The 123,760-nt window shown below is 41.5% G+C and overlaps 8 protein-coding genes across 10 annotated transcripts in view; 5 read left to right on the plus strand and 3 right to left on the minus strand.

Annotated features, from left to right (window-relative positions):
* Nucleotides 1-2,914, plus strand: part of wasf2 (WASP family member 2) — a 6,931-nt gene extending 4,017 nt beyond the window's left edge. Inside the window, exons 7-9 of the mRNA XM_026347886.1 lie at nt 244-402; nt 632-1,143; nt 1,517-2,914. Coding sequence (XP_026203671.1) covers nt 244-402; nt 632-1,143; nt 1,517-1,674 — 829 coding nt within the window. The 3' untranslated portion in view covers nt 1,675-2,914. The remainder of the gene's footprint in view (nt 1-243; nt 403-631; nt 1,144-1,516) is intronic.
* Nucleotides 2,915-3,368: 454 nt separating this feature from the next.
* On the minus strand, nt 3,369-6,385 carry gpr186 (G protein-coupled receptor 186). Its single transcript, XM_026347888.1, has 2 exons — nt 6,207-6,385; nt 3,369-4,974 (listed from the first exon to the last, which is right to left on the minus strand). The coding sequence occupies exon 2, from the start codon at nt 4,944-4,946 to the stop codon at nt 3,954-3,956; it is 993 nt and encodes a 330-aa protein (XP_026203673.1). The 5' UTR covers nt 4,947-4,974; nt 6,207-6,385; the 3' UTR covers nt 3,369-3,953.
* Nucleotides 6,386-9,214: 2,829 nt separating this feature from the next.
* On the plus strand, nt 9,215-11,007 carry cd164l2 (CD164 sialomucin-like 2). Its single transcript, XM_026347889.1, has 6 exons — nt 9,215-9,293; nt 9,676-9,762; nt 10,052-10,144; nt 10,233-10,274; nt 10,497-10,656; nt 10,900-11,007. The coding sequence occupies exons 1-6, from the start codon at nt 9,215-9,217 to the stop codon at nt 10,913-10,915; spliced, it is 477 nt and encodes a 158-aa protein (XP_026203674.1). The 3' UTR covers nt 10,916-11,007.
* Nucleotides 11,008-12,227: 1,220 nt separating this feature from the next.
* On the plus strand, nt 12,228-19,649 carry sytl1 (synaptotagmin-like 1). The gene is made up of 16 exons (XM_026349397.2): nt 12,228-12,415; nt 12,829-12,929; nt 13,426-13,552; nt 14,557-14,708; nt 14,842-14,953; nt 15,030-15,087; nt 15,182-15,218; nt 15,301-15,341; nt 15,629-15,745; nt 15,872-16,038; nt 16,149-16,251; nt 16,522-16,683; nt 17,070-17,148; nt 17,734-17,833; nt 18,147-18,352; nt 19,201-19,649. Exons 3-16 carry the CDS (start codon nt 13,428-13,430, stop codon nt 19,341-19,343), a joined length of 1,602 nt encoding a protein of 533 aa, XP_026205182.1. The 5' UTR covers nt 12,228-12,415; nt 12,829-12,929; nt 13,426-13,427; the 3' UTR covers nt 19,344-19,649.
* Nucleotides 19,650-20,533: 884 nt separating this feature from the next.
* Nucleotides 20,534-22,038, plus strand: efcab1 (EF-hand calcium binding domain 1). Its single transcript, XM_026349398.1, has 6 exons — nt 20,534-20,639; nt 20,799-20,957; nt 21,172-21,276; nt 21,390-21,541; nt 21,739-21,843; nt 21,933-22,038. Exons 1-6 carry the CDS (start codon nt 20,564-20,566, stop codon nt 21,981-21,983), a joined length of 648 nt encoding a protein of 215 aa, XP_026205183.1. The 5' UTR covers nt 20,534-20,563; the 3' UTR covers nt 21,984-22,038.
* On the minus strand, nt 22,027-24,304 carry rbm48 (RNA binding motif protein 48). The gene is made up of 5 exons (XM_026349399.1): nt 24,161-24,304; nt 23,679-23,869; nt 23,446-23,591; nt 22,420-22,991; nt 22,027-22,310 (listed from the first exon to the last, which is right to left on the minus strand). The coding sequence occupies exons 1-5, from the start codon at nt 24,287-24,289 to the stop codon at nt 22,248-22,250; spliced, it is 1,101 nt and encodes a 366-aa protein (XP_026205184.1). The 5' UTR covers nt 24,290-24,304; the 3' UTR covers nt 22,027-22,247.
* A 159-nt stretch (nt 24,305-24,463) lies between these two features.
* Nucleotides 24,464-35,592, plus strand: pex1 (peroxisomal biogenesis factor 1). The gene is made up of 24 exons (XM_026349626.2): nt 24,464-24,656; nt 25,604-25,750; nt 25,914-25,997; nt 26,165-26,279; nt 26,484-27,160; nt 27,291-27,410; nt 27,544-27,664; nt 27,861-27,967; nt 28,132-28,217; nt 28,317-28,449; nt 28,658-28,754; nt 28,837-29,007; nt 29,139-29,293; nt 29,376-29,562; nt 29,726-29,892; nt 30,673-30,807; nt 30,900-30,964; nt 31,118-31,260; nt 32,154-32,257; nt 32,410-32,586; nt 33,121-33,363; nt 34,235-34,429; nt 34,570-34,700; nt 35,260-35,592. Exons 1-24 carry the CDS (start codon nt 24,546-24,548, stop codon nt 35,342-35,344), a joined length of 3,756 nt encoding a protein of 1,251 aa, XP_026205411.1. The 5' UTR covers nt 24,464-24,545; the 3' UTR covers nt 35,345-35,592.
* Nucleotides 35,593-41,800: 6,208 nt separating this feature from the next.
* On the minus strand, nt 41,801-120,864 carry elmo1 (engulfment and cell motility 1 (ced-12 homolog, C. elegans)). 3 transcript variants are annotated; one of them, XM_026347623.1, is made up of 22 exons: nt 120,776-120,864; nt 93,878-94,033; nt 89,325-89,365; nt 89,061-89,133; nt 88,906-88,956; nt 88,600-88,769; nt 85,989-86,024; nt 84,429-84,528; nt 84,000-84,151; nt 83,767-83,845; nt 82,411-82,461; nt 81,805-81,927; nt 80,960-81,088; nt 78,986-79,090; nt 77,867-77,975; nt 65,728-65,864; nt 52,725-52,888; nt 50,397-50,509; nt 45,940-46,047; nt 45,532-45,614; nt 43,736-43,813; nt 41,801-42,865 (listed from the first exon to the last, which is right to left on the minus strand). In XM_026347623.1, the coding sequence occupies exons 2-22, from the start codon at nt 93,953-93,955 to the stop codon at nt 42,665-42,667; spliced, it is 2,181 nt and encodes a 726-aa protein (XP_026203408.1). In that variant the 5' UTR covers nt 93,956-94,033; nt 120,776-120,864; the 3' UTR covers nt 41,801-42,664. The 3 variants fall into 3 exon arrangements, with proteins under 3 accessions (XP_026203408.1, XP_026203406.1, XP_026203407.1); XM_026347621.1 differs by lacking the exon at nt 120,776-120,864 and adding an exon at nt 100,980-101,197; XM_026347622.1 differs by lacking the exon at nt 120,776-120,864 and adding an exon at nt 100,813-100,917.
* Between the last annotated feature and the right edge of the window lie 2,896 nt (nt 120,865-123,760).

Consider the following 123,760-nt stretch of genomic DNA (forward strand, 5'->3'; position numbering starts at 1 on the left):
TATTTTTAATAGCTATGTGAACAAGCCACCACAGGTGTCAATGTCAATGTCTGTGGCTGCTGCTTTTTTCACAGTGCTTCATCTTACACCGTTTCACTGCAAATAAACAGTACATAACTCAGAACTAATTTAGTCTCTATATACCAGTTGTTGTTTACTTTGGTTCATTTGTATGACTAGCTTCTTAGAATAAAGACGACGTATTTTATTTTATACATAGTGATCCCTTTAATTTGTTTTAAGGAATTCTTCTGAAGGTCTGAATGGCAGTATTGGATCTGGAGAAGGCTTCAATTCTGAAAACCTCGAGCTGAGTACCAACTCCTACGCTTATGATCCCAGCTCCCCTCTCCCTGCACCTGGCCCTGATGACATGCTGCCTCCTCCACCTCCAGATGTGGCGTAAGTAGCATTATGCATATATGCCCACGCACACTGCCAATACATTGGCGTCTCTGCATGACAACCCTTTCGTAGGACTTCAACATCAGGGACATGGATTATACACCCGCTGTTCACTGTCAGACTCTTTAATGAGCACAAGCTGTTGAGATTGGAGCTGATGAGGGGAAAGAAAGTGTCTGTTCTACGATTTAATTTCTCCGTTTGACTTCCGCTCCGTCACTTTCAGGTACAATGGCGGACAATATGGAACACCAAACCAGAAGCGTGGCAGCATGCTCAGTCCAACTCACCCACCTCCTGCTCCACCCATCGCTTCCCCCCTGCCGAACTCCCGCCCTAACCTCTCACCTCTCTCCCCTCCCCCTGCACCTCCTCCTCCTCCCCCACCGTCTGGTTTTGGGATTCCCCCACCTCCCCCTGGCTTTGACACCCCACCTTCTCCTCCTCCTCTCTCCTCCTCTCCCAGCGCCTATCCCTCCCCACCTGCTCCCCCTCCACCACCAGCTTTGTCCACTGTTTCTCCTCCTCCTCCACCACCTATGCCTGCAGGGGGAGGTCCACCACCTCCTCCCCCACCACCTCCTCCTCCTGGCCCTCCTCCCCCATCATTTAATAGCTCTGCTGCTCCTCCTCCTCCTCCCTCTGGTGGCGGGGTCGTGGCTCCCAGTTCTGCTCCTAAACCTCAGCCAGCACCAGCCAGTGATGCTCGCAGTGACCTTCTGCAGGCCATCCGTCAAGGTAAGACGCGACAGGACCACATTGATATGAAATTGATATTTACAGAACTGCGATGATGAAATACACTTGTATTTTGTAAAATAAACTTTTCACATCATTAAATTTGCTTTATAGTAAAAGTTGTAAACAGATAAACTTATATTTTCTTTCAAAACCAAATGCGTTGTGTTTCCAGTAGATAGATACAAGCAGATGCTTTTTCTTTCTCCTTTAAAAGCAGATTATTAAAAATATTTGTTTTTGCAATAATCTTTATATTGTTATTACGTTTGCATAATAGTGCAGACAGAACATGGCGTCGAAGTCTTTGTAGCAACAATGTTAGAGAATTATTTTTGTAACACTACCACTGTCGTTACTCCGTCCTTCATAGGCTTCAACCTGCGAAAGGTGGAGGCACAACGGGAACAGGAAAAGAGGGATACCTCTGGTAACGATGTGGCCGCCATCCTGTCCCGTCGTATCGCTGTGGAGTGCAGTGACAGCGAGGATGACTCTTCTGAGTTTGATGATGATGAGTGGTCTGAATGATAGTCATCCCTTTTCACCATGACCCCCAACGCTATATCTTTCCTCGGCCTTAAACTAAAACCATATATTTTCATTCAGACCACATTCATAAGTATAAGTAGAGAAGATGTCCTGAGTTTGAGTGTTACTAATCACATTCCTTGGCCCATATTCCTGTTTATCCAAAGTGATTCAGATCAGAGGTTCAGCAGTGCAAAGATGAGACTGTGAATGTGCCTGGCTGTGTCCCAGTTGCCACTGCTTCCACTGGATTGATTGAGTTTCCTGTTTTTTATGTTGGAGTGTTGCGTGATGTGAGGCACGACTCTGCCGAGTCTGTGCGTAAACACATCACGTCTGTCCTTATCTTACTGTCTGCTAGAATCAGGTGCTCTTTTCCGCAGGCCAAGTGGCTACTTTGTCTGTTATAACAAACAATAATTGAGAGGGAGCACACACACATGCACACAACCTCTTTTGTACTCAGTATTTGTATCTACTCAGTAGAAAGACACAAAGATATTGATGTCAAGATATTATCCCTCATACATTATGATAACGATGTAAAGTTTATTTATCGATTATATAACAAATCATATCTGCTAAAGATGACAAATGCAGTCCCTTTAAATTTTTTAAAGCACAGTTTTATCACTTTTCCTCTATGACTGTATATTCAGACTTTTTTTTCTATGGTTGTCATGGGTACACTTGACTTTTGGATTAGACATAATTGTACGTTTTTTACCAACAAATTCATGAATTATTCAGTGTGATAGGGAAAGAATTGGCCCATGTCAGGTGCCTGGGGTGTTTGATAAAATCAACCAATACAGAACAGATGCAGGTTTTTAACCCAAATGTCATGATTAATTTTGTACTGTATGTCTGTTCTTTTTTTCTTTTTTACATTTCTGGGGATTAATTAGCCTCTGATTCTTCATTCAGTGTGCTCTGTATAGAATCAGGCAGCCTTTTGCCTTATTATACTGTCTGTCTAAGTGCCTTTCAGTGCCAGTGCAGGTTTAGTTTGTTTACAATTGGTCAGCTTCTTCCAAAAATATTAACAGTTGTCATTGGTGAGTCAATTGTAGAACTGACTGATGTTTAGTGTGGACCACATATTTTTCAAGTGCCTTTTATTTTAAGCTTTCCCGAGTTGAAGCACAATCACACAGCATGCTTGGCCAAAGTTTGCTTCTCCTGCCTTAAATTCCCAAATGATTATAGATATTTTAATAAAGATATTGCAATAACAACAGCTTTTTTGAAACTGTGATTCTGTTTGTATAGCTTCAACATTTGTTACATAACAAGTTCCTAAGAATGTCAGTCTTTAGCAAGCCTCATGCATTTTCTATGAGTCATTCTGTCAGTGTTGGAAGCTTTTCATGGTTTTCTAGTGCTGACTGTGTGAGTAAGAATGAGTAGGATGAGAGAAAAACCTCAATCAGTGTATCCTCATACCAAGGCTACTTTGAAGATTTTAAAAGACACAGCGGGTGCAGAGAGAGATTGTAATAACGCTGATGATTCCTCTAGCTACAAAATAATTTAGGATACAAGCATAGAGAGAGAGAGAGAGAGAGCAGCAGTTTGTGCCTAACTGAGTTAAAGATTAAGCAAAGAGAGAGATAAACACACTAAAAGCTTCAGCAGCAGTGAAGAATGCTGACATCACCCAGTAGAAAAAAATGTATTTATTATTCATCAGTATAAAATATTCACTCATTTCAAAAAGGTTGTGCAACATGAACATATAGTCAGTGCCTTAACAGCATGTGCAAAATAGAATCTCAAAAATCTAGAACTTAGTGTTTTCTAGATATTCAAGTAGAGGCTTTGTATAGCATGTCATTACAATGTGATAGGCTAACATTAAAAACCCATTCTTCTTTTCTTCTATTAAAGTGCAGATGGTCATCAAATCCACTTTTGATGAGTGGGGAGACATTTATAACGTCCCTGTGATTGTTTTATTCTTGGGATCCAGTGGGGGCTACAATTGACTGCGGATGAGGCACAAAGTACACATAAGATAGTATGTTTAGTCTTTGTGGCAGGGTTGTTCCAAGATGGCTGCCAGCCAGAACAATTCAGTACATTCTGATTTGCAGAAGGACTCCATCTCTCTGAAAAGTGCTGCTTCTTTGTGTGGGAGTGTGTGTGTGTGTGTGTGAGGAGGCTTCATGTTCTGTATTTGGATGACAGTGCAGCTGTGTGTGTGTAACTTGGCACACAGACAGTGGTATGTTTGGCATAGATTGTGTGTTGGTTTGAGTCTGGCAGTGTTCGGCAGACTACACATCCACGGGGTAGTGTATGTGTGTGTTGTGTGTGAATCTGTGGGGGCAGCAGGCGTGGAGCAGCACCTTGCGAATGTCTTTGTTTCTCAGACTGTAGAGTATGGGGTTTAGCAGAGAGCTGCCCGCTGCTGGCACCAAGGTGGCATAGGTGTACAGAGGAGGGCTGGATGCGTCTCCCAGCAGTCCCCAGAGTGAGAAAGGCATCCAGCAGCCCACAAACACGCTGAGGATCAGAATTAACCGGGAGAAGCCCCTCCCACTACTGTGTTTGCTTGCATATGATTGGTTGGCAGGGAGGAAGTGCCTCTGGGTAGCGATGGCGTGGGCATGCCGCCTCGCCACACGACAGATCCCAGCATACAGTTGCAGGGTTACCATGACAACCACCAGGAAGCCACCACAAAGCAGTGAAAGGTATGTCCTGGTCAGAGGTCGTGCTACTGAACAGGAGTTTGGCTCGCCAAGACAGTGCCATCCCATGACAGGTCCTGCCCCGATGACACATGCTCCCAACCAGACCAGCAGCAGGAGGACAGCAGCTCTACGACGAGATTGGCTTGAGCCGTAGGTGAGGGCGTGGCTCAAAGACAGGTATCGGTCCAGGGCAACGCCCATCAGGCTACAAAGCGAGGCAGTCAGTGAGGTCACCAGCAGTCCTGATGTCAGCAATTCTGACCAATCACTGGGCTCCACGCAGAACAGGAAGAGGAAGCGCAGGATCAAAGCAACACCTGCCAGGAGATCGGCCAGACCAAGGCTGGCCAGCAGCAGGAAAACGGGGGCGCGTAGAGATGGAGTTGCCAAAATGGTGGTGACAACGATTGCATTCTCACTGGTGATGAGAGTTCCTGAAACACACAGGACCACACCCCACACCGTGAGGGGGGGGACTTCATATGAAGATGACCTGTCCAACTGGTCCTGAGGGAAGATGGAGTCTGCACCTGAGGACTCATCCCAGCCCAGGTCAGAGGCGTTCAGGATCATGGCTGGTCAGCAATTACACAAACACAACCTGAGACAGAACAGAGAAGGAAATATTTGACATTAGTGAAGCTCCATTTGCTCATGAAGGAACCTTTTCCTTGACAAGAAGCTGTGGTGTCAGCCTGTGAAGTGACTGGAAGGCCGGATGTGGCACTAGCCAGAGCAGAAGAGGACTTAATGGGGTGATGGAGTCATTAAGATCCCAACACTCTTCTAATCTAATAGAGATGGACAACACAGACCATAACTGAGTGCATTAATTGGTGTTTGCGATTTTCATTCCTCGCCTGTACTATTTGTGACATCATATTGGCCTTCATAGACTGTCATTATATTAAGGCACAAAAAGTTTTTGGACAGATACAATATAAACTCACTAACAGGCCACATACAGTTCTTCCTCCTAATGAATAAAATAAAGACATTAATCCCCAGATAAAATATGCAGCTAGAAAACCCAAATAAGAAAAAAAATGTAAAACTCTGATAGTTTACAATTTTTCAACCCATAAAAAATTCAAAATAACTCACTGATTACAGATACATCTTGTACAGTAAGCATTTTGGTTTCCATATCTAAATTGTGACCATTCAACTCAGAGTTATCTGGGCTCTCATTGGCTTTCCTCGTCCACTCTCGGTTCTGTCCTGCTCACGTGTCAGAGCCAAATATCATTCATGGTGTGTTTAGATTAAGATTGATTGAATGTTAACTCACTTCCAGATTAATCTTGCCAGCTGACATGTGAGTCATCCCTCTTATTAATGGACAAACCTTATGTTTAACAACACAGCACACTGTGTAACTTGGACAGATTCTGCATGTACCACACAGTACAGGAGATCTTTGAATGACACAATCTGCTATTTCTTAAGAATCCTTTATAAGGAGAGATTGTGCTCTCTTTGGTACATGTCGAATTATGCTGCATGCCATGGAAGGAAATAGCCTAATCACATCGTTAACAGGAACACATTGACCTGGAACCGAATTTAAACATTATTTTTGGTTGGCTCAAGCAGGAAGAGCGATTTTGGACAGTGCCAGGAGCCATTTCTCCTTCTCCCTCTCACATGTCACAGAGAGGAGGGATATCCCATCTCCTGCTGCGGAGGACCCTCTTGTATAACACAACTACAGGCTCGCTGCACCATGAACGACGTTTCCAAAGCACTCGCGCACGCACGCACACGGGAACATGCGCGCAGAAACACACATTTAAACAATCGCACATATATAAATCGCATTATTAGTCTTACCTAGAGCTTTTCCGTGATTCCTTTGCAGGTGCTGTGTTCTTATAAAATCCAAGCCAGGTGATGGAGGCGATAGGACGCTCGTTTAAATAATACAGACAGTCCCTGGGTATGTGTGCCGATCCGCGTCCTCATCCAAGTTGTGCCAGAGTCTCTCCTGGTGTCGCTTGCATCTCCTCTTCTTCAATCCATCCACGGCGCTTATGGGAAGCAGAATGGATGCTCTTGCGCGCGGACTAGTCCACAAGAGAGTCTGTCTGACGTCAGTGACTGGGAGGCTCGACCAATCAGGGGCCGGCGTTGAGGATGCGAGGAGCGCAGGGAGGGGCAGTACACGGAGTAATTTCATTCAGAAAAATGCGGCATCTCTGTCGCCCCTCCCACTGCGGTTCACTCCCGTTCTCATTTCTTGTAAATAATAACCGCCAATAGCATCCCCCCCCCCTTCCCATCTTCCCAACACACACATTTTCTCAATCAGACCCAGGGGACCAGTTGAATGAGGTGGTATTGTTTTCTGCGGGGTAAGGCTCAGACGCGTCGAGCTGAGCCCGGGGCTGGTGCTGTCCGTGGTGCTGAAACTCATCAGGATGACTCATGGGGAGAAATCCTGCAGAGCCATCTGTGTGAAACTGCCCCCCACCTGAATGAACGGCTAAGGAGCAGTTTAGTTCAAAGTGTGTGTGTGTGTGGTAAGACTTACCAATAATAAGATACACAATAAAAAAAACAAATCTGGATAAACAGCTTGGTGAAGTAAAGCTGGGCAGTGGACAAGAATCATTATTAAAATCTAAGATAATAAGGATGTTGGGATTGGATCTGGTGGGCGAAATAATGCCGAAACAATAGCCTATGTATAATAATTAATTCAGTCTTTCTTAATGATAAATTCAATCTAACACAACATTTAAATGTGCCACAAACCTTAATAAACGCCTCTCTGTTACAGTTTATCATGGATTTCACTTCATTATTTAGTAAGTACCTTGTAATCTAATAGATTCATATTTCTTTTTTGCTTTAAACATCCTTTTAATATAAACGCACGCCCCTGCACTCAGTCACATAACAGCAGCAGGGAATTCATGGCTTCCCCGGTTTGATAGTGAGCGTGGGTGTTGCAGCCTGCGCTCGGCCGCAGTCGTGTTCGCGCATATCAATACAGGCAACTGGGTGGGTGGGAGGCTGAGAAGGGGTGGTGGTGGTGGTGGTGGTGGTGGTGTCACGTTGTTCTCAAACCATATTAGGACACACTTCCTGCCGATAAATCCCTCCTACGTCACCGAGAGAACCTAATGTGAAACCCTTGTCACCTTCAGCATGAAGCCGGTGTCATCCAGTTTTTTCCAAATGTCTGCAAAACACCATTTTAGTCACGAGAAACACGATAATATCTCCACCAAAAGCATAACATGCAAAACACATGCTGCCGATGGATGTCTTTAAAGCTGAAGGATATTACCTGTGGAATGCGCAGGTGCGCCTCACAGCTCTTTTAATAATGTCAATGTAAATGTGCTTCTGCTAATATTGTTATACAACGAGTCGTCTCCCCGTCGTAGGATGCAGCTTGCAGCTTTATCCACTTGTCTGTTCGTAGTGTATCGATTTTTGACAGAAGTGGGAGCATCAGTGGAGGAGGAAATCGTGTTGGACGCGACTGCGGAACACCCCTTTGTGTATATATGTGTGTGTTTTTTTCAAATCACGCCGACACACAACCTCCACCACCACCACCACCACCACCCTGAGGAGCGGTTCACATCTATCCCAGACAGTATGTGAGAAAGATGGGGATTACGTGAGGCTCGTCGGTGTGAGAAGAAGAGGAGGAGGTGGTGGTGGAATTTACTGCATAAAGCAGCAACGTGTGTCGTGATGATGGATTGATTTGTGCACGGGGGGGGGGGGGGGGGGGGGTGTAATTCAGTATATCTACAGTAAATGATGCATCAACACGTTGAATGTGCTGGTACATTATAGAATAGAAGGTATGCACCCTTACAGTAAACATTACATTATACTGACTAAAGTGTTGCTGAGCACAGGACACACATGCGTCATTGTGCCTGTTTCTTTAGCTCCAGTCAATGAATAGTTTAGCACCGTAGAGCTGTTTGTCACAGGGAAATTCGTTTTGTTTGAGAACTGACTGGTGACTAGGTAGCACTTCATCACAGTCCAACGTGTGAGAGATGATGATGGAGCATTGACGTCCACACTGTCTACTAGGCAGTGTGACCACCTGTACCTCACGCAACAGCAATAATGTGAGTTGTACAACCAGTCACACCTACAGTGGCCTATAATTAGAGCTGTCTTAATTGGTTTGGATCATTAGTAATCACTGTATCAGATGTATAATTCAAACGAGAACCCTGATAAGTCTTAATCAGCCTCCTGTTCACAAAGTGTGTTGCCTGAGCTTTCACTGAACAGTCCTATTCATTCTTGCAAGTTCTAGTTTATTTCTTTGTCTACTGGATACTCATTATCTTGGAATGAATCATATATACTCTGGTGATCTTCTGACTTTCAACACCAGCAAATCAATGAAAGTACTTGACTAAATGCCAAATGAATTTACATGAAACTTAACACAGACATCCTCTCAGGATGAAAGAAGATGATTAATAATAAGACTACGGCTTATTTTAGTGCAGACACACTAATATAAACTCATGTTCTTTCTAATGACACATGGCCACTGCTATGTGTCACTGCCCGCTGAAGTAAACAGGTGTCAGTCTATTCAAACCGGTGTGTATTTCAGGAGGGTTGAGGTAGGCCAATTGGTTACCAGGGAACCAAGTTTGGGTGTTGCTCATGTTACACAGCTCTCTGTTTCTCCTGTCGTCCTCCTGTCCGTGTCCTTGCTGGGATCCGTCTCTGTAGGGACACCTGTAGCTTTTCGAGGAGAGATATTGAAAATTGGTTTTGGCAGATAAAACTTCAAGTCCAATCCAGCATTTCCAGCTGTCATTCGCAGGTGTTCTCTGGTTGTCAGGATGCAGCAGCTGGTATTGAAGGTCCTCTGTTCCACACTGCTGCTTCTGGCAGTGGTCCCCTCTGTGTACTCACAATCAGGTAGGGCTGCATCGATTTCTTCAATATATTATCTTCTTGATTGTTTCAGAGTATTTTAGTCTGACTACATCATGTATCTTATGTCTTCTTTCCTTAATTCCTCAAGAGTCAGACTTGAGTCATTCTGGGATCATTTAGATCCAGTCTCTTGTCCAGTATTTCTTACAAACTAACAACGAGTTAAAGTATGGGATGTGACTGAGAATCTACCATCTTTTCTTTGGCAGTGAAACTATCCAAACTGGTGGGATGGCTTGCAGTTATTAGGCTGTTAAAGTATTTCTGTGGGAAGATATTTGTGCATCCACTGATCCATCTATCGAGTGGTTTAGTGGTTTGGGTGACGCTTCCAATAGAACTGCCAATTTTGTCCCTTGTGCAGATTGTTCTCAAGCTGAGTCATGTGACCTGTGTGTTGGAGACTCCATGCTCAACCTGACAGGATGCGTCTGGAGGCTTTGTCCAAATGGTGACGGACACACACACACACACACACATACGCATGTTTGTCAAACCCCAACCATCACACCTAAAAGTCCTAAAAGACAAACTTTGTCCCCATGAGGGGGACATAAAGGAAATAAAGACATGCGAGCACACACACACACACACCCCTGACCTCTGATAGTAATTCAATCATCACAGCTGCTGTAATATAAGCTTCCCTGGTTTGTACTAAATGAATTATTTAGTATGCCAAGAGCACACACATTGTCTACACACACTCTTATTTAAATGCTTATTTCTCTTTGTCTCAGGTAATGACACTGGCATGTGTGTGAAAGACGAAGGTGACTCAACAGACATCTCCAGCAATTGTAGCTTCACCAAACTGTCTGAACTGTGCACAGGTAGCCAGCAATGACTTTTAAAATCAACATCACATATTCGTCTGCAGCCTCACTAACCCTCATTTCTTTTGCATGTTTCCTTTCCCAGCTGTGGAGACTGTTGCTGAGGGAGGAGGTGAAGGTGACTCAGGTAATTTCAGCATCCTCTCAGACCACCTTCTATCTCTAATGCGTCACACATTTATTATTCCCATAAGAGCTGAGTAAAATGTTCCCCAGCCCTGTTCACTCAGTTATTCCCAGCAGTAAAGATTCCCCGTTGTAGCTTTCTCTGAATACAAACGGACACTTTCCTTTTATCTCACCCTGTATTGGTTTAATGTAATTTCACTGTAAACAAATTTCCCTTCAGGTGATGGAAGCAACAGCAACTCATCCTCAGAATTCTCCCAGGCCAAGTTTGACATGTCCAGTTTCATTGGAGGCATCATACTGGTGCTATGTCTGCAGGCAGGCGGCTTCTTTGCCATGCGCTTTCTCAAATCCAAGGAGCAGAGCAGCTATGACCCCATGTGAGTGTGTGCATGTAGGTGTTAGAGCACAGAGCATTTAACACGAAGGTGTCAGCGGCTGTGCGTGTGTCTGTTTTACTGTGTGAAGTGGCAGCTAACACAACAGCTGCCTCTGGTGGAAGAAGTGAACAACAGCACCCGACACACACATGATGGTTCACCTTCAACATTCCTGTAGACAGTATTTTGATTCTGCTCATAATCAGAATCAGAGCGTTTCTCAAAAATTCTCTCTTTACACAGAGAGAAGCCACAATGAAGTCAAGAAGTGTGAAGGACAAGCAGACGGCAGAGCAGTGACTCATCGTGTTATGACGACAAGGTTTTTTTGTTTTTTTTCTCGAGTCCCTGTCACTTTTGGTTTGGTCCCTGTTTGTATCTCTGCGGGATGTGTGTGTTTATAAGAGGACCTTTTTCTAAATTACTGCCACTGTCCATTAATATTACGGTTGTTAGTTTATTTCAACGGGACTCTGGACATCAGTAAACATTGCTGGAAATGCATCAGAATTAGCCAAGAAGGTGTTTTTCATGTGTAGTCCCTGGAAAATCATCCTGAAAAGAGAATATAAGATTGAAGAAGATGACAAAGTGAATAATAATTATAATTATAGTTAGCTTGCACTAAAAGGATTGCATTCAATTTTGTTGTACTTGTGGAATTATAATAAAGATTCTAATCTATTCTAAATTGATAATTGTGAAATGTTTGATTTTATTTCAGTGTTTCTGTCAGTGTGTGACTGTGGGTCATGTCTGCTTTCTTGCATGGCGCTGAGGTGTGTGTGCAGGTACAGTATGTACTAAGTGTGTATTTGCCTGTTCCAGCTGAGTGAGTGATCTGATTCATCTGTAATCTGGGTGTGACCATGCAGATGAGAATCATCTATCAATCCTTACATCTGTGGGTGTCAGCTTCGATTCCAGGAACACAGAGCTGGTGGAGCCTTTAAGGGCGAAGTGGGACAGCTGATTGGATTGGATGTGCCAAACATGGTCCGAGCTGGGACCTACAGACTTGAATAGGCTCACACAAAAAGAAGTTTCCCAACTGGGCAGACCGTGGCTGTCATCCAAGACTGTTGACAAAGGACAGAACTGAATACAGGTCTCTTTTTCAATCTGAATCCCCCTCCCCCTACACACACACACACAAACAGCGAAAGGACAAATAAGCACACACACACACACACACACACACACACAGACACACACATTCTAGTCCTGGCCGGTTTGATGTGCTGCTGGCTATTCTAACTTCTGCTTTAAAACAGTTTGTATATGTATGTGTGTGTGTGTGTGTGTGCGTGTGTGTGTGTACAGTGTGAAAAAGGTGCAGCAGCAGTTTCTCTGTGTGTGGCCAAGTGTGTGTTTAGCAGGTGTGGACAGTTACAAGGAGCAAAGTTACATCCCACCTCCACCCTGCCATTTGGTAAAACATCCGTGTATGTGTGTGTGTGTGTGAGAGAGAGAGAGAGAGAGAGAGAGAGAGAGTCATATCATACAGTCAAACAAACACACCATATCAATCTGAAGCTCTGTCACACACACACACACAGCCACTCTCCCCCTCTGTGTAGTTTCTGTTTGTTCCGCCTCATGCTCGGCTCCCAGCTGAGTGCAGCCCCTGTGCGCACTGACTGTGGAGGGCGTGTTCACTGCGTTTACTCAGCACACAGACTCGGACGCGCACGAACACACACGACGGGGGCAACTTTGCACCAAACTTTTCAGAGATGGAAGTGGCAGAAGCTGTCAGGTAAGGTAACACCGATTGATTTTTGGCGGGGTTGTACGTCCTGCTTGTGCGTAGTTTTAAAAGCTTTCAGAGGGAAGAGTTCAACTTTAGATCCTAAAGGTAAAAATAAAAAAAAAAACAAAGTGGCGATAGGTGTTCACTCTGTCGCGGTGTTTATAATGAGGAAAAGTGCTGCGCGGGCCTATTTTCCCATGTACTTTATATTAATATTACTATGCATTGAGCATCATTAGTCATAATAGACACTTTATTATTTTCCAGAACTATAGCGTCAAATATTACAGTCTTACCTTGTGTATAAAACGTATAATGTTTAACTTTACATGATCAATACAAACATTATTAAATCAAATATCATATCTATATTCCCTACTGCACATTGCCACACATTTTTTTTTGTGTTTTGTGTTTAGGTGTCTGTGAAAGCTGGGGTGCACTTGGCTGATATCCTGTTTGTCACACTACTAAGCATTGGAAAGCAGTATCGCTTTGCGCATGCGTTAATTACTCAAAGGTAACTAGCCTGAAGGCAGTGGAAACAGACTTCACAATACTGTATGTTGTGTTGCAGCAGGTTAGTCTATTGCACACAGCAGTGTCCCTCCTCCTTCTTAGTATTATGCTCCTCAGCAAAAGCACAAAATATGTCAAACACCAAAAACATATTCAAATTTAATGAGCCCAAAAAAAATGTTATTTGGTGAAACCATTTGTTTAAGCATCATCTGATAGGGCTCACAAATAAGCAGTGTTGTATTTTAAGAGGTCATAGGTCAAAAAGGCTGGAAATGCTAATCAAGAAACCAAAATGTTCCCAGTATTACGTTTAATATAGTGTATTATTCCACATCCTGTCTTTAGATACAACACAAACAGCAAACTTTGTGTATGTTCCACGTTTATGTTTCAGTGCGTTTTAAATTCTTTTGTAATGAAACCTTTTCATTTTTACTAAGTTTAATTAGTTCCTGTCTACGTATTTTGAGTTTGTATTTATTTCTCCCCCTCAGGGATGGAGGGGCAGCGGGTTGAATCTTCTCTTGACCTGAGCCACCTGACAGAAGAGGAACAGTCGACCATCTTGCAGGTCTTAGAACGTGACTTGGAGTTGCGCCATCGTGATGAAGGGCGTGTAAGGTCAGAGGTGACTGTTTATCTTTTTAGGTGCCAGTTCTGTGTCAGCAATTAACACTAGCATAAATATGAGTTACGAATGGGGAACAAAAACGAACACAAAATGTCACAGCAAGGTGTTGGACCACCAGAGCATCACCAGTGTTCCTTAGCATAGTTTCAAGATACACGTGTTATCTTAGGATAAAGGTGATCACTCACAGTAACATCCCTTTTATTTAAAGGGACAAGTCACTGGCAAGTCAGTGAACTGTATCATATATGTATTTCCCTTTAATTCATCACCTACTGTACATGTTCACAGTAGTCAAGTTTCAAATCATGTGTCTGAGCTCTGTTACATTTGCCACCAAGCAGGATGTGGCTTCTCCACCTGATCATCAGTAAGGGAAAACAAGAGTGGCAAATGCAATGTGTGCTTATATTTTCTGTTACGTAACTTGGGTTGAAGCACCTGCACACATGTCGGTTAATCATGCCATGGTATCCTGGTTATCCTTTGGGAGGACTCCTTTCAACTAACATATCCAGTTTTCTGAAAAACAAGATATGACGTTTACATGAGTAACGCACAACCGGGATATTAGTGCCCATATAAACACACTCCCTGTTGGCTTAGTGGCAAACTTAGGTCACTCTACTTACTGAGAATTATTTAAACTAAAATACCTTTCATGGATCTGAGTAATGTTTGTACGACTCAAAATGCTGTTGCCCACTGACCACATGTTTGGAGACTTATACAGTACTACCAGTTCTGTTATGATTGGGGCTTCAGCCAATTACTAGTTGTTATTACTTTTACTGTCACTATGATGGTGGGCAATGTACAAAGAAAAGTTAATAAACCGCCTTGTTAGCAAACATTCAAGGAGGTTTTATTAGAACTGACACATGTACTTTCCAATTCACAACAGTGACTGTAACACACTGTTTAGTTTCTGACGTTGGCAGACAGGAAGTTGTGATTGTTTGCTTTTTAACTTGGCCCCGTATCAATCCTCCAGAATCCTCCAGGAGACAGAGGCAAACGCGGCACAACTACACTCCCTGTCGGGTGCGTGGTTCAGTGAAGAACGCAGTAAACGCCATCACAACCGGTTGTCCGGCTGTGACCTCGTCCACGCCACAATACGCCACAGGAAGACAAAGAATAGAGGTCAGTCTTCAGTTAGCGCTATTAACGCAGCATTGCTGTTTGCGTGTGTGTGGTGGGGCAGCATATAGAGCGGATTTCCTGCTGTTTCAGGGGTATCCCAGTGATTGGTCTGTACTTGTTGCTATGGTAACAGATTTGCCCCTGGATGGAGTGTTTAACAGAGAAAGAGAGGAAACCTCTCACAACAACGCGTCTCCCGAGGCAGAGAGAAGGCTGAAGGACGACAAGGAAGAGGAGAGTGGAGGGTTAGTGAGGGCAGAGAAAAATCACATCACTTGATTTGTATGAAACTGTATTTATTTGTAATAATTATGTTTCCAGGAGTCAAGAGAATTTGAAACCTACACCCACACCCAGAACAAAAAGTCCTCTAGCACAGGTCTGTGTTTGCATGCTTGTTTCCTGTTTACATGCATGAAACAGGTTTCTTAATAATCATCCAGATAATAATAATAAACCACATTTAATTGCAGGATGTCCAGCATAGAGATAGTTCCTCATCATCTAATGGTATGAAAGTTTCTATGTCAGTGCTTCTGTAACTATTTAGCTATCTCATAGTGCTAATATTAACTCTTGATTCTGCTCATAGCATGTGAAAGGAGAAGTAATGGCCACTCGGAGGAACCTGAGGTGATTATAACAGACCCCCACATTCACAGATTTTCACGACTAATGGTTTTGGAAAACACTGCTGAACGAACTGTCTGATTATTCAAACACACATCACTGACAAGTCAGTATTTAAAATAAATTAAATGCAAACATCCGTCACAGATTTATTTTCTAGTCCAATATAATGGAGCAGTTACATTTTCATATGTGAAAGGTAATATGTCGGCAGACGATACCAACTGATAGATGATCAGCAGTGACACTGTACATGAGATTTGTGTGTGTGTGTGTTTGTGTGTGTTTAGGATGACTTTGAGTGCCACAATGGGGACACTGACTCCCTGAGCAGCAGCCTGACAGAGCCAGATCCAGCCTCTCTGAAAACGAGCAGTTCCAACAGCAGCCTTCATCTGGGCTACACGGTACGCGCGCACACACATATGCCTGTGCACATCCATTTCATTAATTGGCCATCCAGCTACGCAAGATGACTCAGCTCCGGACAATGACGTAGGAGCTGATCTTTGTACTGCGCGTGTGTCTCGTAGCTCAGTGGAAGCATGATGAGTCTGTTCAGCTCGGGCGATTTCGGAGTAGTGGAGGTGAGGGGCCGTATTCAATTCTCATTGGTTTATGACACCCAGAAGGAGGAGCTGCAAGTCAAAGTGTATCGCTGCGAGGACATCGCTTCAGCACGCAAGAACCGCTCTGACCCGTAAGTGACAGCGTATACGTGTGAATGTGCATACTGCAGCAACAGTGTCGATAATACAAAAAAATCAAACTGTGTGTGTGTGTGTGTGTGTGTGTACACCTGTTTCACAGATATGTTAAAACCTATCTCTTGCCGGACAAGTCCAGTCACAGTAAGAAGAAAACCTCAGTGAAGAAGAAGACACTGAACCCAGTTTATGATCAGACACTCAAAGTGAGACATTCGCTCATTTACATATTACGTAAAGTAGCAGTCTTCACAGACGTATTCCTTCAGAGCTTTGTCCTTGAGCTCCTCTCCACGTATCCTGCAGCACTGCAGTCACTTACTTCTCCAGTCTTCAAGATGTTCCTTTGATTAAAGTTTCCTTTTTGCAGGTCATGGCGACAGAGGACGTACTGTATTTTGAATATTGAACATTAATCTCCACAGATACAGTATATGTTATATGTTGCCTGTCTGGTGCTGGTTTTCATCTTTCAGTATAAAGTGAGGATTGGGGAGCTGCGAAGTCGGACCTTGAACCTGTCCGTGTGGCATGCCGAGCCCCTGGGGAGGAATGTGTTCCTGGGGGAGGTGGAGGTGTCTCTGGGCCTCTGGGACTGGACCTGCACCCAGCCTGTGTGGCAGGACCTGCAGCCACGGGTAAGGAAGAGCAAACATGAATGACTTCACTCATCCAGTCACAGAAATTTGCATTAGTGTTTGACTCCCAAACTAATATTTACCAGAAACACCATGATGCTTGATTCTACATTTGTTTAGTAACAGAGTGTGTGGGTAACAGCAGTTTTAGCAGCTTTGTTGGGGACACAGAATGCATGGAGGAGTGTTTCTTGTGTCTGGGAGAGCTGAAGGGAGAGGAAGACATGCTGTGAATTTTAACTAAGGTTTTACGTAACCATAATCTTTTCCTGCTTCCACAACTCAACCCCCCTCCCCCTTTCTTTATCTTTCTTCAATTCCCTTTGTCTTTTTGTCTGCTTTTATCTTTTTCTTGCTTCTCTTCCCCCATTCACCCACCACCCCAGGTTCATCTGAGTCCAAACTCCATTAGCAGTCGTGGGACCATAATGCTGTCTATTAAGTTCATCCCAGATGGATTTGAGGGTGAGGAGAACACAGACATCATTAATCAATCAGCCAAAATCTATCTGTATACTCCCCTTTGTACAGGTTCATGCAGTTCAGCGCACTTTACAGATGACAGACAAGCTAATAAATAAAAAAAGATATGGTACAATAAATGCATCAGTCTCTCAGATGATGGTCGTTGATGATTGGTGACATACTCCGCGTGAATCTTAAAGTTCAGTCTGAGTCATAGATGACACTAAGATGGATGAATGGACATTATGTCCTACCTCAGTACCGCAATCACCTGCATCTGAAACATTCTGTGTGTTTGTGTTTGTATGGCTATCAATGTGAAGTTCAGCATACATTTTTAACCATTAGAGGACATTTGAGGCATTTAAAGAGCAATTTCAAGGTTAAGACTGCGTTTTAGGGTTAGATTTAGATTTTGGTTAGGGTTAGGGTAAAGCAGTACATGGGATAAATTAAAAATTGAAACAGAGTAGATTAGCATGACCTACATAACAGCAGGGGTAGAACAAAATGAATTATGTCAATGAGTGTCCTCACACTGACTGCCATATAAAAATAAGAGTGTGTTTGTGTGTGTGTGTTAAGGTGGTGGCCTGCCGCTGACAGGAGAGCTTCACATCTGGCTTCGGGAGGCACAAAGTCTGCTGGTAAACAAAGGAGGTGCCATAGACTCATTTGTTAGAAGGTGTGTGTTAGCTCTTGTTTCATATTTTCAACAGTTGTTTTTATAAGAACATTTTAAGCACATTGTGTTCACCAGTCCATCACCTGACTTATGTTTACATGTATGTTAAATTGTAGGCTCAGTTTGAAATGAATCTAGTTGAAAGAGGGGATCCGTCTCATGAATGTAGCCTTGGAATCTAGTTTTGCAATCGAAAGATGGTTTTTACTGTTTCGGTTTAAAAGTGTACCCCCTACATAATGTACACATGCTCACAATTTCTTTCTTGTTTGACTGAATTTAACTATTTATAATATACTTTAAACCCGACAAGCTACATACTCCCAGACGCTAGTCGACAGAGTGGTCAGAAGACGCGACTGGTGAAGCGCTCCATCAGCCCTACCTTCAACCACACCATGGTGTATGACGGCTTCCACACCAGCGACCTGAGAGAGGCGTGTGCTGAGCTGACTGTCTGCCAGCGAGACGGGTTAAAGACACACGTCCTGGGAGGGATTCGTCTGAGCTGTGGAACTGGTGAGAGTCTCTGCACTGTACATCGTCATACTTTTATTTATGTTTACTTTAAAATGAAGTAATCCTGTTTCTAGTACCACCATTCAGCTCTTCATAAAGATGTAGAGAAACAGGTACAGATACACAGACAATTCACCTCTACTGGTGTTTCACATTCTTCATCGTTTGCTTTGGTGACCTTTTTGATAAGCACTAAACATTGCTTATTCAGTGTGAACTGCAGCTTCTTGTTTGTATTGTCAACAAACACTCAACCGCTTTTGTTTCCAAAAATATGAAATGCATCATATCCTGTACAACTTAGTACTCCAGGAAGCAAGAGCCCAACAGGGGTTTCAAGTATCATGAGTAGTTGAGGTTCACGAGAGGTCGAGGTTAAAACAGTTGGCAGTCGAAAGTTGCAATAGATTTTGAATCTCGATGAAGTCATTACTTATACTGTAATGGAAACAGTGAAAGATGACAAAGGTAATTTCATGACACAGACATACAGCTGTTATAATGTTTCTAGTTGGTGGTTATTGTTCTTGACATTTGCATTCACTCACATTTGCATTCACTCAAGCACTCAAGATCAAACCACTGACAGTGCAGCTACTTCATCATTGTGGGTTTCCTGAAGGAAGATGATGTCAGTAGACTTTGATAAGGGTGTCATGGTATAGTAGTTAGTAGTATTTGAAGGACGGCGCCTGCTTCTGTAAACAACTTGTGTTTTTTTGTTAGAATTGCTTTCTGCTATAATTTTCATTCGAAAGAAATGCATCAGTGTGTGGACTGCAGATTTCTGTGGTAATGACTTAACATAAATAATAAATATTCATGTTTTATATATTTTTTAATCATAGGTCAGAGTTACGGTGAAGCTGTCAAGTGGATGGACTCTACTGAAGAGGAGATTGCTGTGTGGACCTCTATGATCGAAAACCCAAACCACTGGATTGACACAAGGCTACCCATCAGAACTGATCTCACACCTCGTTCTGAATGACTCACACACACCTTGCATACCAATAGATTCATGTTTGAATAATGGTTGGACTGAAAGGACACTAAACACATCAGCAGATTTAACCTCTCTGTTACAAATATGCATCCACACACTTTTACTGTCCTATGTACAAACACAAACACCGAGCAGCAGCAGTGGTGCAACATTGTGACTTAATGAAGTAAATCAGAAATATCTAGTTTTGAAACAGGATCTCTTCGCATTTCAAATGTTTGATGTGTATGTTTTGGTTCACTCTGTAATCATTGTAGTTTATAAATTAAATATCAACCCTGAACTGATAAATCATTTAGTGTTCTGATTTACACAAATATTTCAGTAGCTAATTTAATAACTACAGATGAATTAACATTTGATAATTAGTTTTATTTATTTAAAGTTGAGCCTAATTTTTCCACATCAGAGAATATTCACTTTTATAATGAAATGATACATATTCTGATTATTCAGATTCAGATTATTCATTAAGTGTGATTACTAGATTTTTAGGTGTCTGTAGTGCAGTTGGATAGGATAGAAAAGACATGCTCTAAGTTTTTTCTTCTGATGGATCCATCAGAAGAAATGGACTACCATCTTGTGGTCAGACTCTGTACTATGAAAAATAAGGTAGTAGTAGAATGTAATTTGTATTTTTGTCACCAATACAAACTTTTACAACAGGTATCCATCTTAACTTCATCAAACGACAGTGGATCAAGACATTTATCATGAGTCAGAGCTCCTGTCCAGCAGATGGAGATGATGTCAACATTCCTGCTTCAAGCTGCAATGAGACCGGAAACGAAGCTATGTGCCTTTCAAAATAAACCCAAAGAACTTAGATTTGTACTTAGCCTGATTTGATCCTTTACTATTGCTGTGGTGGCAAAATACCCATTCAGAATTCTGTGATATGTTCTTTACTGTAGCTTCTGTAGTCTGAGTTAAGTATTTTGCAATGATCTGTTTATTTGCATAAATACTTATCGTCTCGAGAAAAGAAGGATAATGCACATTACAAATTACAACTACAATTATTTTAGTGCAGACGTGCAGCTGGTTGTGCAAACATTTGAATTGAATCTTAAATAACCAGAAAATAAAGATGTTTTTCTACTTTATCGAAGCGTTTTGCTACGTGGTTTCCATGGCGACAAATTGTCAACATCACTAAGCTAGCTAACAGTTCTCAGTCTGACCGGCGACCTACCTCTAAAATGTCAGAAATGTCCGCTATGAACCGAAAATTAATACAAACTCTCGCTGAGACGATCTCAAAACAAGTGGAGCACTGTGAGTATTCAGTGTTTTTGTCAGTTAGCCTTTCGTAGCTAAGCATAGGACAACTGTTGTGCGCTTTATTGTTTTAAAGTTAGTTAGCTAACTGCCATAAATGCAAAATATTGCATATTACAGAATGTGAAATGTCAGCCATTACCTCTATCACTGTAGTCAATAAAACAGAAGTTGAGTTCCTTATCCGAGAGTTTAACGTGTTGATGGGGGAGCCGACCACTCCAGGGAGAGCAATGAACGGCCTGGACAGAGGGAAGTTCAGGAGCATACTGCACAACCACTTTGGGATGACTGATGATATGATCATGGATGGAGGTATTCTGTCTATTAAGCCCAACAGCTGATTATATATAAAAATACTTGTGCACCTTTGATGCTGCCAAGTTTGCATGATGCCATGTTTTTCACATTTGGAAGAACAAAGGTTGAAGGTTTACAAATAACCAGCAGTCCTTTGGATGTGAGTTAGACATGAGATTGTTTGGAAACCTGGACATGATATGAATGTTACTGAATAAATACTCTCCAGTCTTCAGAACGTTTGACAAAGACAATGACGGCTTTGTTAATATGAGAGAATGGATTGAGGGGCTGTCTGTTTTCCTTCGGGGGACATTGGATGAAAAAATTAAATGTAAGTAATCAACCTTCAGTGTTTCATCTCAAATACATACATGGAAAACATCAATTACAAGCTATTATCATACTTTACCAACTAACAACTCTTCCCTTTTTTGCATGGTTAAGACTGCTTCCGTGTGTATGACTTGAACAGTGACAACTACATCTCAAGGGAAGAGATGTTTCACATGCTGAAGAACAGCCTTATTAGACAGCCGACAGAGGAGGACCCAGATGAAGGAATAAAAGACTTGGTGGAGATCACACTCAAGAAGATGGTAAGGACACAGTTACGGCTAAAATGTAATTTTTCACTGGCGTAACTGCATAGTTCTGCAGGACCTCCTCAAACCTTAAAACTAGCTTGGAATGTTATTATCTGAATGCTGAATAAGTCCCCCACTTTGTATTTACATTCTGTTATAAAAGAAAAGTTGGTCACAAGTCTTATTGCTAGTGTTGTTTCCATTCGCAGGACCATGACCATGATGGCAGACTGTCTTTTTCTGACTTTGAAAAGGCAGTGAGAGATGAGAATCTTTTACTTGAAGCTTTTGGAACCTGCCTCCCTGACACCATGGTAATCACAAATGATGACTAGCTTTACTTAAATAATTAAATTCAAGTTATAAATATTTTATCTCCCATTCTGTTTTTCTTCATTTTCAGAAAAGTGAGGCATTTGAGAAGCACATATTTCAGGAACAACTGGAACAATAATATTTTTTTTGTCTTTAATACATGAGTAAATAGCTGTTTGCACAGCAATGCAAAATATGTGAATAAAAACAAGCTGCCAAATGAAACTCAATGGTCATTCTCCAAGTAAATTGTCAATCCATCCATTATCTTCACTGCTTTTCCTCTTAAGAGTCACAAGAGTGCTGGAGCCTGTCAACTATTATTGGGCAAGAGGGGGGTACATCCTGGTCAGTTCGCCAGTCTATCACAGGGCGGACAAACAGGGACAGACAACCTGAAGGATCAAATCCTGCGACGTGGTTTTATCTTTTTCTCCAGTGGTTTGAGATCTGGAACTGACTCCACCTAAAAAAGATGAAAACAGTGATTTTCCTTGCATGAATTATGACTATAGACTATAATAAAGATTTAATTTAGTTCTAACTTGCTACAAGCAAATCAGATTATAAATTACCTGTTTCATGGTGTTCCTGATCAGGCTGACAGTTGTGTTTAATGACACATCTTCCATGTCCAGTTTAGGTGGTTCAGGTAGCTTTGGCCCAATCAAAGGTTCATTTTTCCCAGAAACATCCGTCAGTGAGATCTCTGTAGCCTCTTTTGCCATTTTGCGTTTCCTGTTCTCCAAGTGTGCAGTCCTCGGGACAAATCTGACTGCAGATGCCTGATTTGGAGTCACTCTTTGCTCTGTTCCTCTGTCTCTATCTGAAGAGTTTTGACTGAAGCTTGTACTTTTCTGCAGCTGCTGTTTTGTATTGATAATGGCATTATGTAATGTCCCCATTTTGTCCTCTGTTTGTATATTCCCTTGTTGATTTGTATGTCCATAGAAATTATGTTCTTGGGGAGGTAATGGAAGTGGAGGAAAGCTGGAATAATGGCTCATGTATGATGTTTGCTGTGCCTCCCCTGTATTATCGCTGTCACAGGTTTTGTCATATTCAACGATGGTCATCTCAGTTGTGGTGGTTGTGTCTGATGTTGTGGGATCCTCATTTGACCGCTCCTGTTTTTCTTTTTCTCTTGCTGTGTAACAATATACAAGGAAAAAAGTACAAATAACATATTAAAGTGTATTTTGTCATGGCCATCACAAAAATGGATAGAGTGCATCAAAAACCTGATTGGCAGCTGACACATAAGAGATAAAAAGACAATCTAGACACTTAATATATATGTGAAGAATCAACAGATGACTAACTCAGGTTTGTGTGTATAAATAAGTTAAATAAGGGGTGTGCAGTGTGTACAGTTTGCACAGCTTTTTCTTTTAGCGCACTTTTATATTTAATGGCTACTTTATTAAGAACATATACAATCTAACACAATTTTCTGGCCACCTGATTTACATAAATGAGGACCTAAAGGCAGAAGTACAGGCAGAATTCATGGCAGTGCTACTGTATTAAATTGCTTTAGATTAAACAGGTAGGTACCTAATAAAGTGGCCAATGAGTGTATATCTGATGTTAAAGTGTACCTCTATTCTGAGCAGTCCTTATGACATATCTTCTCCGGTCCTGCAGTTTCAGCCTGGTGTCTTCCACAGTCTCATATTCTGGGACATAGCACACATGCAACACACCACCATAAAAACTCTTCTCATCCATGTGTCGTTTGGCTGCCCTGAAACAGATTTTTTTGCATATTTATATAGCAGTTTTTCCCCAACATGCCAATACAGTATAATGAATAATAGAAGCCACCCTGAACCTTGCACTTGTGAGTTTCTGGAACTTGACGAGGTAGACCTCCGTGAACTCCTCAGCAGGATACTCATCCAAAGGTCTGTACTCCTCCACAACTCCATACAGCGCACATAGCTGGATCAGCTCTGTCATTACTCCAATGGCTGGGACCCCTTGGACCATCACATAACGGGACTCTAAATTGATGGTGTACACCTAATAATGTACAGGACACATATGATTATATTTGGAGGAGGAAAACAAAAGTTAAAAAGGAGCCACTACACTTGGTCTACACAAGTAACACTTGATTGCGGTGTAGTTTGAAAGAAGAAGTTAGGATAATGAAAATGACTGTACATATATCATGAGAACTCTGTAGATACCTTATAAGCTAGTTTATTTACATGTTTAGACTGATGTTTACCTTCTAGCTAGAGTGTCGCATAGCTGAAGGTAGGCGGGGTTTTTCTTGCTGTTATACAGCACATAGTAGCAATTGCTTACCTTTACAGCCTTCTCTTTCCTTCCTTCCCTATACTTTGGCCGAGAAATGCATACTTTTCGCTGTTCGTGATGTTTATAAACCTCAGGGACACTCCAACACCCAGAACTATTGCCCACAGGTGCCGCCATGTTTCTAGAAATTGTTTTCCGGTTGACATATTTCAAAATAAGTGCTTGTGATTCTGTATAGTATCAAATATACACCGCATCGAATGCGTATCCACACGCAATATCTTTTATTTTGAAAAGTCTGAAGCTCAATATCAACTATTTTGGTCTAGCTGGGCAGAGTCAGAGCACATCGATTGCCAATGAGATAGTTGCACATTTGACGTTAGCAAAACTACGTACCTGCGATTAATAGAGCTAGTTATGCCACGTGAAAATGATGTTTAGTAATCAGGGCATTCAACCAGTTACAGTTGTTTTTAACAACACAAAGAACTGCTTTCTTCAACTCCCCTCGAAGTTAATTTCGCACCTTTCACTGAACGAGGTAAGTTAGCTTAAGTTATAGCTAGCAATCCTGCTGTCACTGCCATGTAACAGTTAACCAGCTAGATAACTTACTAGTGGATTTAGTTTGGTGAAACAACAGTGAGATCTAAATGTTAAACTGTCTGTTGTGTCGTACGATTCCTTCAATCACAATTAATGTTGCTGTCTGTTAATTTCAGGTACATCCTAGTCACACAAATATGTCTAAACTAAGGTCAGCATGTAAACGTGCTCATTGCATGAATAAAGAGAAAGGTACAAGGAGTTTTTAGCGACAGATGACCTGCTCAATTGCATGTTCGGCTGAAGGCAGAAAGATAGCAATCAATAAAACGAGATCAAGTTTGAATCAGTACTGATTCTCATATGTGCTTGTATAGAGATTTGTATAGGTATATCTGCTGTGCGAAATTGTGATATCAAATATATCAGATGTGTGGTAATGACTGTTTTGATTACTACTACTGGGTTTCATTTTATTTTCATTTTTTTATATCTAGTAGTTCCCTTACAGTCTCACTTGGTGGTGACAGAGGATTGCATTAGAAACAGAGAAGAGTTGCCCTGTTTCTGAGTTTGCTGTTTAACTGTGGTCCATTAGCCTCTTTATAAATCCACCATCCACCATCATTCAGGTGACACTTCTTTGATATGTGATGGAGCTTACATTAGATCATTATGCCCAGGCCTTTGTCCTTATCTGTGTGGTTGTTTAGAAGAATTATTTTGTGACATATTTACACATAAATTAAATGTGTTACCTCTATCATTGATTGTTAGTCTGAGCTGTTTAGTGCTGTGATTTAAATTAGGAAAACCTCATTTAGACCAGAAAAATTAGCACATTATTATTACATTATTATTTTAGAGACACTGAAAAGATCAAGTTCCATGGCAGTGAAAAAGAACTACAGAAATAAAATGCTTTGTTTGCCTGTGCTCCAGAACCAGGCTTTGGAGTTGTCCTGGGTCCACGGAAATCCAGTGTTTCTCAGCTGGACTCAAAACAGAACCTCTTCCTGCCTTGACAGTCATCAGGTGGCGCTGTGTCGGCAACTGGGAGAGAAATTAGGCCTGAAGGATGGAGAGCAGGTAGGGTTCTACACTGAACAATTTATTCTGCTTCATTTCCCATTTGAGTATTCTCTACATTACACAACTTGGCATACGTTTGATAGTTTACAGAAATTGTCGATTACTGGCCAGACTGACTGGTGTTTCTATTGACTGATTAGTCATGTGGTTTTTCCCTCAGGGCTTTCTGAGACCATGTCACCAGGTCTCATCAGTGCATCAAGTATTTGTGGAACCGCTTACGTCTGATGACTGGGAGATCCTGGTGCGTGAATAAAGTGTCACCTGATGTATTCAGAGTCTTTCAAGTATAGCTTATTTAAATTCTTCTTGCCTTCAAATTTATTTTACTACAGGGTCATCAATTAGAAGCAGGATCCTAAATTACATTTAAGAAGCAATGATTTGATATGTGTTTCATGTGTTTGACAGGAGCTTCACAGTGCTGCACTGGAGCAGCACCTGTTGGATCAGATCAGAGTGGTGTTTCAAGATGCTGTGTTTCCAGTGTGGGTGGACAGCCACACAGCCATCTACATTCAAATAGGTTAGAGTTAATGCAATAACGTTTTTCAAATCAGTATCAAACTGTTTGCCAAATGCTCCTTGTTTATCTACAATTGAGAAATTTGTTATTTGTACATATTGTAATAATAGCAATTTTGTGGCTTTGTGATTAATTTTATATCAGTTTGTATGTTTTGGTTATATACATATCAATATAACTTTTTCTGTTTTTAACCCTGTGCAGCTTCACTTTTGCCATCTGTGCCCTATGGTCGCCTGGAGCAGTTCACAGAACTGGTTGTGTCTCCCAAGATCCGTACTGGAATTGGTACCGTAAGTGGTTCTGTGCTGAGAACCAGTGAAAAACAGCCTCTTCAGAGACAACAGCAGTCAGATCTCCCCTTCTCATCATTACAACATTCTGATCCTGTCCCTCAAAGTCACCAGTGGGGTGGCATAGCTGACCTGAAGAGCCTACTACACTATATGATTAAGGGCAGTTATGATCCTGTTAAAGAGCAACCACCAGTACCTGACATCCCTGCCTTCCTCACTGACTCAATCTACAGAGTGTGTGATGCACCTCCTTACTCTCTTTGCACCATTAGCCATGTTACAACTGGTGTTATTCATTTATTCCCTTTGCATGGGCTAAATTCAGGACTGTATGGAGGCCACTCTCAAGTAACATATGGCACGCTCTCTAAAGTTCCTTCCCCTAAAGAAAGAAGGGACAGAGCCAAACAGGCCATGGAAAAAAAGAAAAACACACAAGATGCTAAAGTTGGTGCCTCTAAGGGTGGAGAGGATGAAAAAGACGAAGAAGTCATGGTGGTCAGGGTGGTTTGCCATGGACTTGAGAATCTAACAGTCAAACAGAAAAGTTCTAACAAGGGAGAGATCCATAGTGGAAGAGTATGGGTAAGTGTGTTGTCCTACAGAGTAATAGTTCATCCATTTATACACCAATTCACAGTGACACAGACTTTTGTTGCTGGAGTTCAGTGGTTTGCTGCCCGGTAAATGGCCACAAAATCTATATATTTTTCAGATCCCACAGCCTATTGCCACCAGATTAAATATCATTCCACATTCAACGGTTAGAATTAAGCCAGTGAAATCCACCGTCAAAATAGCTTCCACGATTCGTCTTCAGCCTCTAAAACCACTGGTGAGTTCTGAAGTAGCCATCTGTCATTACAGTTTGATGTAAATGACGAAATATTAGAACATTTCATTTGTTTGAAGCATAAAATCTGTCTCTTTCCCTTATGTCTGTGTGATCTTTGACATTAACTCTTCAGCCAGAGGAAGATGATGAGGAGATTCAGACAGCTTTCCTTGGTTGGCTGCACACTCAGAGTCATGAACCTTTAGCCTGTCTGACTGAACGGTCTGGCACCATCCTCCTACACGGAGCTGATGGTGATTCATTTCTACACTTCTTTACCAGCTTGTCAGAAATATATTTATAAATCTATATACAGACAAATCTGCAGATGGCTATAGAAGATAGTTCTCAAATGTTTAATTTTAAAAAGGCTAAAATAATATTAGTTAGTGTTAGTGTTAGTATCAGTGTTTACTTATCTTTTTTTTTTCTTCTTATTCTTATTTATAGCAAAGTTAGAGTTTGCTCTAACTGTGCTGAAACCAGAAGCACGGAGTGATCCTGCAGACCAGCTGTTTTTTTTATCACCCACACTTCTCCAGAAAGAAGACATACAGGTATTAACATGCACATGATGTATTCTGTCATTCAATATTCCAGTTCAATTTTCTTTAAGAACAAATCGCTCCCTGCAGTTGCTTGTAATTCAGTGGATGAAACAACCTTTTCTAAGGTTTTGCAATTCTTGATATTCACACTTGTCACTTTGTGTCACCTTTAGATAGACAGAGAGCCAGCCAACATGCCTGCTGTGAAGGCTATTGCTGAAATTCCCAAACCAGAGCTCCCCTCTCTCAGTATTCTGGGGTAAGTCTATAGCTATCTCTGAGCCTGTGTATGTTTTAAGCAAGAATCTTTTAGAGTATTAATTTTTCTCTGATTATTCACAATCTTGTCTTTCTCCAGTGGGTTTGATGAGCTTAGTAGGACTGGATTTAAGTTCATCTCCCACAACCTTCTGGGTAGTCGTCTTTCACAAGAGCTGGGTACCACTGGACAGGGACTCAAAGGAGGAGCATTGCTCATTACTGGTGCCAAGGTATTTCTTTACATAGCAAGTAGTAATGACAATCTGTAAAATGATGAAATATGTGTGATGAGTGCAGCAGTGCTTATATATTTAAGTGGATTTTTGAAGAACTAGTGTTGATAGAGCTGGTTTGTCAGCTTAAGATCGTCAGCAAAGTTACTAAATACTCTATTACTAAAAATATTAACATATGGTATGTTTTATTTTCTCCTCACAGGGGAGTGGAAAGTCCAGTCTATCAAGAGCCCTGTGCAGGAAGGCTAGAGAGGTTCTTGATGCACATATCGAGGTGGTGGACTGCAAAAAGCTACAAGGTCAACAAGTACTCCATACATGCCATGCTTCATTTGGATTTAATGATCACACTTAATGAAAATACTTTTTTTTTTTTTTCAGGCAAAAGGGCAGAAACTGTGAGACAGATGCTGCAGGATATTTTTGAACAGGCGGAGTGGAGGCAGCCTTCAGTTATTCTTCTTGATGACCTGGATCATGTCACTGGGGCCCCCACATCACCTGAACACGAGCACGGCCCAGAGGCACTGCTGCAACAGCACATTGCACAAAGTAAACTATACTTTTTTTTTTTTTTTGTATGTGTGTGGAGATTTTTCTTTTTGTCATTATGTATGGTCACAGTAAGTATTTATGATCATTACAGACCTTAATGTTCATTTTTCTGTTGTTTGTATGGGCAGGTCTGAAGGATGTTGTGGATGAAGTGGTGGTTCATTCCAGCCTGGTTTGTCTGATCATCACCAGCCACAGTGAGCACTCTCTCCACCCGTCTTTGACTGAAATACAGGGGTCCCACTTCATCCAGGGATTTGCACACATCCAGCCACCAGATCAGGTCAACACTCACAAAAACACAGACAGACTCACTGGCAGAGTAAAAGTACAAAAAGCAACAATTTGTGTGTGAATGTTTACAGGCCCAGAGAACAGACATCCTGCGCCATTTGATCCTCAGGAAGTCCTGTGTATCTGAGGAGACCTTACAGACTCTTGACCTGGGGCCTGTTGCCAAGGAGACAGAGGGCTACACGCCTCAAGACTTGGCCCTGCTGTTGAAACGAGCTGTCCACGCCAACACTGTACAAAGAGGACACAGTGACCAGGGTAACAAAGACTTTTATTACAACTAAACTGACAAGATTCTCGATGTATTTACTAAAATGTCACTTTAAATCATTCTCTCTGTTCTTAATGCTTCAAGTTGCTAATTAGGATATTCCTACTTATTGTGCCTCTTAGATAATTGTTTGCGCTTTTTATCTGTCAGGTGTGCATCTGTCCCAGAGGGACTTCACACATGCTCTTAAGGGATTCACACCACCCTCATTGTGGGGCGTGGACCTCCACACCCCAAGTGGAGTCGGGCTGGAGAGGGTGGGAGGTCTGAGAGAGGTGCGACAGCAGCTAATGGACACCATACTGCTCCCTGCTAAGGTCAGTAGCAGCGCAACCAGTCACCACACAAACTGTTGTGTTTTCCATTGAATGGAGTCTCCACAGTGTCCACAGGAGCAATAGAATGAATGAAATTAAATAATAATAAAGAATTTGATGAAAGTTTATCGATCATAAATGATCATAATTGCTAGGAAGTTTAATGAAGATAATCTAATTAACATTTAATATTCTCAACACAAGTGAGAGCAATGAAGTGATAACTGCAAATGGGATGAAAATAAACACCAATTCATTTTTATTAATCAAAACAGTTTCATTTCACTGCACTCAAATACACAACTCTCCCTCTTGGTGAGATGACCTTCAGTTTTAAAACCACAGAATTGATCAGTTTAACTTTATCAACCTATTTCATTTAGACCAAGTGTGAACAAATTTCCTCTTTATATATCTTTTCTATGGACTTTTTCAGGGAACAGTTTCATCTTTTTTTTAATGACTCAAGTCTCCATTTCTCATATGAGCCACAGTAGTTTTTCAAATTGATCTCTTTTTATTTTTTTAATATTGGTGTTCCTGCCTTCATAGTTTTCCTATCTCTGCTGCTATTGATTTGTTCTGAACCCAAGCAGTGAAGACATTTGAGACACTATTACTGTGTATACACATCTCATAAAAAAGTGCCCTTTATGTTTATAAACCAGGTTAGTGATTAAATTTTACTGTGTCACACTTTACAGTATTTACACAGTATAGTTTAAAATTCAACATTACTGATTGCACATTAGTTGACTGTTGCCCTTTGGTGTGTTGCAGTATCCTGTCCTGTTCTCCAATCTTCCTATCCGCCATTGCTCAGGAATATTGCTGTACGGAGCTCCTGGAACAGGGAAGACTCTGCTAGCTAGGGCTGTAGCCAAAGACAGTGGTATGAACTTCATCAGCATCAAGGTAGGCTGGGCTTTGGCTTAGGCAGTCAAAAAGAAGTTCTTTATCAGAGCATCTTATTTCTTCAGTGACATAGATTCTATCCTTCTCCTCAGGGGCCTGAACTTCTGAGTAAATACATTGGTGCCAGTGAGCAAGGAGTGCGCGACACCTTCCAGAGGTTAGTACACACTTACCCTTCCTCCCAGTACCACATATGCACTGTGTTTGTTGCTAGTTATAATAACACCAGACCCAGTAATGAACATTAATGGAATATTCTTCATTCACTTTTCCAGTTCACCTTGTTGTATTGCTTCACTCTCTATTCCAGGGCACAAGCTGCAAAGCCGTGCATCCTCTTCTTTGATGAGTTTGACGCTTTGGCTCCCAGGAGGGGCCATGACAGCACAGGGGTGACAGACCGTGTGGTCAACCAGCTCCTCACTCAGCTGGATGGGGTGGAAGGACTGCAGGGTAGGTACAAAGTATTGTGTGTTCTACATAATGATCCGTTTTAACAGATTCTGTTGACTGTATTCAGTGGTGCAGAGAAGGACATGGGTTTGAATCAAGCAAGTTTACATTTACAACTACACTCATTTGTATTCTTATTATATTTGCCCCTCTCTCATCGCCAAAGCATCTCCAGATCATCATGTTTCCACCTCCATGCTTCACTGATGGTGTTAAGCAGGCATCCATTATCTTTTTATGAGGTCTCCTCAGTAATATATCCTCTTTGATTGATCACTCCACAAGACATAGTTCCAGTCATTTAAAGTCTACCGTTTGTGCATCTTGTGTGTTCACTTCAAACTTTTCTTCTGGTTTGTCAATTTTATTAGGGTTTCTTTTTGAAGGCCGTCTGACCTGAGTCTACTACACAGAGTCTGTGTACACTTGTTTCTTTACACTGGTTGTCTTATTCAATGATGCAGCCATTTCAAGGGCAGTGAGGCATCTGTTTCTCATGGAGGACACTCAAAGTCCTTGTCTTCATGAAATTATTTGATATTATAATATGTTCCTTTTTTATTAGAGGTCTGTGTGCCTTTTCTTGGTCAGGAGTTTCCATTGGTTTTCAGGCTACCTCTTCCTGGCCAGGAGTTAGTTTAGACATAAAAACACAACTTGGTTAAACTAAAGTGATATAAAATACTATTAGTGAAACACGGGCAGGTTAGCTGTTTCCCCTGTCGGTCTTTATTGATCTTTGGTCTGCTGGCTCCAGCTTCATATTTAGTGGACAGATATGAGAGTGGCATTGATCATTGATTTTTCATTTAACAATCTGCAAGAGAGCATGTGTATTTCAGTGTATTTCCCAAAATGTCGACTAAAGAAAAATATTACATTTGTGCTTGTAGGTGTCTATGTGCTGGCAGCCACCAGCCGTCCAGATCTGATTGACCCAGCCTTGCTGAGACCTGGACGACTGGACAAGTCCCTCTACTGTCCCCCTCCTGACCGCGTCAGTAAATTTATATTCAGTCACTTCTACTTATTATGCTGTAATACTAACACCGTTAAATTGATCAACTTTATGTACACATTTCTTAAATAGAACAAACATAATATTTTTATTATTAAGTCAAAACTGTTTATCTTGTGTTACATTTCCAGGAGGCTCGAGTAGAGATCCTGAAGGCTCTGAGTGTGGGTGTCCTGCTGGCAGCTGATGTGGACCTGGAGCAGCTGGCAGCAGCGACAGAGCAGTTCACCGGGGCAGACCTGAAGGCCCTGCTCTACAATGCACAGCTGGAGGCCATCCACAACAGCTTGAGCAGTGGCACACCGCACGTAAGTATTTTATATTTTCACAAGGCCACCGCCGATGACTTTATTTTTGTGTTGAGATGGGTTTAGCCTTGGGCCACAATACAACAGGTAGACAGGGAGTGCACTGGTAGTGAAACTGGCTAGTGCACGTACCACGTACAGTAATTGCAATGGCTCCTGTTTGTGTTGAGCTGGAGATGTGTGTAATATATGTCGCACAATCTTTCACGCCATGTTTCCTGTCTGCCTCTCTACTGTCAAGCTATCTGAATAAAGGCAAAAACATGCCAAAAATAATCTTGAAGACAGAACTGTTGGCCAGTCCATTTTTTTTTATCATTTGTTTTGTTTGTTTGAAGCAGCCAAGTGCAATGTTTATTGTCCCTCAAGGCTAATTAAATGTTTAGTTTAAGTTTGTCTTCTACTATTTCTTATCTAAGACAAACGACAATAAAAATACTAAGAGCGAGAGATGAAGCCGCTGCATAGTTTTATATTTTGGTATGTAAATTTGTGTATAACAGTATAACCTTTGATTGTCTGTGTCACAATCAGGAGCTGACCTCTGGCTCCGACAGTGACATGAGCCTGTCCTCCATGATCTTCCCAAACAACAGCAGTGGCTCAGATGATTCGGTGGGAGAGGGAGACATATGTGTGGGGTTGGAACAGTCAGTTGTTCTCTTGGAGACTAACGAGATTCAAGCAGATGAACAACAACTCCATGGAAATGTATGGAGGCTCTACTTTGGAAGCTCCTATGAGGAGGAGATCGGGAACTCACCAATTTCAGGACTGGTGAGTTATTTCAACGAAAACAACAAACAGAGCTACTCTGCTGAGAGTGGTTTTGTTGTTCCTGGGATCTGCTGGAGCCACTCTCCCAGTTTTGGGGAGATAGATGGATAGCTCAGTGCCAAAGTCAGTGGGGCTAACCACACGTTTGATTCTCAGTCAGTCACAATATCCAGTGTAACAGTTACAATATTCATCGGGAATCATATTTTGGATTTGTCATTAAGGTATTCACTAAGCACATCCTTCCTGATGTTCCTAGTTGCTTTGATGCACACGCTTCTAGCAGACCTTCAGAAGGTACTTCATTTATGCTTGGTAACTGGCCTCTAGGTGTCCATCTTAGGTCTATCTATTCTATTATTATTATTCTGAATGTCTTGGAACTCAATCTCTGATTGTGAGGATGATGATAATATCCTCCCCCTTTCCGTAGCATTTGTGTTGTACCTCATCAATCTCTAGTTGTGACATCAGGTGTTTCTTGCAGGTATTAGAGTACTGTGCTACTACTAGTTCCCTGTTCTCATCTCTTGTTCATTAATGTCTTATTCTTGTTCCAGTTACAAGTAGCATTAGGGATATAGATATATATTAAGGGATAACACTGGATATTGTTCTAACTGAGAATCGAACCTGCACCCTACCATACCGAAGCTATCTATCTGTATCTGAATGAGATGGTACCCGTGGTGATAGGAACACTGGGGGCTGCGCAGGACCCTCAAGCTCCCAGGCTTGAGGGTCTTGAGGGCTTGAGGATATATATATTTATAATGCTATGCTATTAGATATTAGAAGAAAGTAATAAGATAACACATGTGTGCTGAAATTGTGCTGATTTTCAATTTTATTTTTTGCGTTCCTTTGACAGAACTCCCAATGCGCCTCTGGACCCAACTCCATAACCCATGACTGCACAGGGGCATCTGTTCCTGACCCTAATGGTTCACTCCCTCCTGCCTTCATGCCCTCCCTCCAGAGCGGATACAAAGAACTAGGTCTGGAGCAGCTGGACCACCTTCAGCAGGACATTAATAACATCAAGAACAACTACAGAAGAGCGAACGTAAATCTATATGGCTTTGTTTAATCTTCAGTTAATCTGTTAGAAGTACTCTATCAGAGTAAATCTCTTTTCTGTCATGTTAGTAATAGTAATAGCGTTCATGATTGCTCTTGTACTTTTGTATGCGTGTGTGCATGTAGGAGGAGTGTGTCCAGGTGCATTCAGCCTCCAGCCAGCCAGGGCTGCTTCTTTGTTGGGCCCATATAAACTCTGCCTTGGCTGTGACCAGGCCGTCTCTCAGCAAGTCCGACTGGAAGAGATACACAAACCTGTGAGTATCGGGACACCAGACCAAACCATTCACTGTGTAACAAATAACTCTAATGTTGATAGATGAAACTGTTGCGACAAAAACGGTGTGCTCTGCAGGAAGCAAAGAAATCATTTCACATTTGTCCATTCATTTAGAGGAATTTATCAAGCATATAATGAGCCTTTTAAAGTCTCACCTACAGGAGGAAATGAAAATTATTTGACAAATTTGTCCTTCAAAGCTGTTGCCAAATAGCAGCAAAAAGTATATAAATCAATATTATAATCCATCTCACAGCACTCAAAATGTTTTATCAAGTTAAATGACTTTGTTTTGTACTTTGCGAATTCACTCAGAATTGTATCTGAGCTGGAACAGAGAAGAACAGTCAACCGTAGAGTTTACAGCTGCTGAATCATCACTGTGTGTGTTAAGTAAATTTAATATTTCGTTGGAACTGGGTAAAAGACAAATACTGTAGATGCTTCCATGTGTTAAATCACTTGAGAGTAGTTGTTGGTATTTTATGCTAACTGTTAAAGTTTTTAACATTATTCTATTTTATTTTTTTTCTTAGGTATGAAAACTTTGTTGGTTTGCCAGATGGAAAGTCTCCTCATTCTGTCACGTGTAAACCTGGACAACGAGTGACTTTAGCTTGATCAAACACATTAGTCTGACTCACTTCAATAATTGTTTATAAATAAAAGAGCTGTGAAAATTAATTCACCTGGCAACTTATTTGACTTTTTCAGAGCTGTAGAAACAATGTAAATGAATACTGTATAATTGAATAAATTATATTATATTTTCTAACGGCTTGATTTAGAATGAGACATTTAACACCTAAAAATGTAATTAGTGTACATATACAATGGTGAGATAATAAAAAATACAATTGTTTCTTTAAGTTGCCTTATGAGTCTTATTATTGTTAGAAGTGATTATGAATTTCTTGAATCATTTTCTGTTTTTCTGCAAAAAAAAAAGGTTTACATGTAACTTTGCCACACACAGCCAGGAATGACTGGCATAAAAACATTCAAGTTCATCAAAGTCACCAAATGTCAGAAACTAATTAGTAAAATTTGGTGTCAGTTAAATAACCCCAAGAAGAGAAACATTACAGGAGAGTTGAGGAGATGTCAATCAAGCACAGTCCCCCATATAGTCCTGAGATGAGATCTAATTAAGTGAAAACATCTTTGTGGGTTTACTGTGAGGGTGCAAATGCAAAGACTTCAACATGAATCAAACTGTTGTTTACACTACACCGTCTCATCTAATACAGAGTTATACACAATATCAAGCAGCTGAATCATCAGTCTTGGATGAATTTGTAAAAAGTCCCTGGTGGTCTCACAGGGATTATGCCATGATGTTTTACAAACATTTTAATTAAAATGTCAGAGGAGAGTTAATCAATTTAAATGGTTTTACATTTATAACTATAAATGGAGGAAGGTTTGCTGTGAGTAAGAAGCTCATTATAAGCTTCCTTTAATGAAAGCAGAGTGTCACATTAGGCTAAAGCTGTGAAAGGTCCAGTAATGGTGATACTGACCATATACAATCTCGTTTTTTTTTAAATGTTGAAGTGACCTAATCCAAAATAAAATAAAAACTGATTGTAATACCTGCAAGAACTGGGATTTAAGAATAAGCACCAACATCTTCTGGAATTTAACTGGAGCTAAAAGACAAAAACTTTAAAGACATTTCAAAGCCCTTCTGCTGCCTTCTTGTCTTTAGTGATTTAAAACTTCTGGAGCAGAACATTTCTTCAGGTTCTGTGTCTGAAGTACTGAAGATGGCATCGAAAACAGCTGAGAGCCTTACCTGAGCTCTCTTAGTCTCCAGCCTATTCCTTGACTGTTGCATTGCTCAGTCTTGACAATATTGTGCTATTGAAGCGTTATGCCTGCTGTCATCCTACACACACTGGCACTGGCAGGTTCTGCAGGGGTAAATATAGATGCACAGGGCTGGATTTGGCTCTCCTTAGTCGTGTCAATCCCACACAATGCTGCATGAAGAAATGGCCCATTGGGAGACTTTTCTTTCCTTCCTCTTTTTCAGCTTCTCTTTGTCACACATCTGTGATGAAAAAGAAAAGGAAATAAAGTAGAGTTAGTGAAGGAAATGCTTTTAAATTACAAAAAAAGAGAGTAAAAGAAAGACAAATGACATCTGTGAGTTTAATAAGAAACATTGCCAACTCATGGGAGTGCAGTGCATCCTGATCACAGCTTGCAAAACTCACTGCAGCTGGAAAGATGCTGGCCCAAACGTACTCTGTCTCAAGGCACCCATCAGACATTGTTTCTTCTGGTGCAGCCTTGGTTTGGTCTTGTGGAAGGGAAATCTAAAAGATTTACTCCACTACTACATGTGGTAACTTTAAAAAAAAAAAGTCAGGAGCAAAGCTCACGGCCTGAAAACAAACACCTAAGGCGAGTTCAGCTCATTTGTTGTGACATAAAAAAAAAAAGTATCTTCTTCTTCTTTACCATCAAATCATCAGTGGTGCTCTTGTTCTTTAAAGTCATCCTGAGTGATTCACAGGCTGTGGTTCACAACAAAGTACCAGTCCATCTTCCAACATCAAGAGGTGTCAGCCTCCACCAGAATTAGATCCTGAGCGATGCAGAGCAAAACAAAAGACTTGGGTGTGACGTGTTCACTTGCAGGGGGCTTTTCGTCAAAATAGAACAAAAGAAGTTCATGTGTGTATGTGTGTTAAAATATAAACAGCAAACAGATAAAGTGGCTCAGTGATATAAATCAAACATCAAAAAAGAAAATGCCGTGATGGGGTTTGAGTAAAATGCACATGTTTAAAAAAGTGAGTGGGAGACAGCTGACAGCTGACTATGGATCCGTTTTAGCTCCGTTAGGTTCCCTTTCTTCTTGACAGGTACGTTTCTTGGGAGAGAGCAAGTGCAAAAATGTAAGGCAGTGCTCACTATTCTTTAGCTATCCAAGCTTCGGTAATTAGAAAACAAGCTGAAGGTCATTATTCCAACTTTAACAATGACAAAAGATTTGCTTTACAGCATAACTGTTGTTGAATCCTCTGAAGAAGTTTGGTTTCCAGTGTCAAGAAAAAACCTTGAACTGCAGCATGTGAGCCAAAGTGATGGAGAAATCCTAGAAGTTCCCAAGTCAGGTAATTTATTTATCTACTAATCCAGTGGTGTGACTGAACGTTTCAGAACAGCTCTTACTATAGGTCTTGTCACTGCAGTGCAGTACTCTTCCAGCAGCCTACTAAAAATGCATCAGTGGCTGTTTAACGCTGACTGATTGCAAAAGTCTTTGAACACCTCTTCAGTCAATCACCACACAACGGCCACCAGAGAAGATACAACATGAGATTGCTGAGATTAAGCAACAATTTGGGTGGACATGGAAATCCCTTTCAGAGTTGTAGGTATTATCTAAATCACTCTTTCCTACTCTGCTGGAATGATTGTTATCTGGCTTAATGCATCTAATCATTACACCCTGCAAATCCAGATCCAGGGCCTCAGGAGCTCCAGCCACAGTTGTGGGTTTAGTGTTAAGGTGTAGTTCAGGGTTTCTGCCAATGTGACACTCACATTTGGTTTATTTGGATTTCAGGAAATTGGTAATCGATAATCCTGCTCACTAACTCAGCACCTTGAGGACTCCATCATATTGACTATTGAAATTACTCTCACCACCAGATTGTCTGCTCCACATTGACTCCGGATTCACCTCATGCCAGGTGAATAATAATTCACAAGGGATATGGATCTGTCCCTTGAGTCATCAATAACATTAGCGTAGCAGAACCTCTGACACGTCCACATTGGACAAATCCTTCTAGTAATGAGACACTTGCAGAGAAAACAGGTCAATACCAATGATGAGCAGGAAGACTCACAATAGCTCTCACACATTTGTTTGGCCCTGTGACTGCTATTCTGGCACCATTAGCTTTGTGGTTTACTCAAGTAAGACGACATTTTTTCAATAACACTCTCAGCACATTCGATAATGACGAAATAGCAAATCAAGTTTCTTTGTTTGCGTTGGTCTCGCCCTTAATCGTTTCCTGCTTTGAGGAAACTTTGCTGGTGTCATGTAAGATCTTTTAAAAGGACCTCTGCTTTCTAACCCACCGAGTCTGGTACAGACATATAAAAGCAACACAGCAGCACACCATGTGCCATGTCTCTCTAGAGACAACACCCTGGCACAGACCTCTCTATCAGAAGTGCTAACTGGAACTACTGGCTTGGTAGAAAGTATTTTTGGCTGAACTGAACCTACAAACACTATCAAGTGGACAGCAATGAGGGCAGAAGTCAGGCAAGTCTGGACGCTGTGCCAACCTGCTGTTGAGGAATTTATGTCCATATAATCAGTTCCAGCCTTAATCTGATTTGATTAGCGTGTCCTGCTGGACGAGGAGAGGAGCTGCACCCTGCTGGCTGCAGCCTCGGGCTGCCATCACACACTCTGTGTGAAGCCTCTGAGATCTTGTAATGAGGCCAGTCATGTCCCTTTTCCCCTGTCTTCCACGGGCAGGTGGACATGGAAAAACCAAAAACACACCTACTACACATCACATGTAGTAAGCACATAAAAAAAAACACCTAATTTTTCTACAATATCTGTTCACATGCCAACATATTTTACACATCCTCAACCATGTACTGTTAACAAGAGTGGTGATTTATATAGAGTAATAAAGCCACAAGATTCCCACAGAGATGCATTAGTCGGTGTCAGAGGTTAATTATGGATTTGAGCATGTGCCAAACTGGATCAATATCTCTTTAAAAGTCAGGTTTACAGTACAGGGAGTGGACAAACTAATAAAAATACAAGACAATTAGGTGATGCCCTCAGGGATATTGATGAAACTTAATTTTTAAATCTGAATTTGCTTTTCTTGAGCAGTCATCCAATTACTGTGAACATTGCAACTGAACTGTGTTTTGGTACTTTTTGGTTATTTTGCATTAGCATTTATGTTATTCTGTTATGTAATTAACTTTGTAATCTTAATTACCCAATTTGAAATGATAGAGGCATTACAAGTGGTTATCACATAAAATCTTACACCTTAAAATTGTAATTATGCGAAAGACTTAATATGTATAGGCCTATTTTATATTTGTCCGTTGTTAATGTGGAACAACAACAGGAACATCGGAGAGTTTTCCGTCCTCACCTCCTTCTTCGCCTCTTGTTTTTCCTCTTTCATCCTTGCTAATGAGTGGCTAACAGAGTTTCATCAGATTTTCATCAGCTCCGGTGAGTAATCCACCTCACAGATTGGCTCTCCTCAGCCCAAAACACACCACAGCTTTCCGCTTCCAGGAATGGAGCCATTTGAGTGTGACTGTTCAAATATCTGAGAAGGGATGGTAGACAAGACAGTATTTTCTTTTTACACCCAAGAGAGTGTGAGACAGATGCTGGTAGGCACTGACTTAATTTCTAATGAGCACAGGGGCATCAGTATCCATTAGTGAGTGAACAATCTTCCCCTGAAGATGGAGCACAGTGGAGTTTCCTGGGATGGGTGGTAGATAGAGCCGTCAAGCAGGAAATGGTGTCACACACCGAGGAGTATGGGACTGCTGCGACCTGTGTGTAGGAAAAACAAAATATCCTGCGACACAGCCAGGCATGTAATGGGAAAACCCAGGCACCAAAACCAGGGACACACACAGAAAGGCGAACTGAGATAACATACGCAGCTTGAAAACAAAGAGGGCAGATGATAACTTATTCTGTGTCATAAATCACAAAGTTGGACAGATTTATTTCCCTGTAAATGTTTAAAGATGCTCACAGCTCAGGAAAGGTGTGGCATTCAAACAGGCGTGTAGTGGGATGTTTTTTTGAATAGGCTATGGTCCAAACTAATACTACCTTTTAAAAATGGCATTTTCTGCCCACTTTAACATGTAAAACATTTAAGTGACAGTAAACGGAGATTCTGTTTATTAAAGCTAAATTTCCTCTATAGAGAAATTTGAATTTGGATCCTGAACATAACGGACATCTGCTATCAGAAACCATTTGTGTATAGGTGTCTTTTCAGCTCTGACAATGATCCAACAGAGACGACTAATGCATTGTCATTAAATGCTATCGTTTTGCCTTAGTCTGCAGAGGCCAGTGCCACATTTTCCGAAGCTTTGGCAGATAAGCAGCAGCTCACAGCACACCTGCGGGCTGGGCAAGCTTGACAGAGGCGGATGAACCTGCCGTCTCTGAAGGAGGAGGTGGTGAGATGGCAGAGAATCTGTGTCACCGTGCCTAATATCTCCCACTCACTGAAACATGAGATGTGTGCAGCGAGGCGCACCTTCAGTAATCAGCTGTTTTTCTTTGTTCTTCTTCCAGTAATGATTACTCTACTGTTTCCACTGTAAATTTCAAACCCAGTTTTGATAAACTGTTCAGATGTTTCTGGTTAAAGGATTTTTTAAAGTACTGAATTAAATGAATATTGATGTTTTACTTGAGTCATTCATTTTATAACAAGATATTTCTTGTTTGTTGTTTTAGCACTTTGGGTATTGATTGATTTCTTTTTTTTTTTCTGTTGGTGTGGTGGTGGTTTTTTTTAAATTTTTTTTATCAAGACTAATCTTCCACCTCCGTGTGCAGAACTTTGCAATGGTCCCGAATGAAGAGAAGAACTACATAAGGTGGTTACAGTCCTTGAATCTTTAATGTAAACAGCAGTTTTGAAGGGCTTTGAAAATATTAAAGAAAAAAAAAAAAGAACATCTGAAGATATTAAATAGGGAGAGGAAAATATATAAATGATACTAAAAAACAACCATGATTTGTTTTTAAATTAAAAAAATACATAAACTTTTAATTTAGTGGCCATATAGTCCTGAACAAACAGAAAAAGACAATTTCCCTTGACCAAATACTAACATCCTCTTAGTTAAACCAACTACTTGGCAGTTTCACAATTTGAAAAGCACTAAATCATGACTCTCTTACAAATGATAAAAAAAAAAACTCAACTATTGCTTAGGAATGTTGGTGTACAGCAGTCATTGCAACAACAGACGCTCAAACAAGGAAGAGACGAGTGTGTTTCACAACGGTGGGGCTTGTTGGTTGTTTTTTTTTTTTTTTTGGCAAAACCACTGTTCACAATTTGCAATAAGCAGCGGTGGCATGATAACATCAACATGAAAATACTGAAAAGAGGCTTTTTGCTGTAGTACTTTTCCTGGATGTTGAGGATTGACTTATTCTAACAGTCTTCTGTATAAGTGAAGCAGGACAGAGTGGATGTGAGAGACTATTTTAAAGAAGTATTTATCTTCAACCTTCCTTTCAGCCTCTTGGGAAACATTTAGCTGCCACAAATACTATAAGTGAGAATGTGACAGGAAATACTCCTGGGAAGTTGACAACAAAACACAATACCCCTGTCGATCCCTGCTCCTGAACTACACAACTACCCCCCCCTCCCCGCCAACCCTGACAAAAGCCCTGAGGAAAAATAATAAAATAAACATTAAAAAGGACAACAATGAAGCTGAATCAAATTGGATTTCTAAGAATTTTTTCTACAACAATCTTCAAGCAAAAGGGCAGCGGGTGCCTCGGCCGAGAAGAAGAAGTGAATGTTTCAAAACATCAGACACAAGAATAGAGTGAGGAAGAAGACAGAGGACGACCAACGATGGGCCTAACAAATACTTCCTGGTTTCTCTTCTCCATGGCAACCTGGCGACTCAACCCCGAGTCCCTCAAGTGCAGCGAGCCTATTAATACGCACCGTTTTCTCCCTCTTTAAGGTCTAGCGAGAAGCAAGAGCAAAATAGTTCAATAAATCCCTTTTCTTTCAATCACAGTTCACTTTTTATATTATACGGTTTTATTCATTTTTGTTCCAGTTTATAAGAAAAGGGGATTGGTCCAGTGAATACAGTAGGTGCTGGGGTTTGGGTTCGTGGGCTGTTCATCTAGTTACAGTCGTAAACAAAGTCATAGTTGCTAGGTTCTTTGGGAATCGGGGGTGGGGCCTCGGGGATCTGGATGTTCTCTAAATCCAAGAGGCGAAGCTTCATCTCCATAGAGAGCAGGGTGTCCATGTCAGATTTGGTGTATTCGCTGGTCATCTCCTTACCAAGGAGGGCGTTTAGACCATCTGTCCACACGCAGTACTGCCGAGAGAGATTTAAAATGAAATCAAATCAGTGTTGGCAGAAAGAAACCAAAGTCATGAACACAAAAAAAAATATTCTACCAGAATCCACAAACTATATTTAAGCAGGCATAAAAGAAAGTAACCGCCAAGGGAGAAAAGTTTATACGCAGTGTTTCTCCGGGAAAACAGAGCAGGGACACCTTCTATCTTGTCCTAAATTCAAACTTCTTTGTTTAAATAAGTTTCTGGATAAAAGCACCAATAAAATGATCTCCCTAGAGGAACGTCAAAGATATTACTGTTATAAACAAAGCTGCTCAGTCCAGCAGTCCAAACCAAAGTCTTTGACGGCCAGTCAAACTCACATCCATTCCAAACTACAATGCAAAATATTCTTTCAACTTCACTGTGCTTTAGTAAAAAAAGATGAAAATAGACCCATCATGTCCAGCCATGTTACACTTTGCAGTTTTCTGCTGATACACTCATGTCAGTGCTGTTTTCTTCAGCTGCTCCTTCCAACACCCCCACGTCTTCCTTACAGTATGTGCTAGGCTTCTGACATTGTTGAAGTGACTAAGATTTAATGTTCATGCATATGTTAATTAGGGGATTTATGTGGATTTGGATTTAGGGAAGTCATGTCTGCAGTCTTGGTGCGCGTTCTTTACTTTTACAGTTATTTTCCTGTGTGTCTAGTTTGATCTCATCTTACTGTATTTTCATTTTATGCACATTGTGTTGTTAAATATCAACAAATATTATTGGCAAGGAGAAAGAAATGAAAGGACAAAACACATATATTTAGTCTGCTGCATATGTACGTACTAAAGAAAACCTCTTTTTGTGATGAATCTTTGTTCAAGGCTAGACGGTGTAGGCTTACCTCATGCTTGTCAGGAGCAATAAAGTTTAAATACTCGTCAGACTCGTAGAGGACAGAGAAGGCCAGCTCTAACACCTCCTGGAGAGAGGACAGGGTGAAAGGCAGAGGAGGAGTGAGAAAGAGAAAATGGTGCAGACGGTGACACAGTGGAGGAGGTGGAAAGGAAAGGTAAAAAGAAAACGGGGTGCAAGAAAAGAGGAGGAATAACAGGTGAGATTTACACCACAATGCTGTCATACCAGTGCAATCTACCTCTTCTCACATCTCGTCACCACGTGTTACATCAGCTGCACATCAACTCATCAGTTATGAGCAAGACAGACATCAAACAGAGAAACACAGAGATCCTAGATATTGAAAATGCCTGGGGGTGCTGGGAATAGGATGCGATATGATGTGATTCCAGGTATATTCCCTTAAAAAGCCAGCATAGTTTGTTGTAGGAAATAAATTGAATGCAGTGTGAAGACACCGAGACAGATTTGTATACATGAAAGCAATTCATTAAATGCATGCTTGCAATTTGCGTGAAATTAGTGTCTGATTTACTAAGGCAGCAGGTAATTACACAATCTGGGACTGCACCCAAGTCGCATTTTGTGAAGGAGAGCTTTAAAGATGCAGTTCAGTAGTACGATTTGTCTCAGATCAGGAGGCTTGGTAAAGAAAAGATGCAGCGATGCTGAAACAGTATCACTTATATACTTATCACTGAGCTAATGACTATCATGACTGTATTTGAAAATTGAAAATATTTGAAATGAAAACATTTACGTTTGCCACTTGCAAAATATATATACACTTTTAAATATCAATGAGTTTTTAAAGCTTCAGATTAAATGAGAGATAGCAGAACATACAATCATCTGCACATCATATACTGAATCCTCCCAGTCACTTGTGTAATCATTACCTTTAAAATGCACATAAAGCAAAAAGGTTTGCTTCGGTAATGACATACAAAATGCAGCACAAATGACAGGCAAACTGCTTTTTCAGGTCGCTGTACCTGTTTTCTAAATAACAAGCTTGTCTTGAGGCACAGAAGGTGTCTGAAATGAGGCAGATATGGCGCTGACTACATACTTATGGGATATATATTGCGTATGGAATGATTACAAAAGCAATTATGGTGAAAGGGATCGAAGAACTGCTTGTAATGAATGCATTTGGAAGAATATGTGTGCCAATCTGAAGACACTGCTTGTTCCACAACTGGGCCATCTCATCTCTAAACCCTGTGGTAGAGGTGACTTTGGCTGGCTTTGTAACAGTGAGTAACTGTTCAGGTCATTCTCCTAGGCCTAAGCTTATTGACAAGGTAATAAAGGAGACAAAGCGGGCAGGAGGTGTACTCCTTTGTCTTAAAGGCTATTTATTCAACATCCAATATATCAGAGTTCTGTGGGTGGGGTGCAAAGGTTTGCAGAGGCAGAGTGTGGGAGAAGAAGGGCTCATGTACACAGACAAGATGGCTCTTTCATCCTGGTTAAGGCACAGCAGAGGGTGCGCTGATGTGTTACTCTCAAATTCAAACACCAAACGATATAGGTCAGCACATTTTTTGGTGGCTCTTGTGTAAAATGTGTCAGCAAAAAGACTATTCTTTGATTTATGGCTTCACAATGCCGCTGATGGATACGCCGCTCGGTGCCGAGCACCGAGACTCAACTTATTGTGTTATTTCCCAAAGCAAAATTATGTAACTGACTTCATGTTATGCAACTCTCGCGCACACAAAAACACATTCTCCTGCCTGGATACACACCCAGCTGCCCACACGCGTGCACACACACCTTATTTTGCTTCAGGGCTCCCTTCTCCTTCATGTGAGGACAGTCTTTGCCGGTTATAACAGCTTTGATATCAGCCACGGGCACTGCAGAGAGGACAGAAGTGAGTTCACAACAACAACAACAACAACAACAACAACAACTTCACTGTGACAACTGTGTCATCCCAGATGGGTGGCTGGTTAATTCCAGTGATTAAAACTTAAAATCTATCACTGTGCAAGAATATGAAAAACAATTAATTAATTAAATGCTGGCTCTTTAAGCCGGTTGACCAGTTGGTGTCAGTGACAGTTACTTGTCACTGCCTGCACACTGGTTTTGGGGCTATGTGTGTCTCATGAAGTGCGTCTCATACAAAATACATATTTGAATAAATATAAATAAACAATCACTGTCAAACACACTCACGTTTGTCCTGTAAAGAGTCGTGGGGCACCTCGCCTTGAGGGCTCTCTTCCAGATCTCCATAGTGCAGGACTTTATGATTCGGCGACAGACGGCAATACCAAAACTTATCTGGAAGAAATGATGAGGAGAAAGGAAAGATGGAGGAGAGGAAGGACAGATTTAGTGGAGTTATGAAATAAATCAGTGGCTGGCACAGAACATCATATGGGATTGCATGAGTCATCAACAGGAAAGAAAATTAGCATGGCAAAAAAAAAAAAAAAATGTGACAAAAAAAAAAAAAAAAAACAGCCATGAGGAAAATCCACAGATGGGCTGTGCATCAGGGAGGAATCTTGATGGGCAACAAAACAGACAGTTGGCCTTCATCCTTTTAACAATGATTCAACACTAACATACACACTCAAGGACTCAGGATCAACAAAAGACATGCTGGGTTCTGGGCTCAAATGGGACAAAGATGAAACCTTTACTTTGATCTGGTGAAACTTATCCTGCCTGGTAACTTCTACTGAGACAACACAGCACTGTCAGAGGGCTGAGTTCATCATGTTTGAGGCCGGTTTTTAACTCACTTTGTTTGGACAGTGGTAAATTAAAGCTTATGTGTTTTAGAAAGAACAGATCACTGCAGCGAGACAAACCTCTGCGGCTGTGTTTTGTCATAATGGAAAAAGCAGATCCAAATGTCCTACACTGTATATATTCTCACATTTCACCAACATGTTTGGGTTTCTCACCTCCCTTTGGACCCAGGAACTGCCAAACCAGAACTAGAAGGTGCACATATCATGGTGCAAAGTGTGTTTTTCCTATTTATTGTTGTTTTAAGATGATCTGGACAGTATATATACTAAACAGCTTTAATACCACCAGTTTGCCTTCCAAACATTGCACTTGATTTAAGTTCTTTTAAACATGAAAACAAATTCCTATATGCAGCCAGTCCACAGCAAAGGTGCAAGTCCTCAAATGCCTACACTCCTCCCAAACACTTCTGGGAGGAGTGTTTTAATTAGAATAATTAATTAATTAATTAATTAATTAAATTAGAAAAATTATAGATCTATGGTTACAACATTGTATATTTTAAATAATAAAAGCTGTTTATAGGATGTTTTAACACTATGGTGTTGAAAAGGGTTCATTGAACTACTGAAAAAGGGAAAAACCTGCATGCAAATAAATTCTGTTGTCCAAACCTTTTCATATGCACTTGTTGTTTAGACTTTTGTGTCAAAGATGACGCTTCTACTAAACACCCATTTAAAAGGGGGTATGTGATGGTTGGGTGTAGAATCATGGGCAAAATGTTGCAAAGAAGCCTGCAATTATGTGCAAATGCATCACATAATTGGTCACAAGTTGATCTCTCCATTCAGAACAGGTGGCTAGTTTGTACTTGAGGACTGAAATGAAAACGTTTAGTGGTAAAATAGATCAGTATTATGACTAACAGCATTTGCTTGTGGTTCAAAATGCAAATAAAAAAAAAGACATCCATTTTAAAAAGACAAAATAACTATTCAGGTTGAGCATGTTTGCCTCCTGGCTGATCAATAATCCAGCAGCGGAGGCCTGCATCTACCAGCTGTAGGCTACGGTGGATTACGGTCAGTGCCTCCACGGCAGCCAGCCTGGTGTTGTTTAGAGGTTCCCTGCCAACGTGGGCACCAAGCTGAGCTGGCAGTAATCGGGCACAGACTGGGGAGAGGCCCGGCTGGCCTGCGCATGGGTGGCACGGTCCAAATCCTAATTGCTGAAAATAGACAGTTGGTGGTGCCAGGCTGGTGCGGAGTGGCACAAATCCGCGGGGGGCAGAGAGAGATGTGTGTGGCAACTGTGATGGGCGGGAACGCTTTCAACTGTTCAGCTTAACTGATTGCGTGACTGATTGTCTGTCTGTATACAACCACATATGTTCCTTCCTTTGGCTGGAAGATTCTTTATCTCTACTTTGGATTTCATTTTATTCTTGCACAATTTTAAACTGCAACAGTTTCATTTCAATTCAGCAATTCAAACATCACATCACCTGAATTTAAAGAGGGTAAAGTTTACTTTTAGTGCAACATTTGCACAAAGCACACTTCCCCTAAACCCCAAGTGCCGTTACCTGTCAGTACCCAGCACTTAAAACACGGTACAGGTAGTGCTCTTTCTTCTACACTTCAAAACGTCAACCTGAGCTTTTAGGGAAAAGCATCCCCTTGTAATGGGCAGACTGGCACTTTGGAAGGTAAAAAGAAGAGTTATCTACACTAGAGTCAGCTAAATTAAAGTTTAATGTAGGTACTTGAGTCCCTGCAGGCTGGAGGACTTTGAAATAGTCATAGAAAACACTGAGAGGAGAGAAGGAGTCAGGAAAGGAGGGGGGTCGCCTGTTCATGTACGTAAAAAATACAGCCAAGATTCAGTACATAAACAGAGAGAGTTAACATATCTAAGTGTAAGGTTTGTGAAAGTTTGTCTGAGTAATGTACAAAAGAAGAAAAAGAAGATCAGGAAATTAGGAAGGATTTTGCATTTTTTATGCAACATCCTCATCTTGATTTAATATCATCCCATGTGAGCACCAAATGAAAACGGAAACTTGCTTTATGGCCCTTGTCATTCTTCATCTTGGTCATTCATACTGCCTAAGTGGTGCAGACTAAGTTCTCTTCACATTGTAACTGTATTGATATACTGTTAGTGCCAGCATGAGAACAAAAGGAGAGGAAACGGAGGAGAAGACATTTGAGAAAAGGGAATGGGTGAAGGTGTTATACATTCACAAATACACAGAGAAGGGTAAGAAGCAGTGATGCTCGAAGTGTTGATGACTGAGGGGAGTTGTAGGGGGCACTGTAAACAACATGTCCTTGACTTATTTATGTGTCCTCGGAGGCAAATACAGCTACAGCTAGCTTTTAGCAGCATAAATCCAGGGGTTCATTCATGATGAATGGCTGTCTTACACGTCTGTCTGTCTAGTCTGCGTGTGGCTGCTTGCATATATGTGGATGCATTCTTCATTTCCAAGACGTTTCAGGATTTCTTATGTAATGAACATGTTGATATGGGCCTGTTCTCAGCATGTTGCTGCACAAAAGCCAGACAAGCATAAATCAGCCGACTGCACGCAGCATAAATGATCAGATGATCACATCTGTTCTGCCATCCATTTTTCTCCTTCACTCCTGTGTTTCTTTTCAGTTTTTCTGTTTCTGTAATCCAGCTTTGACAATATCTGGATGACAGCTGCCAAGATGAATCACGATCAGACTTTAAAACGCCAGAATACATTAGAGCAAGGGAGGGAAAACCCACCAGGTTTAACTTAATTTGATTGACTCATTGGAAAGTACAGTTCCTGCAGGGCAGTTGATGACAGTAATGCAACCCACAAGCCTGTCACTGTTTTTTTTTTTTTTTATATCATGTACAGTACAGTATGTGTACAGAATAAAAAAAGTGACAGAGGAGTTAAGGAAAGTGCAGGAGGGAGGACAGAGAAATGAAGGGATCAAGTTTCAAGCAGATTAAATCCTCTTTGAGTGAAAAGAGGAACAGTACATTATACAAGCTAAATGGTACCACTGCTTCTCCTCTCTCCCCCCGTCTCCTGTCTGGCTTTCTTTATCGTGGCAGTCAGTGTGAAACACAATATTAGGCTGCACGATTCAAATCCGCTCTTATCCGAGCTGGCTGCTGGGTTTTTCCTTTGTATCCTTCTTAGTCTTTTCTCGGTGTCTCGCTGAGAAACAACGCATAAATACGTACACTAATTTAAGACAAAACAAAAAGCACCGGGTATGTGATCACAAAAAAGGCCCAAAACACAAAACTGACATCTTTAATGATCTTAAATGTGAAACTGTAAAGCATCTCCTGCAGCCTTTGACATCTGCTACAGTACAAATTGTCTGACTTGTGTTGAGAAATGTTTATGTGTATGTATCATTTTCTGCAGCTGTAGAGATGTAGAGCCCGGGGTAACCACAGCCTGTCCTTTTGTTATTCTTTCATTTCTATTCTCAAAGCTGAATGAAGCAGAAAGTACAAGTGGAAAATGCCCTCATGTCTTGGTGTTTGGTTTTTGCTTCTGTATGTACTGCACATAGGTAGAAGGATGGAAGACTGTATATGTGTGCATCCTAAGATACAAAGAAGTATGTATCACTTCTGTGTTTGAAGAAGAAAGGTGGCGTGGTGATAGATGTCTCTGCCTCAAAAGCTCAGAAATCCAGAAATGTGTGAACAATCATCAAGCACTGCACAGTTTCAAAGCTCTTCTAGTAAAAAGAATAAGGTGATGAGTGGAGGGATAAAGAACAAACAGAGGAAGACGAGGAAGGACACAGCAGAGGGAGGTGTGAGATACATTGTCAATGTGGTTTAGGATTGTGGGTGAAGGTGGTGCAACATCAGGTTTGTATATACTTGTATGTGTGTGTGAGTACTGCGTGTCTCACCTTGCCTCCTGCGACTACTGATTTTCCTGAAGCAGGTTCCCTCACACAGCCTGTTGAGCCTCTGTTGTTTGATCAGCTCCATGATCTCTGGCTGGATCTTCTCCCTCAGCTCCCTGCAAACAAGTGCAGTATTGGTTTAAGAGAATGATCTAGATTCTATATATCACACCTGTCCAGCGATATCTATATTTGCTCTAGTTTTCTGGCAGCACACAATATTCCTCTGACTGAAAAAATTACCTGGATTGTGAGTGCCATGTCAGGAGGGAATAAAAAATATGAAACGTACAGATACTGCATACCTCCACACAGTACAGTAGTGAAAAGGGTGATCAGTGGAAATCTGTGTTACAGCATCTGCTTGTATTACTGTCACTTATCAGGCATCTACATGTGTATCTGGGTTGAATATTAATACAAGGCACCGAGCATCAGTCAACATAAATTATGTACTGTATATTATCTGCATGAGCTATGCTGCTCCCTAGCTATTTCTTGTCATTATACTTCTCTAGAAATCTAGAAATATGAGCGCATTTCACAAGTTCTAGACACATAAAGGAGATGCATTTTGACATTTTCCTGTATTTACTCTCATGCTCTTGTCCTTTTTTATCCTTCTAGTGCCCTTCGGGATCATTTGATCTCATCTGCCAATCTGTCTGCCCTTCCTGTCAATGCTTTTGTCTCATCAGTGGCTTCAGTCATTACATTGATCTGTGGTCAGACATCCACTCTGACATTTTTTAAGAGACATTGGGAAAAGCTGTGGTTCATTGCAGTAACGATGGGCCATGATAGCTCAACTAAACAGCCTCGCTTACTTTTCTACCGCCAAGCACAGATGGAAAAGGGGATCACAATGCACAGTGTACTGGAGGTGAGGTGTTCTCGGGACTGCATTAAAATTAGGTGGGTGAGAAAAAACATTTTCTCACAAGTGCATGCTCAACATTTCTAAGATGACCTGCTGCACAAACTCTTAAAGTGATGTTGAGGTTGTGTTATATGTAAAAAACAAACAAACAAACAACAAAAACTGTAAAGGTGATCAAAACTCTGCTAATCAGGGCTTCAAATGAAATAAAATAATCCTTTTTTTCCGAAAGACACGGCAGCTTTGAGCTGAAGCTACAGCTAATAGCTCCTTTTCACCTTGGTTTGATGTCTAAGGTCATTCTCTATAATAAATTGCAGCAGTAAATTAGCAGCAATTGTAGCACGTAATAGAGTTCCTGCTGTCTGACACGCTTGGCTCATTATGTTTACAAGTTATGGCAGCACTGTATTGATAAGAAGAAAATTCCACCCTCAGGTAGCCTCACGCTGCTGAAGAGAGACTCGTTGGTCCGTGAAGTTCAGCGCTTTATTCTGTGATGAAATGTTACGATGTGCTTTTCCACACCTGATTCTGCATCAATTACTCACGGCGTACTACTCCTACAATACCGTGTGACAGCAGCCTGAGAATTCAGCGATACGCTTACTGTTGATACAGTTACTGAATTTCCCTTTTGTCACACACAATAATAATATTTTAATTATGAATGTGAATAAGATACTAAATATTACTAAATTATAATTTTGGCCAATGCCTTGGCTTTAGTTGTGCTTTCTCTCATGGGATTAATTGGCTGCTAACGTTTGGTCTCTTCCATTATTGATTTAATAAGCTGCTCAGCATCGATTACTGTTGAAAGGGACAAGCGTCCTCAGTGAAATGTTTTTCCAATACTACTTGCCACTCCATTATGTAGGAGAAAACAATGTTCTTCATTACAGGCCCTGCATCCACGATCAGTACATGAATGATCTATTACAAACTAGCTCTCCATGCTTAATGAGCTGGGGGGTCATTAATGAAGCATTCACTGGGAATGCCATTTGTAGACAATCTGAATTGAATGCATATTTTCAATCATGACAGGAAAGCACAGGTACGACCTGCTAGTAGCTGCCATTTTGTAGAAAAATTGAGAGAGAAAAAAATAAAGGTACAATTACAATTACAAATAAATTGGCCATAGATAAAACAGATGTCCTCATCTGGCTTTAGAAGGAAAGTTGCAATTAACAAGAGTTTTAACAATATCAGTATCAGTGAGCATCCCTCCGCCTCTACAGAACATGCCTGTGTATATTCTGAATGTTTTCCCTGTAAATAAAGCTAAAACTATTTTAGTACATATTATTCCGTTGCCATCTATGCTGCCACAAAAACAGACTCTTGTGGGAAACCTCAGGCCCTCAGTATAATGGTTTAAAAAGGTACTTTAAGGGTGAAGGTATAAAATTTACACTATGATACCACTACACTGGCTGACTCACAGGATGGGACGGGACTGGAAGTCTTCTTGATTCATCCTCTCGGACTGGCGTATTTTCAGGATCTCTGTGTAGCTCAGGTTCTGCAGGCGACTCTTGAACTGGTCCAGGGAATTAGGCTTGAGAGTCAGCGCTCGCATGATCTGCTCCCTCACCACCTGCATTACCTGCAGAACAGAGAGACAGAGGAGGGTGGAATGAAATCATCACGGATTCAGGACGCAGACGGTAAAGGATACAGAGACAAAGTAACCCCCCTTATTTTAGTGGCTCCAGAGGAGCATATAAACTTCTGCTCTCCTCCTGACGGGATTAATTATTTTTTTTTCCAGAACCGGAGCCTGTAATCCAGTCTGGTGCACTGAGCCTTAAGAGGAAAGAGGAAAGCAGAATAATTCAACAGTGGCTAGTCAACTGTTAGCCCCGGCATCATGCATTAGTAAAATGCATGACAAAACAACTAACACCATTAGTCTGACTGTGGCTGCAGACACTTGACATGAGTGGTGTTCTGTGTCATCAGTCCCGCCGGAGGGACCTATGTGACCAATGGAGGAAACAATACAACAGGCAAGTGCTCCACGACAACACGTAAACCACATCAGGCATGTCTAGATCAATTAGCATACATCCTAATGAGATATCGCCAGCAGACAGTCAGAGCCAACTTATACTGTCATCAGGTGGACACAAAGGCAGATCAAGAACCGTGGATACGAACACATTTAAGACTGATGTACTGAAAATCAATCTGAATAGGTAGAATTAACAATATGAACACTGGGCATTGATAAGAAAGCAACAATACAATCAAGATAAAAGGAGAATAACACAAGGTAACTAACAGAACTCCTGTGTTTGCATTTAACACTAATAAGGCAAAATAGTGGCAACACATACAAAAGGTGACTGAAAAGCTCAAATCTTACATGAAGTATCACCTAGTAAGGAAAACCTATTTAAACAGTCTGATAACAATGGTACTTAAAGTCTTTAGGATGGGAAATGGAACTAAACCCCACATTTTAACACAGTTAATAAAGCACTGTTTTTTTTTCCATGAGTACTGTAAAAAATGTCCTGAAGATGAACACTGCTGAAATCTTCAGTGACAGCGGTTTTCATTTAGCTTCACACTTCGACAAGTCATTTGCATTCTGCATAATTTGAATTTGAACACCAACATAACCCAAAAGGTAGACACTTTATTCGTGAAGGTATTCAGCCTACACGCAGGAGACTTGACTGAGTGCAAACACAACTCCTAATGTGCTGAAATTGTTCGAACCCCACAGAGCACCACCTGCAACAGTAATTTCCTCTCACAAGTGAGAGGAGCTTACAGAACTTGGGGTGTACATCCTGCTGCGACACAACGTGATATTTGACTATAAAAATAAACTTGAATTGGCTTCATGATGTTTCTTTGACCACGCTGAGCAGTGCTGTTCTAGTTACCGCAGACAGTGTGATGGCAGACATGACCATCAGCCCCGATTATGGATCAGCCTTGTTAGCAGCCGCCTGTGGGTCTGCAGATGCTGATTCACTGGATCAGATCACACTGAGGTAACAATAAGAACTAGATAACCTTCCCTTATGAAGACAAACTATTGCTCAAATCTATTCTAATAAGAAGCAACATGAGTTTGAGCTGATGTTTTGTATGTATGTGCTTTTACAGACACAGAAAAGCAGAGATGTTTACGGACGGACTTTCCTTATTATCGGCGTGTTTTTCTGTTCAGTGCATTTCTGTTCATCTGGACGCAACATTGCCAAAAACCCACTGAGCCAAGATCCCAAATATAGTCTTATGTAATACTGTTCTTGCCGTTTGAGCTGACTGCAAGGCGATTACTCATAAACTTTCTAACCTCTGGACTCTCACTACTCAGACTAAGCCAGGGGTGAAAGCAGTAAAAATAGAAGATTTGTGTTTCTGAAAATGAGAAATAAACAGCGTGAACCTCAATCAGCGCGCGCACACACACACACACACACACACACACACACACACACACACACTCTAGATGACACAGGAGATCAAGGGTAATCCTCTTAAATCACCATCATATTTGTTGTATTGAAATGCATTAAGAAGTGGTCTGCACTACAAGTCCCTGTTTGGGACATGGTGAGAGTGCCAGAAAATGGAATTAACTCATTTTCTAATTGCAGATCTGATTAGCCCTGAAGGTAATATTCGGCTCCCTCGTCAAAAAGGCCAAAGATAATCATTCTAAATGACTACGCGGTTTCATTTTACTTTGGAGTTAGGATTAGAATGCAAACATGTTTAGAGCCATTAATCAAAGTGTGTTTGCTGTATTCAACACAGAAAAATAAACACATGCACCAAAAAGTGAGAAGAGAAACAGAAAAGAATACATTTGGGTCATTTAGGGATTGATTTAGATCAGTGAGTATACAAACTCCAGTTGAGTAATGCTAGATCTGAACCATGAAATAAGTCTTAGTACATATCAGTGACGATGTAACAAGCCATTAGATTCCTCAGATTTATTTACAGGGCTCAGATACAGACACGCATCTCTGCACATGAGGTCTTCACTTGTGATCCAAGTTCTAAATGGCAATAATGCTGACGCAGGACATTCGTCGCCCTGTGACAACTGATTGGAAGAATAGACATATTGTTGCTTGTTATACGTGAATGCATCTTGGTGTTATTGGAAGCCTGGTTGCTGCCAACTTCTTACCAGTTGTAGATTACAGTAACAACATGAAAGCACCAGCATATGCTGGAGTCTGTCTAGCACATGGAACTACAGACAGTTCAGCGTTATTGTTGATGCTATATAAAACTGTTACTTTAATAACCATCCCTGTATTTAGCTCATTTTAGTGTTCCTAATACTAAATCCAGTTTTAACTCTCCTCTTGGCTGTTGTGTTGAACGTGCTTGTTGCACATTAATGTTGTGTGCTTCCAGGTGGGACATTTTCCCTCCATGCTGGTCGCGGTTGGTTGTAGGTTGTGTTGTAGGTCGTGTTGTGTACAGAGGAGATGAGATGCTCGAGCTATCAGTTCAACGATCATACCTCCGTCAGAGGAAAATGTTAAGGACAGATGTGTGTTATTGCTGGAACACTAGTCTGTTTTCTGTATTTGTCTCCTCTGCAATTCCCTACAGTTTAGTCATTTCATTTCATGAGGTAAAACACAAACCGCACTAACAGGAGATTTACTTTTCAGCCTCTGTCTGGTCTCCAATGTTTCCTCTCCTTTGTGCTAAGAAATGTACAAACAAGTAGAGGCTGACATCATACTACAAGAGATTCATCACTCCTGTTCACTATTTTAATCACAACTTGACAGAGTTGCTCATCATAAATTCTCTCTGTCTAAAACACACACACATCTAGAATCCTGATAATTAAGTCTAAGATTACCGATGGCCTGTCATTCTGATTCAACCAAAGGAAATTCTACAACAGTGAAAACCAGGCTGAGCTTCGATGACCTCAGTTTAGTTAAAACTTAGAGTACACTGCAGTTTGTAAACAAATTATTACCTGAAACCAGAAAAACACTTTTAAGGCAGACCGTCACCTGCAGCTTTCTCTCCAACCTCATCCACATCTCTAGAGACCCACTGCCATGCGGACCTGGTGTTTCTGCAGAACTGTCCCCGGGGAATGTTCATTAATATGCCTTGTTTGTAGTCATGTCTCCAGCAGGAAAACAATTCTGTTGGCCCATGTGGCTGCACTCATGCTAATTAACACTGCGAATATTCATCACATTTAATATGAACACATGGTCCTTTCACAACAAGGCAGGGGGGCATTATGAATATTTCATCTTCATCCTTTTTTATGCGATTGCTCAGAGAGCACCTTGATAGAGGTGAGATGACGTCAGCACTGAAAAACTTTCCAGGCTGAGCTCACCCAGGATAATTTTAGGCTCGGTTTTGTACTGGCGTCATCTCAGCTACACTCCGGATGATCAAAGTGCAGAACTGTGCTCTATTTATTCAGAGCTGTTGATCCAAGATTTATCAGTTCTCTGTTGCCTACCTTTATTTCTGTCTTTCTCTACATTCCCTCTTGCACTCCCTAATCTCACCCATACAACAGGCCATCATTCTTTGTTCTAGCTCCTTCTCAGGGAAGTTAAGACAGCAGAGCAAGTGTCAGCTAAAGTAATTAAATGCTGTCCGATGATCCATCTAGTACATGTAATGAAGAGCTAGCCACACCGTCTCTTCTGCCACCCTCCTTTATTCTTGTTCTCCTCTTCTCTTCCCTTCAGTCTCAGGATAGTCGGACAGTTCCTCTGTCCTGGCGTCGCCCGGCCATCCATCATCAGGTACACATCAGCCGTAACAAATTATCATCCCCTTCTCCCGGACCAATCGACTGTTGCTGCTGCTCCATTTACCTAAGAGCATGCTAATGACATCATTTACCAGCTGTCAGTCAAATGCTTGCCCGCCACTCAAACCCGGGGAGAAGAATCTGGAGATTGTGCTGGAGAGACACTTTGGTGGGCAAATAATAAGGTGGTAATCACAGAATAATGACTTCGCTGATACTCTTTGAAAGTAATCAAAAAGGCAATCTCACGTGGTGATAATGGGACAGTCGCTGAAGAGTGTCTCTGTATTTAAGGCTTTGAAGACAAAAATGTATGCCTGTGCACAGACAAAAGTGCAAATGCACTTTAATAAGTTATAATTTAAGAAGAAAAAGACAATACAGGGAATCAGTATGGATCACACAATGTGCATGGCGAACAGCTATCGTCTGCCCTTCAGAACAACAAAATCTGAATCAATTTCATCAATCTACAAAAAATGTATACTATTAGTTAGTATTGTGGCTTGTTATTTCACTATGTCACATTTCGGTAATGTCCATGTTTACGTTATATATTGCCAGACAAGACGCAGTGTGTCATTTCAAAGAGGTCGCAAAGCAAGACTTGAGTGCTGCAGAACAGCCACATTTCCAAAATATATTTAGTCTTTTCTTGTTAGACTCTCCTGACACCCCTGTCATGGCTCTTGTTAAGTCTGCTGAGAGCAACTAAGTAGAATTGTGCTTCCCTCATCCATTAAATTTCAATTATGTATCTTCCCCCCCACGGCTTGAATGTAAGCAGTCACTACATAGTTCAATAAAATAACAGTGTACTGAGGGGGGTAAAGGTGAGTTTAAAGCCCAGAGAAAAGCAATTCTTTTCTCTTAGTGAGTGACTTAGGGACTTGTTTTATAGCATTAAAGCCCCACGGGGAACAGCACACAATACATTTAGGGCACACCAGATATACAGTACACACTCCTATTGTACACGACCCGTCCAAAAAAAAAAAAAAAGTCACAACCTGGAAATAACTAACTAACCAAATACTGTAGGTAAGAGAACTGGATAGTTACGGAATGGATAATTATTTTTCAGCTGACCACACAAAGATATTAATCTGTTTCAGAAGAGTCTTGATTATTATTGCGAATGAATCAAAGAAAACATTTAAGAATATTGATGAAACTACTAAAACTGGGTTAATAACTGGCAGCGTATGTACTGTAAATATACTGTACTCATTTTACTACTTCTTATACATGTAAACAGTTCGCACAAGTACCAACACATATATGAAACAAAACTACTAGTAAATATTCCTCAACTATTCATTTACACACACACACACACACACACACACACACACACACACACCAGCAGACCTGGTTCCATCCATCCTGATCATCCTTCTGCATGAATGATGCAGGTCAACACTGGCTGTTTCAGTTAGCTGTTGTTGTTGCCATATTTAGAGAGGCAGCACTGCGTGCACAGACAAACTGTCAGAGGAGCTCTTTTTCAACAACCAGCTCCATGTGAGGTGCAGCACAGCCCATATGGATGACTGAAGAGCAAAGCCACCTGGGAAATTGCCACTTACAGAATCTCTCAAGAAATGCTGATGAAAGCCGAGTGCTGACCTTGGCTTGTGGCTAGCGTTGCATTAATGAATGTTTTATTATGACACAGTTGTTGCCGGATATATGAACATTCAGTATTAATTTGCCAGAGCAATGAGTAAACTGGATGTCATCTATTCAAGGATATCAAAACAGGTGCAGGAGCAGCTTCCATTATCAATAACACATCTTTCCTGAGTAGAATCTGAAAAATCTGTTTTTAATGCATTTTTTTGATGTGATTGAAGTTCTCCATAAAAAATGCAAACGACATCCATTTAGGCCAGTTACACAGTACAGAGTGAGGCCGTTTCTGCCTATGGAGAGTGTAGCACAAGCCACTGAAGTGTGCACTACCCACAAGGGGATTTTGGGATTGACAAGAAATGGAAGTGGAAGGGAAAATATATTTTAGTTCAGAATGTGACCCTTGCTGATCCTACCAGGACTCATACTATTAAGAATGAATGAATGTCATGCACAGCAGGAAATATCAAGGATAATTAGGATACCAGATTAAAAAAAAAAAGAATATTTCTGTTATTTAGTTTGATTTAGTAAGTAGTCTAGTAATGTAGTTAGCAGTTTTGTAAAATTTTGTTTCTCACTCTGAACTCTACCTTGTATAAAGTACTTGTTCTTGAACTAATTACAGTGAATATGGCTTTGACTCAGCCGAGCTCTTGACTTTTCATTATTGTGTAAAGGGTGAACCACCAAGAAACACCAGAGACAAAACACTTTGAATATTACACATCTGTGTAAGTCTCCTTTCTATACACGTATCATCACCCCAACACAGACGCCTGAAATTCAACTCGGACTCAAAGATACATCAAAAACAGATTATCATATAATCCTAATGATAAGGCTTACAACTGCCATATCGCAGCATGAATACATTAGTCACACCCACACATAAGAGTCTTCATGGAGACGTTTCATTGTCTACATGAGTCTAAAAGACATATGTATTATGGATTTTACACAGAAAGGATTACACAAACACACTTCATTGAACAGACAACAAAATTAATTGAATGATGACTAAATCAAAATACACAAAAACTTGAGTTTACTCCCCCCCCCTGGTGATGTCCTGTAAGCTGTGGCAGGTATGAGACAACAGTATCATTATCTTGACACACATATAGAGACACACAAAAAAACCAAAAACAAAATGTTCGCTCTGCATCTCTGCACATGTAACTCTGTGGGTTTGATGCTAATGGCTGATGATCTCTCTGGTCTGATTAGTGAGCTTAGCTCCAGCAGTCTCACTCTGAGTGGGCCAACACTGCCTGAAATGAGAGACCCCCCCCCCTTAGGCACACACACACAAACACCACAAAACTTCCTGCATCGACATACAGCCCATCATTCATGGTCTACTCTTGCTACACACCAACATAAAAAGCATGATAAAAAAAGAGCCAAAAAACTAACTTATTAATCTTATACATCCCTATAAGGACACAAACACACCGATTTGTTGTGGTGCATGTACAAAACTCACATTCAGGCAAAGTCCAAGTGCAAAAACAATAAAGCAAATCTTGTTAGGGGAGTGGGAGGTGAGGCAGCCGCCTGTCTGAGTTCAACAATAGAAGTGGTGGTGGTAGTGGGGTGGGGGTCGAGAGACAAAAATGAGGAGGAGGAAAAGAGAGAGAGCAGGAGGAAGAAAAAACAAAGGTAAATAAAGCCAGTATGAAATAATAAAGATGCAGGTCTTGTTGCAGAAGAAGAAGAGTGGGGAGGGGCTGGTTTACTGTGTCCTGAGACGAGTCACAGACGTTCCTTTCATCCAAAGCACGACAGCAGCCGTCACAGCTGTTGGCATATGGCAGCGTGTGCGGCCTTTTTCACCTGTCCCCAGCTGATTCCTGGAATCTAAATGTGGCATCCACCCAAAACCGTTGGCACCTTGACTCACATTATAATTGTCACATCACTTCTGACTGGATGCATCAGCAACCATTTCATTAATCATGTATGCGCGCACGCTAACCTTCCGGCAAAGTGGGGGAATGGTCGCGTTGCTAAAGAGCAGCGCCACAAATCATTTGCATTGATTTGCATTAAGTGTCCTTAATTGATTTTGCGGCAAGCAGCCTTAAGTAAAACTAAAATAGCAGCTAAGCACCATATATTAATGTCTTTAAATGGCAGCTAAAAATAAATGGTGCATAAGGGTTGACAAGAGGGTCGCTCGGCTGCAGTTGCCGGGGCTTTAGAGGATTGCCATGTGAATAATCCCACATGGGACTGGTCTTCAACATGGCTGAACAAAGCAGATTATCTACTCTCTTCTGTATCACCCCAGGCCAGAACCAAAATGTCAAACACCAATAAAAAAGGACTCTGCCTCACATCTGCACTGGGTTCATTTAGCTGAAGTACTTGTCTAGAGTGACTTATAAACGGTGACCAGATCCAAGGTCTCGTGCTACCACGGCGGTTTTTACACAACCACTCTTTCTTTGTTTTTAGTGATGAAACCTGGCTCTCTAGGAACACAGTCATTAACAGGGTTTTTGCAAGTACGGTTTATTTTTGCTGTTGCTCAAAGGACTAGTTTGACATTTTGGGAAAACAACAGTGTTTTTTTAATTTTCTATTTCTTTTTTCTGTTTTACATGTTTTGTTGGTAGTTAGATGAGAAGACTGGTTATATCCTTATATCTGTTTGTTCAATGTGGAACTGCATTCAGGAGACAGTTTAGCAAAAAATAAAAACAGGAATCAGCAAGACTGGCCCTTTCAAGAAATAATCTGGCAAGAAAATAGTGAGAAACAGCCATCAGCGTTTCCAAAGATCAAGTTAGTGTTTCCAAATCACACTGTAGGAAATCCGTACATATGAGATGGACATGTTTGCCTTGTTTCTTAATGAATGACTAATGAAATTGGATACTAAACAATTCATCACAATTCAGTTTAGTCAGCGACATAAGCAGCTTCTCTGTACAACTCGGGTAAAAAAAAAAAAAAAACAAAAAGACAAAGTGGATGCAAATACACTGTGTATTGTCCAAAACAAATGAAATCAGGTACTGGCACTGTTTCACAGACTCCAGCTCTACAGTCTGAGGCCGACCTCACTCTAATCCTGTGTCAAACCCCTCTGGCTAAAACACTGGTTGAAGCTCATCCAAGGCTGAGAGACACAGTGTGAAGTAGAGGAGAGCAATAGTAGTGGCATTGAATTCCTCTGGTGACAAATCGTGGGTGTTGGTGATGTGGAGTAATCCCATTCACAACAACAAAGCCCAACCCCCCACCGCACATACATACACAGACTTTACACTGGCATACAGATGATGCCTGGAGTATGATGGGGGGGTGGGGGTGGGGTGGGGGGTGGGGGGGGGGTGAACAGAGGATGTGTGCACGCAAGCATGCAGATGTGGGTGTGTATTTATGAGACAGAGCGATCTTGTAATCTACCAGATTATATTTGTGTGACTGAGTGCGTGTGTGTGTGTGTGGTAATGAAAAGGCGGTGATCTGGGTCCTTGTCTAACCTGCTTACGCCTCGCTGAGTCTGCATGGTCCCATCTGTGCTTCCTGTTTTCTTCTTCCCTGCTCTTGTCCCATCTTCTCCATCTCTGCCTGCCTTTTCTTCTCCTGTCCTTCCTCTCTCCATTCACCCCCCCCCCCCCCCCCCCCCTTCTCCACCAGGCAACACCACAAACAGTGCCTCTTCCTCCCTTACTACCACCTCCCCTCGCTCTATCCATCCATGCTAATTGAAAACCACTCTCTCCTTTAATGGTAATTCTTAGTACTTACATGTTATCTCCATATTTCCAAGTGGGGTGCGATGCTCTCCACAGTGACTGATGAATCCTAGTGCTTTTGTCAGGGAGGGAGTTTTGAGCACAGGAGATGGTGATGGATAGAAGGATGGATGCAGGGAGCAGATGGCTTCTCTGAAGAGCGATCTAGCTGACTGTGGACTGTTAGCCTCAGCGTTAGCCACAATAAGAGAAGACTGGTCTGTCAACACAGCTCGTGCACCTCCTCCATTTGCCTTCTCTCTTCTTTCCTGTCTTGGCTATATGTTCCTTCAGTTTTCCTGCTTGATTGTGTCATTTAGCATATTCCTTTGAATACTCAGCTTTTCTTCTCTAATGAACTCTCCCTATCTACTATGAGTGTTTGTTTGCCTCTCTATCCCTCCCTACCTCTGTGATTCTAAGAGCATCAGCCAGGCTGCTCTGCTTCGCTTATGTTGATCTCCGGGCTTATGCCCTGATTGGACACACGCCACGATCAGGGACGCCAATAGTGATGCAGCAAGTGGATCACGTGGTAAGTGTGTGTGTGTGTGTGTGTGTGTGTGTGTGCGCGAGTGAGAGAGAGGGGTTTAGATGGAGGGAAGGGAGGGAGGGATGAGAGACGAGGAGGAGAAGAAGGAGGAGGGGTATCATGAGTGGCTGCAAGCCGCTACATCAGTGAGGGATTTTTATTTCAAGCGCCTGAGATGGAGGCTTTTTATTCTCCTGTGAGAAAGAGGAGGAGGATGAGAAGCTCTAAGCACAGACATTTGGATGAAGGGACGGCACGCAGCCGTACAAGACAGAGCCTCTGATAGACGTCCGCGCACACACGAGCACCGGTGCACATTAAAAACAAGCATGTACACATGCAGCGGAGAAGTGGCTCCATCTTACAGAAACAGAGCCAGAGCAATGCAGTTCAGCAGCGGTAATTGGACAGGGGTTGCTATGGAAACAGAGGAAACGGTTGCTTGACGGTCGGAGCTGTGCCCTGGGAACATCAGACTAGCCTCCATTAAAACACACACATACAGAGATTTACACGCAGATTAAACAGACACACACACACACACACACCAATTTTTCCATCTAACTATGCCTTTCAGTAAACACATTCACAAAGCAAACAAGACTAAATGTATAGTAGCTACAGGTACCACTGTGTTTTTAACCTCCTAAACGTCTTTGTGCCTTTGTCTTAAATAAAATTGTGTGTATGCGTGCGTGTGCAAGGCAGATGCTCAGTCAGCCATGAACAGCCAGCCGCTAAAGGAGCCATCAGCGTCTAGGAAACGCTCACACGCTTGCAGGTTACAACGTTGAGCACATCCAAACATTGATAAAATATGAACAAGGTGTTTTAGTATTCTACACCTCAGAAAGCTCAGTGCTGTCTGTGTCTGCCAATGACTGTAGGAGCTGTAGAGAAAACTACACATACACGAGCTGTGTTTTGAAGTGGACACCCTCAGAATTAGCCTTGACACAGCTTTTTATCCTCCCACGCAACCTAAATGGGATATATCCTACATGGGGAAGTGAATGGCGACAAGCATACATTTACATATTGTATTTCTTTCACAGGCAGGGCTGGACTCAACAAAGGGAATTTTTACATTCAGATGTTTATATTTGGGCCATAAAAACTTTTACTCTACTCTATTTGCATATATCTGAATATTGATTTCTAGGTTATTCTGTCTTCAAATTCAAAGTGGGTTGTGGGTGGAGGTCAAAAGTATGCAGCTCTACACCCGGTATTTGATAAATCATGCCTGATTCTGAACACTGCGACCAAATGTATGTGCGATTTGTGTTTTCTGTTGTTTCATTTAATTAACTTTAGTAATGTTGTAAATAATTTTACCTCATTATTCATTAATATGCTCTGAATTGACATTGAGTTTTTCTACTGTGCTTTTTTGGACCACTGTCCTCTCTATGTTGTTGAGAAATTTCTATTCAATTTCAGTTCCAGATAAACAACTCTGTTTGCGTTGACAGCATTGGGTAGAACATGCCAACTTGCAGACATCAGAGATGCAGATGTCTCAAGACAGTTTATAAGTTCACAGTGGTTACAAACTGAGACTCAAAGTTGGAGACTGGAAGCACAGAGCTCCACGTGCACCACTTAGCTGATAGGAAGCCCTCGAGACCAAACAGTCTTACTATCGACAAACTGCTGCTGAATTTCAAACTCCCAAGGTACCATGTGGTGAAAGATGATGTTAGTGAGGAAAGGGGGGAAGTGCATCATCAATCCGAACTCAATCGAAACAGACTGTTTTCTTCGAGGGATGGGTGTGAAGGATGGACTGGATAAGAGGCAACGGGAGGTGTGTGGTGTGTGTGTGTGGGTGTGTGTGTGTATGGTATGTGGATTAAACAAGTTGAGTGCCAGCCTTTATTCACAATCAGATGAAACTCACACTGTTTGTCTTCCATCATTTATCTCACAGCAAAGTAACAAAAAAGATGATGCAACTTCAGCCTCACTTCATTTATGCACACTATAGTCACTCCATTCACAAATCAAAAATAAATGAATGTCTGAATCAGCCATTACAGTGTCACCTTCATGCAGCACAATGTGCCTCTTTGCAATAGTGTGGCAGATCGGACGAAGAAGACCTGCAGTATGTATGAGTAGAGACTGGACCGTGGCGATTCACTGTGTAAGCAGTGGGTTGAACACAGGGTGGCTTGTAGTTTGTTTGGTTTGACACCATAATATAATTATAATTTGTTTGACAAATCAGGGAAAAGGCAGAAAGCATCTGTTGGCTGCTACAAGTGATGCCCAGTTGAATACACAATATACAATATCTGTCAGAAACACCTCATTACTATCACTGCCTGGCAGCGCGCACACGTTTTCTCCAATTCAACTCAACATTAGCCAGCTTATGGGAATTTTTCATCTTCGTCCAGACTCCACTGAGCTCCAAAAGAAGATGTAAAAAATCTAATCAGTGGCAAAGCCAACAGTGGCAGCTAATGTTAATGTGTTGTAGGAAATATTCTAATCTAAAAAACTCCCAAGATGTTTATTCAGCTCCCCCTCTCAATCTGTGCCTTTAAAAAAGAAACACTTGTTTGTCTGTGCAAACAATAAGAGAACATTTGTATGTCTATGCACCTTAATCAGGCCCAATATGTGAATGTTCAGGTAATCTTGAACGGGAGTGGGAGCGGAAAAATATGACTTAAATTTATTATGTAAAACTCAGCAGCATAGATGGAAAAACATGTGCAGCCTCACAGTACCTTGTTGAAGTCTTCACTTGTAGCCCTCATTTCCTTCCAGGTCTTGTTAAGCAGCTGGATGCAGGTGCAGAAAAATTCCTCAAAGGAGCGATCATGGGTAAAGAACATGGGGTGAAAGTCGTGGCAGTTTTCACTGGCTGTGGACACAGGAGAAAAGTACGCAAGTCAAAAGTACCGTCTACGGCAGCAGTTAAAAGGAAAGCCAACACCAGTGGGAGAAACCTCTTACTGCGTTTTTTTCAATTTCATTCCAACATCTTATTCTGCATGAGACACAATACTATACTATAAAACAACACCTGAAGTAAGTACCAAAACAAAATAATGCATATTCATGCTGTTATTTTTAAGAACAAACCCATTTAATCTGATACCATATGTTTGGTTTAATGCTACCTCTTGGTATGTCTAATCAGTAGACTATTTGCTGCATGTTCAAGAGCTCACTGACACACAGATGAAAGGACTAGTTGAATTTACAAATATGTAATTGGGCCTGAAAGAATGTGGCCCCTAGTCTGCACCTCAACACCTGACTAATGCACAACAGGGACACACAGCCCACACACAGTGCTACTGCAAGCAAACATCACTTAGCTAGAAAATGTTACACATGAAGTCATTGTGTGTGTGTTTGTGTGTGTGTTGTGAATTACATATAAAGTGACAAACTGCTTGATGATCACATGCAATCGTGCTGACACACAGCTTCAAAGAATAAATGTGGATGCTAGATTCATCATCAAAATATGCTACTTTCCAGAAGATAAGAATTAGTGATAGTAATATTGCAATGAGACAGACAGAGAGAGAATCTTATTTGTTTGCACGGGATTCTATATTATAGACATGGCAGAAGATTATTGTGTTTATAGGTTATATCATAGAAACAACAGCTGTGAATAGCATAGTTCCTCAATGAAGCAAGACTCTGTGTTATTGAAAATGTAGCTCCTCATCAGCTTCAAACAGAAAATATCCTTTTGGAGACAAATTGTGACCAGCAAACAGTGTTGCAACTGGATTAAGTTGACATTTTTCATTTTCCAAAGCCAGAGGTGGTTTATTTTCTTTATTAGCAGTGTACTGAAGCGTTTCATTCCCCACTATTTGTGTTAGAGTGTGTCTGAAATAAGAATGAAAGGGGAAGAGGGAAAGCCAAGGCTCCTGAGTGTCCAAACCATGTTAACCAAGAGGCAGAAAAACAAGGCTTGACATTCATTTGAACTAAATTTGCCTTCCTCTCGTCTTGGTGAGATGAGTGGCAGCCTTGAGCCAAAGGTTGGTTCATTTAAAGTGCTTCAGAGTGGAGCAGCAGGGCACAGGCTGACCACGAGCACCTATGAAATTGGATGGAAGGGGTAAGGCAGCAATTGAAACTTCACAGTGTAATGAGTGATGCCGGCAGGCGGCGGGCACAGTGACCTGAGCCTTGATTTGGAGCGATGGATGGGAGATTAAGAGTACGGCAAGGTGGAAACAAAAATCACAGGGTATGTGCTACCGTTGTCAGTGGTCAATCAAGAAACTAATGGAGGTGAGCCAAAACAGATGCTGAACGGCTGCTTAGTCAAAAGTACGCTGGCCTCAAGGGCGGAAAGAGAAAGTGGTGAATTTAAAGAAATCCTTCCTCTCTTTTTGGGGCGGGCTGGCGAAAGTTGTTGTTAGGGTTGAAATTTAGACTGATCCCTGAGTTCAACGGGCTGTTTATTGATAGGGCCAATGGAGACCTTACGTGACAGGGTGAAGGGAATTACATGTCGAGGTTTATTTGGGAGATACAGACAGTGAGCAGTCTCATGTGGCTCTACCGAAATTTCTCCATCCTGAGGTTTTGCAAGGCATGCTGAGTTGCAGACAGGTTTATAACCTCTCTAAGGGCTCAGCAGGTCTTAGAAAGGATAGCAATGAGGCAAAAAAAAAAAAAAATTCTCTGTAGTGTGTTGATGCTCAAAATAGTTCGCAATCAGTGTTCTGTATTGCAATAGACTAATTTCAAACAGTTACAGAGAGTGGATATTTACTGAGTATTACATCAAACTATTTACAAACATGCAGCTGAGAAAATAACTTTTGTCCTGATATGAGGGACCTTATGCTTTATACACAGGTGTGAACCTTCCAATCTATATCCAAATAATTCAGTTTCCCATAGATGGGCTCCAATCAAGTTCAAGACTTATCTAAAGGAAAATTAAAGCACTGCAGCAGCACAGCAAAGTGTCTGAACACTAAATGCCAAAGTCACTGTGCTAAAGAAAATCATAATTTATCCACCAGCTCATTGACTGTGGCTTTAAACAGCATTAGAGCAAACACAGCTCTACTGTTTGATTTCAAACTTAAAGTGAAATACACAGGCTACACATTATTAAACTAACACTGTATTTTAAGAAAATATTTTTTTATTAAATTATTTTAAAAAAAAAAAAAAAAAACTGCAGCTGCTTTGCAGCTACTTGAAAAACACGACTGAATCGTTCTAAACACTGCACAGATGCACTTAAAATTATCCACCTGAACGGAGACGACACTGAGTGAGTGCAAAGTCCTGTTACTGTGATTAGGTAACCATCGCTGCAAGCCTTACTAGTTTTTTATCAGTTCTGCATTATTCATACTGACAATCAGGCTATAAATCTCAAAATAAATAAAAATGTAAGCTACATGATAAAATATTGCACCAGAAATCACAATGAGAAATGGGTCTGCTGAAGGTCTGCATTTAAAAAAACAAACCACTCGCACCAAATCGTTGCTGCACACAACCTTAATCTGAGGCTGACTGCAGTCATTGTGTTTGTGTGTGGCAACAAGGAAGCATTAGATAACCGTTTTCAACATCACATTACTGTGTTCACATAAAGTCCTACCGGTGACTGAAGCTACCTCAAAACTACCTGAGCCATGAGCTACAAACTGAAATCAAAGGTAACTCCATCACATGCTACTACTGTCTTGTACAGTAAAATAAATGTAGCTAATATAGGACAAATTATTTTTTATCAAGAATATTAATTATGTGTGTGAAATATATGTCTGTCTACTTTCTGCTAGTACTGCTAAGACTAATATCTTGTCACTCTACACCTGCCACTACACATGATAATTAATCGGGGGGGATTTTGCATTTTGTCCTCACATCTAAAAATAAATAAATAATTAAAAAAAGAAAACACTGCTATGACGGCACTGGATGAGATGACAGTTTTCTTCCCTCATTTGATCTGTGTGTTCTGCCAGCACTCCAGTTTGTGGTTGTAATTGGTTGAAACATGTATGTAATTGTGTAAAATCCATTTTTCTCGGCTTCCGCTGAGAAAACAGCCGTCTCTCCCACAGGCAGGCCAACGTGGTCATAGAGAGAGATCGGCCGGACAACTGGACACATCAAGTGCCGGAGGAGTCTGACACTTTTTGATGGATGAGTCACACAACTAGGGCTGAGCGCACAAGCACACAGAAACAGCAGGGTAGATACGAACTCTCTCTCAAATTAAGTCACAATTTATGACTCTCTTCAGCTGAACATATGGCTCCACAGCAGACATCATCGCTGGATGGAAAATGGGCTGTAAAGAGTTTTCTTTGTCCTGTATGTTTTTCCATCCATCTGTACAGCCAGATGTTCGCTGTCCCTACCTCCCATAAACTAGGTAACAGGACACTGATGACCAGTTTGGGTTCTGCTGGACCATATGCCCACATGGATCAACAGATGCTCTTTGGTTATGGTGAAATAGCTTGGCACGAAGGTTTGGAGGTAAAACTGGTGCCTTTTGTTCCGTCACTTTTGAACTGCTACACCCTTCGCGTCTGAACAGTAACAGCAGCATGTACAAGCCCAACCAGATCGACATGATCAGCACACATCAAAACTCTTTATGCAGAGCCATTGGTTTTCGACTAGATTAACAGTGGTACAGTGAGATTCCACAAACACACAGACGGGTGGAGATTGTTCTTCTCTCCTCCCCTTCGCACTCCATTGAGCCATCTTCTGAGCTACTTTTTGCTATGCTGAGGTCAGGGGCCACCGTCATCTCCCTGAAATGAATGTGTGACTACATTTCTTTTTGGTTTGTGTGCGTGTATGTGAATGCAAGCGTGGCTGAGCATGGGACAGCTGGCACCTGTCATGCTCTTATTAGAATCTGTTCACCGTGAAGGCTCCGAGGGCCCCGTGACGTCAAGTAAGAGCTAATTACTCAACTGGCCACAGATGAGTCCTGGGCTTGAGAGAGGTGACTAAGCATGTGCGTTAAAATGTGATGTGTGTATGTTTGTGTTGTGTGTGTGTGTGTGTGTGTGAGAGAGAGACGTGGGGGCTGAATGCCACCCTGACATCTGTCAAGGTCCAGTGTGTATTTAGTTGTGCGTTTGTGTGTCCGTGCGTGTGCATAAAGTAAGAGAAGCAGCCATCAGAGTCACCTTGCAGCTGAGGCACATGATGAATACACAGTGAAAGGTGTCATCCTCACTCTAATTACAATACCAGCATGCCCTGATGTCCAACTGTGACAAGAGAGTGTGTGTGAGAGACCAGTGAGCATCGTCAGCACCATCTTTCCAGTCCACTCACAGTTTGCATGCACGCAGGATGCCAAGGCAGCAGGTATACAGAGATGCAAAATACAGCTGGCTGAATGAGTTAGCAGACTGACTTTGTGCTTGTCATGCTGCAGCGAACCGCCACAGCACTGATGTACAGACACTGGTAGTACATATAAAGCTTATGCTAAATTTAAATACGCTTTAAGTTATATAATTTATCAAAGAAAACCATCTATTTACCAACATTTTCAATGAATTTTAAAGATCACCCTAGTTTTACATGTCCCGTAGAACAAAATCGAGTTGTGCAGCAACCATGTCATCACTATTTTGAAAATACTGTCCACAGTATTGAATTAATTTATGTACTTTAATTTATAAAATTTGGATTTCATGGAGGAAGAAAAGCAAATTAACAATCTTTCTTGAAGGATGAAAACAGGGAAAAAAAATATAGACCCATTTCCTCTGTGGTTTCTAATTATATAACCATTTTGGCATGAAGAGTCCCCAACAATGGTCAAGGGGCATTAGAGAACAGAGGGAGAGCAGGGAATAAAAGAGCAGCAAATGGTAAGAGGGGAAAAAAAGACAGAGGGGGGCATGAAGGAGACCTGTATCCCACATATTTAGTACATCTGCTTTCACAGACGCCTCATATTCTCAAATACAATAAGGCCTGTGCATTCACATCTAACTGTGAGTTTCCTATCAGATCAGATTTACCCCAGGGGGCATTTATTTAATATATGTGACACAACTCACATCTTTCATAGCCTGATACATCAGATATCAGGGGCAATAGTACAAATTATAATAGACACCTCATGCCAGATTCTTCTGGAGGAAACTTAGACCGTGTGAGTCATACTTGCGTAAACAAACACACAATCTGTCTGAGTTTGCCCAAATGAAGAAACAGAATTGTTTAATCATAACTAAACAAGTGAAAAGACACCAGCTTAAATGCACATATGTGCTCACACACACACACACACACACACACACACACACACACACACACACACACACACACACACACACACTCAGTGTGAAACACAGCTTGTGTATATGTACAGTATAAATCATTATTATACTTTTAAATCTAGAGGGCCTTAGAGTTTTAAGTAAATTTACACACTACAGAAGTACGCACAGGTATTACCACACACCAGTTAGGGTTTTTTAAGAAAAACAAAACTGGACATATAGATGATAATTACAGTAGGATGTGTGAAAGTGAAGCAGGTACTTCCTGTCATTTACTGTGGAAATGCTCTTTTGTCTCTACCTTATGGAGATGAGTAATAAAAAGAATTGGAGAACAGGTGCTTAAAATGCTGCCAGACTGTGTTTATTAGGAGACAGGTTTCTCCCACCTCTGCATATACAATTGAAATTTCACACTTTATTGTCACTTCAGTGAAAGTTCTTTCAGGGTTGGGTTGATGTGTTTGTGGATTTGGCACACGTTAATGTCAGAGCTGAACCTCACTGCTCTGTTTGGTCTAATTTCACCCTTGGCAAGGTCTACTGCTAAGGGTTGCTTTGAAAAGCTGGCCATAGTTTGTTAAAATTACTGAGAAGCTCAGAAGTACAAAAATGTATAGAATGAGAGAAAAGGCTCAGTGTTTAAAACTGACGAGGGACCAAAATGATTGAAAGAACTCTAAGCATGCTCAAAACATGAAATTCTTAAGCATCCATGTGTCAGGTTTGGTGTCTATGTACTTTAATTTGTTGTGCTGGTGCATGCCTGGGGCTATGAAGTGGGAACCCCCCAAATAACACTGAAAACTCCCTGACAACTGTGTGAAGTGGCTGCTGACTGCCAAACAGATGCACATGTCACGACTTGAGGGATACTTGGGATTCATTGCCTGGTCTTCCCCGAACTCGCCACCATCCACTTCACTCATGATTCAGAGGGAGGGATTAGCAACTAAAATCCTGAGACTTAACAAGTCACTCTAAATGGGATCAGCTTCCAAGCTAATAACGCCTTTATTAGCATATTAATGTTTGATCTCAGACATAAATTCTCATCCCACTGATACCTAATTAGTGGAAGCCACTGCTTACAAAAGCAGCCCATTGAAAATGAGAAATGACGCAAGGTAGAAATTAATGACCAAAGGTAAACTTGGTTCTGCATTGTCCCTCAATGTTTCATAAACCTGTTTTGAAGTGAAAACAAATATGGAAAATTAACATTCAGATTTATTAGACAGTCTCTTAGAAAGTCCTACACTAGCTTATATTTCGCCCTAAGCATTGCTAATGTATCGCATTAATTACTAGATGATATAATGACTTGTCAGAATATGGGGAAAATGTCTCAGACTGGGTCAGAAATGTAATTAATCCTATTAAAGTGATTCTGTGCTCCAACCCTCATCTACTGTAGAAAGTAAATTAAACGCTTTTAGTTTTTTTTTTTTTTTGCTGAACCGCAGCAACAACTTTTGAAACCCATATAACTCATTTAAAAGGCACATTTACGCCTAAGACTCGCTGGAAATATCATTTTTAACTGAGAAAAACTTGGATATCTTCAAAATTATTCTGAATTCTGACGCACTTTAATGACCAAATATATGTGAGAGCAAGAAGTCAAGGAAGTCATAAAAAATTCATCATTTTCTGATGTGCTTCTCACAGCTACCTAAAAGAACACTGCAACCAATGAGAAAAGGCAATTTAAAAAAAAGAATCAATAAATACACCTAAATAAAAATCAATACAACTATTGCACATGATGTATTGTGGTGTGCTGCACTAAGCTAAGCTAAGACATACAGTGGAGCTGTCCAAGGTGCTGAATACGGCCTTTTGTTCTGACCTAGACATGCCTATATAAATAGTGTGTGTGAGTGTGTGTGTGTGTGTGTGTGTGTGAGTGTGTGTGTGTGTGTGTGTGTGAGTGTGTGTGTGTGTGTGTGAGTGATGTTCTTTTTTCCTGGTGTCTTTCTGAGATGTGAGATTGTGTTAGCATGTTTCCATGCCCGGACATGCTATGGCTCACCATCCAGCTCTCCATCTCAGCAATGAGACACCACACTGTGAATCACCAAGCAGGGCCATTACTCACCATGCCTGGCCCTTTCTAAATAATGTCATAAATATTCCATGGGCTGGCTTAAACAGGGGGACTTGGAAAAGTCATGGCTCGGCGCCTCACTGACGCAAATTCCATTAAGCGCTGTGTTCCAGCAGAAACATGGTGGGACAATTAATCTTTTAGGATCTGCAGCAGGGTCAACAACAAATGCAAGAGCAGGAGAGAGTAAGAGTCTGAATTAATGGAAGAAGGTGAGAGAGAGAGAGGGAGAAGACACCTGCATAGTGTTATTTATTATGTAAAATCTAGAAGAACAAACATCTGGTTCAACCAAACACGCTCCCTTAACTACTTTCAAGACCAAATCAACTCAGAAATATCTCAACGGAAAATGTCAAACGGCTAAAAATGAGGATAACATACAGAAAAGTGGATGTACGACAACGCACTGACCTGAAAGGCATCAAGGCTCTCTGACTTAACAAGCTCTTGAGTGCTTTCTCTGTTGTTGAATGTTTAAGACGCTCTTTGCTTATGTACTGGTGTTGTTCTTGTTATATTCAGGGGCTAAAGAAAGAGAGCCTCAGCATAAAAGAATGAGAAAGGATTACAAGACTGAGACAGACAGATGTTCTTTAGAACCACATAGAGTGAGGAAAAAATTAAGAATAGGAACAGTGAGAGAAATTAAGCTAGAAAGAGAGCTTGAGGAGATGAGCGGGGAAGAAAAAAGCAACTTCAACAGCCTCTGGTGCATCCAGGATCTCTCAGTGTTTTATCCTCATGAAAAAACAAGAAGCGAGTGCCTGGTCCCTGCCAGAGCCACACTGGCATTTCACACAGACAGAGGAAAGCAAACGAGCCACTAAGACGTCACTGCCGTCACCATTAATCTGCTGTCTCTTTCTTCTACATTTATCCACAGAGGGATGTGAAGCAGAGAAAACTTTTTTTTTTTTTGCACCAGGGGGTTTAGAAACCATTTTTTGAAATACAGTCACAACTATTTAAATGGACAATTACAGTGTGCTTGCGTTCAGATTTGCTTTGATGAAGTTTTGAGCTTTGCATCACAGTCTCTGCCTGCGTTATGAAACATTTAGAGGTTTCCTCTATATAATCTTCTTGCTCTGCAACAACTTATTTGGGATGGATGATTCAAGATTCAAATGAAAGCTGTCAAATATCAATGAGACAAGACCAGACTATGTATCTTCAGCCATCTGCTAGTTGAGATATTTCCACGTGGACTACAGCGGTGGACCGGCCCACCAACACTGACATCCTTAGATACACATTATCTTAAAGGAATTTGTAGAAAAAGCTCCAAATGCCATTTTTACACCCATTGAGAGATCAGGTGCCACAGTTTCTAATAATACTCTGACTCAAATACCACTGTATCAAAACTGATAAAATGTTACAGAGACCCAGGCACACCCTGCAACATCCTCATTAGTGTCAGGTATTTCATTGCTTCTCTGTTGAAAGGTCAACCAAATGATGACAGTCAGTGGAAGCTGAGAGTCATTTCTCTCCCAGTTTTCCTCTGGGAAACACACACTCATGCCCCTACATCACTCGCTCTCTCTCCATCTCACACACACACACACACACACACACACACACACACACACACACACACACTAATCACCAGCCGTTACTCACTAAGCACTTACAACACCTGCCTGGCCCATGTTACATTTATCCTACTCATACATTCATTAGCATGTGTTAATATATGCACGGCTAATGGGGTGTGTATGAAAATGCACTTAGCTCTCTACAAGAGAAGATGCAGGGCATATTATGACTAGTCTGAGACACCGTTTCTTCCTCACATAAGGACAAGATGCACATAATGCTCAGTGAGTTCGGTTCTCTGCAAATATTTAATGAAACGTGACAAAGATGCACGGGAACATCAAGATTTGGGACACGGTGCATCAAAATGCCAGCTTCTCTCAATTGTAGCCAGTGATTTTGTGTAAGATTAATTTTATTTTGTTTTATTTCCCATTTTTTATGTGCCTGCACTGTACAAAGTATAGTGTTTTCACTTTCTTATTAACTTAACTGTATTTTGAAAATACAAGTGATGTCAGAGATGTGTGCTACAACAGCATGGCTTTGCAGACACACAATACATGCCTGCAGTTCACATCTGTTTCCTATTCAAAAGACCTATCATAAAGATGAGATTGAGACAGCAGCAGCCATGGACTGTTGAGATGCTCAAGTCTCGTATCCAACAAGAATGGTCTAGTGTCCCACTTGCAATGCTGCAACAATTAGTATCCTCAGTCCCCGAACAATTAAAGAGCGTAATTAAAAGGATGGGGCTATAACACATTGGTGTGTCCCAACTTGTTTGGACTCTACTGCAGCGTCAAACTCTAAATTTACTCACCCTAAGTAAATACAATGCAGTTGGTGAATGGCAATATTATCTTCAGACCTTTGTCAGATAAATTAAGGTTCAAGTGAATTAACAAATCACAGACTTTAACATTTAATTCAATTTGGTCAAAAAAGTCCCAACTTCTCTGGGAATGGGGTTTGTACATGCTGTCACTGTAGCATTATTTAGACAGATAAGTCACTCCCTGGAGGGGTTATTGCTAATCATATTCTTATCTGCTTCCTTCCCCATTTTACACATACACTCATAAACACTACTATATCTATATTCCAGCATAAATATTAATACTAGGTTCACTCTCCCTGGCTAACAGCCTTGATAAAGAGGACATTATACAGCCACTGGGAAGAGAAAGGCTCACATCTGTGAGTGAAGGTCACTGCTATGATTCAACACCAGCATTCAGTCCTGCAGGGAAATTACAGTGTCAAAACTATACAGCATCTTTATCTTCATAAAAATAATAGAGAACACCGTTTGCTGTAAGAAAAAAAAACGGAACCCAAGACGATCACAAAGGGATGGCTCGCATTATTTTTTCCAAAGCTTCTGAGTAAGCTGAGTAAGCTCTATTTATTTGAAAGAGTAAGCCACTTAGAAACAAAAGCTTATTCATAATGATGACCTTGCATTCATCCTAGGAATTTAGCTGTGTTGTATGAGGCTCCCACTACATGCTTAGATAAGCCATAGAGAAAAAAGACATTTCCCTGTTTTGGACAAGTGTGGTTCCTTAAAACTGCATTTTGATACGAATGAGGTCAGAGTCCCCTAAGAGTGAAGGTCAAAGGAGCATGGGGAGTGGAGCATATCTGAATTAAGAATTCAAAAAACTAAATAGAAACTGAAAAATAAAGCTCAAAAAAATAAATCACGCACACAACTAGATCTGGAAAAAAACACAGAAATAGGATAGAAAGAGCCACACGATTATAGAGATAAGTCAGAATTAAAGGTCATTATGTATGTTCACGTCACACTGAGGGATACCAGCGTTGCTGCTCTGTCCTCCTCACCGTCTGCTCACGGGGGCTAGAATCCCCTTTTCATTCTCCCTATATCTACATGTCAGGGCCATCAGTCTGGTAACAACCTTTATGCAATAACGTAGTGTAGACAGGATCCTGCTAGTTGAAATAATAATTGACTTTGCAGTAGCAGAAGAAGAAGAAGGTGACAGAGACAGTTTATAAGAGAAAAGCGCAGAATAACAAAAAGAGAAGTAAATTACAATTTAATTAGAAGTGTATGATAAAAAAACAAACTCATTCCACCATTAAAATGTGTAATAAAACACAGCTTGGCACTTTTTCCCCAGTAATGTTAAGAACAGATAAATGGACCATAGTAGACACTATTCCTCCATGGTTTAAAGCCCAATATTCTTCCTGCCATTTGCAGACAAGACTGAAGAACCCTGCAATGCAGCTAAGTCTAAATCCTCGAGGAAAAAAAAGACATGAGCAAATGAAAAGGGCACATCGGTTTAAAACTGAGCTAAAAATGCTGTTTCCCTCCCTACAGGGAGCAGCAGGGGTCAGTCTGGAGCGGAACCGAGACCAACTCGCCCATTTAAGCAAGTAAAGACAAATGAAAAGGGCACATCAATTTGGAGTGGACGTGGGCACAGCATCTCTTTCTGTGCGCAGTGTGCCTCCCAGAGGCGGTATATTAGGCTGAAAGGGGCTCAATGGGGGCGAAGTACATCACTAAATAATGAACTCCCGGCAGCACAATTACTGAGCATAATGGCTGCTTTCATCGTAACAGGGAGGGAATGTGTGTACTTGTGAGGCTGTGGGTCTGTCTATTTTTGTACACATAACAGTGTGCCCGTCTGTGGGTAAAGCACTCTCTGAGTTATTTGTCCTACTGTATATACTCACTGGCCGTTTTTAAGTACACCTGTACAATCTAATGCAATCCAATACAGGAGCTCCGTCATGATTGTACAAGTGTACCTAATAAAGTGAGCAGTGAGTGTATATGCTCACGCTGTAGTTAATGTGGCCAAAAGAAGGGAAAGGAGATCAAGAACAACTACAGTCTGCACTACACAGATGTGTGGGAACGTGCGTATGTGGTTGTAGACGTAGACTTACGAAGCTCGCCCACTTTCAGAATCTCACAGAGCATCTTGGTCAGTTCGATGCTGCTGCGGCCAAATGGACACTCGTGCTTGTCTTCCCGACTGCTGTTCTCCAGGACGATCTAGAAACGCAAACACAAATAATGCAAACAAATATCAAATATTTGATTATTTGATATAGATTAGCACTTTTTTTCGTGCCGTATTTAAAGTTATTTCTGCCATAAGCTTTTCCATTATGGTCAAAAGTGTTATTTGTCCTTTCCTGACCGTCTAAACTATCCGTTTTAAATCCAAACCTCAACATCAAGGAATTCACTCTCATTATGTGGATTGTGGCAGTGTGCCATAAATGAGGCCATCAAGACTCCAGTCATTTTAACTGCTGACAGTTTAATTTAGGAAATTGAAGGCAATGTTTTTTCGTCTCTGGTCGGCTGATAAGGGCTGAGTTGTGGCTAAGACGTCCCCTTTCTCACTTTTAAGTCCAGAGACACGCCAATATAGCTGCCATAACTAACCTGATTCAGCTGAAGCCAGCCCCGTCTCTTGAAAATTATGTTCCAGTGCAACTAAACTGCAACATGCAATTATGTTTTAGTGGTGAATGTAATAATATAATAATTATGTTGTAATGCAACGTTGTTTTTGAATGAATCAATACATTTTTGTACAGAAAGTGAGTCACATTGAGGACATAGGGGTGGATGGAGGACATGTATTGTGCAGTCTGGTGTGAGTTTGACATTAGGCCAGTGATACGAGCGCCTATAACAAACAATTTGTGTACAAAAAATGATTTGTGATTGCAGTGTAGTTGAAAAGAAACTAGATTTTTAGGAGACTGCTAAAACACACTGATGACTAAAGCCAGTGAATAAAATCATATCACAATCATTACATTTGAGTTGCATTGTTCAGTATTAATCTGTTAGTCCTCTTAAAATGCAACTTTAGGGTTAGGGTTACATTACGAACCAGAAACTACAAACAACAAGCGAATGAGCCGGAGGGTGGACGTTTTGGCAGGAAGCAGAGGTGATGATGAGAAACATAACCTCACACATATCACTGTATGTGTGTGTATCTACATGAGAAATAACTGCACAAGAATGTGTATGTGCATCCTTACCCTGACGTAGGCGTCCTGGTGGTGTCTGGCAAAGTACAACATGTTATCCAGAGCCAGCATGCCTGGAGGAATCTGGGTGAAATCCACAGCTGGATTCACGTGGTTCTGAGAGGGATAGGAGATATATTTTCTTTAACCTTTATTATTTCATGTGTAATCCACTCAAGGTGCTCTTTTTTTATCCAGCACAAACTGAAGTCTTTATCAGGACTGTATCATTTGACTTTATTGACAGTGGCCTTGCTTTAAGCAGGTAACAATAGCCTCTCCCACTAAAACCCTGACAGGCAAGTACAAAACAAAAATACAGAAACTTTACTAAATTTTTTAGTAACAGAACTTTTTTTAGGTTGGCAAATTATTTTGTTTTAATTGTTCAGAATAAAATACACCATGTTTCTGGACCTTTCATTTAATAGAATACCATATAGGCAGCTTTCAGATTGAACACAGCTCGTCTTCTATGCTCAATCTGAGTCTTTATTTTTCTCTCTCTCTGCAATGCTCAAGTTACCGACAATTGTTTTCACTGTGATGTTTTATGTAGGTTCAAGAAAAACTGTAGTAGCTGACAATTCTCTTATGTCTTATAAAAAAAACATGTCATTGAGTGTGTTTCTTATTTAATAAAAAGTTTTATAAAACTGTTTTTAAAAATTTAGCAAAATAAATAGAAAACATTGGCTGCATGGTAGGTACAACATTTAAATAATAAAATAAAACTTGTGCTTTCGCAAAATGTGAAGTAAATGATTTATAATTTATGCTAAACCACCAATACACAAAATGTCAAGCACCAAACACAAATCTTTTCAATAATAAACCAGCCTCTCTATCCTCTATTATCTCTCATAACAGCTAAATATTGTATGAGATATGCAGATAAATACTGCTCATAGTGTGTCATGATTCATCCTCCCCAGATATGGTTAAAATTCAGTTGACTAATGATTATAGGCAATAATACACACACACACACACACACACACACACACACACACACACACACACACACACACACACACAAACACAAACACACACACAGCTGTAAGGTCATCCTCAGTTTAAAAAGTGAGACAGGATGTTGAAGAGGAAAACGACAGGAAGAGGAGTAAGGAAAGCAGGAGGATGAAAGAGGAGCGAAGGACACAGAAATCGGGCTCGTCACTTGTTTTTCTGCCTGAAAGGTTTAAAACAAAAGCAGGCAAATCTTAAACATATACATGTGGACATGTGCAAAAATATTGCAAATTTAACAAACTCTACTTAAAGAAAGTATTAAAAAGGTAAACTAATTATCATAGTAGTAGTAAGATAAGGTCTATCTAGAGAAATAAGCCTTCTGAATGTGTGCACAGTACAGTTGTGCGTCTGTGTCTGAAACTGTCAAGCATGGAAAGCAGAGTAAGGATTTTAGGGTAGTTTTTCTCCACACTAGTGGAGACGAGGCTTATCTTTATTGCGCACACTGCAGGGGGAGTGTGGAAGGGAAGGGCCCCGAAACAGCTCTGGGCTTACACCGAGCCATCAAGTTCTTATGCTATAGATAGACCTCTGCATATAATACAAGTCACACTTGCAGTGCAAAAACACAAAATGCTCCAAAGAAGATCAAAAAAATGAGAACAAAGTAAAGCAAGAGAGAGTGTGAGAGATAAAAGATTCAAAAGCCTGAGGAGGAAATGCAGTATAATAAGATGGGTAAGTGAAAACTATGGTCATCAACACAATGGAAAAACCACACTTTAACAATCTTGCTATGCCTACACACATACGAACACGCTTTGATCTGCAAAGTCTGAAGCACAAGACAATCGTGTCCAATTAGCAGCAGCCGCTTGTGGACAGACCGTCCTCTGTTTGACTTTCTCATCCCAGTCTTGAGCCCTGCGTATGCTTAGTAGCAGTAGGTTTGTCCACAGGAAAGACAGGTTTATGAGGCCCAATAAAACACCTGATGCTAATGCTACTTACGATAAAGCCGAGCTTCTTGTAGTCACGCGTGTACATGGACTTGCGCTTCTCGATGCTGCCACTGTTGTTGGGCTCACACTCCGCATCAAAGGCAATTCTCCGCAGCTCAAAGATGATGTCCCTCTGAGCCTGCACATGCAGAGAAGAATATTAAAGTGCTGCTTGGAAATCTATCCGTCTTTGTTTCCATTCACCATTTTTATATGTAAGTAATGCTCTCAGCCACATCTCCATTGTCTGGGGTCTTTCAGTGCCCAAGGCAATCTGGCGAGCAGCCATTTCTCTCTAATGTTTTCATTACTTGGCCAAACCTACAGTACAATAACTGGTTTGAAACTTGGTCAGATCTAGTCCAAACTGCACAGACGCTGGTGGATAAAAGATGAAGGATTATTTACTGCTGGCAGCTGTACCAGCTCGGCTGTGCTGGTAAGGGTTGCCTGACATGTTGCATGACATGTAACCTCTGTCTGTTTTTTTATTTCTGAAAAGACTTTCTTGGGAATTGTTCTTTGAACACATGCTGGGCCTGAGGGAACTTGTTGTAATGTCGGTTAGACTTGGTTCGAAAGGTTTATTTGAGCCGACAGGCTGGAGTAATCACATAATCTTGAGAGGTGGACTTCTGTATTGTTGGTTTGGGTCTTACAGATGGTTTAACAGAAACATAAAATATTTAAAGTTTTATTTTCAAGGTTGTTACTCACCATATTACATATTATATATAAAAAAAACTTTCCAGTGTTTTGACTTTGATAATATTTTTTACCTTTACCCCATCTCCCCCATTCATCCATCCCCTCATCCACGCATCCTTTGAGTTACTGCACCATCACAGCACCCACCTGATCCTGGGGATCCATCTTAGTCATCATGCGGTCCTCAAGCAGGTTGAAGTTGAGCACCTGCAGCACATACAGCTGGTGGGCCATCTCTTCGTTGACTGGTGTGGGGCTCCGGATCACATTCTACGTGGTATGAAGGTCAAACAGAGGAGGGAGGTAAGGATAAGACAAGGGGAGGCACAGTAACGTGTGAGGGATATTAGAGGTGCAAAGAGAAGGGATGGACAGAGGACAGTTTTAGGGTCAAGTGAGATATGGATTTTGGAGGAAGACGGCAAGAGATAACAAAAGGAGTATAAGAGGATTTGGGAAAAAATGATGAGAATTAGAAAGCAGAAGTCAGATGAAGGAGCAGAAGAGAAAGAGATTAGATTTCACAAGGGACAGGATGAAAAAGAGACAAGGAACAGGTGTGAGAAAATGAGTAAAGTACATAATAATCAGGGAGGTGAGACCGAGACAGAAGTAGCAGGTGTCATCATCCCCTCTGATATCACACTGGTGAAGAGGCACAGATGTAAGGAGAGTAAGGAGTAATGATAGAATAAGAAAGACAGAGGACACAGTGGAGGTGCAAAGAGGAGGACACTGTATTTCTAGACTTACACTGAGAATGATGGAGCGCAGCTGTTTCTGGGCAAGAATATGGGCCATCTCCTATAGAGGGAGAATAAGGGAGAGACACAGAGATAGAAAGAGAAGGAATTTAGGAAAAGCAGAGAGAGCGAGAAGGAGACAAATTGAGAAACAGTCAGTCATCAAAAGCGTCTTTTCTCAGGCTTCTACGTGTTGAAATGAGAAATTAATGGGAAAACCAAAAAGAAAACGGCCATGACACACTGCACTGTATGCAGTGACAGGCGGTAAGAAATAAAGCCAACCCAGAAAAGAATTTAAAAAGGGATACTAAACTAATGTCTTCTACAGTGCAAACTACAAAGTGTGCTAATCAAGGGTGCACTTACTGTCAGGGGACAATTTAGGATGTCCACAATGTGCTCATCAAACTACCATATCGTGTGCAGTGAGGAAACAAAGTCAGAGACAAAGAGACAGAGAGGGTGAATGAGTGAATGTGAAAAAAAAAAAAAAAAACGACTGAGAGGAGATTAAAAATTCATTTTCTGTCAGTGCTGCAGCTGGCGGAAGGAGAGGGGGCAGACGACAGAGTCAGCAGAATGGTCAGAGACTTTACTGATGGAGTCGAGTCCTTAAAATAAAACACACACTGTACACAACACACACTGTCATCTTATCGTTAAGAAACACACAGTGAAAACTGAGAACTAGTTAGTGTCATATTATAATGTTTATCTCTGTAGTAACTGTGTATAAAAGAATAATATTAACATATAGTGAAACAGCCTCTCTGTAGCAATAAATGGGCTGCTATAAATTTACCTCACTGCATGTCTGTGTCTAAGCAGGAGGAGACGAGACATTGTTCTAAAACAGTTGCTTAACATTTCTGCCAACCAGCCACATTAATCCTTTGAGCAGAAACCTGTGAAAGGATCAAAACTTGCTAATTTTGCATTATTTAAAGAAGCACCGCAGCATCTGAATGTCTTTCGAATTCGAATGCTGCAAACTTGCTGCATATTGTGTCTTGAACTTTGGATGCTGCATGGGAGAAAAGCTGTGAGTTAGCATTGTTCATTATTAATGTCAAAGCACATCGCGCGGCCCTGTGGTGCTGATGCAGGGGATAATGTGACTGTGGGGCAAACTGTGACATCGGTGAAAGAGTGAAGAGATGAGTGGAGAAAGTACATGGTTAAACAAAAAAAAGACGATTAGGGTGCTTTTGCCATTACAAGAGTTTATTGTGGCACTACACTGCAGATGATTCTTAGACACCAAAGTACACACACACACATACATGTAAAGCTCACTGCTTCGTGAAATATGACTGGGTATAATCAGCTGAGAGCCTCATGTGTGTTCTTACTGCCAACTCACCTGTCTCTTCTCCTCTGGAGCTTTGAGGAAGAGAGCGTTGATGACAGCAATAGTGTAGGTCTGTATGTCTTGATCAGTCCTGGGGGCAGAAAATAACCCAAATTAATATATTAAACACTGCAATAAGACTAGTTTGATAAGAATTAATTATCAGCAGGCAACAGATACTGACTGTTTAAAAAAATCGAATTAATGAACGTTTACACCCTAAAGCTACAGATTCTTCCTCTTACCCCTGAAGATGAGGGATAAGCTGTCCAATGGTGATCTCTTGCGCCACCTTGTGGTACAGATCCTGACTGTTGAGCACCATGGACTCCAGGATAGCCAGGGAGCGCTGCAACACAGCTGTGTCCATCGCCGATTTATTCACGTAACTGGCTATCTGCGAGACAGACAGGGCAGGAGTGATTAAGGAACTTGCAACACATGTTAAATGACTGGTTATAAAACGTAGAGATACAGAGATGACTAAATGTAGCACTAAACACCTTTTCCCTACATTGTCCTATACGCATTTTGATGTCAAACTATGACATATTTACACAGCTTACAAAGTCACACTGCATCAAAACCAATATGTGAGTGTTGAAAACTATGACAGCAGCACTAGTGTCCTGTTAAATTCTAGCCCTGTTAAATGCATCATGTTCTTGGCTGACCTTCTTAATGAAGGCCACGGAGAAAGTGTCCCAGGAGACAATGCCGTGGTCCATCAACTCCACGAAGGCCGTCAGAGTGAAGGACAATAGGTCGCCAAAACTACAAGACAGCACACACACACAGACGCACAAAACCATAGGAATCTTCTCTCTCGCAGATGGCTTGGAGCAGTGTAAAGCTGCAAAGCCCAGATGGCTTGGAACGTAATGAGGAATGAGTGGTCAGCAGAGACAGAGGACAGAGGTAATGGAGAGGAGGAAAGAGGACAGAACATAGGTTCAATGCTGCAACCATACTCGCTGAAGACAGAAAAACACAGAGTCAGGGAGAGAGGAAGACAGACTGGCCTTTAGGAAACAGCAGGGGCCATCAGAAAACCAGCAGGAGCAGGGCAGCACAGCGCAGAGTTCGATCAGAGCCAGAAAGCTACATTATTGAGTGAAGTCATGCAGTTACACAAATATCAGGAAAAATAAATCACTCTGCGAGAGTCATGGGAGGCCAAAAGCAGGGAACACATTATACAGCTGTTATAGCCGAGACTTTCTGCATTATAGCTTGTGAATAGATGTTACTATACTGATCTCTAGTGGTCAAACACCAAAACTATCCTGTAGCCACAGTAACTGTATTCTAAGCATCTTTCTTACTGTTTAGTTGTTCATTTTAACTTATGAATTACTCAAATAGAAAGTACTTAATGAAATCTAAACTATCACGTTACTCTTTGTATCTTTTAGCTATTTACACTTTAAAAAACTGACAAAGCTGAAAAGCCTGTTTAAACATGAGTGAGTTGCGTCTAAGACCAACATCACCGAAGAAAATCCAAAATGACAAGTAACTATAGACTATAGACTTTCAGAATAGAGATATTTCTATACAGACAGTAGATCATGAGATCATTATGGGTCAGTATTGCTGCATGGGATTATTAAATAGTCAAATGGACGTGTAGCAATTCACAGCTGAAGTACGAAGAGGTCCTTGTAGATGGGACTGGCCATTTAGATAACGTACTCTCGCCAACTACTTGACACTACATGGAAAAGTCACAATGACATTAGTGTTCATCTTTTTTTTTGTAGCAGATAGTAATGGGTGGATGGATGACATTCTTCAGGTGATAGAGGCTATCAGTTAATAATGCTGAAGAGAAAGTGAATCTTTTAGCTAGAGAGACCCAGACAATATCCCCTCGACGTGAGCGGCACCATTTGTAAAGAACACCAAGATTTCATTCTGAGTAGGTGTTCAATTCAATTGCAAACATAGCTGTTAATTTGTTCTCAGAGTGTGAGTATTGACAATAAATCTTGGTCTTCTTTCAGTTATAGGTGCATAAGAATTGAAAAGTATTTTGATCTGTTCCCCAAAACCACATGCAAAAAAGTGAGACATTTCCATTAAAAGGGAAGCCTGCATGTTGCTGTGTTACGCATATTATTTTCCATAAGGCATTGGGGCCAGAGTCTTAATCATGCAGACTCGGCCAGCAAGTTAGGAAGAGCACAGAGCCAATGACGTTACCCCGCCGGTGGGGAAGGGGAGGGGCTTACCAGGGCTTCATTATCTTCTGTAGTTTCTGATAGCGCCTGCAAAGATTTGAGAAACTTTGGTGTCACAGGTGGGAAACAAAACAACCAAACCTAAAGTCTTAGCCAGCACAGAGCAGGCAACAGCACACATCACAATAAGGGCTGAAGTGTAAAAACTTTAGGGAAGTCTCATCTTCTCTAAGGCAAATTTGATTGAACATTCAACATACACTTTCATACATGGAAAAGAAAACAGTGAAAAATCTGTTACAAACCTTTTGTTAAATCAGGAAGATCGAGATAACAATGCACATAAACACAACACTTTAATTTAAGCGGCTGGATAGTGTAGTGGTAAGATCACCATGTGGGAGACTAGGATTCGATTTCCAGCTGTGGCCTACCTCCAGTAGGGGTCCTTAGGCAAGACCGCCTTACACTTACCCTGCCTGCCTTTGTAAAAGTAAAAGTCTCTGCCAAATGACTAAATGTGAATGTTAACAAGAATATGAATAAAAGTAATTATGAATGAACAAAAAAGTTTGTACATTTAGGAAACTCTACTTTCTTCTTTCACATATGGTTGCACCACAATATTTCAATGTTACTATTATATAATACTCAAACTATAGTGTCCCTGAGCTGTTTTTTAAGCAGGAAACGGGTCTGATGAAATCCCTTTACTCTAGAGGTTAAGTAAATTTGGTCTAAATGATCCTTTAAAATAAACATTTAACCTCCTTCTTTACATTTTATAAAGAAATTGCACCTCCAAGCTGGTTGAAGTTAAACTGTACATTTTGAACAGCTGCTGTGTCAAAACACTAGGACGCAGTTGTTCCATGTTGGAGTCAGTAGAGGGAGACACCTGCCTTTGACTGACCCAGCTCGTTAGGACAATAGCAGCAGCAGGCTGCATTTCCACATGAATACAGTACAACATCTCTGGCAGAGGCATTAGATCACAGCACCGCCCTGCCTGAGAGTCTCCAGCCCTGAGCCTCTTGAATAATTACAGTTCACCAACTTGGTTGGCAGGCCCACTAATGACTGTGTGTGTCTGTGTGCGTGTCAGACACTGATACCTCTCTGTGTGTCTGTTTCATAAGCTCCTACTGTTGAGATGAAAATGCAGCCGAGCCACTTACACTCTCCTCCACACACACACACACACATGCGCGCGCGCGCGCGCACACACACAGGCCACTTTCAAACTCTTCAGTCCTGAATAACCGATGTGATGGTAATTTACATAAAACATACTTAATGAAAGAGCGAGGATCAGAGTGGAGTCAACATCAGTGCTGCCTTGATGGCCCGGCGCAGCAAAGATCAAACAGGGTCGAATATATGCTAATTTGAACGTTATATGCAAAGATAGGTGAAGATGAGGCTTCAACAAGTGTCTGTCAAAAATTGAAGTTAGTGTAGCGCTAAGGTGTTATGGGAATTTGGTTTCTGTTGAGCAGAACTGAGGCTAAATTTTGACACTATCTACATAAAAATCAGCCAGGGGCATGAAAAGAGAGATCATTTTGTTTATTTTTATGAGGGTGTCTCTTTGGAACAAACTACTTATGCAATTAAACAATCCTGCAATCCATCATTTCTTACACCGGGTAAAAGAGATAAATAATGAGAATTGCATGAGGCAGAAAATGAGCACGTCCTGGACGGATGGCTGCTGTAACACTCCCTGCCAGTTTGTACCATACATGCATGTGCATGTGTGTGCAATCCTACTGCTGTTCTCCTCTGGGTTTTTACTCTGGCTGGCCCGCGCCTTACACAGTGTGCTACAGGCATGCACACACACACACACAGACACGAACATACACTGGCATCCCCTCTGGCATCACGGCTGAGAAATTCACACGCATGCACACAAACTGTGATTTGGCTGTGCTGAACAGTTAGAAGAGAGACCAGAGACTCCTCTCAGTCATGTGTAATATTATCACTATTGTAGTAAATAATGAGGCCCATGGGCATGTATTACATACTAATAGAAATAGGTTTTTCAGAAACCGACCTGAACGAAACCTTTAGAGGATGTTGCCTTTAAAGCCGTCACCATAACTGGCTCAGTGCTGCTTGGAAATTCGGAGAAACAGCCTGTTAACAACGCATTGTATCTAGTGTTGCTGTGGTGACATGAAATCCTGCCGTATGCTGAATTACATTTCAATTCATATACCAAAAGCATACACAGGGAACCAGTTATAAGAACTGATGCAAAGGCATGAATCCGGCTTCGTAAACTGATTTAATTTAAGCAGCTGCTAAAAGAGCGCATCAGTCAGCTGCTTTCAACCTGAACGCACAGTGCAACTTCAAATAGCTCCTGGACTCTCCCTGATCTCAGATCTGTGTCAGTAGATTACGTTTAAAGCTCAGTCTGATTATGAAAAATTATATACGACTTAGGTTGAGTTAAGATGGGTCACTGTACACAGCTACTGCCAAGATCTGCTGAAGCTGCATGAGACGTTTGTGAAATCAACAGCATTGTGGGTTTATTTAAATCATCACAGCGATCACACAAATATGAATGAGAAACTGTCTCAGGGGAGAAAGCACTTCATTGACGGAGGAACTCCAAGACAGGAAAAGAGAAGGACAGCTAACTTACTCAGTCCCACTCTCCACCATCTGAGTAAGCAAAGAGATGCCGTCCAGGTTGATGAACTCCTGAGCAAAGGTGATGTCCCGCGATGCGTTGGCCAGGTCCTTCAGAGCCTCCAGTTTGGCATCCATGCTGGACGACTGGATCCGCTCGTGTAGCTGGACCGCTGTCTGGTACTGGAGGGGGAAGAGAAGGGGAAGTGGGAAAATAATGGCAGAAAGACACAGAACATACACAGATACTGATATAAATAAAATGTGCATCAGATTATTTCTCAGGTTTTCTTATGTACTTGAAAACACACAAACTTACAGGAGAGGTGGTCAGGCGCAGGATTGAGCCATTCTTAATGTCATTGCGATTCTGTGGGCAATTACCAAAAAAACAAGAAGCAGAATTTAGTGTGCGCTGGAGGCATGTTTGTACCTTGGATACCGCTGCGTGGAGTTAAAAAGGCATAACCAAACCTTTTCTGTAATGTAGAAATTTGTCGCGTCAGCGATCTGCAGAGCAAAGTTTTCATGGTTCCCCAAAGACCAACTAAAAGCCAGTGGATGGAGAGAAAAAAACATGGCATAATTGGTATTAAAAATAGAGAAATCATGTGTGAAATACAGAGAACAGCATTCAAGAGGACTTTTGCAGGGAGTCCCTTGCATAATTATTAGCAAGGACGTTCAATTGTGCGCGCATACACACACACACGAAGAAAAAAGTAAATGCAAACTCACCCCTCACAAACTTCTTTAATGATGGCTGAGAGCGGCTTTTTCTGTGTGGAAAGACGAAAGTACATTTAGTCCACAGTGCAAGCTTGAGTTCCTAAAACAACATTCAACTCAGAGTGGGCTGCAATTATTTTATATTATAGGACTGGCACAATGAGAGGCTGTTCATCAGGAGCCTGTATTTATCCGACTGTCCAACTGCTGACCGTGAGTGTTGCACCATTAACTTCTGATTGTATTCAACTTAAGTATATATATTTTGTTACATGGAACATTTTGGAGATAAAAAGTCTGTCTCCGGTGAGTTTCCCCAACTTTAGCATTTAAAACTGTAGTATAGCTAAAGCACTTTTATGTAGGTCCAGGATCCGAGAACAGTTTGTTGCTGCTCCATTCATCAGATCAGTCTTATCCACCAGCCAATGTTTAAAGCCAAAAGAATGTTATAAGGATGGCTTCGTGTCGCTACTCTGCTGTGCCAAGCTTAATCTTTTCAAAGCACACAGGCGTGAGAATGTACCAAAACACACACACACACGCGCACACACACACACACAGTTGTGTACTAAGAATTGTGAACTGTATCCTGAACAGTGAGCGAGGCTGCTTCAAAGAGTACCTGCTGTAGTAGTGATGAAGATTTACAGAAAGAAGAAGAACGTGGGTTTGGATGTGAACAAAAGAGGGGGGGGGGGTGGGAGGGTTGGGGGTGGGGGGTGGGGGGGGCCAGAAGAAAAATAGGAAAAACAAGAAAAGTGAATACGATAAAGGGAAAACATCAGCAAACATGGGCAGAGAATATTGGAGGAAAATGAAGAGCAAGCAAAATGCATACGGAGGAATGAGGTGACAAACGCAAAGCGTGTGTGTGTGTGTGTGTGTGTGTGTGTGTGTGTGCTGCCAGTCAGTATTAATTTCAGATCTGCTCGCTCGCCTCTGCCGTGGTCCTCAGGCTCTCTGGGATGTACAGTATGCTGCCACACTACAGAAAACACACGTAACCCGAACATCCAAAAGTGCTTCTTACTACAACAGGATATCTCTGGGTTTCAAAAAGCCATTTTAGGACTTTTTTTAATGGTTATAAAATTTACACGCTAATGTGTCCCACAAAGATGCAAAAACCTTAATGCTTCACTGAATAATACAAGTTGATACTGTAAATATCCAGGTTTTCTGCTGAAGCTTTTTTTTAAAGAGCAGATTATCAGTGCACACAATCACAGAAACAGCACAGGTCTGCAGTATGTTCAAAGACAGTTTGCCACTCGTGCACTGCTTGGAGCGATTCCTTCTCACGAATGATCAAAGCCTTTTCCAGCTGCTTTAATTAATAAACATTAAAATGTGTAGAAATGTAAAGACTAGACTCTCTTAGCTTCTGCACCACTTATGATCCGCTCAGAAAACTCTTACTTTAAGTAGTAGAAATAATTCCTTTAGGCCAAATTTATATTATACTGTATTTATTCAAGCATCGTCCAAGTTCTGACATTCTCTAAAACTCTCTCGCTCTCTTTTTTCCCTTACCAGCAGTTGGGCAGATTTTTTTTATTTTATTATTTTACTTTACTTTTGACACGGCTACTTAGTTTTGAATAAAACTTCTGCTTCTTTCATTCTCAAGAAGCTGCACCAACAATATTATGCTATCCAATCTTCACCTACTGAATCACATTTTCCTGCCCGAACTACCGTAGCTCCACATCTTCCTCCTCCTCCCTATTATTAGCTGCACTCCACACCAAAGCATTACCTCCTCTTGCTGTAGTCCAGTGACAAATATAAACTAAGGCTCACAGAGGGTACATGAGTAGTACTCACCTAGTGCACAGTTATGAGGTAAAAAGCAAAGCTATAATGGATGCTACAGGATAGCAACACATTCAATCTCATCTAAAGTTATTCCAACTCTTCTGTCAGCTGTTCAGCTTCTGTTACAGACACAACCCTCTCATTTTAACTGGGAGGAGAACAAGCATGCTGCAGATCTTTCTTTTCAACATCATTAAGATGCACAACAAGCTGACTAGGACTGATGTCTGATGGCAGCAGTGACTGCATATTCTATACAAACACAATTATTACTCACAAGGATGCATTTTACTGTATCGTTTCTGACACATTTTAATTTTGCAGCTGAGGTAGAGTCATTAGGTAGGAACATTTCTTTCCCCTGAGGGGTGATAAAAAAAATCCATTCACTCTTATTTTGGGTTTCTTATGTGTCAAACACATTTTGTCACCGTTTGATTTGTGACTGTTTGACTGCGACACACACACACACACACACACACACACACACACACACACACACACACACGCACACACACACACGCACACACACACACACACACGTCTGAAATAATTTGTTACAGGTGATTATTTTGTACTTTAATGCATTGTTACAAAAGGACAGCTTTGGTTCATCACTGAGAGCTGATTTTATGCAGACAAATAATAACAATAACAGCTTATTACACTTGTACCAGTTCCTTAATGTTCCCACACACACACATGCTGGACGTTTGCGCCTGTGGGGCACTGAAACAGTACGAGCACTGACAAGCAGCATATGCAAACACCAACAGAAATCAAATGCATATGAATCCCCATACAAATGGATACGAGTAAACACACACATACACAGAGCTGTCAGCACATAAGCACACACATGCATGAATAGTGACAAGTATGCATGTTAGCACACAAACACACCCACACACAATTTCACTTATGCAGAGCTGCACCCACATAAACAAACAACAACAACAACAACAACAACAAAACAAACAACAATACACACACACACACACACATTCACACACACACTGAAGCCCACTCCCCATCGCATGACTCAGACAGCCATATGCTGCTGCGGGGCCTATTGTACAGGGGAGATGCAGGAGGAGGTGGGGGTTGATGGTGGAGCACAAGAGAGGGGGAGGCACACACACACACAAATTTCACAGTTACAACAAAAGACAGGGAGGAGGAGTGAGAGGGGGAACGAACGGTGGAGAAAGGAAAAAGGCAAGGAGGAGGAGGCAACAGATAGGAGAAACAAGAGAAAGATGACAGGGGGAGATAAGAGAATTAGAGAAAAGCGGAGGAAGGGGCGGAGGAGGAGTGACTCGAAGAAGTAAAGACGACAGAAAGACCGAACAGGAGCGAAAGACGTTTTATAATTCAGGCTGCAGGAGCTTTGCTGATAAGGGGTCATTAAATACAAAAACTACATCGTCCCTAAATCTACACTTAAGTGCTTAAAGCACCTTGTGGCAAACCCCGGAGCACATGTACTCCATAGTTCAACGTTTCATTCAGTGATTCATCCATTCAGAAGGGCAATCGTAGCTCCAGTTGCCACGGTGACTCATAGCTTGTACAATCATTAGCCCATCTGTGAGTCACACTCACACCGAGAACAGGCCATTTTACACACTGTGTGTGTAATCAAACATCGTAACAGTAATCATGTCATCCCCCCACACAAGGTAGTCACTGTTTGGGCTAATTATTTTGTTATCCAGTATTTGTTAGACCCCTGATGATCACTGACATATGCTATGGCCTTTAAATGTCTCATCACCAAACGTCACTCTAGTATTGTGGGAAATCTCACATTACGTTCGAGTGTTTCGTTCATGAATTACAGCAACCGTGTCATGAATATCACGTTGTGATGCACTGAGGGCGTCTGAAAAGACACCACTCTGTTGGATGTGTTAAACTACAAAAACATGGTCCATTCACAGCGCTGTTGGACTAATGTTTCCTTTCACTCCCAACCATAATTTGGCTGAGCAGAAAAGATTAATTAGAGAGAGCACCCTGACAAAAACAACAGCCAAAAGTTTATACCAGCTTTTACTGACTTAATATCAATTTAATGACGCTGATACAATCTACTGCCGATGTTATTTATAACCAGTAAAAGTAACAAATGCAACAGTTAGAGCTGAGTAAAAATGACAGGCATGATTCCAGTTGTTGGACAGCCGTCATGACTGATCTAGACTTTCTTAATCACTTACAAAAATATTATTTAATAAACCGAAAACTCAGTTGGATTAATAGTCGGATTGTTCTAACGTCTGCCAAAATAATGATTTGAGATTTACACAATTAATTACAAACGGTCCTCATCATGTGCGGCTGTTCAGCATCTTTAATTAAGCAGCTTCCTTTAGGCGAATCAGAATAATTACTGTATAAGGAACACTGCAAAGATGTATAATCCCCTGATCACATGTATCCATCCCCCACAGAAAATGCATTACCACCCAGACATTTGAGCAACCACACAGCTGTTACATGTGTGCACTAACAACAGGACACATTGAAGGGACACCTTTTGGACATAAGCATGACATTGACATGAGGTCACAGTGGATTTACACAACAACAGATTACTGTACGTAACTGTGTTCAGACACAACCTGCTCCTTATTCGTGGTGTCTGAATCTGCGGTCATAAACACTGTTTTGGTCTCAGTAGATTTAAAGGGAAGCAGTAAATTAATAACAAGGTCATTATTTGTTTTCACACCTACCTGGTCTATTTCCATGAGCTTGGGGAATGCCCCCGGCCACTCAATGGCCACCTTGACGATGTCTGCCGGCGGCGGCATGGCTGCCGGGTGGTGTTTTGGTGTGGGTCTTGCTGCCTCACACCTCTGTCAGTACTACTGGAGGAAGTTCATCCAAACCTGAAGGACAAAAGTGAAAAGGGGATAGACAGACAGATGAAAGGAGAAAACAGGGATAATAATAATTATTATCATAAAAAGAAAAGAAAAGAATTGGGCACATTAGTCAAAAACTAGGTCCGAGTTATTTTAGATTGTCTGCTTGCATTCTAGTCCTCTAAATTTAGAGAATATTACATATGAGTAAGGAAAAAAAGGTCATCAAGGGCAGTGCTGAAAAATGCACAAGACAGCAGTAGAGCACAGCACTTTAGGGACAGCACATAAGCAACTGATAACTTCCTGTCTCCAGCAGACGCTACTAAACAGCTCAAACCGATCACATTTTAACGATTTAGAGGAAACGAGTGAGCGAATTGACCTATTTAAACCAGTGTATTTGTGAAGACGCACATATAGTAGACACAGCGGCCCCTTTATTATTATACACTAAAACCATAAGGTCAGCAGCAAATGAGGCTCTACCATGAATGCAAATGTAGAAACCACAGATGCATTGCTATCACCTGTTTTTGTTGCAGCTAACCATTAAAAAAAAAAAAAAAAATCCTACAGATGCTGTTGCTGAAAATCTTGTACAAATGCACAGTAGTTCTAACAGCCACTTATGCAAACTAAAACAGATGAACAGATTTTCTAATTTGTACTCTGAGATCACTTTTTCCTGCGGTGTCCTAATTTAATTTGCAGTTGTTGACACACAGAGCATTAGGGCGTGCCGGTGGGGCAGATACATTTCAGACTCTAATTCACATCAAAGTGAAAACTGCTAACGAGGTCACAGGAGGTGCATGAATTGAAAAGTTACGCTTTATTTTTAAAGCTCTGCTGTGTTTCTGTGAGACATGACATCAGTTCAGTCATTTAACCAAAACAGAAAAAAAGACACAAACCACCAGCAACATCTTACTACAACTAGATTTCAGATCAGCAGTTCATTTAGTGTACATTTCAAAATAAAAGTGCAGGAGTTCATGCAGACAGAGGATGCATCAGCACTTAGCAGCTTCAGCAGGTTACTAGCACAGTGAATTCCCGTCTGGTCACCAACTTTGAGTCACTGCATTGATTTGGCACTTAAAGACTTAAACTAAAGTTTTTTTTTATCATGGGGTGTGCAAAAGAGCCACAGTTTGTACAATAATCATGTTCTCTGTCTTGTACTAGTCAAATACAACTGAAGTTGCTAATCATATGAATAGCAACAACCGCAACACTCAAAAACAACCACAAAAAAACAAAAGCCTGATATGTGACAGAATACCAAACAGCTGGATTGACCCGAAACCCTGTGGCTTTCTAAGATAAGCCAGTTGGAGGTCTCATGGTGGGAAAAAACAGGCAAATTACAGTGAGTTCGAAGCACACAGGGGGAGCTGGATAAAGCCACTTTTGTGTGCTTGCAGGACTAATGAATCCCACCACTGCACAGTTATCAAGTGGAAAATGTAGCATAGATTTCCTCAAAACTGACTGAGGAGGGCATCAATAATTCACCAAGCCAGCCTGGATCATCCTAGTTCCTGGCGGAGGACTCTGTTTACATATTTAATCTCACTCCATAATACATAATACTGGCTCAGACTAATTCCTGAGAAGAAAAGTGTAACTGTTCATATATCCAGCATGTGTGCAGGAACTCAGGCAGGAGTGACTAATGAAATCTGTCTTCATCTTTTTTGTGTGTGTGTGCGTGTGTGTGCGCATGTCTGCAGTCGGTGTGCTACTTCAGTGTACACAGTTCTCTGTGAGCATGTATTAATTTAAAGATAGTATACCTAATGAGACTGTTCTGGTGTTGTGTTTGAGTCAGCCCATAATAATCCACATAGCATTTATTCAAGGGCCCGTTGCCATGGTAGCCACTGCATCAATAGCTGAAGATGTGGATGCATCTTTCTTTTCAGAGCGCATGTCATACTCAAGTCACGTTTGTCACAACTCCACAAAAATGACTCACTCCACCCCGGTGCTTTGAATTTCACCACTGAAATATGATCGACTCTGTTCATTGAAGATTAGAGTGGTTTCGTAAAGTATGTTAAATACTTTTGGAGACACTTCACCTTCGGTCATGTTCAGTACAAGCAGCAGCTCCTGCTGCATCTCCAGCACTACACTTAACAAATAAACCTATTTCAAAGGATCAGCAGCACTTTGCTGTTTATGCCATTATGATAAAAAAAATAATAATTTATCTCACAAAGTCACACCCTACTGTACATACACACAATGTGTGTGTGAATGTGATTCATTCAGTTGTAGTGTGCAGACAACAGCATGTTAGTCATCTAAGCACAAATTATCATCGTTCTCAGTTCTGACTGAAGACAGTGACACAGTCAATGAAAGCTATGAAGCTGCCACTCTCAGACTCAACATTTTCAGTCCCTTGGGATCTCAGTGTCAGTCTCATGACCATCACTTGGGTCTAGTCCTAAATATCTTAATACAAGTATTTTTTGTGAAGGTTATTAACTTAGGTGACTCCAGCACAAGAATCACGTGTGGCTTTTAAGTGGAATATCATTATGTCAGTGTCACTGGATGATTTGTCATAAAATTTGGCAAATATTCATTACCTCCTCAAGATAAATTGTGCCTATCAAACAAATAACATCATCACTGGCTTCAGCTGCACTTCGCACCACTACTACATGCTGGCTTGCTAACATGCTGAACTGAATCCAACTTGACAAGAAACACAAGCAAAGAGATGAGAGGGTTTTAAAACTAATGCACAGGTTAGCCAAATTCAATTGTAAGAGTAAGCAAAAGATACATTTGTTCTTGTCAAAGCCTTAAAATAAACACATTTAAGGTATCCTATTAATTTGCCTATAAAATCTATAAGTTAGGCCACATTGTAAACATCCATCTTTATTTCTGAACTGACTTCAACTTTGACCACGGACTTACTGCAGTTATGTGAAGTCACAATACAAGCCATGTGAACAAGGATTTGGCTTTCCAGTAAAGACGATGTGTTTTTCTTTAGTGTATATTCCAAGCACCTCGTCATTATCTTCTCAGAACTGCAGATGAGTCAGAGTTGGGCGGCCTTGAGGCTTATTGATTGGAGACACACACACACACACACACACATACACACACACACACCTTCTCACTGCTGATAGCCACAGTAAATCCTTTGAAAATGGGCTCAGATGTAATTGAGAGACACACCAGCACACCATGCAGGCTGTGAACGGTCATGGTCACGGAACATGTTTATCCTGCAATAGACATGCTGCTCCCGGGAACAACTTTTCACACTAGGATTTTCATTTGCGTACGTCTCCACATATTATCTACCCTAAAATCTTCTTCCTTCATTTGTTTGACATGCATGAATAATCCTTCTGGTTTAATCTCATTGATGTAAAGTATGTAATAACATGCAGACAAAATCATCCAACCAATAGCTTAGCTGGTCCAGCAAGGTATTCTAATCTGTGAATGTGCGTGTGGATGCAATCCATCTGTTTTGAAATGCCAGCACACCTGCTGTAACCACAGAGGCCTGTACCGTTGGGTTACAGTCGCCATAATTCCTCAGGATTAGCTTCAAAAAAGAAAAAAAAAAAAAAACCAACAATGAAATATCAAGTTTCCCTCAGAAATGGGTGATTTGCTGCCAGAGGTCGAAATTAAAGAACAAAACCATCTATAAAGATGAGACAGATTGGGAAAGGAGAGAAGACAGAGACAGGAGAGAAGTCCTGTGATTTGTTGGGCAGCAGAGGAGTGTTGGGTTTCACCTCAATAATTCATGGTGTGTAATGTGAGGGTCAAATCATCTGCAGGGGTTGGGGGTGTATCTATGCGTGTGTGTGTGTGTGTGTGTGTGTGTGTGGGGGGGGGGGGGGGGGTTGAAGGTGAGAAACACAAGGGAACTTGAGCTGAGAAAGAGAGGAGGAATGATTAAAGGAAAGCAGACAATAAACATGAAATAGTGGCATTAAAAGTGGGGTTATGTTATAAAGAAACGGTTTGTGTTGTACAAAACACTGCATATGAAAAAGCATGATAGCCACAGAGGGGGTAAGTATGAAAGGAAGAAAGCAAGAGAATAAAACAGAACTGCACCGTTATAACATCGGCCTCATTTCATAATGAGCTCTGCTAAAGAACCAAACAGCACCAGTTTCTAATGGGGGGGAAAAAAGAATTTCAATGAATACATCACTGCATGACGTGGTGGCAGAAACGAAAATGCCTCTTTGCTGAATTCAAGGGATTTTGCAACATTTTGAAGTAGGTTTAATTAAAAGATTTAAAAGGCACATTGGAGAGAGAGGGGAGACAGAATAGAGGGAGACTTGGGGCATGAATATCAAGGGGAACACGATCTAAGTGAACCACATCCTTTTCTGTCAACGCCTCCTGGGACCTTTTAGCACAAACCTTAATGCTGTGAGAGATCATGACGCAGCGTTTTTTGTTTTTTGTCAGTGTGTCAGTATCAGTGTGATTAACCACCACACAACACTTCATAATAAGAATAAAAAAGGTTTTTGTTGATTTACTAAACTGAGTCAGCTGAGTTTTCCCCAGAGTTTCAATTTTAGGTTCCGATTTTAACATGACCTCGGGCTTTTGCATTTAATTTGGAGCAATCTAAGTGGCCTGAAGCATACCAAAACCCACACTTGAGACCGTATGATCTCCCATGGGCTCTCACTGTTTAATTTTGACACATGATATAGAAATAAACTCTGCTTTAATTGATCCCATTTATTATTTTGTCAAGCAAACCTCTTTGAACACTGGTAAAAAATAAGAATTCAAATACTTTTCCAACACTTTAGGTCAAGTATCTCCTTCGTCTGACCAGATTCAGATTTTGACTCATCTCGCATTTCATCTCAACCTCCTACAGTCGACCGCAAAGGCAGTTAATAATCTTACTAGATGTTTCAAGTCCAGCCACTTCTTAAGAAACACTGACTAAGCCTGACAATCCAAATTCAAGCTGTAATTATCATGGCTGTGGAAAATTGTCATCTGTTATTGTCCTACGCAGCAACAACATGTAATCAAATATAGGAAACATGCTATTTGAAAAACAAGTAGCAGGCTGCTTCATCTCAGGTGAGCTTAGAGTGTGTGAGTACCATCAAGTTTCCCAATGATGTGCATTTTTAGTGTGGGAGAGCCTACACGCCTCAGCGTCTACACCTCAAAGGACTTCTATGCAGGCATCTTTGTCTGTGCCTGTGGGCTGGTGTGTCTGTATTAGCCTATCTGCTGGGTGGATTTCAAAAGCGCCCCTTCTAGCTCTTCATCTGATGCGTGTACAAAGGGCCCGCCTCGCCGTAGGGGCCTGGGTGTGTGCGAGTCTACACACACACATACAAAAAAAAAAAAAAAAAAAAAAAAAAAAAGAGCACCGTCCTCTATCTGAGAAGTGAGACAAAAGACCACCCGACATGGTGCAGAGGACAGAGAGTTACGGTTGCTCCGAGCGTGACGTCTATACCTCCACACACTAGCCACAGGCTGGTTATGTTACACCCTTGAGGAGAGGTGTGTGTGAGAAACACACACACACACCTACACACACACACACATTTCTCACCTATTCATTTAAACTGGATTCAGTTCAAATGAACTGGATTCAAACTGAATAATATTTAATAGCTTTTAAGCATAGAAAAGTTGATATCAACTCATAAACACACCACAGTTCAAAGAAGAAAAACACGACAGAAAGAGCCCACTGAAACTAAAAAAATCCTAAAAGTGCTCCTCAAGACAAGGGGCTACCAAAACAGCTACAAATAAAGGAAGAAGAGAAAAGGAAAAAGGCTGAGGTCAGGGTTTAGAAATCTGCCTGCTACATTCAACCAAAGGAGGAAGTGTTACACCAAGAGCCTTAAAAAGCATGGATATATACCAACATGGTGTAAAGAAAGTACTTGGCAGCAGATGCTTTTTTGTAAGCATCTGCCTCTGTCGCGACTGACAAATATCACAACGGCCTGGTGACTCCTGTCTGTGTGACTCTTGTCAGGTATGTGCGCCTCTCTGCAGACCTCTGTGTGTCACAAACCCAACCTGATTCTCACTACACTACTGCAACCAGGATATCCTGTCAAATGTCGGTACCAGCAGCTTGTGATAACTCTCTACAACAGCCAGCGGACCTCCTGCAGAGGTGTGAGCTCACATGGGACAGCAAAAAACAAATCAACTGTTATTCTTATACTGAGCATATACAGCTAAATCCACTGTGCATGTGTATTTATATGGCCATCTGCACACACGCATAGGTTGAGTAAAGCATACTGCTGAACGAGGTTGAAGCGCAACCTAAACAGTGTGTTTAGGCTGCAAGCAGAGCAAGCTAGCAATTTGAGTGACTCAGAACAATTACTTGGCACTTGGATGGTATTGTGCGAGTCCGGATAATCAAACATTAGAACGGTTAGAGACGAGGAGACAAAAAAAAAAAAAAAAAGGCAAAATGAAGCCTACAGGCACATAACTAATCCATAATGTGGATTGTGGAGGAAACTTCATATTGCAAAGTAATTACTGGAGCAGATTTGCCAGCTATGTAACTATGTTTATAAGCATGGATAGACTTAGTTTATCCTCTTCAAAATCATAAACTACTGACACCACATTTCCATCCTCCCCAAAACCATGAGGCCACAATACTCAAATGTCTCAAAACACATCCGTTCTTTGACATTTCCATTCTTCTCTGGTCAAATGTGGAAAACCCACACTGAACTCCTTCTTGGCTCAACCAACAAATATACGATACTCACCAAGACAGCTACTACTCCAGACTGCAAACATCTAACCACAATGTTAGATGTTCGTGCCCGCTGGTGACACACTGGAGAGCAAAGAAGGTACGAGCCACACCCGAAGGCCTACTGCATCCTGTGTAGCGTGAAGAAAGAAAGAAAACACTTGTGACGTGAGGACTCACCCGGAAAACTTGACACCCAACAGACTTTGTATCTTCGTTCCAAATCAACTTGCAACCAGCTGCTGAAAGAAGGCAGAACACGCAGTTCCTTACTAAGCAAGTTTAGCCTGAGTGTCTGCCTGCAAGACAAGCGCCTTTAGCATCATAAGGCATGGACAAAGACTTCACAACAGTTTGTGCACTGCTTCGCTTCAGGCAAAAAGAGCGACCAAGAGAGTGCTGAGAGAGACAGAAAGAGGAAGTAGGCGTTTGTCGAGAAAAGAGGAAACAGGTCTGTCAGCAAAAAGAGGCGCCAACATTGAAAGACAAGATTTCAGCAATCAAAGTGAGAGCGCTGGAGTCCAAAGTTAAGATGCACGTGTAAAGAAAGACGGGCGACCGATGAATTAAGGGCAAGATCATAAATATCTCATTAGCGTTTCCCTCCACCAATGCATCACTACTACGGTTTTAAAGTAGAGCTTAGTTTACCATAAAGAGAGTGAGAAACAACCAGTCAGGACCAGGACATTTGTAACTCAGTACTACATAACATTCATAAACCAGCTCCAGTTAGTTACTGCATGTGGACGGGAAATAGTCAAGCCCAAAACCTACCATAAAATCCTAATTGTAAAGGACAATCATCATGTTAGCCAGAGGTGTAGGTCGGAGGTTTCTGTTATCTTAGGCCACCTGTTTCCTCCTCTTTCAAATCTTCATGCAGCCGAAGCCAACCAGCTGCTTCGTGCAGCCCTAAATCAGGTGGACGTTAGCTGGTATCAATTTACGCCTTTAAATCTCTGTAAGAAAGGAAAAGAGTGTATTTAATAATTTACCCTGAACCAAAGTCGACGCAGACCACTAAACCTATGAGTCATGTAGCTTACACTAGGGGGAAAATAATCCCCTCAATAATCTCAATAATCCTTTAAAAATCCTTACATGCATAAAGATTCAATGAAAGAGATCACACTGTAGTTTAAAAGACGGCCGAGGAATAGGTGATTACCACCACCATAGCTCACACTTTCATTTCCACCTCTCGCTCCCCCTTCTGATGCAACAGACCAGCGAACAACAAGCCCCAACAGAGTGAGTCAGACGCTTTACGCCGTCATAAAAGAGCCCTGACCATGCGCCAAGAGGCTGAAACGCTCAAATGAAACATTTGCAGTTAGAACAGGGTGATGACATCTTCATCTTAGACAAGTGTCACAGAGAAGCAGATGTTGACTCCACCCAGGCTGAGGGCCAACGCTGGTTCGTGTGAGCCTCACAGATGCAAACATCCAGGACTTTTGGTTTTGACTCAAACTCCCCCAGAGCCTCAGTATGAGAAGCATCCAAGCAGCAAAACATTTAAACATAGCAACACCAGTGACAAAACAAAACAAAAACAAGGTAATAGAAACGCATCATATCCTCACTGACGCCTGTCTTGTGCCAAACACAAGAGAACATAAGATAAAGAACACAGGCCTGTGTGTGAGTTGAGCTCTTGTGGTTATTTAGTTGAACCTAAATGACATGGAGACCTGGAGGAGGGAAAAACTTTAGAGGACCTCTGCCACCATGACTTCTTGCTATTTACAGTGTTGTAAGCAGGGAAAATGGACAGGTCCAAGGATTCGGAGGACTGGGGGCATGACTTGGGGAGATATGACAGCAGGATGCATTGTGGGAGTTCACTCCATGGAAGCTCTAACTTCCAACTTACAGGACTTAACAGATGTGCTGCTGATGTGTTGGTGCCAGCTCCCCAGAGGACAGCTTCAGGGGTCATGTGGAGTCCATGTCTTAATAGGTCAGAGGCAATTACGTTGTGTTGTTCTTTGAGATAATTTCTAGTAATTACTTATTGCTATCAGTAATTAACAAAGACCTCAGCCGTTGCTAATTACATTGATTAACATCTACAAAAGAAACTGCCAACTGTTACCAGCCTATGTGATGGGTGGATGATACCAAAGATACAGATTTTGAGTGGCGGATCAAGTATCTTTTGGAAAAGTGGTTTGTAATCCAGACCTGCTGCTCTGTTGACAGTTTCATCATTTGTTCTGGTATTTATAAACTCCACCAGCAGATGCTTAAAACAGAAGACACAACTGTGTTTCCTGGCTGTTTGCGGCTCCAATCCGGAGCTATTCAGAGTTAGTATGCAACACTGGTTATGTTGAAACAATGATTGAAAGGAAAATGTTGGCGATAATTACTACTAGCAAACATAAAGGCTTTAGTCTCTCCAATCCAGATGTTACCCACTGGCAAAACATGGAATCACACATGCTGGTTTAGCACGAGTGATTTAGCTGAGATAGTTTTTTTGTTTTTTTTTTTACAGTGTTTGAAATATTAAAATTGACAAAGCAGTAAAACAGCACTGTAGAGCAGTGTATGCTGTCTGTCATTTAGTATATTAATAAAATAAAAATCAAGAAATGTGAGAACTCCAAAGGTAAAATGCTTAAATATCAGGACGTTTTGACAACGTTCATTCAATTAGTGTTTCATCATTCCTCGTCTTTTTCTTGTTTACAGGTTTTCTTTACATTTTGTTTTTAGTAGTAGAAGTAAATCTGCACATTCCCACAGTCTGCTCACAGAGCAGGTTGTTGTCAAACGTTATTTCACGACACCTCAGGGGATCTTCTATAATTCCAAACCACATCCAAGTTTATTCCACTTTAAGAGGAGTGACCTGCCTTACTTCTAATCACACATGCATTTCAACATAAAGTGCTACAGCCTGTGTTGCATACTGTATGGTTACTGTACTATAAAAGACAAAAGAAAGCTGGGATACAATTTATTCTCCAAACTGCACATTACCTCTAAAAGAAGAAAATTGTTGACTTACCGGGGGAAGATCTGTAATGAAATTACCATGGGCCATAAGTAACTTCAGAGTCCAGATCACCATTGTAATAACATTAGAACAAAACATCACCACCTGGATTTAGCTGAGCAAATAGGCAGGAGCCTGGCACTGGATAATTACTGCAGTGATTAACATGTTGCATCTGGCAGAAATATTAGAGTCCTCTGTTTTCTGGCCAGGAAGTGTATTTGCTGCAAACCTTCAAAACATGCTCTAACGTGTGGTCATTTTCCAGAGATGATCATTTAAAAGCAGCTGACAAACAGAACAGTTCAAAACAGTCTTCTCCAGAAAAATATAGCCTAAATCACATCTTTCCCTTGGAGTAAACAGCTACAGCCTGCAGTGAGGAAACCAAGTTAATAGGTACATATCCCGCTTGCTACAGCAGCTACCTAATTGGACCAAATGCTCATTGGTCTATCTCACCGCATGAAATGTCAAGTAGAGTTACACTGCTCGTTGGGCCTCACTGCCCATGGGTTGTGCAAGTGTCCTCTTATTATCCTCCGTGATAGTTTATAATAATTAGAATAGGAACACACAGGGGCTAATGTGTTACTGACTCCTCGCTCGTCTCCCGGTAGTTTTACACAACAGAGGTTCGGTGGACTGAACCTGTGTGTACAGCACAGTGAAAAGGTGGCAAATGAGTTAGCACCTGCTCATGCAGTGTAATAAGCATCTAGTTCAGTCCATACTTTGTTCAAACTTTGAATGTTTTGTATCTCTGTTTTGTTTAATAACCCAAATCCTTAGACACTTAGCCAGTCATTAAAGCAGCAGAAGGGCACGCCAAAAACATACTCAATCATCTAGACAAGTTCCTTTTCTTCTTTTCCCAATCTGTAATTATCTAAATGTTGCAATGTGACAACCGGACAAAGTGACCATGGCTGGTCAGAAACTCAGACAATACTGGTGATTAATACAGGTGAAGTGTTTGGCATTTAACAGAGAAGCTCCATTATCTCACCAATTATGACTAATGATGACTGATTCCATGTGTGTTTACAGCATCCAGCATCCGAATTACTAAGCTCTTGTAAGTGAGTAGACAAACATTATACAATAAGCGTGGTTCATTGCTTGGTACCTGATCAATGTGATGATATTTTGGGATATTTACGTGCTTATGAAACACTACCTGTGCCATTAAAATACCCTGGTGTATATATTTTAATCCTCTGCGCATACAGCATTTGTATTCAAGAGTGTTATATAAGGTGACTAATACAGATGTGTTTTTTTCCACCATTGCCTCACTAACTGAAACACAATGGGCTATGTGCTCTGTTCAAACACAATCTCTTTTCTCTTTAGATTTAAAAATAACATGCCATCCTCCCCCATTACATAACTCAATATCAGTCAGCATCAAGGTCGGCGGTGAGAGCTTAAAAACAGAAAAAAGAAGCACAATTAGGTGTTTACCCTGGAAGCCTTTTCACTGCCAGTTAGGGATAGAGTGTGTGTGTGTGTGTGTGTGTGTGTGTGTGTGTGTCTGTGACAGTGTGCAAAAGAACCCACAGCCTTTAGTGAGTCACTAACAGTGTGACCTTCTGCTCCCAGGCTTCTCAGCCCTGTTGGAAACAGCCTATCCAGGTCAAACACCCACTCTCCACAGTGCGATTCCTCTACACTGACAGATATAGGAGAACTGAGTTAAGGAAATATTGTCTGATTCATTGCTGTTGTCAAAAGTTGATCCAAACTTGGGAATTCCTACAGCAGCAAGCAGTATTATTCTAGTTGTGATGAGACCAATCGATGCGCCGTATTGTGTGCATGCAGACTTGCAAAATGAGAAGATAGGCATTCATCTACAGTCAAGTCTTAGGAACGTTAGAAACAAGGGTTTAATATCTCATGAACACAACTAAAGTTACCATGAAAGACGCCACACCATCACCAACCGTGCATACTGGAACCACTCGTTCCATTCCAGTCTTCACCAAGCAGTTTTAAATGGACCTTAGATTGATAACAGCGGTTTCTAAGTTTTAAGTTATCTCAGCTTGGCCAAGAACACGATGTGGGTTAGGGAGGTAAAAATGTCAGCTATGTTATGTGCATCCCCAGAAGACTCCACAGCGGCTTGTGTGGCTGCAGGCCCGTGGGCTCTCTGGTGTAATCAGCCTACATAGCTGGACCATTAGCATAAAGCTGTGAAGAGAAGCCTGGTTATAACCCGGAGCCTGGTTCTGCTGGAGGTTTCTTTTGTTAAAGGGACTATTTCCCTCTCTAATGTTACCCTTTGCTTGCTAGAGGGGGATTGTTGGGTCTCTCTCTCTATAACTCTGTAAGGTGTTGACCTTAACATGCGAACTGACTTGAGATGATGCTGAATTGAATTGTAAATTTAAAGAAACACACACAAGAATTGCAGAAAAAACTAAAACAAGAGTAATAACTGACCCAATACCCCAAGAAAAAACACATTTTTATAGTAAGGAAGCTTTAACTGTTATGTGTGTATCCCTCCATCTCTCTGCTTTGCTGAGCTCTATCGCTGTCTGCCCACTGCTTCAGGAAGTTGTTAAAAATAAATGAGAATGCTCCAAATCTTACCAATCAAGCAGAAATAATTAAATTTTTTGATTGTTTAAAATGTAAGCCTCATTCAAAAAGCTTAGAATCCAATATCTCTGCACCGCTGCCTGGCTGATCTGGGTTTCGACAGCACCGCTCCACATTAAGATAGGTCTTTTATCAAAATATCAAACTCTAAAACTGGAATAAACTCAAGACCGTCGAAAGAATGCAGTAACAGTGTGCTTTGTTTCTCAAGACAAAACAGTTTGTGATGTAGTAAAACATCAAAGTGCAATTCTTCAAAAGCAGCAGAGAGCGGGGGTTTGACCAGAGCTTCCCCGTGACTGATCGCTGCACACAACAATGATTGGGGCCTCTGAGGAAACGTTTAAAGGAACAAACGGACCTGAAAAAAAGTTCACTCCAATCTTTGTGTGTGTGTTTGTGTGTGGAGGGGATGGGTGGAGAGACCACACAAAAATCCTGCCCGGTCATGTGACTGAGGCACGGATGAATGGTGCTTTTTGGTTGGTCGGAGAGGGAAGTCATGGAAACAGGTCTATAGTCCCATTGTCTAACTGGGAGGCCTTATGTATTTGTGCATGTTTCTCTGTGTGTTGGAGGAGGAGGGAGGCATTTTAGCATCAGGAAGCATCAGAGCAGCATTCTTCATTCAGAAGCAGAAAAACGCCTCCATCATAAACTGACCTCGACTACTCCAGCAGAACAGCGTGCACATCCTTGCATGTCTCTCTCTCTCTCACACACACACACACACACACACACACACACACACACACACACACACACACAACACCGCTCTCTTGCCAAGTGGGTGCAATTCAGTAAAGTCAAACAACCACATAAATCTAAACTGCCTTGTGTGAATAAAAACATTGACACCATTCAGGTTATAAACTGGGCCTTCATTGAAAAACAGAGTTCGGTATGACTAGCTCCTTTTTTTTTTGGCATTGTGTAACTAATCAAACCACTTTACTGCATCACAATAGGTGGGTTTTATCCAACATATGCCTGCTAACATAGCTCCTACAAGTTCTGTCACAGAAATGGAAAATAGTCCTCACAGAAGCAGCAGCTGAAAAATCTGATTGCTTTGCACTCAGTCCTAAAGAAAATCAATCTCAGAGAGATAGAAATTCTTTTAAAGCTCTACATGCTTTCACTGTGTTTTAACTGGCACCCAGCATTCAATTCAGCTGGGTCAAGCTAAAGTGTGTTTCACTTCTACCAAGAGTAAAGCAATAATAAAAAAATAAATAAAATAAATAAAAAAAAGAACACAGAAATCCCACTTCCTCAAAGTGCTAAAATTACCCTGGAGACGTCATGAAAAAAAAAAGTACCAGACAAAAGGTTATTATGGAAAAGATGGGCACACTACCACAAGCGCATATGCAAGCACAAGGCAGTGTTTCCAAAAGTGCTTTTTCTATTCTCCACTGTGGGGCTTCTCATTCATAAAACACAGACAGTGGTTATCACTTCCCAGCTAACTGAATACAGCTCTTGTGGGATCTTCCGTCCCTTAACTGGATTATCGCTGCTCATGAAGAAGATAATGTTGGTACTGCTTCTGTGTGTTAATTGAAATCCAAACGGCAGGTACTGCGAGTTACTTATACACACACACACACACACACCCACAAAAAGAGCAGTGCACTCTGCCGACCAGGCATGAGCTGTGTGTAAGTCCCAGAATAGAGCAGTGGGGATTATGCAAGAACAATACTGTAGCTAAAGGCTTAGTTTCACTCATTTTAGACAGAAAAGAGAACTTTTCTGCCCAAGAGCATGGGCAGTATTGCAGAGTACGGTAATTAGTGCAAGTGTTAAGCTTCATGTGTTATGGTGTTCATCCTGTTAAACAACCCTCTATTTAAAATGAATGAACAGTTTCACAAATGACAGTTTAATCCTTGGTGCTGTGTGAGAAGGAAAACTTGACATTGCAGACCTCACTGATGCATGTTGGGGGCAGCATCACTCCCATGTAGACATGCCTTTAGACATAGGAATAAAAATGTTTTCCACATTATAAAAATTCATATAATGCCCGTAAGTGAACTAATCAAGCCAAACTTTACATCTCTTTTTTAAATAGTGTAATCACTCATATGCTATGATATGCTGAACATTTTCTGTCCACTGCAAAGAGCATTACTATTATTACTGGAGGTTTGAAACTGAAAGGTTAGTGGCACACTGATGACTAGAAAGCTTTTTTTCAGACCTGCATTGTGACATTATCTGAGCTTAATTCCTTCTGCCCACAGTGCTGGCAGGGTTGGCATGTGCTCCATCGAGTTAAATGGGATGTGAAGGATTGGGCATCCTGGGTCAGGGAATTTCTATTGCAAATGATTGCTGAGCCACCAACAGCGGGCTTTCATTTTGTTCAGACAAACATACACATTCGGGATTGCTTTCAGACAGTATCCCGTCAGTGATGTGATAATGTACATTCCACCCAAGTGTTTGCATTGCAGATTTTCTCACAGAGCCGGTTCTTTGTGTGGATACGGTCAACATAGCATAACTAGGTCGACACAATCACTGCTACTAAAGCAGTACTTGTGTACGTCAGGTATGAGATATATACATCTTTCAGTATCGCGTGGATGAAATTAATGTTCATGGCAACACGCACTGTCCATCCAAAAAAAAAAAAAAAAAAAAAAAAAAAAAGTCACCCCCTGGATTAAACTAAGCAAATAGGTAAGAGCCTCCCACTGGATAATTAATTCATGGATGATTTTTCAACTGGCAACAAGTTTTTCAACCCTAACTGATGTAGTGAGTAGCTTCTCATTTCTTAAACGACCATGTTGGAAGACACATCCTGTGGTCATGGAAAATATGTTAATCTGTTTCAGAAGGGTCAAACGCATTATTAAAAACTGGATGGATGGTGGGGAACCATCATCTTTGAGGAAGAAATGTGGTCGAAAAAAAAAAAAAAAAAAAAAAAAAAAAACCTTGAATGATCGTGACCAGCGATCACTTAAACGTTTGGTGAAATCAAATCATAGAAAAACAACTGTACAGGAGAACTCACAGCCATGTTTAATAGCGAAAGTAAGAGCATTTCTACACGTACAATGCGGAGGGGATTGGGGCAGTGCTATGATCTGGGGTTGCTGCAGTTGGTCAGGTCTAGGTTCAGCAACGTTATGTGTCCAAAGAATGAGGTCAGCTGACTACCTGAATATACGAACAGTAATCAAAGCTACTGAGGGCAGCGTATACCACAACTTTGCTTAAAAGGTTTTAATGTCGTCATTAGCTCTGGATCAAAAGTTCAATATGACCTATTTTCTGCCGGCACAGTGAGGTTGCAAATATGCGTTTCTGCTTCCTAAAAAAATGTATCTGAATTCTGAATATCTGATTTTGTTTATTTGTTTTTTTTTGTGTTTGTTTTTTTAGTTTTCAGTTTTCTGAGCCGTGTCTGAACCCACTCTGCTTGTGCATTGACTGTCATGTTGTGTAACACTGTTTGTCATTTGCTAATGTAACAAAAAAGAAAACGGGTGTGATGCAATGGAGCTCCCTGCTGCTTCTTGAAAACAGTGCATTTTCATGTTGAGAATGAAAATGCACACAGACAGGAACAGAAATTCAAATACTAGGGCAGCAGAAACCCTAATATCAGTTTCTGTAGTGCTGAGGCGAGCTGACGCTGGGAGATCTGATACTGCAGGTCACATTGACTGAGTCGGAGCCAGACTGCTTGCCTTTCAGCCGTTGTAAAGTGCTTTAAGTGGCTTGAGTGTAAAATAAAAAAAAAAAACAACGGTATGAATGTACCCTGCATAAACTGTAATATGAAAAAGCATTATTATTTTTGGTCGCCTGCTGATGACTGCACATTATTCCTCAGCCCTGGAGGATTTTTTTTTTTTTTTTTTTAATTTTGCCTCTCTCTTGTGAACTCACACAGCTTTACACAGTGTGCCATTTTTGCGCTATAGATAATTTGGTCTGCCGTGAACTGCGGCTGCAGAGTTGCACACATATATCTCCTAATGGTAACATGGTCCCCACTTAGCTAAATTCAATAGCTCAAAGGATTATCGTCTCCACTGGAGCATGTAATAACCAAAAGGTCATATCATCATCATAACTCAACAAACCATAATCTGCCGCTGGCTCTTTAATGGCTTTTAACGTGTGTCAAGGCCCCGAATCGCTGTCACCAGTCATGTTTTTAATGAACATGCTTTCCTCTAAAAAGAGCCAGTGTGCCTGTCATTCTGCCTTGCTTCGAATGCAGTGTCACTCTATCCCCTATTGGGTTGTGCTAGCCTAGATCGAGATCTGCGAAGAGCCCGAGAACATTTGGGATTGATTTGTGGCTATTTTTACTTGTCCTACTTGAACTAAATGGTTCAGATGCTCAGAGGAAGAAGTCAGGCAGTGAAAAGGCTTATTGAACCCTTAAAAAAAATAACAAAAAAAAAATCATTGGACAGCTAAATAGAGGTGGGAGAGTGGATGCTTTAGTGTAGAGCTTTCAAAGTAAAAAGCACCTTTTAATAGTAGAGAGGAATAAGCTATGGAGTACATCTCTAACTATCGGTCTGTTATCTTTATTATATTATCTAAGGGCTACTGATATTCTGAGGAATGAAAACTGATGTGCTGGGAAATAAAAAAGCACATCTACACACACACACACACACACACACCAGACAGGTTCAATAAAAGAAAGGTGGAATAAGCTGTCTCAAGTGACCTCGCACCTTAATAAACTCAACACGTGCAGAAGCATCGCTTCCTCCAGAAGCCATAGAACCTGCAAACACATCCAGCGCTCTACTCGACCGCAGCAAAAATGACTCCTCTTATTAAACGGTAAATCAGGAGAGAACACATGCTCTCTACAACACTCAATACCTAAGCATATAGTGAGCGGGCTACAGTTCAATGTTGCTGGCGCTGCAATTCTGTTAGCACTGATGACTATCATCACCGGCGTAATAAGCGCTCTATGGGGAGAACTGACATTATGGGAGATGGTTATGGAAATATTCAGCTGCATCACCAGCTCTCTGCGATACAGACAGGAATGGGAATCGATAGCATTTCCATGCATCTGAATCCAGTTTCCAATCCACTTACTGTATCTGAATCCCTCCAAATCCCTCATCAAAGCTTCTGTTTTATGGGTTTACTGTGATTTATGTGTGCCGTTTTATTTTACTCAATGCAGTAAAAAAAATTACTTTGAGTAAATAAACGTAATATTTATATCACAGAAATGACAAAGGACCAATTGCCAGACCAGCTTGACACCTAAGTGTTGAAAATTACAGTAATAAACCAAATCTATGGACAGTCTACTGTGTGGGCCTCTTTTATCTCCGCTCTGTCACGTTCATAAACGTAAAAAATCTTAGTTTAAAGTGTTAAATGAAGACAACTGCTTAACAAAGGACTTTCTATTCCCCCTTTGACCTCAGAACGCTGCTGCAAATATAACATTTTGCATTTGTTCCTTTGCTGATGTTTGTGGCGTCAACAGAGACTAATGTGCAACAATTTTAAAAGAGATTTGTTCGGCTGCAGAACAAATCCGGGTTTTTTACCAACTTGGAACCAGATCCAAAATGGACCTCCTATCATGCTGCATCCCTGTAAAAGTAGACTGTGTGTGTGTGTGTGTGTGTGTGTGTGTGTGTGTGTGTGTGTGTGTGTGTGTGTGTGTGTGTGTGTGTGTGTGTGTGTGTGAACTAGGTGCTGTGAAAGGATTCAGTCACTTCACGGACCGGCCATCTACTCAATGTGACTGGCACAAGCGAGTGGGAACAAAGGAGTCACTGTGGCTGTCACACACAGACACACAGACACACACACAGACACACACACACACACACACAGAAACACACACACACTCCTCGTTACACTCACCCTTTGCTCTGCCAGCTGTCTCTCTGTCCCCTCCCACAGCCTCCCCCCAGCTGTGACTATACATCAACCAACCAAACACACACCAACACACCGACAGGCAGACGTGTCTTGGGTGGCTTCAGGACAGTGGCTTCAGCAAAACTCTCTCTTCCTCCCTGCTGGGTGCTCTTTGCCTATCTGCCATACTGTCTGACTGACTGACTGACTAACTGCACTGTTGGAGGCACAATGTTATTCACCAACAACTCATCAGTATCACACCACCGCACGCAGCCACAACACATGAGCTTGTGATTGCTACAAATAATACACTGGAGCCGATTTCCAAAATATTTTCCATGCATCTGTCTCTCTTGCCTTAGAGTCCTGCCTCACAGATGACTGTTATTGTTCTTCTCCTCCTGCCCACTGAGACTCTTTGCCAAACTCCACTTCACCAACGCCACACCCTTTTACCGCAGCGCCCTCCCTTCTCCTGACAGATCCCATGTGCCCAGTCTTTGGACTCACCCTTTAATTTACTAACCCCTAAACTCTGCCCTCACCCTCCCACTCTCCACTGCCTATTATTTATTTATTCCTCATGTCTTTTTTTTTTTATCCATATGCCACATCCATGCCCTCCCTCCCTATGTTTACCCACTGACAGGCCCAAGCTCTTCCCTGCCTGGTCAGTCACAAGCCAGTGACGATGCCAGCTTGGCCTCCATCCGAGCAGTGTGGTAAGTGGCTGCTGCTAAAAACACTTTTGTTCCATCTGCGCGCCCTGCCCAGGTCCCTACTAAGCCATTCATTGGGGCTTTGCGCGTGGCTGCCTTATTATTGTCAAGTTATAGTATAATTGTGGGTGGGGGCTTCACTTGTGGTACAGAGGCAGGGAAGAGCTGAAATGGGGCTGAAGTCTTACTATTTATGGACTAGGCCATTGGGTTCAAAGACTTGATTTTGCCTTTTTTGGGTTAATTGAAAGTAACCCACATGTATGAGAGAAACAGAACCGAGGGGAAGAAAAAGGGAAAGAAAAACACAAGTCTAGAGCATTCCTCAGGCCGGGCTTTCATTGCTGTGGGTACAATGTCTTTTGAATGATGTAATCTGTGCATAGCAGCCCCCCATACATCTATTCACTGAGTACATGGAAACTGTCATCAGGCACAACATGTTTCACTTGACAGTGTGCCCTGTAAATGATACGGAAAAACATTACTGACTAACCACATTGCTTTGTACGAGTACCTGCTTGTGCCTACACATCTTGACCTTTACATTTTGTCAACAGGAAATGGATCAGTTCACATACAGATACCTGCAGGAAGTGAGGATGAGGTGCATCGTTTTGTACTAAAATCTACCTTTACTGCAAAGCACAGTTGCTCTATTTTGAATTAGATCACACGTCAAATGACTCCTAGTTTGCATCTAACAAACTTTCAGCACATGTCTACATAAGACTGTTGTGCATCCGGTAGCTCTTCTGTTATTGTAAAATGCCCTTGGTATTTCCTGTGCCTTTCTTCCCCAGCACTGCCGGGGCTGGAAAATGCAGTCAGACAAGTCGGACACACACACACACACACACACACAAAAAATACAAACACAGAGTGTTAAGCTTCCCCTCTAGACAACAAAAGAACAGACACAGCGACAAGCCCCAAAGGCAACATTAAACCCAGTTAGTCTGCCACCACAATACCCCTCTTCTCTCAATCGAGAGCCATGCTGAGCCCAACTGAGCTGAGCTGTACCATGGTATTCTTCAGTTTTTAGCATAGCTGGGAATAAGATAAGAGCTAGGCACACTGATATAGAAATGGAAAAACATTGACGTGTGGCCAGCACGGACCAGGGTGACACAGGGTAAGGCAGGTGGTTTACAGATGGGGAATGCGCAGGCCGCAAATAGCAACTGAATTCAGAGCAGAATTCAACACAATGGCTCAACCGAGTCGGAGAGACAACAAAACACTCACTGATGTTTGTTCTGGGAAAACCTGCATCTATAGACACAACAACACTGCTGGCAGGAATGAGATGAAGGAAAAACTGATAACACTAAACAGGAAGAACTCTCATACTGGTTGTCCTGTGGGTACCTTCACAGCACAAATACTACTGCGATGGCTCACTACAGTGTGTTTATATTGTTTTAAATTGACCTCCTAAGACAGAAAGGAGACAAATGATTTGATCACGTTTCATGCGTTCACACATATCCATATATACACGTCTGATAAGTGAAGTAGCTTTTGAATTGAACAGAAACTAATTTAAAACCTGATTTCTTATTTTGCCCCATGCTATTAAACATTACAGACAATCAGAAAAAGGTTGAGGGTTTGTGCAAGTTGAAACATCTTTGTGCACAGAGTAAAGAAAATACCCGTCATCCATGAGCTCTTTGCTTAAGCTTCTCAAAAAAAAAACTACATCTGAACCTGTTGACCTGTTGATCTTCAACGTTCTTGTGTTGAGGGCTTTACTAGGCCTAAAAGAAGTTCTCTTAATGCAGTGGTTGTTTTCTCAGTCACAGATACATTTATTTGTAGCTAACAGGGAATGAAAGGCAGAGTCAGGGTGTGAGGGGGATTACAGTTTGTTTTTACTGGCTGGTTAGAGCCAACAGAAACTCACTTCAGGCTACTACTAAGCTTAAAGGTAGCAGCAGGAGAGATGACCACTGGAGCTTTGAACAAATCAATCTATTGCTGATGCCCTGCTGAACACTGCTGCTGCTGGTCAATGTGTGGGCAGCGAGGGTCAGAAACTGGGAAATATATATAGTAGGAGTTGTTTAGATGGAAAGCACTCGTGGGACTATGGAGATGAAAGATGGAGAGAAGGCAGAAACAGCAATGCAGGGATGAGAATGACAAAGGGCCTTAGATGGGAGACATGAAGACAGAGTCCGAGAAAGAGAAATCAAAGTATCTGGTTTTCCAAATGGCCTTCTGCGTTTTGAGACCAGGAGGCAGCTAGACGTACAACAACACACCTTCAATCCTAGTCTTGCAGTTCATCCAGCCGGAGTGAACAAGCGCGTCGACGGCCTCGGTGCGTTATGAGAGTCCCTCCACACCTCCTCTCTCTCCTCAGATCTCCTTCAAGGTAGCCTAGTGTAACGAAAAACGCTACTGCGGCACGCTGACAACGCGAGGACCCGCGCCGTGACAGAATGGGTTCAAATCCTTAATCCCAGCCCAGGCATTAAATATGCAATATGTTTAGCTATGTGTTACTGCACCTCTCTCTCAGTCTACTGTAACAGAAGTCACTCGCTGGAGCCAATAGCAAACAAGTGAAGGAAGTACTAAGTACTAAGGGGAAGTACAATCTAAAAAGGCGTTGGTGTTTTTGTACTACAGCTGAAGCACAACGTATCAAAAATTACACACAGAGTTAAATATTTCTCCAGTGTTTTCTGAGCATGTACTGTATTCTACTGTCGCTCCAGTCACAGCAAGAAATAAACAGTTTATACCTAAATCAAAGAACACCAAGAGGCTGTAATAAGTGCTTGAATTGACTCTAGAAAGCGAGAAAGGGAACGCGTAAACAAAGAAAACAGACAAGGAGAGAGCACTGTCAATAAAGCAGTAAGTCAAGGCAAACAAGTTGGTATTTCTTAGAAACAGTGTCATCTTCCTACTCTCTCACATCCAGCAAAAACAACAGGGCTACTTTTATTTCTGCTTTACTTCACTGAACTTCCACTTCAACATATGCACCGTCCTCCCTCATCAAAAGACGGCACTGACAAAATGTGCACACCAGTGACAAACAGATGAGATGACATGGGCCTGTCCCAAGATCAGTCAGGCGTTTACTTGGAAAGTTTTCTACGGGTAGTAAAGAGTGAGGCGCTGAGTATGTCATCAGTAGCCTCACATTATCATTCAGATGGTGAAATCATCTTCTAAACATATTCTAAAAATATTTTTTCTTTATCTTACAAGTTTTTAATGCAAGCTATTTAAAAATTGCAGGTAATTCCCCCTAGCAGACACAGCAACATTTACAGAAAGGACACATTAAGGACTCCAAAAGGTCAGCCAGAGAGGCCTCCAGCAGTTGCTGATTTTACAGGGGAGGGGCAGCCCCAAGGACTTGTCTGGACTTTGTGGGACATTGCTAAAGTACTCTTTACTTCCATCTCTATAACCTCTCAGCCTAATGTTGGTGCGCACTACAAAATAAGCTCACACTTCATTAAATTTCTATATTACATATAGTGTGAAAACTGCAAATAACACTGAGTTCTAAACTGTTTAAAAAAGATCTCATGCACACACAGAATCAAAATTTTAAAAAGGCCTCTTGACTCTGTCCATGGATTGAACATCAAACAGACGGCTCATTACCACATCAGACAAAATCTTCCGTGTACTAATATTCCTACATTTCTGCAGAAACCAAAAAGTCAAGTTCACACTTTGGAGAGAGCAGCAGGAAACTAGGGCACCTCCATCTATTCACACTCATGGGACATAGGAGCTGAAGAACGTCAGGGAAAGTTCACGTTATATAGATAGATGGCTAGGAAAGGGAACATGACAGAAGTCATCTCTAAATGAACAGCAACAGAGAGAACGAGTGATGACCCATAATTTTATACTGCACCTAAAGGTATAAGAGACACGGGAATGTAAACACACACATAGAAACGCACGCAGGCAGAAGCAAAAAGCTATAAAAGGGTTACAGCTGAAGAGAACCTGTGTCTAGCACCTGGGTCATACTGACACATCAGCATGCAGCTACAGTGAAAATGAAGAAGGTGAGAAAAAGAAAAACTGACACAGCAACATGGCACTGAAATTCTGCAACTCTCCGAAGTACTTGTGCACACATTCCATAAATCATACCGTGTGTGATATTAACACTCACGACACACAGGCACAATCCTGCTAAAACAGCTGCATAGAGTAGTAGAGACCTAACACTCACTCACAACGGGGCGATCTTTACAAACTCTAATTGTAAAGTCTCAGACACGATCCGAGCATTTGTCCTGGTGGGTCAATAGGCCCAGAGACTGAGAGGATCACGGCTGAGAGATGCTATATACCACAAACACACAGGCTCCACAGAGCAAAGAGGCTAACCTCTTGCTCAATATTTACAGAGCTCTGCAGCAGTACCACAGCTGGAATGCAGCGGGCAGAGCGAGCGCAGAGGGAACCGTATCACTTTCTGGGTCATCTAGGGCGGCCTCACTCCGCACAGAGTCTAGACTTGGACTGAAAAACATGCCTGTGGATGCTCACCGCTTAAACCGATTCATATCATAAGAATAGACGATTGGATTCTGTGGCCAAGGGACGAAACATTTACAAATATATAAGAAGTAAGAGATCACAGAGGCTGTCATAAAACAATATGCTTTCCCATCAGTTTTCTTCAGTTTTCCCCACACATCAAAGAGCTGCTTAGCTCAGAATTTAGCCTGAGGCAACAATCAGTAAACTAAATAGGAGAAAATGGCAGCAGTACCTATGAGACGTCTTCTCACCCACCTATGTCTGTCTGGCTGTCTGGCACCTTCTCATTGTACCTTCAGTACCTACCTGCTGTTTTAATTAACTTCCTACCATGGGGAGCAATTATGCAAGGCAACATCCATCTCATTTGGAACTGCAAATTAATCTAACCTCAAGCTGCAGAATGGTGCATGCTGCAAGCAAGGCAATGCATTATTTTATATTCTCAGTGGTTTTGTGCATAGAAAGATGTAAAAAGTGACAGAAACATGACAGGAAATTTGGGTCCTGAGGTTTTTGGCGTTTCTTTAATGCAGCAATCCATAGCTTTTAGGAGTAAAAAGGGGGAAATGAGTTCATTAAGATGGACGGATAGCAGTCTGGGTATACATCAAGGCAAAAACAATTTACATAGCTCCATTTCCCTCAGGGAGTAAGAACAGAGAGAGAGAGAGAGAATGTAGATGGGAGGTGTGCAGCAATGTGAGAGTGGGTAAATGAGAAAGTGCATAGATGGGGATTGAGGGAAGGTAAAATGAGGGAGACCGTAAGACAGAATGTGTAAGTGAACAAGCTAATGAGAGAAAGATAACAAGCTGCAGGGAGGAGGTGCAAGCAAGAGGAGAGAGGAACGCGGCGCAAAAGAAATTGGCACGGTTGCACTTCAAGAGGTGGCGAGAGGATGCCAAACAGTAGGCAGTGTCAAACAGATACACACCAGGATCTCGTATGTGATGCAACTCAGTCAGCAAAGGCAGACACGCATCCTCTTCCAAAAAGCACTCCAAACTGCCTCTCCATGTCTGCCTCTTTCCATTAATCTGATTTCCTAGATGATGTTTGAGTACTTAAAACTAAAGACCCAAGAGCTCAAGTCTGATTCAGTTTAGCTGGTTTATGACTTCACCTACGCTCAGTACACCAATTTTTACTATTGTATCAGGTTGCAACATAACATAATAACTGGAAACAATTAAAAATAAACTGTGTCTGAATACTTCCTATTTTACCTTCTCACTCTTCATTCACTCTTCTGTTACAGCAGCTAATTGCTATAACAGATTATAAAAGACACTGTGGGGATTTAGGAAATGTTTATTTAGGCAAGGAAGCTAACAAGAAATGGAGGTTTGCTGTGGCTAATAAAACGTGTTTTTGCACAAGTGTGCATTACTTTTGACGCCGAGATCCCTCAGGCGGCTGTAAAAGTGAGATATTATGTTTCTGGCACGCTTCAGTTCTGAACAGCTACCGGCCAAAGTGGAACACACACTAAACTTAACATGCCGCATTGATGGGGGAAAGCTTATGTTAGTGGTTTATTCTCAAGTATGAGTTGAAAATTGCATTGCGTGACTGCTATGGCTTTGCCAGACCTTTAACCAAACATCATCTCTAACCCACTATCAACCACAGTCACGTGAGAAACAGACAGGGGGAACATTTAGGCCAGAACCTGCTATGTGACCCACAGTCTCTCGGTCAGGTATGTCCCCGTGATAGAAAGTCAGATTTGTGGATTACTAGACAGTATATAAGGAATAAAAACACACATTAACTTCTAACTTTCTACTCCAATAATAGTCTCAGAGCTGCCACCCCCAATCCCACTCTCTATTCTAGCTTTTGAGAACTGGACACATGTCTGTGTCTGAGACATGGCTGCACACGTCCCCCGTGCGTCTCCATCTACACCTTTTGTCTGCGTTTGTTATCAAGGTGACGCAATGACGCTGGCATTTATGTGGTTCTATCACAACAGGGACATGTTTGGCAGCGAACAGGTCATGTAAGACGCTTTCAGGAGCCACCTGGATTGGTGGGTGGCTGAGAGTAAAACGACTGAGGATACACAGACGCCCTTCAGCTGCCTTCAGTCTCTCATTGCAGCAGGAGTAACCCTTATTACCTCACATAGCCGTCATTTTGTACTGCTACAAGTTGGGAAAGGCAGAAATCTAACTTTTAACTACTTATTTATTCATTTTATCCATTGATTTGGGCTTTTCCTGATAGTTTTCACACCCTCTCAATCACAGAATAAAGTGCTGAGCTGTTACAGCCACTGCTGATAACAACACTAACATTTAGCAATATGCCAATTGACTATTCAGATGATTCAATCTCAGAAGCGAAACACCTGGATTTGGTTGAACAGACTCAACCCAAAGACAAATACAACCTGTTCTGAGGAGTTGAGAACTTTTGGGAAAACTTGGTGTTGCAGGTTTGACATGGGGAGGGTCTGTGAAGTATCTGAGCACAGATAGGTGCAGTGGAGCTGCACTGTTACAGCGCATCTTGCTCTCTGTGCTTTTCCATGAGCTTCAGCACCCGTCAGCGGCTGTCTGAGCCTTCCTCTCTCTCCCTAATCACAGGCCCACGGTGAGGCCAGCATGCTGGGCTGGAGTTACACACCGCACACTATTAAAGCAGCTCTTTAATTAGCAGGGGGGGGGGGGGGCGGAGGCATCTCTAAACGCACCAAGCCAGCAGTATGCACTCAAACAAGCCGGGAGGGGGGACAGAGCTCACAGCCTCGGCTTGTGTTCACAGCAGCTGCTGCTGCAAGCACAAGTTGAAGCTTTTAAAAAGCACAACTGGAAGTCGGATCTCGCGTTTCCCACTGCGCCCCGGTGCGTCTGCATGAAAACAAGCTGCGTCGGTTTGATGCATGTTGAATAACAGAGCAGCGCCCAGAGCCGCTAAGGCTACTTCACAAAGTGTATGCACACACATAAACACACATACATACATACATACGGGGACATGTGCAGAAAGGCTGGATGGGAAAGAAACGACAGAGGCAACACGGTGTTTTTCACCCCAGTGGAAGAGACACAGAAACGCCTGCTGAGTCAAAGCGCTGCGAAGCCCCCAAACATCGCCGATCCTCCGACAATTTGCGCAAAGCGCGGAGGCACAGAGTCCGAAATCCTGCACAACAGCAACATCACTGCAGGAAAACAAAGCGTGCTCTCACGTACCTGATGGAGCGACCGCACTTCTGCCACTAAAGCGCCGATGTCCGGAGTTTCTCTCTCTCTGTGTGTGTGTTGAGTGTGTGCTGTGAATGTGTGTGTCACTCATTGGTGTTTTCTCCGTCTCTCTCTCTCTCTCTCTCTCTCTCCTCTGCACAACAGATAGCGATGATGTTTCCACTTCCTCTTTTCTTCTGCCGTCTGCTGGCTGGCTCGGTGATGCCAGACTGGGGATGAATGAGCGCATGGGAGGAGAGCTGCATTCACTGACGCGCTGCTCGACTGCTTTAAAGCTCTGGCTAGTTAATCTGTGAGGTACAAGTAGTTATACTGTACTTTAGTCAGTGGCAATTCACAATTTCCTCCAATCAGAGCCAGGTTTGAGTGATGTCACCGCCCCCCCCCGATTTTTCAGCCTGCATGCACAATGACACATTTTGGTTTATTATGAAAAGAGTGGTGAGGTGTTTTTTCCTCAGCCACAAGCATGTAGTATTTTGTTTTTCCCCCAGAGATCCATACACACATGTTAATATAAAAGTGAGTGTATGAAGGTTTTAGGTCCTATCTGAGTTAACATAATGTACTATATAAATAGATATAGAGTAAACTTGAGTAGCACAAAACCAAATTCACCAAACACATGTAATTCATTATTAACAATTTCCAAAAAGGCTAAAACGTATGGATATGTATAACACAGCTGCGCTCTGAGCTCCCATTGTTGGTAGTTTGGTAGCTGGTTTGCCTTTACCATCTCAGCAAACATAGACTAGTTCGTGTACAGGATGTAAAATAAGTTCCATATGAACAAACAGGCTGTTATTACATCTTTTCTCTTCATCACGAGTCCAAAAAGGCATCAATCTCGCAGGACGGGAAGGCAAACAGGAACAATGCTTTCAATAATTCATGATTATTGAACGCTGTCTACCCTCCGTCCACACACTCACATCCGTTTGGATTGTGCAATTATGACTTGCTAATAATCCATTATTTTATTTTAATATAGCTCAGCAGCAGAGCTAAACAACATAAGGCTATAGTTTCATTAGACGTCAGGACAAATAGAACTGTGAGCCACAGGAGGCCACTGTCCCTTAATGTAGTCAGATTACATATTGTTTGATATTAAACTGTCTGTTTCTGAGCAAAAGCGAGAGGGAACAACGTATCGCAGACAGTCCTGAAGCTCATCCTTGTCTCCACTCAGCAGGAGCAGCAGGAAGAGGATTAATATATGAGCCCTGTCTGTCCTGATAAATCATCTGCAGCGACACATCCACCAGAAATACATCTCTCTCTCTCTCTCTCTCTCTCTCTCTCTGTTTGTTTGTTTTTCTTTCTGTGAAAAAAAGAAATAAAAAAAAAAAAAACAGGATACAAAGCTCTGCCTATTTAAATGACAGTCTGTGTACTTGGCTAAATTGTTAATTTGACTGCACGCACAAGCTGTGAAAGCAAAATAACAGAAAACAGATAATTCTGCTCCATGTGCACACATGACTCATGGAAGAGGTAGGATAAAGCCCTAAGGTCTTCAGTTGGGTCAGGTAGTCAAAGGTGCACGGGCAGAGCTCCGGATCAGCTTGTTCCAGTAAACAAGCTGAAAAACAAACAAGTAAGAGCGACCGTGCTGAATGACTGCAGGAACAGATCTGCTGTGTATACTAAGAGGCTGATGAGACAGGGAACAACAGGTATGCACATGGCGGAAACACGAAGTGGGCTGTCTGAGTCCACAAGGACACGAGCTTCTACACGCCGTGCACGCGTTGTCAAGTTGATGTTTTCTTCATTTGCCCGGGTTTTGTCTATTTGCACCTGTTTTTCTCTCAGCTCTCAGGGACACAGAACTATGTTTAATTCCTCACTTTCATTCCCATCTTTGAGTTTCGGCGACGCTTGCATCTCTGAATTGAGCTACAGACTGGTCAAGACTACATCAGAGTGCTCATAGACGATGTAATCCTTTTATCGGAGACAGCAAAGAGGCAGGAGTGGTTTAAAGTCAGTCCGTACGGTTAAAAGTGCTGCATGATGCATTCGATAAAGTGCAGACTCACAATGCAGTACAGTGTGCCTCTGCATTCAGTAAAATGCAGAGTCACTCACACAGACTTGTTTCTTGCACCGTACAAGGTGATGGTTTCTATTATGTATGCACATCAGCTCAGGTACACACACAACAGACAGCTGCCTGTTTGTATCAGCCACTTACATTTGGAAACATCCGGCTTCACAGCCACTGGCTGAACCTCTACAAGCTGCACATCTGGTTTAAAGATGATATCACATAACCAAAAAGACAGTGGAGTCTTTTTTTTTACTGCATCTTTCTCTTTTGGGAAAGAGTTAAGTGCACTTCTCCGGCCATAAAGATTGAATTATCTTGCTTTCTGCAAATATGTTGAAGCTCTAATACAATCAGCACAATGAGTCTGGCCTGGCACTCAATCTGATCTGTCCCTTGTCCAAGAAGACTGAGTGCTTCAATAAAGACTCTGCTGACCAAATTCCCTCTACGTGGTGCAACCTCCCTCTGAGCTGTTTCTGTGACTGAACCTCATCTTGGAGATTCATTCTGCTGCTCATAGACACAGAGGAACGTCGACGTGGAACAGGTCGTTTTAATGAAGCTGATTTATCTCCAGTGTTCGGTCAAAGCAGGAGTAGAAGGACGGACCGCAACTGCTGCGGAAAGAAGCCGATAAAAGAGCAGAGGGATGGGAGAAGAAAAAAAGAAGATGCTTTTAATCAGCAGCAAAAATGCTTTCATGGCCGTATAATCTGTCACTCTTTGATGAGCTGTAATTTCTCACACAAACACTCCCTGTAGCATTTGAGCTATCGAGAAAGCCTAATACACAAATCTAAATGTAAATCTAGTTTCATGTAGGTCCACTGTAATTGAGAATGTTTCTAGTTCGTTTCCACAGGGACTCCTTTTTTAAAAATGCGCTGCTCGTGAAGGAGAGACGCAGACTTCCT

This window comes from Anabas testudineus, chromosome 11, assembly GCF_900324465.2.
Source record: "Anabas testudineus chromosome 11, fAnaTes1.2, whole genome shotgun sequence".
In the NCBI taxonomy this organism is placed as follows: domain Eukaryota; kingdom Metazoa; phylum Chordata; class Actinopteri; order Anabantiformes; family Anabantidae; genus Anabas; species Anabas testudineus.

Bases quoted from the DNA above. Each gene is read 5' to 3' on its own strand.
- gpr186 (XM_026347888.1), bottom strand. From the start codon at position 4,946: ATGATCCTGAACGCCTCTGACCTGGGCTGGGATGAGTCCTCAGGTGCA.
- cd164l2 (XM_026347889.1), top strand. From the start codon at position 9,215: ATGCAGCAGCTGGTATTGAAGGTCCTCTGTTCCACACTGCTGCTTCTG. The intron at 9,763-10,051 runs GTGACGGACACA...TCTTTGTCTCAG, and splicing joins CTGGAGGCTTTGTCCAAATG to GTAATGACACTGGCATGTGT. The intron at 10,275-10,496 runs GTAATTTCAGCA...ATTTCCCTTCAG, and splicing joins AGGAGGTGAAGGTGACTCAG to GTGATGGAAGCAACAGCAAC.
- sytl1 (XM_026349397.2), top strand. From the start codon at position 13,428: ATGGAGGGGCAGCGGGTTGAATCTTCTCTTGACCTGAGCCACCTGACA. The intron at 15,088-15,181 runs GTCTGTGTTTGC...ATTTAATTGCAG, and splicing joins CAAAAAGTCCTCTAGCACAG to GATGTCCAGCATAGAGATAG. The intron at 15,746-15,871 runs GTACGCGCGCAC...TGTGTCTCGTAG, and splicing joins GCCTTCATCTGGGCTACACG to CTCAGTGGAAGCATGATGAG.
- efcab1 (XM_026349398.1), top strand. From the start codon at position 20,564: ATGTCAGAAATGTCCGCTATGAACCGAAAATTAATACAAACTCTCGCT. The intron at 21,277-21,389 runs GTAAGTAATCAA...TGCATGGTTAAG, and splicing joins ATTGGATGAAAAAATTAAAT to ACTGCTTCCGTGTGTATGAC. The intron at 21,542-21,738 runs GTAAGGACACAG...TTCCATTCGCAG, and splicing joins AGATCACACTCAAGAAGATG to GACCATGACCATGATGGCAG.
- rbm48 (XM_026349399.1), bottom strand. From the start codon at position 24,289: ATGGCGGCACCTGTGGGCAATAGTTCTGGGTGTTGGAGTGTCCCTGAG. The intron at 23,592-23,678 runs GTTCAGGGTGGC...AATCTGTTTCAG, and splicing joins CAGAAACTCACAAGTGCAAG to GGCAGCCAAACGACACATGG. The intron at 22,992-23,445 runs GTACACTTTAAC...ATTGTTACACAG, and splicing joins AAGGACTGCTCAGAATAGAG to CAAGAGAAAAAGAAAAACAG.
- pex1 (XM_026349626.2), top strand. From the start codon at position 24,546: ATGATGTTTAGTAATCAGGGCATTCAACCAGTTACAGTTGTTTTTAAC. The intron at 28,218-28,316 runs GTAAGTCTATAG...GTCTTTCTCCAG, and splicing joins CCCTCTCTCAGTATTCTGGG to TGGGTTTGATGAGCTTAGTA. The intron at 31,261-32,153 runs GTAGGTACAAAG...TTGTGCTTGTAG, and splicing joins TGGGGTGGAAGGACTGCAGG to GTGTCTATGTGCTGGCAGCC.
- elmo1 (XM_026347623.1), bottom strand. From the start codon at position 93,955: ATGCCGCCGCCGGCAGACATCGTCAAGGTGGCCATTGAGTGGCCGGGG. The intron at 89,134-89,324 runs GTGAGTTTGCAT...ACTGGCTTTTAG, and splicing joins ATTAAAGAAGTTTGTGAGGG to TTGGTCTTTGGGGAACCATG. The intron at 46,048-50,396 runs GTGAGACACGCA...CATTTCTTCCAG, and splicing joins CAGTAGTCGCAGGAGGCAAG to ATAAGTTTTGGTATTGCCGT.